This window comes from Phocoena sinus, chromosome 8, assembly GCF_008692025.1.
Source record: "Phocoena sinus isolate mPhoSin1 chromosome 8, mPhoSin1.pri, whole genome shotgun sequence".
NCBI lineage: Eukaryota > Metazoa > Chordata > Mammalia > Artiodactyla > Phocoenidae > Phocoena > Phocoena sinus.
Window position 1 is genome coordinate 5531129 of NC_045770.1, and position 144179 is coordinate 5675307.

At 45.3% G+C, this 144179-nt stretch overlaps 1 protein-coding gene across 2 annotated transcripts; it reads left to right on the plus strand.

The window, feature by feature from the left end:
• Positions 1-25208: 25208 nt before the first annotated feature.
• ETS1 (ETS proto-oncogene 1, transcription factor) lies at positions 25209-91391 on the plus strand. 2 transcript variants are annotated; one of them, XM_032638906.1, is made up of 8 exons: positions 25211-25662; positions 58331-58450; positions 60254-60454; positions 63419-63496; positions 64419-64667; positions 69035-69295; positions 86191-86309; positions 87567-91391. In XM_032638906.1, exons 1-8 carry the CDS (start codon positions 25581-25583, stop codon positions 87780-87782), a joined length of 1326 nt encoding a protein of 441 aa, XP_032494797.1. In that variant the 5' UTR covers positions 25211-25580; the 3' UTR covers positions 87783-91391. The 2 variants fall into 2 exon arrangements, with proteins under 2 accessions (XP_032494798.1, XP_032494797.1); XM_032638907.1 differs by lacking the exon at positions 69035-69295 and having other exon boundaries at positions 25209-25662.
• Positions 91392-144179: the final 52788 nt, after the last annotated feature.

Sequence of the window (144179 nt, forward strand, 5' to 3'; positions counted from 1 at the left end):
CCCTTCTGGGTCTCAGCGTCCTCATGTGTGATACAATAGTGCCTGCCTCACAGAAATACGGTGAGGGACAGGAAACCGTACTGAACGTGGAAACGGCAAGCACCAAAGCATGGCTCTCAATTCATGATTTCATAGATTACTTTCAACTGATCAGGTTCCTCCCTCCGCCCGCCCCCCTTTCCTTCCTTCTTCCTTCCTTCCTTCCGTCCTCTGTTCAGTGCCTTCAGCTTCCATCTTCACTCACTCGCCTCCTTGCTGCCTGTCTGGAGATCGTAAATATCGCATGGGTCAGAGGTCATAAGTCAAACATGGGACCTAATTGCACTCTGCGAGAAATTACCTTCCCACTGATGTATAGGGCAACCTTTGGCTCTCTCTGAGGCTGCCAGTGTGAGAGGCCCGTCAGCTTCGGTTCTGACCCTGCCCCCATACCATGGTATAGTCAGCTGACCGTTCCCCAGCCCCCCACCCCCCTTCACTGTGAGGATGTGGAATGGGGACCCTTCCTCCACTGGGTTCCTGCACAGTCCGGTTAGATTCACTCAGCACCTCCACAGAAACATTTGACTCTTTTGGACTTTCTTGCTATTTAAGAAAACAGACCTTCGGAACCTCTCTGTTCATCCTTGCAGGGGGCATTAAAAAAAACAAAAAAACAGGGGGCTTCCCCGGTGGCCCAGTGGTTAAGACTTCGCCTTCCAATGCAGGGGGTGCAGGTTCGATTCCTGGTTGGGGAGCTAAGATCCCACATGCCTCGGGGCCAAAAAACCAAAAACATTAAACAGAAGCAATATTGTAACAAATTCAATAAAAACTTTAAAAATGGTCCACATCAAAAAAATCTTTAAAAAAAAGCAAAAAACAAAGCTACCAATTCCTGAAGTTGTTTTTACCAGTCTTTTCCGTACCTCCTCAGACTTGCTGAAGTGGACCTTAAGAAACAGACCCCAGTGATTTCAGTATCCACAGACCCAGGGTTCTAGTTGCCTTTGCAGTTGTCACTTGATTCCTTACCTGCTTCAGACATGTTTTTTATCAACCCTGACAACTTTCTGCTGAGTCTCAGACCTGTAGATTCTCATAGAGAGCAGGGGTGCTTGATACAGATGAGTTTCAGAAATGTGGGATTCCCTCTGAAACTGTGTGCAAGGATGTTTCTAAGGGTCTGTAGCTTTCCTCTGATTCTCAAGTGATCTGAGGTCCCCAGGAGGTTAGGGTACCTTTGTACCCCCTGGTAGCACTTAGCATGTTGTACTTAGCGAGCACGCCAAGCATATTTTGTTGAACTGGGTTGAATTCACTTGTAAAGCTTCCTTCCTCTCAATCCCTTCTCACCACTCTGGTCGGTCCCAAGAGATTGTCTTTAAATCTGGAAACTGTTTCCATCCCATTGTCTCGGAGGCATTGGGCACGGACGCCTTGTCTGAAGTGAGGCCACTTCTCTCCTGTTTCCTTTTCAACATCTCCCTTTATCTCACACTCCTCAGAATGATCTCTCCAAACGCCCATGAAGGGTAGGGACCTGTGGTGTCTCCACTGGGAGGTGGAGGCGGGATGGGGCAGAGCCCTTGGGCCACTTCAGAGCAGCACAGAAGCATCACACTGTGATCTGCTTCTCACGGACGAGCCAGTGAATGAGAGATTTTCCCAGCATCGCTGTCTCATGCAGTGGGGAAAAATGAGCGGTAGGGACGGTGCCTCTGAAGAGGGATGGAAGTCCAGAGCCAGCACCCTTCCCACAATGGGGGGAGAAGCCACCGCGGCACGTAGAGTTCCTTCACTCCCCCAGCCACTGCCTCTGATGCTGGCCGTCCTTTGGAGTCTTAGCTCTAATTTCCGTTCTTTACCTTCTCTTGGAACCATTGGCTGTTACATCCTCTGCCACAAACTAACTTGGACAAGTGGAGACCATTTTCAGAGTCTCAAATTGAGCACGAGGCATTACCCCACACTGGTCAGCTATTTGGAGCTGCCCAGGGATGGCTCAGCATTTCCTCCTATGGTCAGTAAAGATGGACATTCTTAACCGAGCAGGCCTATAGCCTGCATCCCGTTGATAGGCTGAATATTGGGTCTTACAATGAAAGTGGCTGAAATGTCTGTAGCCTGTTCCTGGTCTGTTGAGTAAAGATTGGAAATTACAGAAAAGTTGTCGTGTTTCCTTCAACCACATCCAGAATATTCAGGCATTTCATCAGTACTTTGTGCTTGGAGTTTAAAGTTCCTAAACAACAAAACCAGCCTACCATGGTGCAAAGTTTGGTTGACGTTTAGTGGTAGTTTTTTGTTTTGTTTTCAGCATGGTTCAGATCCCTCAGAATTTTCAGTTAGATATCTGTGCTTATCTCTCTTCCTTGTTGCTTATCTACCAATCAATTAAGAAATTAAAAATGTAGAGTAAAAATAGTTCCTATCCCATTCTTCTTCAATTTTAAATAATCTTATTGTAGGACGTCCAGGAGAAGGTCTGCCTTTTTCTAGAACAACTTGAGAGGTAGATTAATTGCCATTCATGAAATACTTTCTCTAGGCTAAGGATCACACACGTGTGGTCTCTTTGACTCTTACAATATTCCTAAGAGGGCGATATTATTCCCATTTTACAGATGAGATGAATGAGGCTCAGAGAGTTACTTCCCCCACAAGTCTAACCATAATTCTCGGAGGTGAGGAGAGGGTCAGTCAAACTGGGATCTTCCTTCAAACCCCATGCTCTTAAGCATTGTACAAACTTTGCTGCCCAAACATTTTTTTTTTTTAAAGTCTGCATCGTTGCCTAGTGGCTGATGTCCACCCTATAGGATAATATACGCTTTCCTAATTTCCCCACAAACTAGAGACCCTTAAAAACCTTGCAGAGGTGAAATAGAGGAAATGAGCCTCTGTGGTCTACTTTTTGGACCTTCTCTCTGGTTTCTTTTGGTTCCTTAAGGGCATGAAGGAGCAAGGTCATCTGCAGAGCTGCCGTGGAGAATGGTTTCCTTTGCTGGCATTCACTTCGGGTCTGTCACGGAAGCATGGCATTACCTTTGCCCCTTGCCCCCTCCTCCATCAGCCAGCTCTGTGAGCAGACAGAGTCGCTGAGCCCAACTCAACCCTGAGAAGTTTCTGAAAGGTTATACCCTTGAAGCTCTCCACGGTGCAGGCAGCACGTGCTAAAGTTTACACAGACTCCTCGGACCTCTGAATAGAGAGACTAATTGTGGGGAAGCTGCCTTTCAGCGCACAGGATGGGCTGTTCTCTGTGGGTTTTACTATCAAAAGGCTTTCAAAAGTGTAGTGGAGCCATTGTTGAATATTTCACAATGAATTAAATACCATTTATCTCCTCACAGCTGTTCCATGTGAGTGAACGGAGTGCTTTTTTTTTTTTTTTTTTCCTGGCAGAAGACGTCTGCTGTATAAACCTAAGCACTGGGGTAATGAGATTATTTGTGTGTGAATTCTTTAGGAAAAGCGTTTCTTTATTTTAAACTCAATGTGATGCAGGGCTGCTGCTCAGGAGATGGCAGGGAGAGCCTCGGAGAAGAATGCGATGGAAATGTCTAAGCAGAGCTGGGAAAAGCAGGGGTGAGGGGCTCAGGGACCAGACCTCCAGCCTCTGTACATTCATCCACATTTCCCCAGGGCCGCCTGCATCTCCCAGATCTACTCACTGGGCTATGGAGGCGGGAAATTCCATATATTTTTTTAGTAACAATTAATCACTTTTCCATCTGCCCTTTCAAAATTCCTTCCTGATCTCACAAGTTTTAAATGGCATCGAAGGAACCCTTGTTTTGCTCTCTACCTATTTTTATATCAAGGAGCATTTAAAAACTTTAAAGTGTAAAAGACACAAAGAAAATCGCTTTCTCATAATGTTGAGGGCGGTTTCCACCCTTAGGACATATTTGACCTTACTGTTGCTAGAACATTAAGTGCTTCACGGAGTATCCAGTCATCTTCCCTTGCTTGAATTACTTTCCTCTTCAAATTTTTCATTGCCTTCCGTAGACATTGAGCTTCAGGTAATCAGTGAATTGGAACTAAGTATAAAATTGATTAAGATTAAATACTAGAGTAGCCTTAACTCTTCTTAAAGCATCATCGGGGAGTTACCAGCTCTTCTTTAGATCCATTGAAATCCAAGAAAAAGACGGGAAGGAAATGGGAAGAAGAGGGATTTAGATTATCCACGGTGAAATTTAACTCTGAAATCTATTATTAAAGGAATTTGCAAATTGCCTCTCCCCTCAAATATCCTTCAGGATATTTCAGAAGTAGTTTAAGTAATTTTTTATTATCCTTCTGCTTCTATCACATAAGACAAAAATTTTGAACCTTTTGAGAGAAGTTCAGGAGAATGTTTCAGGATACTATCAAACGGGTAAGAGTAGGCCAGATAGGAAAAGAAGAGGACAGAGCGTTTCAAATGTAATTCTGAATTTCTCCCATTTTGATCCCTTACTCCCTCCGCTTCCCAAATTTCCCAAAGTCTATGGCAGGGTGGGCAGGTGGGAATGAATCATTCTTCCCCTCGCTCTAATGGAGGTGAAAGATCTGCTGGAAAGGCAAGAGCGAATCTATGCCGTTTCTGTTGCTTTAAAACACCTAATCTTTTCCCTCTTCCTGGCTGTGTACCTGTACTTTGCCATGTGCGTATATACCAGGCTTTGTTTATTTTGTTGTAACAATCACTATAAAAATAATATATCTCTTTAAAGAAAATGTGTAAATTAAAGACTAGTTGGGAGGGGAGGGGGAGGCAGTTCAGTTCCATCACTAATGGTTAACACATTGAAGTCTCTTCCGTGGATATTTTCTCTGTGACCAGTTCACCTGGATATCACACAGGTATCTCAGTTACCACTGGGCTTATCTCTTACTCCTCTGCCTCTGTAGGAAGCCTGTCTTTACCCTCTACCCCAGTGTCACGTCCTCTGCCAATCACCAGGCTGGAAAATGGGGAGTTACTATCCACTCCCTGCTTTGTGCCTTAAGCCTTGTGTTGGTCAAGGCTCTTTTTGTTTGCAAGTGGCAGAAACCTGGCTCAACTGGCTTTATTTTATTTTATTTTTTAACTTTTTATTTTATATTGGAGTAGAGTTGATTAACAAAGTTGTGTTAGTTTCAGGTGTACAGCAAAGTGATTCAGTTATACATATACACGTAGCTATTCTTTTTCAAATTCCTTTCCCATTTAGGTTGTTACATAATATTGAGCAGAGTTCCCTGTGCTATACAGTAGGTCCTTGTTGGTTATCCATTTTAAACATAGCAGTGTCTACATGTCAGTCCCAAACTCCCTAAGTATCCAATTTCAGAAGGGGATTTATTGAGTTATAGAACTGAGAGATCCAGTAGAAGAGCCGGCCTGCGGAACTCTAGACAATCAAATAATCTTGTCAATTCCCCTTTTCTCCTCTCCCTCCCCCCTTCCCCCTCCTTCCCTTCCTCCTTCTCCTCCTTCTCCTCCTTCTCCTCCTTCTTTAGCTCATGTCTTTGCTTTAGTAGAGGGGGGCTGGGAGGGGTCCCATGCTGGAAGAAGAGGGGGAAACTCTCGGGAGAGAAAAACAGTAGATGACCAAGTCTGTCAACTTTATCTTCTAAATATCTCCTGAATTTACCCCATCTTCCCTCTTATTATTGTCAATACCTTGGTTCAGGTCCCAGTACCGGTGAGCTAACCTTTTATTGTTGAGATCATCAAGTGTTGCAGTCACTGATTTTTGTCTTCCCTGTTAGTCTACACGCACCTTGAAGGTAGGGCTTTGTCCTTGTCACGTTCATAGGACGTGGCAGAGGGCCTGAACTGTCATAGGCACTCAATTCAGGTGTGTTGGGTAAAGAGACCAGGGTTATTAAATTCATCTGTCAGGATGATTGTGAAAAGTACCCAGGATTTTAAAATCAATTAAGTCGCTAAATTAAAAAACAATGAAACACCCCCCGCCCCAAACCCTTCAAAAGAAAATTCCAATATTGTCCCAGAAGGCCCTTTGTGTTCCGGCTCTTCTCCTTCTAAGGTCAAGGGACTTTACCATTTATTCCTGTGTCCCCAATACTGAGCCTAATACTTGCCACGGAGCAGAGCGTTGATCATTATCTGTATCCTGCTTGTCCAAACTCACCACGGCTTGTGGTGGGTGGTTGGTGGCTTGGTAGTCAACTGGATCAGAAATAATTCAGTTTTGGACTGGGTTAGGGTCTAAGTTGACCTTGGTTAGAGCCCTTTTATTCTGTCCTTCATCAATCAGCACATACATATTGAGCTCTTGTTCTGCATGGGATACTGGGCCACAAAGTAGGGCGGGCGGCACACTTGTCTTCAAGAGGCACCAGCACAGCCTTGGTGGGGAGCTAAGGGAGACACAGCTATGCCGGGCAGTCGGGTGAGCCTGGGAGGAATGGGGATGATAAGGACGGCATTTTTGCTGCAGACTCCAGGTAAGCAGAGACCAGCACAGCCAGGCTCCCCCGGGGCCTCTTTCCAAATTGAGAGAAAGGGAAGGTGGTGTGGGGGGAATTCATCTTGAGGTTCATTCGTTTGTGCAAACTTGGTCAGGGGAACAGGACAGAGTTCAATGTGAAAAGGGGCTGTTTTACTGATGTTTAGAATAGTGGCCGCCCTTGTTCTGCTTTATGTATCCTGGTTCCTTGTCAGTCTTTCCTGCGTTCCCCTCTGTTGATTTTCACCTCCCTGGCCCTAATCTGCCTGCCTCCAGAGATGAGTTTATCCTCTCCTCGGGCTTCCCAACCTGAGTGCGACGTTCCATTCCCTGGGTCTGCTGCTTCTCACTTCGTTAGCGTTGCCGATGTTTATAAAGCCAGGAGATAATATTTTTAGGTTTCATTTGGAGTTTCCCGGGCAGCCTCTCTTTAATCCACTTAGGAAGTTTAGAAAAGAAGGTCACAGAAATGTTAGATGTTTTTCCACTGAACTTTGGTTAAGCAAATGGTCTTGGGGTGATGTTCACAGACTCCACCGGGCAGACTTACCGGATGACTGGAACTCCTTTCTCTTTCTTTTATTCGTCTTGCTTCACCTCTGGAAAAGCACAGTTGTTTTGTTTTGTTTTTTTCTTTTTCAAACAACTTTATTGAAGTAAGCCTCACTGAGATACAATTCGTTACACGATACAATTCACTCATTTAAAGTGTAAAATTTAAGGGTTTTTAATATATTCACAGTATTGTGCAATTATCACCATAATTTAATTCTGAAACATTGCTGTCCCTCCTAAAAGAAACCTCATACTCATTAGCAGTAAGTCCTATTCTCCCTCCACCCGCCCCCTCCTTGCGCTAGTAACCACTGGTCTAAGTTTGTCTTTTTAAATTTACCCTTTCTGGACTTCTCTTGTAAATGGAATCATACCATATGGGAGCTTTAGTGACTGATTCTTTCACTATTTTCAAGGTTCATCCATGTTGCAGCATATATCAGTACTTCATTCTTTTTTAATCACTGAATGCTCTTCTGTTATATGGATATGTCACAACTTACGTGTCCATCATTTGATGGACATTTGTTGGCACTTTGTATCTGTTAGAAATAATCCTGCTATGAGCATTCATGTGTAAGTTTTTGTGTGAACATGTTTTCATTTCTCTTGGATTTATGCCTAGAAGGGGAATTGCTGGGTTGTATGGTAACTGTATGTTTAACTATTTGTGGAACTGACAAACCATTTTCCAAACTGGCTGCACCATTTTACATTCCCACCAGCAATATACAAGTGTTCCAGTAATGACATATCCTCACCTGGACTTGTTATTGTCTGTTTTCTGGTTAGATCTCATCATGGATATGAAGTAGTATCTCATTGTGGTTTTGATTTGCATTTCCTTATTGACTGATGATCTGGAGCACTTGTTCATATGCTTATTGGCCATTTGTTTATCTTCTCTGGAGAAATGTCTATCCAAATCTTTGCCTGTTTTTTAATTGAGTTGTCTTTTTACTATTGAGTTCATCATGTAGTTTAGACATAAGTTCCTTATCAGCTATATATATATATATATATATGATTTGCAAATATTTTCTCCACTAGTATGAGTTGTCTTTTTACTTTCTTGATGTGATAATTTGCAGCATGAAAGTTTTTAGTTATGATTAGCCCAATTTATCTATTTTGTTTGTTTGTTTCATCTTGTTGTTGTTGTTTGTGCTTCTGGTGTCATATCTAAGAAATCATTGCCTAACGCAAGGTTATGAAGATTTATGCTTTCTTGTAAGAGTTTTATAGCTTTAGCTCTTAGGTTTAGATCTAGGATCACTTTGAGTTCATTTTTGTGCAGTGTGAATAAGGGATCCAATTTTTTTCTTTTGCATATATATATCTTATTTTCCCAGCACTATTTGTTAAAAGATTTTTCTTTCCTCAATGTCTTGGCCCTCTTATAAATTTTAAATACATAGGCCACCTATGTTTATGAACTGTCTTCTTAATCTATGGCATAAATAATAATTTGTAGGGCCTCCCTGGTGGTGCAGTGGTTAAGAATCCACCTGTCAATGCAGGGGACGCGGGTTCGATCTGTGGTCCGGGAAGATCCCACATGCCGCGGAGCAATTAAGCCGGTGCGCCACAACTACTGAGCCCGCGAGCCACAACTACTGAAGCCCACACAGCTAGAGCCCATGCTCTGCAACAAGAGAAGCCATCACAATGAGACGCCCGTGCACTGCAAGGGAGAGTAGCCCCCGCTCACCACAACCAGAGAAAGCCCACGTGCGGCAACGAAGACCCAACACAGCCAAAAATAAATAAATAATAAATAAAAATTTGTATTAAGTGGTTTTTTCAACATTGTTCACTACGATAAATCAGTATTTTTTTTGGTTTATAGTGAACTTGGTGGGTTAGGATACCAGAATTCTAAGTCTGGTTTGAAATGTGATTTTTTTGAACCTGAAAAATCCCCCAAATTGCCATTCATTGTTTATTTTGAGCCAGATACTGTCAAATATTTTACATATATTATCTTATTTAAATCTTACCAAAACATCCTGTAAGTTATTATTAGCTCCATTTCATAGATGAGGAAGCTGAGCTTTACATAGTTGAAGTAACTTGCCCAAAATTACACTGTTAGTAAGTTATAGACCCCGAATTTGAGCACAGGTCAGCCTGACTCTGTAGCCTAGTATTAAACACTGTGCTGGGACTTGAGCAAGTTATGTGAAGTAATAGTAACCAGGAATAAGAAACAGAAAGCAGCCACTGTGTGTGCAATTTGTGAAGAATGCAAAATCTGAAAATCTAGTTATGCTAAATGATTATCAATTTTCACATCTCTAAATAGGAACATAACATCTTCCCCTGACCTCCTGTGTTACAGTTAAACCAAGACAAACGGTATTTAATTTTGAAGTTACTTAGTGTATTTTAACTCCAAGGAGAAAAAAAAAAATCAGCAGATTTTTTAAGGAAAAAGTCATCATGGCTTTATGAATTAATTGTACAAATCTCAACTTAATGCAAGTGTTTGCCAAGACATCGATATTTCTATTTCATCCTTTTGGTCTTATGTTTGATAAGTTTCTAACAAAGTTACTAACAGTTGTCTGGAGAACGCCCTGTACTTACAGAGTTGACCATACAAAAGACTTTTAACCAAATTAATAGGTTCAATTTGGGCATCTTGAAGGAATAACCACTGTGAAGCCCAGGGAAGTAGAAACCTGTATTTCTACTGTATTACACCTGTAATATTGGAGGTGTCAATTCACAGAAGACCTGAAATCACCCCCACATCCTCTCCCCCATCTCTTCTCTCCTTCTCCCTTCTTTCCAGTGCTCACTTGCCTTTGGTGAAGAATTTGGGGCCTGTGACTTTACAACAGTGAAATGTCTCCCAGGATGTATTGTTTGTGTGTTTGTGATTGCCACGTCCTACTTGTCATGAAGTCTCTACTGGAACGTGTTATTATAAAATCCCAATGAACATATATAGGTGGGAAAAAAACTATTAGAAATATGTGTTTTGTGACCAGCTGCTCTTATTGCTAATGCGTCCCCACATTTTCCTGCTGTAGCTGCAAGGAGATGGGAGGTCGACTGGAACGTTCTGGGTGCAGGAATCCTCTTGTCAATTTCCCTTGCCCTGTAGTTCCCGCGGGAAGGGAGCTGACGCCATCCTCCACTTCCCCTTAATCCCCAATCCTGATCTCCTTCCTCCTCTGGTTCATCCTTGAGTTCAGGCAGATGCATCACTGGGAGTCCTACTGTATCCTCCTCCCAATGACAGCTTCGCTTAATTCGATTTTGAGTGGAGATGGGTAGGAATTAATGTATGAATCGTCTTCTCTCCGCTGCACCACACCTTCCCTCCTTCTCCCCCTACACACACTTTCTTGGTGGGAAAATGATGACTCGGTTTGTGATATGTAAGTGATAAAAGGTCTAATAAGAAATCCAACAAATGATGACAAAAGACTTGGCAGAAGAAAACCACATTTGAAAGTCCCCGAATGATAGAGGAGAGTAATTCGGGACATAGGAATAATCTGAAAGAGTTGCATGAATGTGTGCCTTCAGTATTTTGCACAGCTGACTTGGATCAGAATCATGCAGGCTAGGAAAGTCTCTGTACCCTGGACGGATGCTGTATGCTGAGGACCAGGAGGCTTGCCTTCCTCTTGGACATTTCTCAGAGGTGCTGTGAGATGTTGATGGAAGTGACCTTCCAGGCTATAAGGTAAAATGTTGCTGTTATTTCAATCAGAGAAAAGGAACTGTGCTTACTCACATTTAATTCTGAGGTTTGGCACATAAAGGACTTAAAATGACCCAAACTCTATGAAGATAGTGTGAAAGGGATATCTCCTAGTTACTCTTCTAAGGGACCCCATTTGCAGAATTACATGGCCAGCTTACCCTGAAGTCATTGCTTAAATAACCTGCTAACTGGAATGTATTGACAGGAACTATCAACGCAGCTTCTCCCAACGGTCAATTCCAATCTCTTCCTGCTCCAAATAAGAGGTTCCTTGTGTGTTTTGATTTGTCTATATTGTGCGTTTTAATATTGCTCCAAACCACAACTGGATTTAGAAAGCAGCTATTGCTATCACACATAATGTACGCTAGTGTCTAAGACCTTAATAATATTGTGTTTACCCATTGTACTTAATTCTTGTGCCCAATAGCTTCATGACAGCAGTCATATTTGCAATACATATTTCTTTCCTTATGTTCCTGTTCTTTGATTAAAGTTCATTGATGATATACATCTGATAGTTCTACTTGATTAATGCTATGGCATTCACACCTACGTTCATTTCCAATCATTCTTCTCTTTCTACTATGTTTTCTATTTATCTTTGTTGTTAGCCGTTTATTTCTGCCATGTAGTTTATTTGATCTGTCCTTGATAAATTAACAGGTGGGATTTTTACACTCTCGACGCACAGTGGCTGCTTTGTAGTCATACTAAGTGGTACATTGAGGAAAAAGATCGCTATAAAAATGCAGATCGGGCTTCCCTGGTGGCACAGTGGTTGAGAATCTGCCTGCTAATGCAGGGGACACGGGTTCGAGCCCTGGTCTGGGAAGATCCCACATACCGCGGAACAACTAGGCCCGTGAGCCACAAGTACTGAGCCTGCGTGTCTGGAGCCTGTGCTCCGCAACAAGAGAGGCCGCGATAGTGAGAGGCCCGCGCACCGCGATGAAGAGTGGTCCCCGCTTGCCGCAACTAGAGAAAGCCCTCGCACAGAAACGAAGATCCAACACAGCACAAATAAATAAATAAATTAATAAACTCCTACAAAAAAAAAAAAAAAAAAAAAAATGCAGATCGATTTGCCTTCATCTATTATCCTACTTTATACAGATCTTAGAGGTCTTGGATGAGTCTTCCGTAAGGCAAGACCTGAGGATGGAGGCGCACTGTGGTAAAGGCAAGTAATAAAGAGCTTATTGCCAGCCAGAATCTAATTTTACAGCTTTCAATCCATTATGATCATTATAAAGTGGGCATTCCACTTTAGCAAGTAGGAGGCTTGCCAGAACAGAGTGGCTGCCAAAGGAATGGCAGTGTTTTCTCCCTTGGTCTTAGGTTGGAGGTTCTGTACTCGCTGATATGATTACTCATTGCTGTAAGATCATGGAATCTTTCTCTGTGTCTTTATCCCCTTGCTTTCTCTCTATATATAGAAGGTACCCTCAAATATTAGAAAAACGCATCTTTCTAAATGTTGAGGTTGTGATGGTAAAATAACAAGGGAAGAATTGACCCCAAATGGCATTGTGCATGGAAGTGAATTTATACAAGAACCATCAGGGAGTGATTGTAAGGCTTTATGTTTTAGGGATGGGAATCATTCAGTGACTCTGACTGTTTTTTAAATGTTTGTGGATTTGGCAGAGTTCAAAATCTGTTTTGCCAAGCGCTTTAATTTTTTTTTCTGCTAATTTTGAGGTCCATGAGTATTACGTGGGAAACTTAAATTGTATATGGGATTACTTTATAATTTAGCCATCCATTCATCTGTATAGGACATTTGAGAAGATTGGTGACTCTTCTTAAAAACACTTAGAAGGAAAGGTTGGTATGGTTTGATGATTAAATGAGCTACAAACCTCAAAGACTGGAGTTGATTTGAAGAGTTAAGCTCTAGAACTATTAAACAGATTTAGAAAAGGGCTGGTCTCCTTTCATTTTATTATTAAAAATTTTTTTGTGTCTGAAAAGTGTGTATGTGTGTGTATGAGATTGGACAATTTCAAATGGGGAGAACCGTGTCATAAGGTAGTAATGCCCTTTTCTAAACACGCAGGGCCATCTATAGTGAAGCTAGAGGTGGGCCTGATTTTACCATCTCAGGTCACTTCAAAATAAATATATTTTATTTATTTATTTGGTCGTGCTGGTTCTTAGTTACGGCAGGTGTGCTCCTTAGTTGTGGCTCACAGGCTCCTTAGTTACTGCATGTGAACTCTTGGTTGCGGCATACATGTGGGATCTAGTCCCCTGACCAGGGATGGAACCCGGGCCCCTTGCATTGGGCGTGTGAGTCTTAACCACTGTGCCACCAGGGAAGTCCCTCAGATCACCTTTAATATCAAATGGTTGTTTTAGTCACTCCTCCATTTCTTCACGATTTCATTCATTTATTCAGTTATCTATTCTTTCAACATTTATTAAGCATTTACTATGTCACCAGGTCCAAGTCACTGTGTTTTAAGCTGGAAATTAAAATTTGAGTAGAATATGACTCCTGACCTTGAAGGGCTGAGATTATTTTAAGTCAGGTGGTTAAGTGCTCAGTCAGAAGCCCATGGGCACTGACTTGAAGTCAGTTTGTGTGAGAGTGCAAAGGAGGAAGTGCCTGATTTTATCCCAAAGACCCAGGAGACCTGCAGGGGGGTGGGGGTAGGGTGGGCAGGGTAGATGTGATGTTTGCTGCTGTTTCCTGTTGGATGAGTGGGATGGGTGGACCAGGGCTTTCCAGAAAGGGAAAGGCCTGTAAAAGTACACAAAACAGTGAAACACTAGGGCATGTTCAAGGGATTCCAACAAGTCCAGGACTGTTGGAGAGCAGGGGAAGAAGGTGAAACCGGTCTGAGAGATGGGTGGGGGCCAATTTGGGCCATTTGTCCCATGCTTGGATTTCATCTGGTTAGCACTCCAGAGTCTTTGAAGGAATTTGTTATTTCTACATCACGGTAAAAAAAAAAAAAAAAGGGTTGAGATGTTCTCTCATATCTCCGCTTTCCTATATAGTGTCCTTCTGAGAAGCTTGTGCTTCTGTTTCACGCAGGTCTGGGCGGATGTCTTGGCTGCATCCTCCCGAGGCTCCTGGACTTCCATGGAAAGTCCTCCGGAAACACTCCGCTGCTGGGGTAGCACTTCCAGACTGCGATGTGGGTGGATTCCCACAAAAGGATTTGCATTGTGACAGAAGTGTTCCCTTCCCAAATCATTTATTTATCTATTTATTTATTTTTGGCTGTGCCGCGGGGCGTGTGGGATCTTAGCTCCCCGACCCAGGGACTGAACCTGAGCCCCCTGAAGTGGAAGTGGAGTCTTAACCACTGGACTGCCGGGGAAGTCCCTTATTTTCAGAATAATATAAAATTTGTCTCTTTCTTTAAGCTGAGTATAACTCAAGCCTGAGCTCTGGATGAATGTGGAGCCTGAACAAACCCGGCAATACTGATGCGGTGGCTTTTCAAAGGCCAGCGATCTGTGATGGGGGAACAGTAGGACAAGTGGAACATTAGCTTGTCTATCTCTAGGCGCTTTGCAGAGGTTCTGGATGGAGGAAAGCTAATCAGGAGACCTGCATGGGGAGAGAGGCGTGTTATTTAATTAGCTTTACAATGGGCTGACTTGAAGGCACGTGGTGGTTTTAATAGAGGCAGATAGATGTCCTTTTTTGCAGGGCTAATTGTTGGGAAAAAGCAGGGTCTTTGTTCCGGCCCAGCATGAGGGCTCTGATCTCTTGGAGCCCAGGGCTGCCCCTGCTTATAATTTTAGACAGAGCTATTCAAGTCTGCCCTGTAGAGAAAAGAAGAACAAGAACAGTATTGTGTATGCAGGATCTGTGCCCAAACCTCCCCAAAGTCACTAGGAAAAAAGAGAGAGAGAGAGAAAGAGAGAGAAAGAGGACCCAGCCATGTACATCTTAGAGTATTTCCCCATCACTTATTTGCTATGTTTGTTGGAAAGGGCAAAGCCATCCTTTAATCAACTTGGAGCTGAGGTGGGGTGACTTAACTAAACAATTTCAGAAATCCAATTAAGTCCACTTTCCCAGTGATATGGCATTAATCTTGCCAAATGGAGCAGGCAACTCGCAAGGAGAGTCTGTGCGTCCCATGCTGCCAGTCTTCATGGCCAGATGCCAGGCATTGGCGATGCCAGGGCATGAATTATGTAGCGGATGCCCCTAAATAGCAAAATCTGTGTTGCTGAGGGGCAGGGTGGGCTATCTTCCCTTAGGGTTCAACTCGTCGGCACAGGTAGTGACACAGCAAGTAAAACACTTCATCTGAATGCCAGGAGGCAAGTCCGAGCTCAGAGAGCGGCTGCTACATGGGCCCAGAATCCTGTAGCTAAAAAGGCATGGGTACAGCACAATTAGAGATGGTTAGAGGTTCAGGTTTACAGCACAAGTTAAGTTGTTAGGAAACTTCTAGCTGTCAGAAACAGAGGGGATAACGTAAGAAAAGACTTCTGTGAAGTGACTGCAATGGTGTGTGGATGGGGGGCGGTGAGGTGCTAGTTTGGGGAACGCTTCAGGCAGCAAGATACAAGGTAAGTACTGGACAGTGTGTGTAAGATTCTGCTAAGTTAGAGATTGGCTCGGAAGCCAAATAGTGAGGCCGTTTGCTTGGGATCTTATTTTGCTCAGTTTGTATGAAATCACTGAATGGGTATCAAACATACAACCCAGAGTGGGGAGAACCCAGTATTGGAAGGAGTCCTAGAGGGTGTATCTTCCTCTCTGCCCTGCTAGTGTGTGATGTAGCTGTGACCATATGTTTAAAACTTCCATAACCGTATTTCATGTCTATAGAATGGGTATCAACTCCCTTTCATCTAAGGGGCCTGGTGTCCGGATCTGTATAATTTACATACTCAGACTTAAAACTATCTTTATTATTATGTCATGACTTTCATGGGACCACCATGTCCTCATCTCTTGGTGAGAACACTATCGACCACAGCTTGGATTAACTTCCGTGAGAATTTTATGGTCACGAAATCCAAAGTCACGATTCCGATTTTTTAAATTATTAATAGCGGCGAAGCTCTGCCGCATTCTGCGTTAGACATAGTGCAAAGGGCGTGGCACAAATTCATTCCATCCTCAGATCAGCTCTGTGAGCTGGGCACTATGATCAGCTCCATTTTACAGATGAAGAAACTGAGGCTTTCTGAGGCCAAGGGACTGACAGCTGGAGAGGGGCCAAGCTGACTTAAACTCTTGTCCACCTGCGGCCAAAGCTTGTGCTCTTGACCGCTCTACCCCACTGCCTCCTCAGTTCTTTTAGAGTTTAAGGGCATTCCTTGTAGTTAGGAAACCAAAGCCTGATAGTTGATCTGGCAAAAAAAATGGGCTCCTTGGAAGCAGGGACATTTATTTGGAATTGTTTCCTTATCTCCACACCTCAGTTCCATTCCATTCAATTAAAAAAATACTCTCCAGGAGAGAAAATGTTAGCTCAATAAAAATGGGGAGTATATGTGGATGCTGGGCCTTTCCTGGATCTGGAATGGTGGTTGCCAGCCATCTGGTCTCTTTCAAGGTTGTGGAGTTCCCTGAAAGAAAAGTCCATGATCTTTTTGATTTTTCAAAATTCTGAACATTATTTAGAATTTTTAATTCCTGGAAAGGGACCTCTCCTGGGAACCTGCCACAGGAGAGCCCCTTGCCGTTTGCCCTCCCACTCTCTGCTCTCAGCTCCCCAAGCAGCTGGACCTTCCTCCTTCCTCCTCCCCTCCCCTCCCCTCCCTCCCCTCCCCTCCCCTCCCCTCCCCTCCCCTCCCCTCCCCAGCGGGTCCCTGGTGGTGCTTGCTTCCACCCAAGGCCTTTGTGTGATGAAGTCTTTCAAGATGGTCTCCCTGTCTGGGGAAAACACATGTTTCTGATCAATCTGATGAAATACATTTCCATTAAGAAATAACTTCTCTGTTTTCTACTTTCTTCCTTCTCCACCTTACCTATCATTACCCATCATCTCGAGCCCTCAAGGCTTGAAAGGACTTCCCTGGCCCGACTGATTCCATGGCGCCTTCTTGCACGTCACATATGCTGGACTTGCTTCTCTCCTCTTCACCAGTGTGAAGGGAGAAAGGTTTTCGTTGTACAGGAGCCAATCCAGATAGATGAGATGTGAGCTGGGGTCTCTTCCACCATCCGCTACATTCCGACACCTTCATAAGGGGTGAAGCAATGTGCCTGGTGAGCCCAGCTGTCTTCTTGTAAATTAAAGACGGCTTCATCTCTTTGGCCCTGGAGAACAGAGAATTAAATGGGAGCCGTAATCCTGGAGAAGTTGACATATCCCTTCTTGAGATTGTTTTTCAACTGTCGTTGTTCTATCAGTGGCATATTTGGGGCTCAGTACATTCTAAATATGAATAATTACTCAGGACACCCTAGAGTTGTTTTTATGGATTTATGTTCCTGCATATTTATGAAACTTAGATTCTGTGCACATTTGTTTTCGGGACAGTACACATACAAAAAGAGATTCGAAACAGCAAAGGACTTTAAAGAATGCTCTGCATCCCACTTCCTCTGTTACTAGATTTAGCATCAACAAACAGAGAATTCGTATAAATTCATCATGTGGCAGTGATGTGCACTGGAGGATGCTGAAGGCCAGGGAGGGGTAGATGTCTGAGTGAGATATTTGTAGATGACAGCTTCAAAGTATGTTAATTTTCTTGGCTAGTAAGACGTTCTCAGTGTGTTCTCACATTTCATTTTTTCTTGGGTCGATTATGTGTAACTAGCTCAGAGAAAGTGACGTAAAATGACGTGTGTCTCTAATTCTATTCACAGTTTAGTGGCAATGGTGGACCCTAACCAAACCCATTACTTCCTTGGTTTCCATGGTTTAAAATCAGCCTGCATTTCCCTTGCAACCTTTCCATTATGCATCAGCAGATATAACAAATTAAGTGCAGGGAGGTGTCATCTGCTATGGTCCAGCCAGCCAGAGAGGTTAGGCCTTCTTTGAGTGTCTTTGTGCCACCTGCTAGGTGGTAGCAGCTCATTTGACTTTCCCTCCCCTCCCCTTTCCCATCATCTCTCAACATATCCCCTTTCTCACTGGAGAGGATGCCTATAGCATGGCCAAACAACTAGAAAAAAAAAAAGCATTGCTTCTGGGGACCTGACAAGTTATAGTCAATTTGAGAAGGTGGAGGGGATTTGTAACAGGCACTGGACTCCCTATAAAGTGTCTAACTATTCTTTCTCACAAAGATGGAGAAAATTGGGTTCATTCCATGTATTCTCTTATCTTACGAACGATGGATATAGCTATTCTACACCTTCCCTTCGTGATAATCAGTGAAATAAAAGATTCAAGTTAAAGTTCAGAAATTCCTGAAGCCTGCTTCTGACAATATGAACAATGTGCTGTGTAAAAGTTCAGACTGATGACAAAATGACTGGTTTGCTTGGTGGTAAAGCCAAATGCCATTTTCCACAAACATGTATACACTCAGATGAAAAACAAAATGAATACGGTGACCTTAACAACATTTTCCTTTAAGGGCATGAGAGGCAGGTGATGAGAACAGCAGAGTAAAACTTTATAAAGACCTTTCCAGTTGGAAAAGAGTCACCCGGTTATCTCTTTAGTCTTAAACTTTGGGCAACTTTGAGTCTCACATTACACCAAAAAAAAAAAAAAAAAAAAAAAAGACTGATATTTGAGTTCAAGATCGGTATTTGGAATTTTAGGAAGTTATCTGTTCATTAAGTAAATAAACAGCATAATTTATTGAGTTCATACTGTTTTGAGCTGAGCACTGGAGGTGATGACAGAAACTAATCACTGCCTTGAGGGAGTGTAGGAGGCAGACGTGCTTATTCAAATACTCCCTTGGGGTGTGCTTGGGCTGTTGGGCAGAAAGGGGCACCTTGTGGGTGTGGGGAGGAAGATTCTTTGCATACAGAAAATGTCCATGTTGGGGAAATACTGAGAAATACCCTCTGTGTTTGGTGTAGATTTTCAGCTTGACCTTCCCTTGCATCTTCTGTGGTCACCTCCTTTCACTTCCATTCTGCTCTGAATCCTTTGCAACTCTTCCAGCTTGAGGACCTCCTGTTGACTTGTTTGACTGTCATCCCTTGACTGTTGGCCACGCAAGTCAAAGAAATCGACTCTGTGAAGGTACTGGATCCATGCCCAGGCCTCAGTTTCATTTTGGAATCTTGGAGATTTAAGTCCCAGAATGACAAGGACATAGAATCCCTGGTGACTCTACCTTCTCGTGTCCCACCTCACCGCGCATCCTTCCACTGTTCTCAGCAAAGTTCCCCTCTACTGCTTCCTCCTGTACTATCTTTCCTTTTTCTCTTAGAGCTATTCTTCTAGTACAATCTGCTTCCTCTGCCTAACTTCCAGCATCTAGAACTGGATGGAGAAACTCTCCACCCCATCCCCGCTCCTTCATCTCTAGGGTGGTAAATGCTCCTCGTTTGGGGCAATGGACTTGGCATTTCAAAATGAAAGGGGGAAAAGAAAGGGGAAGATTCCACAGTAAAATTATCTTAAGATTTAGACCACAACTGCAAAGAACATCTGTTTTGAAATCTGGTGTTGTCTTTGTAACCCAAGAGAAAAGCAGGGTAAGATCAGAGGAAGGCCTTAGCCTTCCACCAGAAGAAACCACCTGCCGTGTGGGGAAGGAGCCTGGATCCTGTCCTCCTGGGGTTCAGAGCTCCCTGCCAGGAGCCTGGTTCTCTGCTTCCACCCTGTTATTAAAGAATATTGGGTCTCCTGCCATTTGTGCTAATGCCATCGTCCCTCTACCTCCTCCAGAGGCCAATTTAGGACAGCTTACATTGGAATTCATACTACATGATCCCAGAGGCTCCAGGGTAGCCTGCATTCTGCATGACCCAGGCCCAGGAGGGAGCAAAAAATCCTGGGAAATGTGCTCCGTTCGCTTCGAGGAAGCCAGCTGACCGTGGTGTGGAGGGAGCCTCGTACCCCGCAGCCTTGATCGGCAGCCCCTCACCTCCTTCTGTGTGGGCAGAGCCTGAGCTGCTTCAAGAGGAATACGTGCCGTCTGAACTGGTGGATTTTCAAATGTCGCTTGGTCTGTGGATGAGGCCCATCCATCCCACATCGCTGGGGCTGAAGCTGCAGCTGAGTGGTTCATAATTACAGTCTAAAGAAACGGCAGACAGCAGTAGAGCCAGCCCAGACCCTTTCTCTCCTCACAGCCCATGCCAAGCTGTCACCCACAGGGAATGCTAGTGTGGTTACTGAGCAGCCTGCTTGCCCAAAGACAACACGTCCAGTGCAGAGGAGACTGTTAGATTTCTAGAGACTGAGGCTGATCATCTATCTGTTCCTGTGTGCACTGTTTCCTGCTTCCTTTCTCAAGAGTGTCTGGGAACAGACCAAGCTGAACTGCGGTGCCCTCCCCTGCAGTGTGGTATCTGTAAACCCAAGGAGATGCCGGGAGAGAGGATCAGGGGATCCCATTCTAGAACCGACACTGTCTTTTTCAGGCTGTGTGGCCTTGGGCAGAATGACTTACTCTCTCACAGTCATTGTTTTCCTCTGGAAATAAGAGAGCTGACCGTGACTATCTCTAAGAGTCTCCATCTCACTCTAACATGTGACAAAGCCAAGACCTAAGGTTTTGTCACCACGAACGTGATCTTCCTTCTGAACTTGAAATACAACTTTTCGGTGACTCTTAAATGCAAGTCTGCAGTTTTCTCTCCTAACCAGGTAGTGCTGGAATTTCTCAACTGAGGCCGAAGCTGGGCAGGTTCCCAAATCAGGAACTGAGGGGAGGGGCTTGGAGAGATTTTTTTCAATTAGAGATGATCGTTCCCCTTATCTCTCCATAAGACAGTTCAGGTGAATAGGGGGTCCATGTTACTCTGTAAAGGGGCTGACCATGCAGAAGATTTTTATGTGGTTCCTCCTATAGCCTATGGTCTACTGGCTCTTAATAGCAGTAACAGTGATTTAACTTTGAGCTCCTCTTCTGACCTAGACACTGCTAAATGCTTTCCATGCACTATCTCATTTAATCCTCCAAAGGACCCTACTTTAAGCAGAGAGGGACTGAGGTTCAGGTTTGTTTAAATGACTTCTGCGTAGTAATTCAGCTGCCTAGTGGGTAGAGCTGGAATTTGAATCTGAGCCTTATTCCAGAGCCTACTTACTCACGCTCATCTTGGTTTTATCCTGGAGAACTTTCCCAGGGCAAACGGCCCCGGTCCTCCCCTCTCCCCGCCCACCCTCGCTCTCCTCCCTGGCTTCCCTCCTTACTTATTGCTCATTGTTTATTGTACCTTCTAAACAATAGTTAATGAGTCTGTATTACACGGTGGGGAGAGCCAGGGGTGATTTTATTCCCTGAAACAGAGATGAGGTTGTGACACTAAAAGGTTAAGTGGCTTTGGTGAGGTCACAGAGCCAGCCTGCAGTTGGCGACAGCAGCTCCGATCCCGCACTTGGGTTCCTGAACTGACCCTAAGGCCTTTTGGCATCAGAGTTTAATTAAGAGAGTTCTTTTCATTTTCTCCAATTTTCCATTTTATGGCAGCTCCGTAACTTAGGTAGATATCTAAGCCCCAGGCATCTTTCCCCCCCCACGGTGCTTTTCAGTGACTCAACTTATCACACAGAAGCCACTTGCTTTAGAGCTAAGCTTTAGAAGCCTGTTTCTGTGTGTGATGGGGGACTGCTGCTTTTTTTCTCAGAGAAAAACAACCACAAATGCAAAACGGGCAGGTTGTTAATCGAGGACTTTTTTTTTTCTTTTCAATCTTACATTTAAGCCAGTAAATGAACATCTGTGAGTCATAAACTTGCTCTGGATCAGCCGTTAGTGGTCTGAATGTTTTTGCACCTACCTCTAATAAAGCATATTTTAGCTCAAAACTCAGAGATTCTTCGGTTTGTTGACGGTCAAGATGTGGGAAATAGAAAAAGTAACTTATTCTAGCACGCTTCTGGAGGAGGAGAGTCTGTCTTTCAGGATTGTTTATAATTAGGTGTATTTTTATATTTCTTTTTTATTGAGGTTGGAGCGGGAGTTGAGGGAGGAGCATAAAAGGGGAAAGTTTATGTTTTTTACATACTCTATGTTTTTGAGGGAATTCTTATAAAAAATGTGACTGTTTTCTTGATGTCATTAACGTCTAACTTCACACCCCTGTCCCTCAATTCCTGCTGGCTTTATTTTAACCCCTTTGACATGAGGCTTCTAGTTTAAGGAATTTCAGCCCTTGCTGGGTGTGATTCCCAAGTTTTGGGAATATTTGAAAATACAATTCTGGTTTCTCCCAAGTACTGGAGGAGCAGACTGCTGCATTACCGGCAAAAACAAAAAGTTGTCCCTTGGTTGATTTTTCTTGAGTGCCTTAAAAATTAGATACAGTCTTGAAACAACTTGCCCAAGGGGATGGAAGGCAAAGCTCCTCTGATCTTGTCTTGTTAGTGGGGAAGCTGAGCCGCAAATGAAACCCAGTGGACAGGAGTGCTGGGGGACAGAGCTTCTGGTCGGCCAAGGCCAGACCTAGAGGCGGAGTGACTGACATCGTTTAGCTCATTTTCACAAGCGCTAGCATATCAAACTCACTTAACCTTTGAATTGGAAAGCCATGGTGGCAAAGTAAAAGCCCCTAGTGACCAGGAAGGTGATAGCTCCCTATTCAACACGTATTGATTGAGCATCTGCAATGTGTCAGGCACCAGGCAAGGCACTGTTTTTTAGGATACGGTAAGATAGAAATATCATCTAAAGTTCACAAGAACATTTAGAAAAACCTACCTGTGTCCTAGAAAGAATAAAAATTTAGTTGATCAAAATCGATCAGATTAATCAAGTGGGATCATTGCAGGCCAGATCAGATCATTAATATCCCAAATATGTAAAAATACTTTCACTTGTCCATATGAAGTGCTCCTTGTTTCTACCAGATCCGAGGTTAGATGCATAACTTCTGATAACATCAATACTCACAATTGGCCTCCTGCAGGAGTAACTTTCTTGGAAGTCTGTGGTGGCCTCTGGCTACCTTCCAAACCCCACTGCCTGATTTGCACAGTCAAACCTTTCAAACTTCTGTGCTTCAGGACGGGGTTAGAAAGGATGATTGACAAGTTGAGCTGTCATCCTTGAAGAACTGAAGGAATAAATTCCCCCGTTGCTGAAGCGCACCGTGTTTTCGGATTCATCATGGCGGGCTCTTTTAGTGTCTAGTTTGGGGGTGAGGGAGGTAGCAGCCGTGTTTAGGCTAGCCTGGGAAAGAAAGCTGAGAAACCGACTGAGGGAGAGAGACAGGACTTGCTCTGAGGAAGCTGCGTTTGAAATAGAGCAGTCACACCTGGATTAAAAAAAAAATACCAGCATCTCCTTAACATAACATCAATAAAACAAAACTCCACAAAGCAACTCCTGATTTGCACAGTTCTTCTGCTGATGTATTCGCAGCGGGTAAGGCAGGATTGGTTCAAGATCCTTTCCTTTGCTGGTCATTTGAATGTGTAAGCGCACAATTCATTCATGCGTTGTTTCCCTCAGCTTTTCCCAGGATCAGACGGGTCTGTTCTTGTCATCTGGGGGCCAGCACTGTTTTCTGATACCTTTTGGAAACACAGCTGGATGACAACATTCCTTCGACAATTAGGATTATCACATACCAATACTTCCCTCTGGTCACTGGAAGACTAGCATAATCGGCAGTTTGAACCAGGAGCCTGAGATCTGAGATTTATCTCCTATTCTTGGCTCCTCCCCTCCTTGGCTGTGGGAAACCTGTAAGTTACTAATACTTCAAGGGGACAGAACTGGAATTAGATGAAGGTAAGCAGGTGTGTTAAAACTTATCAGAGCTTGAGGTTACAGTTACAGCCAAGTGGTGGGAGCTGAACATTTGCTTCGAAATCAGGAAACAGTATTAAAAATAGCTTTCTCTGAGGTTGTTCAGAAAGATTTATGTTTTTTAAAAAATTTTATTTATTTTATTTTTGGCTGCATTGGGTCTTCGTTGCTGCACGCGGGCTTTTCTCTGGTTGTGGCGAGCAGGGGCTACTCTTCATCGCGGTGCACGGGCTTCTCATTGCGATGGCTTCTCTTGTTGCGGAGCACGGACTCTAGGCGTGTGGGCTTCAGTAGTTGTGGCACGCGGGCTCAGTAGTCGTGGCTCGCAGGCTCTAGAGCGCAGGCTCAGTAGTTGTGCCGCACGGGCTTAGTTGCTCAGCAGCATGTGGGATCTTCCCGGACCAGGGCTCGAACCCGTGTCCCCTGCGTTGGCAGGCGATTCTTAACCACTGCGCCACCAGGGAAGCCCCAGAAAGATTTATGTTTAATCTTTTAGTTCATCAGAGATAGCTATCAGTGCCTGGCTCCAGCTATACATATGTGTCTAGGGTTGCACCTCTATGTCTAATGCTTGATTTATTAATTCAGACCAACTCTCTCCATTTATGATAACCAGTGTGCCAGTGGCAAACCATTAGTTATGCAGGATCATGTTATGGTGTCTGAAGTGTCTGGGCTTCCCAAATGGAAAAGGGGTCTGTGTACTGGGATTCTGTCATGGCTGCGAATGACGTACTCCAGAAATTCGAAACCACAGGGCTTGTGCATCACATTTTTGATGGTGGTGCTGGGAGGGTTGTCAGTTCTTTCTAGTAGAGGAGAATCTGTGAAAGGAAAGACAAAACTTTTGGCCAATGGTGACATAATTAGAGGAACAGGATAATAGTTCTCCCTGCCACCCAACCGCTGCTGTAGGGAAACTGGAAGCTTAAGGAAGCCCAGGAGTGGATGCTAGTTTGGGGGCCCTGTTCCTGACTCTCCCAGTAATAAAGACGACGTTGGGCCTTTGTTTTGGGTCTCCGGAAGGCTGCCTTGGGCTCCATCCTTATCAAGGGCAGGTCATTTTTAACTAATTTCTTAACGATGACACTTGTTGGCCCTTGAAAAATCGAAGGCTCCTCCAGCAATCCAGTGCCGATCCCTGACTCATAATCGGCTGGAGTCCAATATTCCCAGAGCCCTTTGAGGACACTGGCTTGGAGCCCCCTGCGCTTGCTCGCACGCAGGCCCCTCCAGTCGCTGCCTCACGTCCTGCGTGTCAGTCTTTGTGAATGAATGATAGACACGCACTTGGAGAACTATGCCGCTCCCGGGACGGGGCGGGAGCGGGTGACCAAGTCCTCAAGAATGCGTGGAGAATCTGACGGACTTTCCCGAAGGGCCGGAGCGGCCTGGGCACCCGCTGGCTCCGCGTGCGGCTTCTCTGCGGCCCGGCTGCAGTGCCCGGGGCGGGGGCGGGGGGGCAGAGGGCGCGGCGGACGCCGAGCTCCGCCCAGCCTTCCTTTCGGTTTGGACCGCCGCCGGCGATTGGCCGCGGGTCCAGGGCCCCGCCCCCGGCCGTGCCCGCCCCTCGCCGCCCCGCCCCTCGTCCCTCCCGGCCCCCCCCCGCGGAGACCCTGGGGGAGGGGGCCGGGCGCGCAGACCCACGGCCGGGGCTCGGCGCCTCGAGTAACGCCCCAAAGAGGAGGGGAGAGCGCGCGGGCGAGGGAGGGAGTCGGCTCCGGAGAGCGAGGGCGAGGGCGAGCGCAGGCGGCTGCCCGCGGAGAGGAGGGAGCCGGGCCAGGACTAGGAGGTAGCCGGCGGGGCGCAGGCGAGGCGGGCACCCGGCGCGCGCACTTTCCCGCAAAGTGCCAACTACCCGGGAGAGAGTTCCGGCCGCTCACCTTCTGGGCGCCGGGGAAAGTCAGCGGGAATTTGAGATTTTAGGGAAGAAGGTCCGATCCCCCCGTCCCCTGTCCCTTGTTACTTATCCCCATTAAAAAGAGAAACAACAAGAATAACAGCAAACTTGCTCTAGTCCCGTCTGTCCCCCCACTCCTGGCACCATGAAGGCGGCCGTCGATCTCAAACCGACTCTCACAATCATCAAGACGGAAAAAGTGGATCTGGAGCTTTTCCCATCCCCGGGTGAGTGGTGACTGCCGAAGCCCCCACTCCAGCTCTCGGCCAGAGGCCGGGGTCCCCTCCGCTTCTACCCCCTTCGCTCTTCCCTTACAGGCAGTGGTGCGTTTCTGTCAGAGCTTCTGCCTGAGCAGGCGATGCTGGTGGCAGCTGGAGAGAGGTAGAGAGGAGGAAGAGGACGTTGGTGGCCCGAGACCCTTGTTTGGGGGGTGGTATTTATTTTCACAGCTGTGTTTTTGTGAGTAATGGGAAAAAGCTTTTAGAATGGCCAGCACTCCCATTCCTGCTTTTTTATTTTTCCAAATGAGCGGGAACCCTCTGGCCTTATTCCTTAACGTTAGGGGGGTGGACACGGCCGCCGAGGACATCATCCCCTGACCCTGCAGTCATGCCCCAGAACTGGAGCCGCCGGATGGAGGGCCTTGGGTAGTAAGAACCCAAACGGTGTCTAACTGGCTGGCCTTCATGCACATTTTCAAATGTCTTGCCTTCCTGAGCTCCCCTGTCACATGTCCCTTTGCTATCTAGCTTCTCTTTTCTGGGTTGAGGATAGGGAGATGGGAGCAGAGCTGAAATGATCATCTTAACTGCAGGAAACATCCCGATTCTGTTCCTGCAGGTTACTCACTTTATCCATCTTTCTAATCTGCCGTAAATTTGTCCCTTGGTACCAAAGATCTGTTAGAAGAGGGAAAACCTCCCAACACCAAACGTGACTTTGGGTCTTTGATTGGTGTGTTATCCAACTCTTGGATTTGTAGGATTTGAAAAGGAAAGGGGTAGGACAGAAATTTCATTTTGTCTTAGACACAGTTTTTGGTGCCAAGCAGTTGAATGGACGCTGGAGCTCCAGAATTTCTGGAGTAAATGCAATTGGAGAAGAAAAGATGCTTTCTTGTAGGATAGGGAACTGCCAGCTATCCTTAAGAGATTCGTTATTTGGGAGGTAGAGGTATATAGAAACATGTAGGGAGAAGGTGGTGCTTTTTGGAAAAAAATTAATCGCAGTAATGTGCTTCTCTATTGTATTGGATTATCAGTAAGTTCAGCGGCTCCCCATGTTTAAGACTTCTTTGCCTCCGCCATAATTAGTTGCTTATTTTAACCCTTTCTTAATCTGCTTAAACTTTCAACACAAGCCAAGCTGACGTTTTGTCATTTGGAGACCCTGCAGAAATCTTAATAAAGACATGGTAGTGGCTGGTGTCTTCTCCTCTTAGACCCCCTAACACTCAAGCCCAGGGTTGCTCCCTGGGAGGTGCAGGAAGACTAAGGCTGTTTGTTGTCACAAGGATGCTGAGATGAACTGGCACCTCGGAGACATTTCGGGTACATAGAGCTACAGTTCAGAAATGATGCTGCTGTGATGGTGGTTTTGGGGAGTTCAAGGCAGCCAGAATAAATTCTGTTAGTCACAATTGATTCAGACCACTTATAGAGGAAGTGAAAGGATAGTTCCCAGCAAAGATAGATCTCAACCAATAGGTCCTTTCCTTAAGTATGGCTTGTTTATATGTGTGTTTATGGGGAAGAGACAGATTTGGTCGTCTGGGAAATGGTGTCAATATGTCAGTCCACGAACCTACAATGGATTTGGCATGCTGGGAAGGAAAAAGAGCCCCTAGCAACACATGTTTTAGATCACAGTAAACAGTGGAAGCATTTTGGGGGAGTAATTTAGTAAACATTAGAGGTTTTAAGTATATGGTACCGTTCTGTTGATTATTGATAAAAATAAATCCTGAGCAAGTAACTATTCTTAGCTTTCCCATCTGTAGAATGGGGACAGTGAGGCCTACTGCTGCAGTCATACCCATTATAGTAAGCAAATTTATAGTGCCCTTCTTTTGCAAAAATATTTTGTCAGCAACCTTCAGTACAAGAAAATTTCAACTGATCAAAGAAATTAGGCAGTCTTCTGCCATTCATTGTAACGAGATTTGATTTCTGGCGCTATCAACTAAGTTTGAGATCATTTTTTTCTGGAGGTTTAGTAGCATATACGTGAATATTATTCCCATAACCCAGGAAGGGAAATGGAGGCACAGAGAAGGTAAGTTATTTACCTAAGAATGTCTAGTGAGCTAGCAGCTCAAGTAACATGCATCCCGGTTTCTACCATCTCAGTGTACAGTTGCCTTGAGTAATACTGCAAGTTATCTCTGTAAAGCTTAGCAGAGAAACTTCAGTTGAGACTTAAACTTGCAGGTGCAAGGATGCAGGAAGCATTGGCCAGGGCTGCTTGCTTTTGTTGGTGGGAAAAGACACTGACTGGCAAAGTGGGGATTTGCTTTGCCCATCAGACCATACAGGACATTTTTAAAGTTTAACTTCTCATAGCGTGGCTTTGTGTCTACAGCTGTGACAAGTATTTGTCAGAATGATTCTTTGGGTTGTTTAGTTTCTTATGTGTGGAGACAACTATTTTGGGAACTTACCTGGTTTAAATAATTAAACCAGGATTTCTCCCTCCCCCCCTCCCCTCATATATGAGGGCTGGAGAGAGGCAAGAGGGAGGTGGGTGTCCCAGCAGGAGCCTGGGTCATTTGCCAGTCTCAGTGGCTAGGACCTTATCAAGAACCTTTATTCACTTTGATTCTGGATTGAGACCTCACCAGGAGTTTTGACAGCTTTACGTGCCAAATTAACATATACTTGGAAATAACATTGGCATTGAATTTTCCTTGTAGATGTAAAGTTGGATATATCATTTTGATTGTAATACATGATTGCCAGGTTCTCAGAGCTTAAATAGGTTAAAACAAGCAAAGCCATAGAGTGTCCATGGAGTTCCCTCCTGGTGTGGAGTTTGCTGAGAAGGGGTGGAGGCTGGGTGCCAAAGCAAATACATTCCCCAGCCGCCTAATTTTTCCTCTCCTTTCCCACTCCACTTTCTCGGTGAGGTGAGCATAATGCCCAGGGAAGATCAGGAATTCTAATTCTGTTCGTTTGCGCTTTTACAAGAATGAAAAAGGATCAGCCCCCCTCCTACCCTAGGAAAGGATGTCCATCCCTCGGGGACCTGTATTGCCCTTAGAGATAGGAAGAAGCTCCGTCCCTCTCCCAGTGCCTTTGGTCAGTCTTTGTATCTTCATCTGTATGGACCAGAAAGAAGGGCAGAGCTTCCGGGCTCTTAGGGTCGCCTGTTCACTGTGCTTCCAGACCCCCACGGACCACGCGCCATTAGTGACGACGAGCCCAGCATTTCCGAGCAGGGACTCTGTAGCCAGCCTGTCTGGGTTTGAATCTCAGTTCTGCCACTTACTAGCTGTGTGACTTTGGACGAATTACTTCATCTCTCTCTGTACTCCAGCTCCTGCATCTGTAAAATGAGTGCGATAATCCTTCTACGTCATAGGGTTGATGTGAGAATTAAATCTATTACTGTGTGCAAATCTTAAAACTGCTGATCCACAATAACAACGCAAAATGACGACGGATGTAGAATTTTTAGGGGCCCTTGAAGTGTTTTATAGGGGCTACAGCTGCCTATGCACCTCCCCTAATCGCTTATTTGAGAGGGAAAGAAGAGTAAAGTTAAAGAGAACCTTTTCACCTGCCTCACTGAGACCTCACACTCCATTCTGTGCCCCAGCAGCAAACAGCAAGCCAGGTAACTCTCAGAGTGTCAGGGCATCTCCGGGGCCGGGCTGTCAGTTACTGGCTCAGGGATCAGTCAGTTACTGTGGCTCAGGGATCAGTCAGTTACAGGCTCAGGGATCAGTCAGTTACTGTGGGTTACACTGGCGAGATTGTCAGTGCTGCCTCAGAGCCAGAAGGCCACCAAGACTAGGGGCCGGGGAACATTTACAGGGTTGATGGAAATGTAGAGTTCTTCAGTTATGCAGGGTTGGGAAATGCATCATGTCCAGTTATCATAAAGTGTCTCACATCTTATTTATTTATTTGTTTGGCAGAGCTCGCATTCCTGGCATTTTTGGTTGGTTTGTATTGCTGTTTTTTTGTCTGTGTAACTTTTTTTCTTTCTTAAAGAGACCAGACCACCCTGTAGGGGGATCACCTCCCCCTAGGAGACAAACCAGCCCGCGGTCAACCTTCCAGAGCCAGCTTGCTCTGGGCTCCATCAAAATCTCTGCAAAACCGAGAGCTGGTTAGTGTAGGTCAGGATTTTTTTCAGGAAAGCGAGGCTCCCTATTGCAAAGAGCACAGATAACTCTACAATGGCGACAGCGACAGTATAATTACAGCCGTCCCTGGTTTGCGGAATGAATCAGCCATGGCTGTGGTGGCATTCCCTGAGCTTGCAGTGAAGGTAGATTCCTGCCGTTCCCAAGCTGTAGGGATGTTTCTGCAACACGTACTGAACCTGCATCACGTGCCAGGTTCTTTCCCACTTCACACCACTGACTCTGGGGCACGGGCACAAATTAGTACATCCATTGTTCAGATGAGGAAGAGGATATTCTGAGAGACGCGTAATTTGCTCTAGGCCGGCACTGATAGAAATTTATAAACTGTTGAGTGTTGCGAGCATTTTATACCTACTGTAAAGCACCGTCTTATTCACAGAAACTCAGGGAATCAAAAGAGAGGAGACGAGGAGGCACTGGTGGTCGGTGCTTTGGGGGTTGAGGGGTGCAGGGGACCCCTGCAGCCCTGCATGACTCCTCTGAGCTTGGGGTTAGGGCCTGTCCCGTGAGCTCCCTCCAGGGCTGGCAGTTGAGGTGTGTTGCTTTAAGAAGATGCTTGAGGGTTCCAGCGAGGAGGCTTGCCTGAGATCACCAAGCAGAGAACCAGGCTTCTTGTTTTTCCAATGTCTTCCAGATGTAGTTCGTTCTCTCACAGGTGAGGACGTGATTGTGTTCACTTCCAAGGTCACATCCTTCCCAGAGCCTCCCCATTCGGCCTGATTTACCTCTTTCGTCACGGACACAGCTCTGCATGTATCTCACTCACAATCTGGGCGACGAGAGACACAGATGAGCAGCAGTTTGTTTTCTTAGTACAGATGTGATTTAATTTTCCTTCCTGCAAGGAGGCCAGAGGTACCTGCCTTTATTGTCTGCACAGCAAATAAGTTTTGTCTTTTTCCCTGCCTAAAATGTAGGGTTTTCAAGCCCATGCCGTGGGTCAGGGCACATAGTGTGTAGCTGTTCTGGCACAAGGAGGGACGTTGAGCCCCAGGGTGCTACCTGCAGACCTGCCCACGCCAACCCACCCCCCACCCCCACCCCGCTGGCCCACAGCTCAGTGGGAAACCAACAGACTCCCTGGCGACTTGTCCACGGGTGAGGTCTTGGTTCCTCTGTCACTGCCTTATGGGGAGCATTTTTTCCAAACACTTAATACCCTTGGGTCCCACAGTCATCCCAGAGAGGAATTTGTATATTCACAACACAGTCCTCATGTTTTTATCTGGGTGCTCCCGAATGAAGTGGGGGCCCCACCCCCTGCTCAGACAGAGTCTCCGATGGGATTTGCCTCCCTGTTCACAGTATTCTAGGTCCACCCTTTGCTTCCAGCTGTTAAGCTCTTCTTAACTCTGAGTTAGGAATGTGGAGACAATCCCCAAATCTATCATTTTTCCTTGTCAGGTATCTACAGCTCCAGTTTGCTTTTTTTTTTTTTCAGTTGGGTTGAAGAGCTCTTTCTCCAGAACTTCAGTAGGTGTTTTTCACATTTGCAGAAACAGGCTATTTGGCTACTTTTCTTGAAGCTCTGTGCCTATCTATGTTACCTTTTTCTTTCACTTGAGTAGTTCATAGTCTCTATGCACGTCCAGAAGGAAATTGGTCTGTAGTGTAGGTTACAGCAGATCCAGTATCGCTGGCGGGGAGCCATGCTGACAGAAACACTCAAAATAGTGCTGTTTGAGCCATAAATATTTATTGATTATTTGGCCAACTTCTTGATATTTCTCAGGTGCTTTCCAGTTTCTGCTGCTTGGGGGCAGGCCTGTCACTGGGCACTGGGAAGGTGGCTTCTTACTGCCCCATCACCTTTTCCCCATTGTCCTTTTTCTGTAGCATTTCGTTTGGTCTCAGAATTGTAAGATGCTGACCCAGATGGTGCTTTAAGACCCAATGTAGCATTGGAAAGTTTTAGGGTACTGGATTTCAGATCTTGATGGTGTGTGCTTGTAATTTACCATCCAAACTGGGACACTTTTGAGAGTGTAATGGGTGCTGTTAATAATGACACCACAATGAGAGATAGACTAGGACTGTCCCTGGAAATGGGGCGCATACCACTTGGACACTGATTTGGGACAATAATATTCTTTATGATATCTACTTAGGCCACCCAGAGTAAGCTAAAAGGACCAAATTAAGAGTTTGAAGAAATTCAAGTTCAGTGTGGTTTCCCCCAAGCATGAGTTATATTTGTAAATGTGTTTTTTGACACATAATATAATATTTCTCAGCACCTGGGAAACAACTAAAGATCAACCTCAAATGAGTTCACTTTAAGCGTTTGAAACCTCTTGGTAGCTTTGAGGAGCTATGCTAAGCTGTCGATTTTTGTTTTGCAGAGTTCTGTAGAGGAACTGTAAACTCCCTGCGTGTAGGGGGTGTGTGTGTGAAAATGAACTTTTGAGTCGGGGGAAACGCCATCATTACACACGTGAAGACAATGACATTTTCCCTTTGTTTCGTTTTAATGTTTATCCAAGATGAGAAGTTTTACGTTGGGATCAAAAGGGGCAAAAAAAAAAAATTTTTTTTTGTACCGTTAAAATGGGTAAAAACAAAAAGAAAAGTAAAACAGCAAGCCCTCAGTTTTTTAGGGCGGGAGGAAGGGAATGGAATAGTGGATTCAACCGCAACATTCCGTTTGGCTAAAAAAGAAGAGAAAAAAAGAAGAGAGGTGACAGGAGAAGAGTTAGAAAGTCTGAAAGGACTAACAAAAGAATGAAAGGAGATAGTGAAAAAAAGATCAAAGAATTTAAGCGATGTTTCATAGACTTTTGGAAAACCCCCCATATGGACCAAACATTGCACTTGGGTAAGAATTCTAGTCCAAGTGGCCAGGTGGGTAATCTGTTTCCACTCTTTGCCTCTGTAATCATTTCTGAATACTTTACATGCTGCACGGCTGTATGGCAGGTCAGGGCAACCCAGAGGGAATAATCCTTGTGCTCTAGGTGCTTTCATGGGTAAAAGTGCTGGAGGAGCCTCATTTGAACTTGTGAAAGTACGTGGGGATCAATGATTCTATTTTCTGTGTCTGTTGGGTGCTTTCTCCCAACAGTTCTAGGTTAGAATAATTTCCTGGGTCAGCTTCAGGGAGACCATGGGTATTTCAGAAAAATTTGGAAGATGTGGTTAAAAACAAGGAGAGGAATATCTTAGATAGAACAGCGTGGGGAGAATGCTGAAAATTTGGAGTGAAAGAAAGGCTTACATAAATATGAAGAAAAACACCTTGATTGTAGAAAGGGAGGAGAGTTGGAAGTGTGAGACCAGGACCTATGTGAGAGCGTTTTGCATCTCAGGATGAATTTTGCCTTTGAAAGTAGGGAGATTTTAAGGGCAGAGCAGTGTTATTGAAAAGGCTTATGAGAGAGGTGATTTGTTTTTTCTTTTGGTAGCATTACTTTACCTCCCAGTCATACTGTTAGTTGTTAAAACCTCTATATCAGTTTATCAGAATAAGCGTTAAACCTCAGAGAAGATGACAGATCAATCAGGTACATATTTTCAAGGTACAAATGGAAAATAAGAATCTAGGTTAGGCCAGGGGGTTCCTAATCTGGTGAGTGTTTGTAGATACATGGTTTTTTGAAGTATATATTTAGAAACCCCTACTATGTGCCGCGTACTATACCTACTCTCAATTAATGATATTTTTGTGCAATTAGAGTTTTGTGCTGGGATAATCACTGTCGTTACTTATCATTCATGAGAGTGTGTGGTTGAGTTTGATGTTCAAATACCCTTCAGAAAATCCACTACAGGGCATTTTCAGTGGAAGAGTTTCCATGTGTTGACTTCTATAGTTCTAGTATTTATTTTTCTTTTTCCTATCTATTTGAGATTCCCTGCCTAGGTTTTTTTTTTTTAATTCTATACATTATGCATTGGTTATCTTATATCATTGAAATACTAATTAAATGTGTGGACTGCAGTGAGGATTCAGGACTAATAAGGGGAGGTCTATCAGCCTAGTAGGAGTACATTTTGTGTATAAGCTGAGCTGAGTGTCTACTCTGGGGAACCCATCATTGCCTGGAGACCCAGGAGGCCTGGATTCTAGCCACGGCTTTGCAACTCTTTGTCTGTGTGACCTTGGGCAAGTCATTTCTTTTTTCTGAACCTCCAGCTCTTCATCGTTAAATAAACTCACTGGAGAAGATGACCTGTAAGGTTTCTCTTAGCGCTGATAGTGTATGAATCTAGATAGCATTTAAAATAATGAAGGCTTAGAGAGAGCATGGAATGTCATTCAAGAGGTAGGCAAAATGGGGGTATTTTTCTCTTGGTCCCCATATTCTGTTCATCACAGTTCCATCATTGGGAGGATTTTGAATGCATTCGTGAAGATTACCTTTCATGGGGAGAGGCATTAGGAATTGTCACAGGCCTTGCCTACGTTTGGAGAAACACATTGTCCCTGGGGTGACGCTGGACCAGGCGTCATACCTTCCTCTTGGTCCCTCTCCATGAAACAGCTTCCTTTTTCCATCAGCCTTTGCTACGGTTGCAGCGGAAAGCAGCTCCAGCGCGGGGGGTCTGCTCTGGAGGAAGGAGATGTAGGCTGGGGGTCTGGTAGGTGAAGCAGCCAGCAGCCCCAGCTGCATCCTCGGAGCCGAGCGTGTGGTCTGAGCCAGACCTGTTTCATCTCGGCTACTCCTTGTCAGGGCGCTGCTCTGGGCAGAAAAGTCCCCTCCTGCAGCAGGAACGCATTCTGCTCAAAGCCACCCTGGTGAGGCCCGTGCCTCTTGTGTGTACCAAGGCAGGGGCTGGGCCCCTGGCTGCTGGGTGCTCGGGAATGGGGTCTGGCCCTCCCGGAGGTGCTGGCTGCCAGGAGATCCCACCTGCTCTGGTTTCCCCGGGTCCAGGAAGCTGCTGCGAGTGTGTGCTGGGGCGTGGTGAGCACAGGCTGCCGGCCTTTCAAAGGCTGCATTTACAGCAGTGGAGGCATGGCGCCTGTACACAGTCGTTATCTGAAAATCAGGTTCTGGATGTTATTGCTACGTTTTGAGAAAGGTCTGACACAGTTGCCCTTTTCTTTCAGGAGCAGGGACCTAAGATCGGCGTGCCAATTTGGGGGAAAAACAAGAAAAACTGCCACTGATAAGAGGGCAGAGTTGATCTCTCCGTAATTGTGTAGGCATCTCTCATCTCGTTTTTACCTTTTTCTTGTTTTTTTTCTTTTCTGTTAGTTATTGGATGCCAGCTTATTAACGTGCCAAGAACCTCATTCTTTTACCCCTATCCCTGATAGCTAACTAAGTATTCTTCTCATCTCTCAGATGGAGAAACCATGAGGTTAAACAATGTGCCCAAGGCCACACAGCGGGTGAGCGGAGTTTAGATTTAAGCCCAGCTGCAGGTCACTCCAAAGCTCACTCTTCTCAGAAATATTTGGATATTTGTTGACTTTGGGGAAATACTAAGGTCTGTTTGTGCCTATCGTTTACCACTTCACGTATTACTTGGTTGTGATCTGGTAGCATTTCGCAGTTTGACGTGGGACTTACTCCCCCTTTTAGCTTCACAGTCCCCTGAGTTACAAATATGTTACAGGTAGGGAAACTGATGCCCACTTGTGATGCCAAGTTCCTTTCCCAAGGTAACTTGGTAAGTAAGTGGCAGAGTTAGAACAGGAAGCTGGAATTCTCCAGACCCCTTGACATTTCCATTCGGCCACACACATTTTAAATATTTCCTTGATTGGATGAATACATAGTGCATTCACGTTACTACAATGGCTGCTAAACATTAGCCTGAGGTAGAAGTATTAACGAGGCATCCTCTGCTCTTTTGCTGGAGATTGAGTTCCCTGCATATTTTCTATGTATAGTTAGTCGGTCCCCTGTAGACAGTTGGCTGACGAGTGAGCTTCAAGTGGGTTGCACAAATCACTATCATATGGGATCTGGAGAATTTGCACAGCTTTCCATGATGCCAAACCGCTGGCCAAACTTTAAGTAGGATGGTAGGTTAGTTCTTTCTCAAGAAGTAGAAAAAGGTGAGTTACCCCCCAGGCTTCTAGACAAAGATGCGGTTTTCCTCTGGGGTAGGCTGACTTTGGACTTTGAGAAATGCATTTTTTTTTTTTTTTTTTAATCTAAAGAGTTTTGAAAAGAACTCCTGTCCAACCCCCGTTTCCTTATATTGAAATATATGCTCATTGCTTTGGTCTTCTGAGCCTCAGTTTACCCTTTTTAGCAAATGAGGTCCACTTTAATGACGAGCAGGAACTTCAGGTAGGCAGAGGAGTACCTCAGGATAAAAAGTAAAACAAAACCCAGAAAACTTGGCATCTCATGCTGCATGCTATGGGAAAGAATTGCGCCAGAGAGGTGTACAAGTATTACATTTTCGGTGAGTTATGTTTTTCCCCTGTGAGTTTCCATTTGGGGCAGGGGCATTTGCTATGGCACCGGGTGTATACACTTGGAGTTTAGTGAAGTTATATTAGATTATCCCCCTAATACAATGTGTTGTTCCTTAGCGATAAAAATAAGCCTTCTTCCCCCCGTTTTGGTCATTCTGAGAACAAGAGCATTGCGAAGCCAGATGACAGGTTGTCACACGGAGAAGTGGCCCCTTGGCATGTGGTTGTATCCTTGGGAGTGAGTTTAATTCTGAATGGCCAGCAGTGCCCTCGGGGGCTTCTGGATTACTGGGGAAGAGGAGGTGGGGATGGCTGTAGAGCTTGGTACACCTGATTGCAGCCAGAATGGAGAATAGGTTTTAAGTTCGGCATTTTGAATGTGGGCGCTAACTTTAGTCTTGTCAGGAACATTTAGTCTTGTAAAGCAAATCTTACTGTGGCTGCCAAGTGTCGCCTCTTCAAAATGGGGTTCAGGCCTCCACTTCTGAGTCGTTTTGGTCAGGCCTGCAGTGTGCTTGGCCTTCCATTTTCCTGGTTGGAGCATTTTCTGTGTTGGTAGCCAGACAGGTCCACCCAGATAGGTGCTCATCCTTTACCTTCTGCCTGGCATGAGAATCAGGATACATGATTCACTTAGAGCTGCCAGACTCTAAGCCACGTCTCTGCGTCACCTGTCACCTCCGTCAGCTCCGTTTTCTTCTGGAAGAAGGGCGTTCCTGGTGGGTGAGCTGCCTTTGCTTGGAGAGAGTGGGAACATTAATGAGCTCACGTTTACGGAGAACTCTGGAGGCATCCGTGATATAAGGAGTGTTATTAATTTCTGGGAGATATGATACAGAGTGGCGATGCTGAATACCTAGGAACTCTCTAAGGGTGAATGGGTGTGTGTGTACAGGAAATGCATCCTTGATTTCACATCAGATCAAGAGTTCAATCTTACACCTTCCTTACCTCCTAATGGAAATCAAACATTCTCCAGAACTGCTGGGTGCTTGTTTTTGGTCTCTGTACATATCTGTGCTTCAGTTTGGAGGCATGAGAGAAGTGAAAACTAATAGTTCTAGAGTACCTACTGTGTGCCAGGCACTTTGCAGAGTGCTTCACACAAATGATCACATTCTTAAACAACCCTATGATGTCGGTGTTTTATTTTTTTCAATGTTTTTAAATTTTATTTAAAAAAATTGTTTTTATTGAAGCATAGTTGATGTACAATATTGTATAAGTTATAGGTGTACAACGTAGCGATTCACAGTCTTTCAAGGTCATAGTCCATTTATAGTTATTATAAAACATTGGCTATATGCCCTGTGTTGTATTATGTCTCCTTGTAGCTTTTTTCGTACATAGAGTTTGTACCAAGGTTGGTGTCTTAACCCCCATTATGAAGATAGAAATTGAGTCTCAGAAAGGCTGCAATAATTTTCCCAAGAACTCTCAAGTCACAAATTTAAACTTAGATCCTTCTAATTACAAAGTCCTACCAACTTAGAATCTGTTGGAGAGAAAATTTGCTAACATTCTCATCAGAGGCTTTGATTCTTAGTGCGTCCTTCTGCGCAGTGTGCTCTTTTGGGTTCCTCATTATTCTCAGGCTAAGAAAGAAAAACATCCAGTATATCTATAAATATATATCACTGGGATGTGTAATAGAGCGGAAGCCAAAGACATAGTTCCCATCGTTTCCATGTGCATTTTCAAATTCAAAGTGGACAAATGAAAACGTAGGTACCTAAATTTACTAATGCATAGAGAGAGTTGGTGCTTTTGGCTCCATTTTCCAGATTGGGAAATCAAGGAATGAAGTAAGGGCTCCACCCATTCTTGGCGAGCCCTCCGGGGAGTGGATATTCAGAGGCACACGTCTAGGCCTTGAGGCCACTTGAGGCAACAGGAATGTTGGTAGAAAAATAAACACACACATGGAATGAATCACTGTCTGCATGATGGACCTGGAGTTAGCCTCTGATTCATTTGGAGATTTAAAAAGAAAAAAAAGAAAAATCTCTTTATTTCTGGATTCTGAAGGCCTCGCTTAGGGGAGCCTTGTGGCTTTCTACGTCCTCACCTGTGATGGATGGCCGGACGGGAGAAATTTGAAAGTCCAGGCCGGCTGCAGTGTCCTCCAAAGGGTTTGGGTGCTGGATGAGCAAAACAGCAACTTCATGTTTTAGATGAGATTCGGGGCCCCCGGCGACTTGCTGCTGGATTCACAGGGTCGGGTTGGCGTGAGCTACTCACAGGCATCGGCTACAGGCAACGAGCGGTGACCGAGGAGGATGAGTCCAGTCTCCAGGGGCCCCGACTTCCGGCCTTGCTTTGTAAGAAAAACACTCACAGTGTTTTTATGGGCAAGCCAGTTCCAAGGAATTAGTATTTGAAATTTCCAAAAGCTGGTGCAAGATACGCCAGGAGGCTCCTCCCACACAAACTAGCCAGGAATCTGAGAATCTTCTTCAAATTCCTGTTCTAATGGAGCCTAAACGCGGTCCACTTTTTTAGTCATTGGAGTTTGGTTCTTATATCCATCAGATGGTCTGTTTATGCCAAAGGTTTCTTAGCATCATCTTAAGATACAGACGCCTTCTCTTCCCATTCGGTAGATGAGACCTCATAGTCACGGGGGAGGGATCCATTTCTGGGTGGCTCCATAGAAAGTCCTCTTTGTCTGTGAATCCCACAGCCTCTCATTCATGACATTGGTTTGTGATGATGGCTCTCCCTGTAGCCACCGCCCTGTCCTGGAAAGGAGCAGGGTTTGGAGGTGAGACAGACCTGAGTTTGAATTTTCTGCTTGCTAATTTGCCCTTCGGCAACGTATTTAACTTCTCCAAGCCTTCCTTGTGTAACCCTTACAATGGAGGTAATCATAAAGAGCTTTCAGGGCTCTTGCAAGGATTTGAGATAACGCCTGTAAGATACTTTTCCACTGACACAGGGTCTCGTAAATGGTGTGTTATCCTTGTGTCTCGTAGGCCGCCATTTCTGTACAGAGGCTCTTTGCTGACAGCGCCGTTGCTACTTCAGTGGTTGTTAGGACTGTGGTTACAGAAAATTTTCCACTCGACACCCCTGTACCAAGTGGGCCGGAGCGGTCCCTGTGGCCACTGGTAGTGTTTTCTTCCTCTCACGCACACTTAGCAAACTTGAGCTTGGCCTCAGGTCATGGGTCCGACTTTAAAAGCATCACGTTCAGGCTCTGGCCAGGTCAGCGGGGCCGGTTCTTGGAATTGTCGTTATCAGGATATAGAATTATTTTAATTGTCCTCTTCTTTTCTTCTGGGAGGGACCTAAGCATGTGAGGTTCAGGAGGAAAACCTCTACGACCTGTCACTGCAGCTGGCCTGGAGTAGAGCTGCCTCCTTCAGGCCCTCCACGTTAGCTTGCTGCTGGGAAAGGCCAGGGTCAGTGAGTCCACGCGATGCCCTCCTAAAGATAACGAGCCTCGGGTCGGAAGAAGGACCACTGGCCTTGCTTCCTTCTCCACACCCCGTGTCCCTTCTGTCCCCCAGCAAGTGCCCAGTAGACCCTCGCAGTACTAGCCAACTTCTGCTAAAGCGCTTCGCAACTGAAGACGCCTTCTCTGGAATCTGCCTGTGGCCAATTGCAGTGGTTGATTTACAGCCGGAATCCGGCACCTGGAAAAGGGGATCCTGTGTCTTTAAACAGCTGTGCTCCAGTGTGTGTAAATGTGCTTGCTAATCCAGTGACTAATTCTCTATATTATAAAGCAGCGACAAGCGGGCTGCCAGGGCAGGGCTGGATCCCACCTGGAGTGGTGTGTTAAGGCTCAGGGAATCCTTTCTTGAATTCTGCCACACCACCCGTCTCTGGAACGGACTGGACATCTCATCTGTCTGTTCCCTGCACCAGAATCAGAACTTGGTTCTCCGGATTCCCATCCTGCTCTCGCCTGCCCCCTCCCCTCCAGACCCTGGGTCAGTTTATTTACTCACCCGAGGGTAGAGCCAGCGCTGCTGCATCTGAGTCAGGGCTGGGGAACCAATCAGAGCTGCTCTGGGGCATTCCAGGGGCCCAAACTCATGATCCCTCTTGGAAGAGAACTTTCCAAAAGGTCCTATTTGGTCACAGTGTTGCGACTGCACCTTTTCTCGGTTCATGGCCAGTGAGCCTGGTCCCGTGTGTGTATGCCTGAAGCCCTTTTCTGTCTGCCCTTCCTTTTTTTTCCCCCAGGGTTGGGAGAGAAACCTTCAGAAAGAGCCAGGTCTGATGGAGATTTCCTTCTCCTTCAACATCGAAATATACAAATGCTAATGTCACTCTCCGTGGGCCCTGGGGCACCCTCTTCTGGGCACGGCGGCGTGGGGTGAGGCGAGCTTGATGCTCTCTGCCTGTCTCTTGGAGTCTGTGGCCTCCCTCTTAGTCCTCCTGTAAGTGGTCCCAGAAGTTGTAGCCTCCAGGCATCCGCCTCTGGAAACGACCTCTCCCAGTGTTTCCGTGGCCTCCCAGTGAGCGGGCCTGTCTGCATCTCTTGAGGCTTCCCTGTGGCCGAGGTCACAACGATGTCTCTTCCCTCTCACTAATGCCACCCACCTGCCACTGGAGTTGTCCTTGACACCTTGGCCCCTCTTCTTCCTCACCCCCCTACACTCCAGACGTTGGCACCCTTGCCCCAGTGCTTCTGGAAGCCAGCCCATCACTGGAGAGGTGGAGAGGTGGTCTGTGTGCTTCTGGGAAGGGTCCATGTCTCCCAGTCACCGGGAGGTGTTCCCATTGCTTGGCTCGTAGCAGGTGGCTCATTAGCTCTTTTAAAAAATATATATATTGCTTTTTTAACTGAGATATAATTCACATAATATAAAATTCACCATGTTAAAGAGTACAATTCAGTGGGTTTTCGTACATTCACAGAGCTGTGCAACCATCACCAATAACTGACTTGGGTACATTTCTACCACCCCTGAAAGAAGCCCCCCGCCCATGGCAGTCAGTAGCTCTTTTTGCGTGAAGGCATGCTGGTCAGGCTGTCCAGCAGGGCACAGGGGGGCGTGGAGCTGTGTCTCCTGGTGAGAGCCCCCACTGCTCTCCCCTGATGCTCCAAGCACGGACCCACAGACCCGGGAAGCTGGGGACTCGCTTGTTTTGGCTCTGCTGTGTAGGAAGCTAGTGTCTGTCTGGGCACAGATAATGAGCCCTTTCACTAGCGGCAGGGCTGTTCAGTCCCGGAGCTTCGGGCTGTGGTGGCTGCAGTTTCCTAATGGCTTCTTGATGAGGCAGAGCCACTTAGCAGCAGAGGATGAGGGCTGTGTATCCGCACCGGGTCTTTCCCTTTCCCACCTGAGGCTGCGGATGGACAGTGGCTTCTGCTCCCTCCCCTCTTGCTTTGATCATTTCTTCTCTGCTCTCCACCCGTTGGCCTATCAGACCCATTGATCTGGAGATGGGATCTGCCTGGTGGCTTCTCAGCCTCTTGGGTTTGCCCCTGGGAGAGGCCTCCGATGCTGTCTGCTCTGGGCCAGTGTGGGCGAGACTCTGGGGTCGCCTTAGGGCTGCCAGAATGCCCCGGGCTGGTTGTTTGGGGCCCCGTTCTGAAAGGAGAGAGAGAGAAAAAAAAAACCTGTGGAGGCTACAAGAGACCACAGCACAGCCCTTAGCTGTCCGCACTCTGGATGCATTTGCAGTTAGAACAGGAGCTGCTTGTATGGCTCCAGGACCTGGCCTTTTTGAGGTAGACTTATGGCCTTGTTAATTAGATGCGTCAGGTTCAACTTACAGGCCAGTGCCCCTGATTTTATGTTCTGCCTTTGTCAGTGGGGTTGGTTGTATCCCCTCATCGCCATCACCGTGTCTTCTTTACCCTTCCAGCAGGACTGGAATGGTTGCGTCACAGACCTTGTGGATGACGCGATGGCGCTCACCTCTTCTTTCAGTGCTTTTTAGATGAAGGTCACTGGATCGCTGAAATTAACAGCCGCCTTCACTCTTTCTGGATAGATAGGAGTAGCACCCTCAAATTTTAGACCTGTTACGCAGAGTGGTTTCGTGCAGTTGAAGTTGGGTGTTGGAGATTCTTGCTTTATGATCCCTGGCATTCAGCTGGGATCCCTGCTGGCAGGAAGCTCTTCTACCGTAGAGCCTGGCCATCGTGATTGAAAATTTATAACCTAGAGCAGCAGCGGATCCCATCCTGGGCCCATTATATCCCGTGCTTTTTAGATCTTTGGATGGCTTATTCCTCTGTTGTTCTTACGAACCTGGGGAGCAGTAGAGTTTGTCTCGAGTGATGACCAGGGCTTGATAGCAGCAAAGACAGGAGGGAGATGTCTCTCTCCCAATCCACCACGATAAGGAAACAGCAGTGGTGCAGAGGACAAAAAATACTGGCGTGGAGCCAAGAGGTCTCTAATTAGTAACCACGTGATGTCACTCCGCTGAGCTTCGTTTTCCCCATCCGTAAGAGAAAGGGGTTGAACTAGGTGATGTCTCAAGTCCCTTCTAATCCTGTGTGTTCCGGGATCGATCGGGAGCCCTGTGGGCCACCTGACCAGGGCGGGCGCTCACCCACCCTCATCTCTATGGCAGCTTCCTCTCATTCATCTTGTAATTTCGTCGAGTTGCCAGGAAGGGGAACATCCCTCCAAGGACTTGTTAAAGCTTTATAGCAAATTCTGTGAATTCCTCTTTTCCCTTTTTGGCCGAGGATAAGCTGTGTGCATCAGATAACAGCGAGGGCAGGACAGCGGCGCAGAGGCAGGGAGGAGTGTGAACGCGCAAGCAGGGTGCGCGTGAGGTACTAGCTCCTACCCAAGGCCATGGAGAAGGCCAAAGCTGAAGAGATATAGGGGCCAAAGTTCTAGATCTGGAATACCCGGAAGCAGCCTCAGATGCTAGGTTGAGCAGGGAACCTAATGGTTTAGGGAGAGGACCCATAATCCCTTGAAGCTGTCTCTCAGGGTTCTAAGTACCTCCCTAGCAGCTCAGGAAACTTGAGCTGGGACTCAGATTATTCCCTAAAACCCTTAAAGCAACAGGATTTCTGACTCCTCGTTAGGGATGTACGTTTGGATTTACTGAGCTGAGTGGGGCCTTTATTTCACGAGTTGTTGAACATGTAAAGCCTGATGCTGTAAATTCCAGATGCTCCACGTTAGGGCCCTGGCATCGGTTTTTGGTGCATGTAGCTGGTGTGCATTTTGGTGCACTTAGCAGGCGTCTTTGAAGACTGTGATAGGTCCAGAGGAGCGCTGTCTCGTGCGCTTGCCAAATATACTATGGGTGGGAAGTTTTGCATCTTCTCTGATGTCAGTCTCTTAGGGGCGGGAACGTGTGTTCCTCTGCCTTCTCCCTATATTCCTGCCATGTGGCTCCCACGTGGTTCTCTTGAATGACACTGGGATGAGTCAGCAGGGCCCTTGGAGAAGAAGGGGATGCTTACTTAGCCTGTTGGGAGCAGGGGGTGGGGGAGAAGTCAAGGAAGCAGTGTTTGAATGAGGTCCTGGACCACGTCGGATGGCCCAGGTACCCACTTAGATCTTCACAGTTTGGTGCCTTTTAGGTGGTCATAGGTTTCAACTGGGTTTCAGTCTCCACCATCTGCCTAGGACAACAGTGTATAGGGGCGTTTGCTTGTCGTGGCCTTGTAGGTGGCATCTCAGATATCCTCGCATCTCAGGTTCACCAGGCCACCCTACAGATGGTCTGACCCCTGAACATCTGGATCCCTGCACTCCTGAAGCCAGCGAAGAGAGTGTGGGAAGGAACACAGTACGTCACTTTTAATCACTCGCTGGTTACATCGGTCCCAGCTGTGTGCAGCGCGTGCCTGCTCTGTGCTTAAGCTCTTAGGTTACACAACATTTAAGTGCTTGTCTCCAGCTCCCTCCCGCTGTGGTGACGTTACCTGGGACGTTCTCAGTGAAACACCCTAAGCTCTTTCAATGGAAGGGACGAAAGGGATCTTTTTCGGGTTCCTTTCTACCTACTTGGTGTTGGTTTTCCAGGAGCAAGGAGCTTGATGGCAGGAACTCGAAGGCATGCGTGGGGAGCTTAAAGTTTTCCTTAGGGGGGCGTCTGTATGAATCCCTGGATGTCTTGCCTTTAGGGGATTCCAGCTTTGCAGTTAGGATTCTGAAGTCTGTAAGCTTGGACTGGATCCAGGGCGTGCAGTTACTGACTCTGTCAGTTGCCGGTCAGTGCCAGGGCTGTCGGTGGAAACTCACAGTGAAGCCCTGCGGCAGGAGGGCTGCTTGCAGGGCCTGCTCCAGGGTCCCTGTGCCTCCTTCTCCAGCCCAGGCCCAGGCTCTGCTCATTTTCGGTTTGGTGTCTATCACAGGCTTATGCGACCATTGCTGGTCCTTGTTAGTAAGCCTCTAGGAGGATTAAGACTATAAGTAACACAGCTGGGAAGGATTAAAATTGTCACTCCAAAGTTATGTCAGAGCAGAAGATGGCATTTCCAGAAAATAGAGAGACTGTCCAAAGAAGATGAACTAAAGGGGAGTCAGAGGCCTTTATTGAGATGTGGGGCACACATACACGTGAAGATCAGCCCTCAGCCTCTTTATGCACCAAAGAAATGAGGAGGGAACGTTCCCATGAAGAAACACTCTGAGGGGGACTCCAACCATGTGTCATTACCAGACCCGATGGGACCGACAGGGCTGTTGTCTCGAGAACAAGAGAGTTGACCTCCGTCTAGTGGTCAGGCTTTCCGTGCACCCCTGCCTTCATTGCTCTGGGCTGGGCCGAGCAGCAGTTACAGTCTGGACCTACCCTTCTCCATGGTGGCTGTATTTTAGCAGTAGGCACGCACACTTCTTCACTTGGCTGAAGAGATCCTTTAGGCTAAGAAGAAACTACTCTGTGAGTGAAAAAGGAGCCTATTTCTAAGCAGGCAGTGTTCCCGGTGACCTCATCTTCCTCCCAGCCCAGATCCAGTTGGAGCTGTGCGTACAGGGCAGAAATCCAGTTCCTCCTGTCTGGGACTCACAGTGGCAGATAAAATAGACCAAGACTTTGTCTGCAGCCATTGTTCTCTAAGTGCCCATTGTTTCTGGAAGCAAAGTGGCTGTGGCTCTAGAGCTTTAAGCTCTGTGCGCTCTCTCTCTCCCTCTCCCTCCCCCACCTCCCCCTCCCCTTCCCCCTCCCCTCCCCCACCTCCCCCCCCCTTCCCCCTCCCCTCCCCCACCTCCCCCTCCCCTTCCCCCTCCCTCCCCCCCCCCTCCCCCACCTCCCCTCCCCCCCTCCCCTCCCCCTCCCCTCCCTCCCCCCTCCCCTCTCCTCCCTCTTTCCCTCTTTCATTGTGCAGGGATCAGAGTCCCGGCTCCCCCATTTCCCTCAGCCGCCTTTGCACTTGTCTGGAGCTCCCCAACTGGTAGATCAACAGACTCCACTGAAGATTTTGTCCAAGCTTTTCCATGATTTGTGGCCAAGATGTGGACCTGTGGATCCAATGACTGTAAAGGCAGGAGGATTTGTAACTGGTTGAGCAGCTAAACCCAAAGCGTCTTGATTAACGTGTCAGTATTGGAATGATGCCTCGTCTCTGGTGTTACGTTATGGGTCACAGTACTTGGTCGTTGACGTTTCAACGTTTTTATCAGGGGCTCAGGTTAGAGAGGGATGCAGAAAGTATACTTCAAAATTTCAAACGATGCAAAGCTAATAGGGTGAGGACAGATTCATGATACAAAAAAGATCTCTATGCATGGAAACATGGATCCAAACAAGGTGAAGTTCAGTATGGATAAATGCAGCCTCTGCATGAGGTTAAGGAGACTCAGTCAGTAAGTGCAGAGCTGGCTCAGTCGCGGCGCCTATGCAGAAGGTCTGGCGGAGCACTTCGAGTGAGTGGCTTTTGCAGTATGGCTGTCAGAAAGATCGGGGTTGGTCTGCACCAATAGAAATGTGGTCATCTCCGTGTTCTCATTTGTCTCCTGAGAAGTCTGGTTCACCTGTGAATGTTCACGATGCTCTTTAGGGACACGGACATACAGGGGTGACCCTGGGTGGAGGCATGGCCAAGCCAGGCCATTGTGAATGGTTGCAGGAACCAAGGAATTTTAATACCTGGATGGAAGTGATGATCAGGGGATGAGTAAAAATATTGAAAAGCTGATAGATGAAGAAAGATTAAAATTGTACTGTTTGATTTCAGCCAACAGCACTGGAGCCAATGGTTGGAACTCATAAGAAGGCAGACATTAACTCAGCGTATGCAGTTGTTTTAAAACAATTATTGCAGTCCTTAAGTGAAACTGAGTGGCTCAAAAAGTAGAGAGTGGCTGAATGTCTTAAGTGAGGAGTTATGCTAAAGGACCCCTCCAGGCCTTCCTGGGGAGTGTAGCCATCCTGTCCCAGATCCTGCCCTACCTCTGATTGTCATTACTTCTGCAGATAAACCTTTGTGGGTCTGGGAAGCTTGGCCGGGGGTGGGGGGGGGGTGGATTATGCACATAGAGCGTATTGCTTCTGTGCCTGTGGTTGGCATTTGGAAAACGGTTGGCATTTTGAGATCACTTGTCTCTGTACTGGGAAAATGGACATAGATATTCTTATTTTTCCCTGTGGTTTCCCTGGGTGGAAAACAGACAGTTGCAGTGTGTGAATGTCTATGAGTATGCTTTTGCCCTCTCTGTCCAGATTTATTTATTAAAAGAAAAACACATCTGCATAAAAAAGCCTTAGAACACAGGAAGAATGTCCACTTTGTTTTTCTTTCTGTAGCACCGAGACATGTGGGGTTTCAGCTTCCTCCAAGGGGTTTTTGAAGACCGGCTTTCATCTCAAACAAGGCTTTTTCCCATTGGAAAAAACAGCCCATTTTTTTGGTTTGAAAATATATTTATATAATGTATAAATAAATAAGAAAGACGAGAGAGAATTTCCTTTCAAAATTTATGGAAAAATGCTGCTTTCTGAACATCATTAATTGGGAGTAAGTTGCTGGCCCTTCCCAGCCCACTTCCACTCTGCCATGTGTCCCTTTATTCTGGTTTAAATTTTTCCAATATTGGCTTCCTCTGCTCTTCCCCTTCCTTCCCTCTGTTCCCTTCTCTGCCGTCCATCCGCCCTCCCCATCTTCACTGCCCGCTCTGCCTCTCATCTCCTCTCCCAGCTGCTCCCTGTCCGCTCGCCCCCACTCCTCCTGCGTTGCTCCTAAGTCCCTCTTCTGCTCTCCCCGGCAGCCCTCAGCAACTAGAGCCCTCACTGGAAGAGGCCTGTCTCTGTGTTTGTTTCCTGCGTGGGAGGGAGAGGCAGGCCTTGAGAAAACAGTTCAAAAGTGCAGAAAAACTCCACCTCTTCCAGCCTAAATAAAGGGGCTCCACTCCATCTGTTTGCCCAGATTGTTCCTTTGCCCACCGAGAAAACTCATCCTTCACCTGGACCAGCCCGGTCTTCCTAGAAATGCTCAGACGCCCCCTCCGTGCCCGTCTTGCCCCCAGGCCAAGTGCGGAGGGGGCCCCGCGGGGGGGGGCCTCTGACTCAGGGTCCTGGGTGGGAGCCACAAGCTCTGGTGTTGCAGCTGCCGTCTGCCAGGAGAGTCCCAGGGATGGAGGCGCTTCCTTTGTCATTACTTTCTCTGTAATGAAAATGACGGAGAAACAAGAAAGGAAATGTTTTTGTGTCCATTTCTGCCTCCCCTGCTTTTGACTCTGTTAACAGGTACGGGTGGAAAATGCCCGGCTTTCGTGCCCGGTGCTCTGGGTTTGAGTGCTGGTAAGATCAGTCAACTGGCCTGATTATCTTGGTTCAATCACTGAAGTACCCTTTGTGAGCCTTCATACCCTCACCTGTGTGACAGAGAGAATACTAAACCCTTGGTTGTCCTCAGGCTCATAGTAGAAGAGGGGAGAAAACATTTTCTAAAATGTAAACTTCTACTCAGAAAGCAGCACTGAAAATCATAGGTGGGAATCAAGTGACATGGAAATGCATTGGTCAGCCTGATTAAACAGCATCTCCGGGGCCTCAGAGGGTGAAGCATCAAAGAGTAATATGTAAACTGAAATCGCGGAAGCTGGGATAATAGCAAGATGTACGATGTCAAATATTTTCCATAGTCTTCTTGAGTGGGGTTGTCCTTTGCCATGTTGTTGCCAAAAGCCTTCTGACCCTGTCATGAGTATTTTATTTATTTATTTTTTTCTGGTACACGGGCCTCTCACCGCTGGGGCCCCTCCCGCCACGGAGCACAGGCTCAGCGGCCATGGCTCACGGGCCCAGCCGCTCCACGGCATGTGGGATCCTCCCGGACCGGGGCACGAACCCGTGTCCCCTGCATCGGCAGGCGGACTCTCAACCACTGCACCACCAGGGAAGCCCTGTCATGAGTATCTTAATTGAAGGCAGGACGGGGCAGGAGTTTGCCCTGGCTCAGAAATCGAAGGATGGGGGGAAACCAGTGAGATGCACCATGGCTCTCTGCGAACCTTGAAGCTGAAAGGACCCAATGTATGTTTTCTTCCAGAGTAATATAGAGACCTTGCCTCTGTGTTTTCCGTGACAAAAGAAGTGACACTGTTCTGGGACATCCAGGACTTGTAAAATGCCTGGTGTGGAGTCAAGTGTAACTTGTCTATGTAGAAACTGATTTGAAACATGTGATATGTTCTGTAAATGGCTTTGAATGACCATTAAAGAACTTTATTCTTTAAAGTACCCTATTGAGGCGGGCCTTCTATGCAGGAATCCTAATCTTAATAGCTAAAACATTCTTTTAAACTGTGAGCATGTCATTCATTTAAGGGTATGTGTATGGCTTGGGTAAAATGCAGCTTGGGTTCTGGTAAATACCAAACATGAAGAAAAGAGTTTTGAGCACAAAATTACAGTTTTGTTTTGTGCCATATAGACTCTAAGCTGGCAGTCTTAGGAAGTTTTTAAAACCAAAAGGCATCTTAGGTCCCCTGGATCCTGGAGCTGTTGTCATGGCAAAACACATATACTAGATGATTACTGCTACAAAAAAGATTTCCCCCATAGCGGATTGGAGGATACAGAATAGGTAAGGAGTCAGTCTGTCTGCTAAAACAAAGAGCCAGATTCAGGGGATGTCAATTTCCATTTATATCTCAGAATCTGATTTTTACATTCATTTTCTCAGTTGCTTGGTCCCTGGGGAAATCGCCAGGTTCCTTCCCCTTGCTGTCTCTCTAAGCTTTGGGAAATAAAATCGTATATATTTTTTTAGTCTTTCTATTTTACAAGACACTTTTCAGTTCAGTTCAAGTCACCAATACTTTATTGAACACCTACTAGGCTTTGGTATTTTCACACATATTTAATTGAATCCTCACTGCCGGGTAGGTAGAGAATCCTAGCGAGTGAAGGATGCCCCTGAGCTCTCAGTGGTCCCCGAGGACTCTCCCACACACCCTCACTTGCCAGAGCTGCTGGAGAAAACACAGAATTAGGAGCCATTCCAGCAGGGCCCATTCATTCAGATATTTCCTCTTTCAGGCCATGTGCCCAGTGTTTGGGGTGGGAGATCTGAACTGTTCTAAGTAAGGAAAAGAGCAAGAAAACCAAGCTGCAGGACCCGGGGGTAGTTCTGCTTTCTGGCGCAGCTCCTGGAACGGAAGAGCCTCTCTGGGTTTCCCTGAACACCTGGGATTGATTTGGGTTTTGCTCTGACTTGGAAACATTTGCTGAGGTGGAGGTTGGAGGAGGGCTTGGGGAGGAAAGAAATAAATCCAGTGATTAAAAATAGCTTGTGCATGTCAGGTGCCTGAACGAATTGGGGAACACGCCCACAGTCCCTTTTGTCTGGCAGGTCTAAGCTCCTGGCTGCCGAATTACAACCGCTTTCATTTGTTTTTCCTGCTCCCCTACCATGTAATGGTCAAGGGCTCATTGGAACCATGTGTGAGCCTGGTGAGTCACCAGATCCTCAGGACTTCAGTGGTAATAATGTGTTAAAACTCCTTTTGGGGGATGGGACGGGGGTGGGTGAGGGGAGAAGGGAGAGGACTGAAGTCACTTCCTACAGATGTTCAGGGTCCTCGGCTGTCTCTGCTGCCTTGGTTCCCAGGCCCAGCTGCTGGGCCCGAGGCAGGCTTCCCTGGGCAGTCTGCAGCCTGCTTTGCCTCTCAGAGGACCATCTCTCTTGTCCTGCGACAAGTTCCCTCTGAGAAGAGGCATCTACCTTTGAGGTGGTACGCTGTACTCCAGCAGCGTGCTTCATTTCCCCGAGGCAGTAATCGGAGACTGGCTCGAATTTTTGGTCAGATCATTGGAGGGTGAATTGGGGATTTTCTGTGCAGTTTCTTTCTCCATCCCTCAGAGTTTTGTTTTTTTTTAATTCGCTGGTGACTTCAAGGGCATTGGTATCAAGAGAAGGACCAAAGCCCAGTTGTGTCTCCCTGACTGATAAGAAAACTCTGTTTTGGGGTCAGGGTGTCCCATCATTTGGGGCAGCGATGGACTGCTTGGTTGGGTTGGGTGGTCCAACCACGGCGCTGAGCTGTTCTTGCTGAGCTCTTGCTGGAGCCAAGGGTCCTGCTTGTCTCTCATCACTTTGTCACTTCATTAGGTTTGCGAAAACGGGGTCGAGGGGCCGAGGAGGGACACATTTCCCTTCTTTGCATTAGCCTCAGCCAGAAGCTTTGTGGATTATACTGACTTCCTCAACAGGAAGCCCTGCCTTGCCAAGTTTCTAGCGCCTGTGACGGGATTTGGAGTCAGGAGTGTAGGACAAAGAGGACCCTTCCTTCCTAGTTCCAATGCATCCTTGCATGAATGAGAGAAAGGTTGAATGAGATTCCTTTTCACAGCCTTCTGAGATACTAGTGTCTTCACTGGGTAAATTCTCTTAGGGACCAGTAACAACTTTCTAAGGACAATGTTGATTGTTCAGAATCAGTCACTGACCACAGCCATTTTGCCATTTCTGTTGATTGAAGGGGTAAAGGTGCCTCCTCTCTTACTCTAGGCAGTTTGACATCTGCCCTTTGGGTGCTGGCCAAAATCCTCAGCTCTTTCTGCCCACTCGTAGTTACAGTTGTAAGTTCCTGAGGACCTTAGCAGTCAGGAGGAATTACCTCTGCAGTCTTTTGCTTGTAGGACGTGGTGGTCAAAGGAATGGCTGGCTGCCCTGATTTGAAATCATCCCTCTCTGATCCAGCTTCATCACTCTCCAGATCATGATAATGTTGCTTTAAAAGAAGTTCTGTGGCTCGAGTGGACCAATGAATGAAATGTAGACCTAGATTTAAGCACCGTGGAAAGTAATCTGAAGCCCTTATTTTCTTTTTCCATGAGCTTATCTGTTTCTTGTAAGCTTTCATGGTATGATCCTCCTTTATCTCAAGAATATCCTCGTGACAATAAAATATTTGTGGGCGAAATGGCATGTTGCCTGGGATTAGCCCCACAGTTCCTCTGTGTTGGTGGGGAGGAGACGAAATCAAAACTGGTAGTGTTGATGGATTTTGAATAGGGATTTATTATACTAGTCTCTCTACCTTGGTGTGTGTTTAAAAATTGGCGTAATGAAAAATTTTAAACCCTATGAGGGATATAGACACTACCTATCAACAGACCTCTTTTTAACAATGCACTGATGGAGTGGCTTACCCAGCGTGATTACATAAGTGGCAAAACTGAGAACCCGTGGGTTTTGACCAAAAAGCTAAGGCAGCAAGCCCAGTGCGTTGTCCCGCTGTGTCTTTTCCCCCTGTCTTCAGAATCTTCTCTTTCCATTTGGGACAAGTGTCCTTTTTTTTCTTCTCTGTATGAATGAGAAGGTTTCTCCTTGGTCCTTTCACTTTAAGAAACCTATTTCAGCCAGACTTTATGTAACTAATTAACCTTATATTATGTGCACAATTGCGCATCAGGGTGACTCAGGGGTGAACGCAGACAGGGAAGGAGGCCAGGTTGTCATTTACCGTGTGTTACTTCGTATGGAAGGAAGGAAGCCTCAAGACCCTTGGTTCCAAGAAAGGAAAAGATTACAGCCGGTTCTGTCAATGGCTTTTAATTATGTCTTTATGGGGCGAGCTATATGAAATCCTGGATTTCTTCGATCCAGAAATGGTCTTGTTTAAGTTTTTAATTTACTGACTCAAGTGTATCTCATTTTCAAACTGAGAAATAAAAGTCCCGTTTTCTGTGTCTCAGCTGTAGAAATGTTAGTGTTCTTGGATTTCTGATCCATTCCTGTTTGCAGCAGCAGTGGCATTGAATGGAAAGACCTTGGACGTGTGAGAGTTGAAAGATGGAGTTTAAGGCAGGCTCTTGATCTCTTGCAGTCTTGGTTTTCTGATCTGTGAAGTGGGGGTCCTGTAATACTTTCCCAGGCCCCCCGGAAGCTTTATGTTGTGAGCATCTTGGGGAACAGTATATGGGAGGGGTCTCGGTGGACCGTAGCGGTTTTCAGATGTAAGGCGTATCATTCATTCCTGGTGTTTCTTTCCTGCTGCTATCGATTGGGGCAATACCCACCACCCGTGGCCGGTGTCGTCATGGTAACCCACCAGGCTTTGGCCAATCCAATGGCTGCACAAGACTGGAATGTGCACCTTGGATCTCTAGTCCATCGCCTAACCCTCGGGTCCCAGATGCTCCAGTCTTCCTGCCATTTATTTGAGGATGGTGAGAGGAGGAACATCTCAGTTCAGCAAGGCCATAGGTCTTGAACTTCTCCTGGAACCAGCGCTACTTCAGGCTTAGACTCCAGGTAACATTGCTGATACGAGCCGTTCGGTTTCAAACGACTTAGTAGAATGGTATGAAAAGTCACGTGACATGTCGTTGATGGGTTCTTGGGCGCTGGGCAGTCCTTAACTTTGAGTTCCATTATGAGTGAATTGAAACCCTTGTTCCACATTTGACTTAAAACATCCTTGGGCTGTATAAGCTTTTGTTCAGGATTAGGTCACAGTGAAAAAGAAGCAGATGTTTCCCTGCATTGAAAAGGCCACAATTCATTGTCTTCCTACTGAGTCAAGAAAAACTATCTGCTAATTTCTACTCTGATACTGTGCAGTCTTGACTGGACAGAGTTTGGGACCGTTATTTGCTCACTAGCTTCTGTACAACTCTCCTCTCAGAAATCTGGGTGATTCCTGTAAATATTAACTCAGATTTAGGGTCCTGAGGAATAACCCCTGGGTCAGAAACCGAATATACTTGTAATATGTTTATGTTTCATAAATACACTTAGAGCCTCCACCGTATCAGCCTAGTATATTTCCAGGTCAGGCGCTCAGCATTTTGAAACAAATGTGTTATTGCAATTCAAGATATTGCAAGTACAGTTATTAGCACAAAGGCAATTTTAGTTCTTGTCCGTAAAATACAATTAGTTAACTTCTGTGGAGCATTGATTAATTTATAGATGCTGTTGCCAAAATTAGAAATATTTTTGGCACCTAATAGAAAAGTATTTTAATAGGTAATGAGATAAGGTGTGGTCGGAATAACAGAGATGCCTGCCTGGGCCAAACCATGTCAGCTTCTCCACCTGTGTACGATTTCATTATTTTTATTGGTCAGTGTAATTGACAGAACCGCCACAACCATGAATGAGGGCATTTTTGCATCGTATTCTTCATGATGAGAGTTTAATGTTTATGTTAAATACCACTTTTGAAAGTGGTTGTTCATCATCATTTACATGCAGTGCCTGTGCTACTAAAAAAGACGATCCTGACTGATGGTTCATGCACTTATAGAAGAGGTTTTGATTTTTTTTTTAAAACCTTCCATTCCACACTTCATGAAAATAGATGAAACTCTGACTTTCCTGTCTGAATCCTTTGGGTCCAAAGGCACTGACACGCCTTCTCCTGAGCTCATCAAGTCCAGGTGTCCCAAGTGTGTGGCGCTGGCTTTCCCCAGCGGGCCTGGAGCACCTCTTCCAGAGACCCAGCGCTCTGAGTCCCAGTCAGGGGCACAGCCTTTGGGTGCCGTGCAGCACCATGTGGACCAGGCTTTTGAGAATGGCACTGAGGTGGACAAGTACAAGTTAATTCCAGCTGCTTCCCTTGGAGAGAACAAGCCAGAACCTGGAAGTGCCGGCTCCCTGACAGGACGTGAAACCTGCATGGGGAGTTGTCAGCCCAGAGGCCCTGTCCTGGCCGGACTGCTGGGGCACGGCTGTGATAGGAAGCAGACTCCGGGCTCTCTGCTGTCATCCTCAGCCTTCACATCACCCCAGCATCCAACTGCCCAGGCTTTCCTGTTCAGAAGATGTCTGGGGCCTCCTAGCCTCATCCTTCAGTTCCAGTTTGCAGCAGAAACCACTGCTGGTCCATTTGGCCTGGCTCACATTTTCCACATGCATTTTCCTGGCCCACTTCTGCCATCAGTAGAGTCCTTTTCATCGAGTCATAAATCCAGTGGAGGGAACAAACAACACACAACAAAACCCACACAGTTTCAAGTTCATGAATTGGTGTCGGATGGGAGCGAAGGGAAGGAAAGTTGATTCAGATTTGAAGACCTTTGAATTCATCCAGCGTTTGTTGATTGACTCCTGTGCTGGGAGCTGGGTTGCTGCATTTGTTCCTTCTTTCAGAAGCGATACTCTTGGTTAAATAGAGAGCCCTTTTCTCTAAAGTCAAACTGACTTCCACTCTAAGGGAAGATCTCCTGGACCTGTCCCTTAGCTGTTCTTGGCGAGGAGAGTGGGGACGAAGGGGGAGCACTGATGTCTTTCTTAGTGACTCATGTGATGATTATTCCATTGTTCAAAGGGCTGGATGTTATGTAATCAACATTTTATCCCATCCCCCTACTTTTCCCCCCTAACATCTGGGATTTTCCAGCATTTTGTCAACCTTCCTGGAAGTGTGTTGATTTTTCCACTAGGCTTTTTTTGGGCATGTCCCAGGGCAAACCCAAACTCTCCACTCCCTATAACTTCAGATCCCCCTCAGTGCAGGGCCTGGGAGAGCCACAGCAGTGAACCCTTCTGTTCTTCTAGGGCACAGGGCAGACTCTGGGTAGTTTCCTGATAGCACCGCTCAAAGCAAACTGAGGGAAAGAGCTGCCTGCCCTTCTTTCTTGCCACATAATTTCCATTCATTTTGATATTCAGAGGCAATATATTTGTTTCTTTTTCAGAGGTCACCAATTATCATTTTTTTCCCCTCCTATGTTTCCATTTTATCCAGCCAATAACACATTACTTACATCCAGGGAACTTTTTAACTAGCCAGGGTTTAGAGATGGCTGGTGGAGGAACTTCTCTAGCGGCCCCGCCATTTTCTGTCAGTTTCATATGAGACACTGAAGATTCAGGGTGAGCAAGCGGGCTTCTGGAAATTACTGCAGTAAAGGGCATTGCTGTCTAAAGGTCACAGGACAGCTAGTAGGAATTCTCAAGTCATTTCTTTGCTTGTTTGCTTTTTGTTGGAAATTGTGCCTGAGGTGAATTTGGAGGCTTTTTAGCTTGAACCATATCTATGTATCTTGGCTTTGAACATGGTCTGCGAGTACAAGAGGGACACAGCAGAGATAAGATGCATGTGGCAATAGCAGAGGAGGACGCATTTGTGGACCCGCAGGTGTCGATTCCTCATTCTCCTTCACCACCTACATAAATCGAGTTTTATAGGTGTTACCTCCTATATGCATGTCACATCTGACCACTTACATTTCCTGCAGAGCCATCTTCCTAGCTAAAGCCACCATCATCCCTCACCACAACTGATACAAGAGCTTTTAACAAGTCATCCATTTGGAGTTAACCTCCTAAACCATTCTTTACCGGCAGCTAAGGCGATCTTTTTTTTTTTTTTTTAACCCATTTTTTAAAATTGTGGTAAAGTGAACATAACCTAAAATTTACCAACCTAACTATTTTTAAGTTACAGTTCAGTGGGATTAAATACACCCATAATGTTGCACAACCTTTGCCACCATCCACCTCCAGAACTCTTTTCATCCTGTAAAACTGAAACTCTGTCCCCAGGACACAACCCCCATTCCTTCCTCCCTCCAGGCCCTGGAAGCTACCATTCTACTTGCTGTCTCTACGAATTTGACAATTCTAAGTCCCTTGTATAGTTTGTCTTTTCAAGACTGGCTCATTTCATTTACCCTAATGGGAAGGCTCATCCATGTTGCAGTATATGTCAGAATTCCCTTCCTTTGTAAGGCTGAATGATATTGTGCTGTGTGTGTTTATACTACCTTTTCCTTATCCGACTCATCTGTCGATGGACGCTTGGTTGCCTCCGCACTTTAGCTACTGTGAAGAACGCTGCTATTAACACGAGTGTACAAATATCTCTTCAAGACCCTGCTATCAGCTCTTCTGGGTATATAGAGAACTCCTAAAACTCAACACAAAAAGACAAATCACTGTATTAGAAGTGATCAAAATGCTTGAGTAGACATTTCTCCGAAGAAGATACACAAATGACCAATAAGCCACGGAAAGATGCTCAACATCACTAATAATTAGGGAAATGCAGATCAAAACTATAATGTGATACCACTTCACATCTATTAGCATGGCGAATACATGTGATAAAAGATAAGTGTTGGCAAGGAGGTGGAGCCCTCGTGCACTGTGCTGGGGCTGTAAAATCATGCAGCCACTGTGAGAGACAGGATGGCAGTTCCTTGAAAATTTAAAAAATAGAATTCCCTGGGGGCTTCCCAGGTGGCGCAGTGGTTAAGAATCCGCCTGCCAGTGCACGGGACGTGGGTTCAATCCCTGGTCCGGGAAGATCCCACGTGCCGTGGAGCAACTAAGCCCGTGCGCCACAACTACTGAGCCTGCGCTCTGGAGCCCACGAGCCACAACTAAGCCCGCGCGCCTAGAGCCCGTGCTCCGCAACGAGAGAAGCCACCGCAGCGAGAAGCCCGTGCACCGCAACCAAGAGTAGCCCCCGCTCGCCACAACTAGAGAAAGCCCGCGCACAGCAACGAAGACCCAACGCAGCCAAAAATAAATAAATGAATAAAATAAAAATAGACTTACCGTAAGATGATATTCTTCAAACAAAATGTCGTCATGTCATTCCTCTGCATAGAACTCTCCGTGCCTGTTTTGCCCAGGATACAATTATAAATTCTTTAACACACACCTTACTTACGTTTTCAGCCTCCTGTAAAGCTGCTGTCCCCTTGATCACTCCGCTCCGGTTGCATTGATCTTTCTGCTACTAAAACAGGCCAAGGTTCCCCTCTTCCCCCATCTCAGGACCTCCATCTGTGCTATTCTCTTATCTCGGATCGCAGCCCTCTAATTTTAGTGCTCATCAGGATTACCTGGATTCTGTGTTACAAACGGATTTCCGGGCTCCGCCCGCTCAGAGGTTCTGATTCAGGAGGCCTGGGTGGGGCTGAGTTCTCCCAGGTGATGCTGATATGGCTGGTCTGGGGACCACACTTTGAGAACCACTGGTCTGGAGTAGTTTTTAAAAAACTCCTGTGTATCCTTCAGGTCTCAGGTCAAACATCTCACTTCTAAAGGAGGCCTTCTCTGATTCCTCCAGACCTGCAGGACTCCCTGTTATGTGTTAACACTGCATCTTCTACTCCTCCTGTGAAGCCCTTACTGACATTGTATTTGAACGTTTAACTGTGTAAATAGTTTTTTTAATGCCTGATTTCCCTGCCAGAATCTGATATCCAGCTCCATCAGGGTAGGGATCATTACTGTCTTGTTCACTGTTCTTTCACTAATCCCTTGCGTGTAACAAATGCTAAATAATTATTTACTGAACGAATGTTGTTACTTCCTTTTCATAGGTAACAGCAAGTGTGTAGAAACATTAATATTCTCAGTGAGTGTGAAGGATGGGTAGGGGCTATGGGGGAATTAGTAGAGCTATACAGAAAGAATAAATGTATTTTGTCAGAGAGGCAGGGCGTATGAGGCAAGAGTCAGGTTTTTCGTTTTTTTGGGTTTTTTTTTATGGGCCCTACCACATTGTGGAAAGCCCCCCAAATTTTACCTGCCCTGGTGAGGATGCTACTACAGTTATTTCTCAGCTTGTCTTCTTCAGACCATTCATGCTCCCTTATGTTTTATGGGTGGTTAATTACCTAGTTAGTTTTATCTTTAAAATCGAGGTCTAACTGACATGTAACCCTATGTTAGTTTCAGGCGTACAACATAATGATTTGATATTGGTGTCTCCTGCACAGCGATCACCACCACCCATCTAGCTAACGTCCATCACCTACTTCGTTTTTGCTAGTACTCATGTGCTATTTTTCCTTACAGATATGGAATGTGCAGATGTTCCACTCCTAACTCCAAGCAGCAAAGAAATGATGTCTCAAGCCTTGAAAGCTACTTTCAGTGGTTTCTCTAAGGAGCAGCAACGGCTGGGAATTCCAAAAGGTAGGCTTGGTAGTTGGAAGGAGAGAGGATGGGATCAGACTTCGAGGTATGGTTAGTTTTCTTACCTGTTGAGTGAGATAGACATTATTACTCACCGTGCTTCAGTCAGCAGCCACAGATCGTTGCAGACCTCTGTTGGAACAAGCATAGACGCATACTGATGCTTCTTCATCTCCCAGGCTTGCCCCTGCCATCTTGGTTTTAGGGCAGTGGTGCCCAAACTTGTTTGCACATTAGACGGGGGATCGTCAAAAATTCCACAGTCCAGGTCGGATCCCAGACCAATTAAGTCACAATTGCTGGTCGCATCAGTAATTCTGAAGCTTCTCAAGTGCCTCCATAGTACAGACAAGTTTGGAAGGCATGGTCTTGGAGTCGTTCTGGGCCACCATTGGATGAACTCGATGAGCTGCATTTCTGGGAATTTACTCTTTTCTTTTCCGTGTCCTTTGGTGAAGTGTGTTTACCTTTGGGTGCTCTCATCCAAAAGGGTTTATTCAGGAATATAAGGGGAAGTGACCTGCGTTGTCAGAAAGGAAAAATGATGCGGGAAGACTTAAGCCTTGACCAAGCAGCATTTCCTGAACAGTTGAGAGCAGAAAGAACACTCTTCTACTGAGTCAGAGAAACAAAAGCTGTCTTTAGACTAGGCCAGCGCTAACTGCTGCACGAGAGGCTTCCACCCTGCCAGACGAAAGCCTTTGGTAGATGCTATGAGTGTATCTGTCTACCTTTCCACGTATTCTACTTTCCCACAAACCTCAGCTGGCAGCGATGCCCAATCACAAGGCAGAATACAGCGAATTCTGATCACTGGGTTTTCCAACATCTCATAAAGTCATCGTCTAGATTGAAGGGGGTAACCTTGAGAGCAGGCATGCTGTAGGCATCACAGCCTGGCATCATCTGAGCTCTTTAAGTGTCACTAGCTGGTGTAGTCATGTTGAAACAGGGGTCATGCGTGAAGATTATATGTCGTCTGTCCTACACTTCTACTCAACGCAGGGTCTGTGATGTGTATATATTTTGAAGGGTATCTGGTATAATACAGGGTACCTAATAATGTCGTTATTGTAAGTATCCTTCGAATGGCTTACTGTTAGTAATTGCTGTGATTACAGTCAGCCCTCCGAGGGTTTCTCATTGGCAGATTCAACCAACCACAGGTCGGATTCGGTTGGTTGAATCTGCGGATGCAGCAATCCACGGATACAGAGGGCTGACTGTTCCCCGCCCTTTTATATAAGGGAGATGAGCACCCACAGATTTTGGTACCCGAGGGCGTTCTGAAACCAATCCTCCTTGGACACCCAGGGACAACTGGGCTAACCATGATTAACTAAGATAAGAATAATTAAGCATAATGGTCTCAAGTAAATTATAAGAGTTAAGAGCAGGGAGAGGTCAGTGCCACGTCCAGAGCACACTTGACTTTGTTATTATTGCTGTTAAAGAAGTCATTTGTTCCCTTGTCCCAGGCTTTAAAAGAGTCTGATGGAAATAAGGCAGTGAAAGAGGAGATTCCTGGAATCTCGGTCTGAAGATTCTAAGGGTTGAGAATTCTCTGCTCCTTTCTAGCTGATGACAGTGATCTTCTAGCTGGCAGGATAGAGAAGATGGGGCTGTTGGATGCGGGGCTGGGGGTGGGGGGGAGGGTTATGGAAGATGCCCCATCAGGCATTCCTAATTCTATGAATCCGAGAACATCCTCAGTGAAGGTCAGATGCTTCCGTGTTGTCTCTGAGGCTCGGGGAAGAGTTAAGAGCTCGATCTGCTGGAACGTCATTTGATCTCTCCCCGCAGACCCCCGGCAGTGGACAGAGACCCATGTTCGGGACTGGGTGATGTGGGCCGTCAATGAGTTCAGCCTAAAGGGTGTGGACTTCCAGAAGTTCTGTATGAACGGGGCAGCCCTCTGTGCACTGGGGAAAGACTGCTTTCTCGAGCTGGCTCCAGACTTCGTTGGGGACATCTTGTGGGAGCATCTGGAGATCCTGCAGAAAGGTAAATGCATGGGGGCAGGGTGAGGTGGGAGCCGGGGGGGCGTGGCTTCGAGAGTAGGTCCGGGAGCGTGCCCAGTGGTGCAACGTCGATGCCATCACCTGGGCATCCAATCACAGCGTGGCGTAGACAGTGCCTGGTAAATAGCAAGTGTTCCATAAATGTTAGTTTCTTTTTCTTCTGTGTACTGGAGGTTCCAATTTTAATCTTTAGCTAGACTGTACTCCTGAAGCTTATTGGTATGCAAAGTTCTGATCCCAGACTTTATCTTAGACTCATGTACTGTTTGAACGAGCAGTGCCCACAGCCAGCAACAAGAGAGTTTTTCTTTCTTTCTTTCTCTCTCTCTCTCTCTCTCTTTTTTTTTTTTTTGATAATCTTAAGACACACTGTCTTGATCCTTGGCCACATCCAAGCTTCTTCGTTTCTCAGAGCTTCTTCATAAGCAGGCTTCTCTGCCCACTAACTAGATTGGAATTGCAGTCGCGAGGTACACCTTTTCCATCTGGAGCAGAAACCGGGGTTATGTCAGGACACCGTGTTGCAACCTTGTAATGACATGGCCTCCCCTACCAGCCTCTTCCAACCTTTCTGGACCAAGTGACTCATGTACCACAGTCCTGGCTGAGTATAGAAACAGAAGCAGGCGGCAAACTTGGGTGTTTTTGCGCTTATTTTTCTGAATTTCTTCTTAAAATAAATTGCAGTTACCAGCAGTCAGCAGTGCCCTCCAGCTGACTGTAAGCCTAGAAGCCTGTTGCCCTCTCTGACCCAGGCCCACCCTTTCCCTGTGGTCACCAGCTCCAAGCCCTGGCACAGACGCGGTGACGGGGGGAGGGGGGGGCAGGGAGCAGAACTCGGGCTTAGCACTTTTATTCCATATAATACCTTCCTTTGTTTAAGGATATTTTCCACTCTGCAATGCCCAGGAGAGACCCAAATTAGACTCCTCTGGGCACAGAAGTGTTATCTTTTTCTTTTTTCCCCTTCCCTTCAGCTTCTGCTGAAAAAGAAATGTAAGCAGAGTCGAGAACTAGGTGACTCTAGCCTTCCCCGAAGCCACGCCGTGATCTCGGTGTAACTGCACACAAACCACTCACACGTGTTGACGTGAGCACCTGTGTGTAGAGGGAAAAGATCCAGCAGGCTCAGAACAGATCTGATGCAAGCACTGGCTTATAAACACAGCAGTGGGGGGCGGGGTACACCAGACCGCGTCGCCCCAATATATGCTGCTAATTCACCGTTTCCCTCCAGTCTTCACCCTGGGGCAGCCAGCTGTCCTGGAGTGTCTAAACCTGCCTCTGATCCGTTATAACTCATCTGTACAGCACCTCCTTGTTTCCAAAGTGCTTGAAACTACGTTTTTCTCATAGGACTCTCAGAACAACCCTGGGACATGGGAAGGGCATGTTCTCTCGGTGTCCTTGTCTGTGAAATGAGGACGGGTTAGGTGGTTTCCTCAACATCACTTGTCTCCTTAAACCTAGGTCTTTTCAGTCGAACTTCCTGTCCTGTGTTCTTTGTGTAATGATGCGAACTCGTGGGGTAGCTTCTGGCCTACCTTCCTGCGGAGGAATAGTACGAGCAAATTTAGGAGAATTGGGAAATAATGGGGTGGGTTTGAGAACATCTCACAGCATTTTCAAGGGAGAGGGGCAGGAGGATCGTCCTTCTTCAGGTCTTTGAACAACTGAACGTGATGTTTGTATTGAGGCTACAGCTTTTGTTCTGTGATTAAACTAAGGCAACCCAGCGCCGAGAAAACATAGCTTTGCTGGGTGGGGTGGCAGGCCAAAGGTACAGGGGATGTTTCAATCTGCTAAGCTGCTAAAGCCGAGTTTAATCATTTTATCTCAGCTGGGAACTGTTTTTCTGTGCAGGCATAAACTTGTTTTCCCAGCAGTCTCTGCTCCCAACAAGCTATCAAATACCTGAGGAGAAACCCAAACCAACCCTCTGTCTTTATGTCTGATCCTTACAGTGAAACGTAATCATACTGTACCATACAACGGTCAGGGCCCACCGCCAGATTCCAGGGTCATTAGATGATCCACAAGCTCACCTTGGTTCCATGGAGAGAGCCTTCCTCTGCTTGGATACCTTCATCTGTGTTCCATTCTCATTCCTAGGGAGGTTGGCACCTGGACAGGAGTTTGGTTATGTGGCTCTTCTCTGTCTTTGTATGAGCCCTGTCATACTTCACTAAGTAGAGTCACCTTACTAGCATCTTAATCTGGGCCTGAACTTGACATTTGAGGACAACAGAAAAAACACAAAACAAAAACCAGACATCTGGGGCTTCCCTGGTGACACAGTGGTTGAGAGTCCGCCTGCCGATGCAGGGGACACGGGTTCATGCCCCGGTCCGGGAAGATCCCACATGCCGCGGAGCGGCTGGGCCCGTGAGCCATGGCCGCTGAGCCTGCGCGTCCGGAGCCTGTGCTCCGCAATGGGAGAGGCCACGACAGTGAGAGGCCCGCGTACCGCAAAAAAAAAAAAAAACAACAGAAAACCAGACATCTATCTGTTGGAAGGAATGGAGGCTCCAAAATCTACCTGTCTAGAGATTGTCCTGTATTTCTGAAAAGCTTTGGACCTGATCAGTTTGAGTATTGGCGACTGATTTTGGTAACCTCCCAAGATGCCTTCAAGCCTCGGCTGCTGGCGGCACACGCACGCATCAGAAAGGGGGTGAATGCCTTCCCACCCCTTAGAATGCGCTTTCCAAGATATTAAATCCCATTCTGCAGCTACTGGAATCATAAACTTAGCCATACTTTAGTGAGCTCGTCTCTAGACAAGGCCCCAGTCAGGGGAGACTCCGACACCAGCTCAGTCAGTGGACATGCAGATTTCTGCGAAGAGGGGCTGAGGTCACTGTGGTCCTTTTGCCCAGGGTCCTCTTCGGCTGAGCGTTGCTTGCACGCTGACCTCTTTGTTTCATCCCTCCCCTGTCTGTTGCAGAGGATGTGAAACCGTACCAAGTTAATGGAGTCAACGCTCCCTACCCAGAGTCGCGCTATACCTCGGATTACTTCATTAGTAAGTTCACCCCCTGCCCTTCCCGCCTCTTCCTGTCATGGAACTTAGGAAAGGATCCCTGTCCCAGGCCATCTCAGGCCCCTGCCTGGTAATTCTACAGAAAATAATATTTCCTTAAATGTAGACTCTTGGTTGTTTGGCTCTTCCCACAAAGCACAAGGCTTCAACCTATCTGCACATTTTATTCACCTGCACGCACCTACGCTGGGGTCCTTCCCACGTCTTCAGCATGAAGGTCACACAGAGAGACAATGACTTGCCTCCAAACTCTTATGTGCCCCATGGTGGCCATCAGAGGTTCGGGTTAGGGATTTTGCCCTGGACCTTGTTCTTTCCTTTTTGCTGGTAGATGTGGCAGCACTTCCTCTGAAATCCTTCCTCCAGAGCATGCCCTGCAGCCTCAGGAACCTAAAGCCTTCTCCTTGTATGTAGTACCTTATCCCTCACCAGGCTGCCTGGGTGGCCGGAGGGAGAGAATTAGCCTAGGGCTGTGCTTATCTGATGGCTTTGCTTTCAAAGGGTGTCTTAAACAGGTTTATTTTCACTTTATCTTTTTACTATTATGATTTTTATCCTAACAACAACAACGAGCTTATTGTGTGCTAGAAATGTTGGTAGGCTTTTTCCATGTATGCTGTCATTGGATCTGCGCATCGCAACACCCCGAGGAAGGTTGCCACCGTTCCTATTTTCGAGATGAAAAAATCAAGTCAGAAAAGGGAAGTGTCTCGTCAAGGGCCACGGCTCTTGAGTAGTGGAGCAAGGTTGAAAACCCAGGCCCTTTTCACTTAAAATATTTTTCTTGCATTCCCAAAGGCAGTCAGCTTGTTTGACATTGCGGGGCCCCTGTAAATGGGGAGGAACGGCCTGTTTCCGGTACTCATCTCTCCTCTCTCCGATTGCACATGCTCTGTGTTTCCAGGCTACGGTATCGAGCATGCCCAGTGTGTCCCTCCATCGGAGTTCTCTGAGCCCAGCTTCATTACAGAGTCCTACCAGACCCTCCATCCCATCAGCTCGGAGGAGCTCCTCTCCCTCAAGTATGAGAACGACTACCCCTCGGTCATCCTCCGGGACCCTCTGCAGACGGACACCTTGCAGACTGACTACTTTGCCATCAAACAAGAAGTGGTGACCCCAGACAACATGTGCATGGGGAGGACCAGTCGTGGTAGGTCGGATTTCTGCTCTAGAAAATTCTAAGAATTACCTGAGTTTGTGAGCTCTCCAGGTCCCACTTTTACCCCCCTGCTCTTAGCCCCGGGCGTTCCTGAGTTTTAGCCTTTCCGTCTTAGAATGTCTAGATATTAAGAACTTTGTATCATGGAATTTTAGCCAAGTCCTTCATGATGACAAAGGCTCTGGGTCCATGGTGGAACTGAAATCTGGCAGGAAGAACAATCGCCTTTCTTATTTGGGTAAAACATTTCACCACGTGATAACTTCAGGTGCTTGTAGCTGCTTTTTAAGGTATGCGTTATTTTCTTGTAGAGGATTTTGCTTAAGGAGGACACAATCACATAAAAATGATTCAGAGACCCTCCTGGAGAGCCCTTATCTCTGCATCATCTGGTGTTCCAAATACTCCCAGTCAGACTGCACATCCTGGCTTGGTATCTGAATGACCTCTGCTTCTCAGCCTGGGCTTCCTAGCCTCCTGTGACTTCTTTGGTTTGGGAAGATAGAGGATGGTTAACCGACAGCTTATCTGGAACCAGTCTTCAGCAGTGTGGTGAAAGTGTGTATTTAGCTAGAGGACCAGGGAAAGAGGCGGCCAGAGGCTTCCAGAAGATGGTACTCTTGTTGCCATGACTGTTATGACAATGATAAAATACTCACTGACAGTGAAATAAGTGGTTCAAAATAGAGCTGGCTGACTTTATAAAGCAAAAAAGGTTAAATACGCCCAATTTTTAAGATCAGGACATAAACATTCAGAGGCACGGCTCACCTAGCGACGTGTCCAGATTGTTCTGTTTCTGACAAAAGTGCAGTCCATCGTAAAGAGGGACTTGTTCATCCAGGAAGAACTATAGCTGATTTCTAACAAGTTGAAAAAGATGACTATTCTGATGGATAAATGGGAGAGAATTACAGACAGGAAGAGGACAGGAGAAAGCCCTTCCGAGCGATGCTCGCGAGGCCTTTGGTCACGGAAGTCGGGCCTGGCCGCCTCGTGGTGATTTCTGCTCAGGGATGACCCTGCTCCTCTCCTCAGTGAGGCCCCAAAGGCCTCACAGGCCGCACACATTGTCATCTCCTTCAAGTGTTCAGGTTCCTACTTCCTCCCAGCAGGCCTCGAGATGACCAGCAAGCCTGCAGAGGGAAAGTCCCCAGCAAAATCGGAACCTGTAATCTGCCTTCTTGCAGCCCCGGGGTGTTTGTGTTTCAGACAGAAGGGGATGGGTGGGACCAGCTTTGCCTTCCCCTTTCTTCTTTATTTTTGGATGCCGGTCTATTTAAATACTTACACATATGTGTACCTTTTTTCTCAGGCGGGTCACAGCAACAGAGCGCCTTTCTTTCTCACGGGGCTTCCTGTGCGTGTGTGATGAGGCTGAGGGTGCGTGGGGACTCAGCCGTGGTGTCACTTTGGGCAGATCTGCTGCCAGGTCATTTACCAGTTGCGTCTGGCTTTGCATTTGTGCAACCCCCCCTTCTCCCTCTCCTTCTCTTGGTTTTTGGTTTCGGTCCCCACCCGCCCCGCGACCCCAGATGAATCCCGATGGACCAGACGGTGACCTGTACAAAGGGACGGGAGGGCTTTCTCTCTGGCCTCCTTCTCCCTCACTCGCACCAAGCTTCACACCACACAGACTTGAAGGGGAGACCGGTCCGTCTCACGGTTTCTTCTGGCGAGTTAGAAGTGCCGCAAACAGGATGTATTCTCGGGGCTGATTGGCTCTGACGTGGTAGGATCGGTCTAGACTGAAAGCATACTGTGAGCTGCTTATTATCAGCGATCATCGTAGCGTCCGTGTACTGCATTAAGGTATACAGAGTGCTTCGATGTTCCGCTTCTTTGGACTCGGAGAGCTGTCTTCTTTGTGCTAGTCTGTTCAGTGGGCCGCCGTTGTCCTCCCCAACCTACTGTTCTGGGTGCTCCGAGGTCTGTGTGGTGGAATAGCTTTGGAAGGACCTCGCTGAGACATTTCTCGGGAAAGCCAGCTGATGGATGGCGTGGAGGACACGAGCTTCCCTGCGTGAGCACAGTAGCCTAACCGAGTGTCTAATCCAGTTGGAGTCAACCCATTTTGGGAGAAAATACCCGTAAATGATGGTTCCCAGCTCCAGGATTGTGAAAGAGAGCTAAAATGAAAGTAGCCTACTGCTATAAACTGCAACTCTCCACAGACTTGCATTCGGTTCATGTTTGAGAGGCTGCCAGAGAGTGGTTCTGGCCTCGTTTAGTGCCCTTGCTTATTGGGACTCCTTGGAAGCTCAGCTGTCTTGCATGTGAAAATTCCAGTCTCTCTGCCCTCCAAATATAAAAATGACTGAGAGAATCATCTCAGGGACATTTGAGTATAAATACAGCCTCAACATCGGTGACTTTGTGGGAGTATTCTTCCTGAAAATATAAACTTTCTTTCTTAGGTTTTTGGTATGTGTAAGATGGATAGCTGGTGTGAGCAAATACCTTTCTATGAGAGACCACAAAATTTCCTGTTCTGTTGAAAAGAAGCTGTTGCATTCTTGGTTGGGGGCTGTTTTCTTGCGTCTTTTAATGTGAATTTCTGGAAGGGACAGTCCCTTCTTTTTTTATTTTTAAAATATTTGTATTAGAGTAGAGTTGATTTACAGTGTTGTGTTAGTTTCAGGTGTACAGCAAAGTGAATCAGTTATAGGTATACCTATATACACTCTTTTTCAGATTCTTTTCCCGTGTAGGTCATTACAGAGTACTGAGTAGATAATAATAATAAAAAGTTGCAAATACGACAGTGGACTGGGTAGGCGGGGCCGATAATTCCGTGAAGCTCTTCCATTTACCTACCTTCTGGGGATTACCCTTCTTTGAATGAGTGACTGGAAGAAGGAATGAGATGAAGCAGCTAAACAACTATGTTTCTGTTCCAAGCAGCATTGGAGGGATTAAGAGGTTCAGGAAATCTACAAGGGGAGATTATGCAAAAATTACATATTTAACTGAGTATCTTTCATCTGGGGTTAAAAAAAATTTCTTTTTGGAAGCAATGTATCTTCCTTCTTAATTACTGTATATTTAATTTTGGTTTGGACACCAAGATTAAATATTTGAATTTCACTGGTTTAACCATTTCCCTCTGTTATGAAGGGGAGAATACACCAGAAACATATTAGTATTACGCTGTGTATGCCAGCCCTTATTCTGGGATTGAAATTTCATGGTAGACCAGCCAGCCCTGACTCACAGGTATTTCTGCATACACATTTGTCACATCCTTTGGCTTCTTGAATTTGCTGAAGTGGCCATTTAATCTCCCATGATTTAATTTAGGTTGCCTGGAAAGTATCTGGAAATAAAACATAAAAAAATATTCCTGTGAGCCTTTTCAGTAGTTAGATGCATTTATTTTTGTCCCCCCCCCCCGCCCCGCCCCATTTTGTTAGGCTCCTTTTTAATGGCATTTTCGCCAGTGGAAATTTCTCTAGCAGCTATTATGCAATCATAGCAGCTGTTTATAACCTGGTTTGGGAAATTAATGAACTTGCATGATCTTGTGGTCAGTTAAGAATGCCTTAAGCAACTCATACAGTAAAGGATTTCTGACACTGCTATGGACCTTAACTCTTTAATCAACTTCTTTGTTTTTTATTGCCTACATTTCCCTAATAAAGTACAAATTTCAAGTACAAAGCTGCACTTGGAGAGGATAAAGAATATGGATTTCTATTTAGAAGAGTGAGAGTGTTTGCTTTTTTTAACCTCCTGGAAAAAGCATCTCATAACTTCTTTCTCTGTTTGAGAAGGCATAGAGGCAGTGCTGCATTTATTTCATTTTAAAAGAGTGTTTGGAAAAAAGGCTAAAAAATAATATTTTAGTTCCAAGGTCAAGGAAGGTCAATCTGCTCTTAGTCTAATGGAATTTTTTTTTCTCATGACCAGAATATTGTGCCAAATGGGGCCTTTTGAAATCGTCTCCCTGGCTTGAGTTAGGATAGGGAATGAATTGAGCCTGACACTGCTCAGATTTCTTCATCTACTCATTGGGTCTAATTCATCAGCCAGAAATCCCATCATAGCAGACATGATTCTCAGCCTGTAGATCTCTGGCTCTGGGATTCTTGCGGTCCCAAACACTGCTGTCTCCCTCTGGTACATGGAAGCTGCGCCCGACTCTGAATCTCTGTCCTAGGGGCTCTGGAGCAAGACGAGACCACGCAGGGGGCTCGCAGACTGGGCCCGGGCAGCCCCTCCTCCCCAGAGCAAACCCACACGCCTCCATCCCCACCGGCCACTCCCTCCATCCGTCCTGCGCATCCTCACCGAGAGGGTTTCACAGTGTCTCTTCCCATCCCTCCTCCCTGCCCTCCTCCCACCTCCTCTTCCTCCAGGCAAGCTCGGGGGCCAGGACTCCTTTGAGAGCATAGAGAGCTACGATAGCTGCGACCGCCTCACGCAGTCCTGGAGCAGCCAGTCATCCTTCAACAGCCTGCAGCGCGTCCCGTCCTACGACAGCTTCGACTCAGAGGACTACCCAGCCGCCCTGCCCAACCACAAGCCCAAGGGCACCTTCAAGGACTATGTGCGTGACCGTGCTGACCTCAACAAGGACAAGCCTGTCATCCCTGCTGCGGCCCTGGCTGGCTACACAGGTAGGCGCCCGCCCCGCCTCCTGCTCGCTGAGGGTGGGCTCCCTGGAAGCTTCTGTGCACATTCCCAGCCCCTGAAGTCAGCCTCTTTCTTTCCAGGGGGGGGCGGGTGGGGAGAAGTAGACTCGGAGAGGTTGGGTTAGCCTCTCAAGCCAGTCTGTGAATAGCCATTGGCTTTTGGAAGCAAGCAGTGTCGTTCTGTCCCAAGGGATCCTTTCCAGGATTGCTAGGGAAAACTGATATTTTGGATATTTACCCCTCGCTGGGAGAAGGGAACCCTGTTGATTTGGTGTTTCTGGAACCTCTGCCTTGTGGTCTAGCATCAGAGGACTTCTCGCCTGCTCTTGGGAGGTCTCTCTAAACCCAAAACCAGCAGTGGCATCTCTCAAAGCCATCACGGAATGGCCTACACCCTGGACTCATCTGGAGTAGAATCCTCAGTATTCGGCTGGTCTCTCCAAAGGGAAAAGTGCCCTCAGTCACCGGACACTCTGGCCGGATCCTGCCCTATATAGGAAACCTTTCTTGTCGCTTAGCCTTACTGTTGATTTTTTTCCAGGAGTGAAAGTTGTAGTAGTGGTGACCGAAGAAAGATCACAGAGGAAGGAAGATGTATGTTGAGAGTCTGGGCTTTGATTGAGAATCTGGTACTAGAGCCAAATGATTCATTGTCCAAGCAAGGTGTGGCCCATAGGCTGTCTAGCTTTGGAAGGGTTTGAAGAGTGTATCTGACAACTGTCCAAGGAGCAGACGCATGTTAAATGATCAGACCCTTTTCCGTAAGATTGTCGTGTTTTGTAAACATTAGAAATTGTGCCGCGAGCAGAGCTTATTTTAAGCTTGGATGACACAGCTGTGACCTTGCCCTCTGTTCTCTTACAGTTTATCCACCATGGACAGGTCACTGGTGGGGACCCTTTGTATGGATGAAGACAGACAGCAAAATCTGTGTTTCTAGTGACGTGTCTGTCTGATCTGAAGAGCGTGCTGGATCCCTGTTCTTGTGTGAGGGAAATCTCAGGTCTTTACTAGGAAAGCCAGCTGACCTTTGAGAACAGCTCACATGCTTAGAAAAGTTCCTCCTCCTTCAAGGATCAGGGGTGTGTGTGTGTCTTTCACATTGCATTCTTCCAGCTCCGCATGCAGTTCAGTGCACGGATAGGTGCTCAGGAGTTAGGTCTGGATTTTGAGGTAGCGACAAGGTCTGTATATAGAGTCATGGGCCAGAAAGGAGCTTAAAGGTTCCCTACTTTTTTCTTGCTGCAGTATTCCCCAAGTCCTCGCTGGAACATCACGAGTAGATGGGAACTTGCTGCTTTGCCGGGGAGTTCCTTCCCATCTTGGGCAGCAGACAATGAAAGTTTGCCCTTTTCCATTAATGGCACCTGGAATAAGGAAAGTCTATCAAGTCTCTTTCAATATGCACAGGAGTGCTGGCTCCTGTAATAACTCTTAGGTATTGTAAGAACTGGACTCCAGTTGGATACACTGATGAAGGAGGAGAGAAGTGCTGCTTAATTAGGAGGCGGAGAGGCCGGGGTAGCTCTGACATGACTCTGGGCTGTGGAGATGGCAGACGTCTCTAAGTGGCTTCTGTGTTTATGGCGCAGGTTACACTCGGCTCTGTCGTTTGCCCAAGTGTAAAGGCCACCTCTTCTCCTCCTTCTGCCCTAGCTTCCAGGACCAAATCCTCAACTTAGTTTCTCCTTATTAAAGGTCCTGCCTTATTCCCTCTGGCATAATCTCCACCATAACCACCATTACCAGGCACGATTATAATTTTCTCCCATATGACAATTTTCATCATTCTCTCTCAGCTTGGTGTACAATTCTGAAAATGTTGCTAGTTAGGGCGGTTTTGTGGATAATGATATTAAATAAACTGACTTTAAGTTCTAAAGTTTGGGTTCTGGCCAAAGAGAGTCTTATGATTTAGGTCAGCCTTCATGGGAAAAGATTCTGTTAAGGATTCATGGCTACACTACAGAAAGTCTAGAAGTTTCTAGAAATGGTGAAAGCCTCATCTCCACCTCAAATAGAAACTCCTCTGAAAGGGGTATATATATATATATATATATATATATATTATATATATATTAGTTATTGGATTTCGTAGGTGGGAGAAGCTTGCAGAGCTAATAGTCTACAAGAGTGATTTAAAGGGTTTTGACTAAGATGATCTCAGTACCTTGGCAAGAATTATCTGAGAGTTGGGAATCTCTCCACGTGTCCCAGTTTCAAGAAGAGAAGGAAAAGGGTGAACTGGAAATTTTAAGAACAAGGAATGAGTGTGAAGTACAAATTAGGGACATGAACTGCCGTCAACACCAAAATGCCACCTGTGAGGCTTCTCTGGCAATCCTAACCCAGGGGCAAACGGATGAGAACCTCAAAAGCTCTTTTCAGGACAAATACAGGAATGTCCTGGAGCTGTGAGTTAGGTTTGATGTCATCCCTTATTTGGATAGATTATTTTTAATGGGTGCCCCTCCGTCCCTCCCTTCCCCCCTCCCTCCCTCCCTCCCTCCCTCTCTTTTCCTCTCTCTTTCTCTGCCTCTCTATCTCTATCTCTGTCTCTGTCTCTATCTCTATCTCTTTCTTTCTAGGGGAATAAAACTAATTCAGTGAATGGAAGCAAAGAGAGGACGATTATCAGTTAAAGATCTCAAAAATTCAAGTAGTCATTTGAACTAAAAAACCTTTTTTTAAGTATCTTACCATTCAGTTGTTTCTTCTTTATAACTGGGGATTTAACCTGTCAAACCATCTCAAATGGAGGTGCAAACAATAGCCCAGAAAACAGAAGTCCTCTGTGCTCCTCCCAGCGCTAACACACTGTGTGATTTCAGGCAAATTTACCTTGTACCCTCTTCTACTTTTAGTGAAATGGAAGTGTCCCTCCCTCTCTCGGTGGTAGGAGATCTGTGAAAATGTAATTGAACTAACTCAATTAACGAGACAAATGAGTGCTAGACATGGTGCTAGACGCAGGGGAGAGAGCTCACTCGTAACAAATCAATTATTTCAGCAAATCTGAGCCCATGTTGAGTGCAGACAAGTGTTCGTAGCCTTGGAAGGTTCACTATCTTGACGAATTCAAGACATTGTCATTGTCCTTAGACTTGAACTGGATTTTCTTATTGCTGTGGTTTGACGAAGGTCAGGAATTTGTTAGGCATGTCGGGAGTGGTCCAAATTTGGGTGGCTTTTCTTCCTGTGTTCAGTGCCTGGTGGACTTCTGCTGTCCGCGGTGCAAACTATATCTTGCCCCTCATTGTGACCCCTTATCATTTCACGTACATCCTAGGGAACGGGGAAGGGGGATGGCACATGCTTACTCAGCCCCCTCCACCACGCGGGGAGCGTGTAGTGACTGGAGTTTTTATAAATGGATCTCTGAGTCTATGCAGACACGCTAAGATGAGCTGAAGTTTGGAAAAGTACTTTGGAAAGTGGAAATCATTGTATAAGTGTTGGCAAGACTTTTCATTGCTCATAAATGTCACACCTATTTTCTATCTCAAGTTCTGAGCTCTTTTTTTTTTTTTTTTATCTGTTTCCTTAAAATTTGACTAACTCCAGAGTATGTGTGGCCACACACGGTAGGAGCACGTGTACCTTTTACATCACTATGACTTGGCTTGAACTAAGGGATGTATGTATAGGTTCCCTGTGCTGGGGTGTGAATCCATTTTCCTGCCAGTACACTAGGAGCCTAGGTCTCTGTTCATCTCACTCTCAAAGGAATACATTTTACTTCTTCCGATGCTGTCTTAGTTCCTGCACCGTGAGTGTGGAAATCGGTTAGAAACTGAATTTTCACATTCTCTTGCATAGTTGCATTCTTCCTCCCAAGATAAGAAAATTGCATCAACCTTCACTGGGCTCCCATGGCAACTTGTTAAATTAGGTCAAGATGTGTGGGCAGATAACATGGCTTGAAAGCCTGCCTGTTAGCTGAGTTAAGAATACATCAAATGCAGTGCTGGCTTCCGCCAAGAATGCACCTTCTTACCTTACTGGGACCGCTTTTGGTTATCAAACTGATACGATCAGAGAGCTCCATTTTCTTTTGTTCGAAGATACATTATGAACCCCATCTGATTACAAAACAAACTGAGAGAAGTGGCCTGGTGTTTTCTATGTATTTGATGGACCTAAACAAAAAGCTTTCTAGATCCTTGACACACATGGGCATCTCTGATTTTTTTTTTTTTTCCATTTCAGCACGTGTAGAATAATATGTTGGATTGTCAGAGGGTATTTTCCCTTCCTCTCTGTCCCTCCAGGCCCCTCTTATCAATGATGAAACTGAGGCACCAAAAAGGACTTATTCCAGGCCTTCTGCAGGAAGGTAGCTCTTGAATCGAACCTTAAGTGCCAGGTGTCTCACCTGAGTACGAAATCTTTCTCCCTCTTAAAGAATGAGGACACTCATTGGTTATCTCAGTTGCTCCCATAGAGTAGATTAAGAGTCTTGTGTCTTGCTTGTCACTAATTCACACTGTGTGTTGGGGGTGGGGGAGGGGGGTCTTGGGGGCAGGAGGGAGTGGAGCTATTGCTCTGCAAATCAGCTTTATAGAACTTCACTCCAGACTGCCAGACTTCTGTTGCTACAAATAAGGAATCCTTTCCTATCACTTCTGCAGTTGGTATGGAGCAGGCCTGCTGGTAACTGTCGTGTTGTCGTTGTCTAGGAGAAGCCCCAGCTTTGTGTTGTAATTGTTGATGAAGTGGTGAGGGTCTCTTCTTTATCCTGGAGCCTGAGAAAAGCTAAGCCCAAAGCTAGTCAGTAACTATAACGAAAGTATGTTTTACCATGCTGGGCAGATTTGTGAATAGTTGATCCCTCAGTCTCCTAAAGGCTCGATATGGGACCGTCGTCAGGAATCCAACTTGCAGATATTTTTGCGCGAGGCATCACGCGAAGCCGTACCAGCCTTGTAGAAATAGAAGCCCTAGGTATTCCCCTGTTGCTTTTGGCCCGAGATAAACCTTCTTCTCACTGTTTTGTAGATAAATTAGAGCCCGTCCACCGTCACACAATAACAGAGTCCCTGGGCCATGCCCAGAACCTGGGGGATCTGACTGGTCACTGAGCTTTAGGGTTCAGGAACCTAAAGCTACTGCTAAAACATGTATTTGAAAATAAACAACTCTCCTGCAAAAAGGAGTGCTTCAAAGCCCTTCAGTTCAGAATGAAACCTGAGATTGGATGGCATTTCCTGAAATCACAGTTTTCTGATGGAAAGCTGGATTGCAAAATCATCCCAGCGTCCTCAGGTACAAACAACCACCGAGGAAGCTTCTGGTGTGAGCCTAAGTCACTGACGAGGAAGGGGGGCGGTGCATCACTGGAGCAGAGTAGTGCAGTGTGAATTTGTGCAGAAAATTCTAATGCTAGTCTGCAGGTGGGTATGTTATTAGGAGCAGCTTGGAGTTTTATAATTGGGGGAGGGTGGTTATTCCCTGAGCCAAGCTCTGGAATATAGCCTTTCCGTGTCCCTGCTGTTGCGATAAGGGTGTGAATTGACTAAAGTCAAGAAGAACCAGCTTGCTGACATGAGTGTAGAACTCTGGTGCCTGTTGTGTGCAGTACTGCCTATTACAGGGGCCCTGAGGTTCTCGGCCCAGGCAAGGCTGGGCCTGGCCTCAGGCTTACAGGAAGCATCACGGTCTTGGTGTAGACCATCCTTGGGCAGCACCTGGGTGGCTGGGAAGAAAAGAGCTTGGCAGTGAGAAAGGCAGACGGAGCATCTTCCCTTTCCTCCTCACAGGCCCCTGTGAGTAGCAGGCTATAGGAAGCCAGACGGACCCCCTGAGCCTAACTGGAGGCTTGCTGCCAGAAGCCGGGGGCGGCGGGGGGACTCTGATTCTCTGTGCTGTGTTTGGCGCTGGGTCCTAAGGGGGTGTGTGGAGTGCATTTGGGATCTCACTGGAGTAACGGGTTAACATGCTGCTCAGTTATGAGGCTGCTGGGGAAATACTTTGGAGCCTGGGGAAGGAGAACTCCCTGACAGCTCTGGGCTGGAGGCGGGGTGGGTGGGGGGGCAGAAGCCCCTTGGTGTTGCCTGCATGGACGTTCCACTGCTTCCGCCTCCTGACTGGTTCGCTTTGGGACCATTTTTCTTAATCATCTGCCACCCGTGGAAAAGATCACACGGTGGGAGGATTTGGCCTCACTATTCATTTTTTTCTTCTAACTGGCTTCGGAAATATGGACAGGGAGGTTCCCTGTTTCCGTCAGTTGCCCTTGAAGACCGCGGCTGGCTGAGCCACCCCGGGGTCTGGACGCAGCTACGGTAGCTCCAGCGAGCTGCCTTTGGGGCAGAGAGGCCCCTTCATACTTTACAAAACAGAATCTCAGACCCTGGTGTTCCAACTCGCTGAGGCCTGTGGGTGCCTGGATTAGGAGGCAGGAAACTTACACGATGACACATCTCTTCTGGGGACCCAGTCCCCCAGCTTTAAAGGAGTCTCTGAGTCTCCCATTTATTTGGGTCACTGTTTCTTTAACAAAATCTAACTCCAAGTGGTGGAACTGGGTGGTGACAGTTCTGGAATTCCACTCTGTCTCCACTTTGAAGCTCCACCTTTTTGTCTTTGAAGTCAGATGTTTCCACTGAACAGAATTCAGCCAGTGTGTTGCCGAGGCATCCACACAGGTCCTGTCGGCCTTGAACAGCCGGCCTGGAAACTCCCGCAGCCTCTGCTGGGAAGGGCTCTGTTAGATGTCGCCCCTCGGCATCTCCTGGTTCCCTGGATGCCTTTGCCTCTCTGGACACTGATTGACCAGTGGTTCCCCGGCGTGGAGACTCCATTCAAGAGGTGCTACAATTGACCCTTGAACACCACACGGGGGTGAGGGGCGCTGACTCCCACACAGCCAGAAATCCGAGTATAATCCCCAAATGTAACTACTAGCCTGCTGTTGACCTGCTAACATAAACAGTCGATTTACACACCTTTTGTCTGTTCTGTGTACATCTGCGTATATTTTATGCATTCATGGCATACCGAACTTTTTTCTTAGTTTTTCCATATTTCGAGGCTATGCGGTTTGTCTGAGTTTTTCTCAAATTGTTGCAAATCTACAAAAAAGTTTTCCAGTGTATTTATAAAGAAAAAATCCATGTATAAATGGACCCATGAAGTTCAAACCCCTGTTGTTCTAGGGCCTCTGTATATCCCTCCCTCTTCTCCCTAAAGTGACTTTCATGTGATGCTTACAGATAGGATGGTTATCAGCACCCCGTCTGTCACTTTTATGCCTTCAGACTTAAATCCAGGTTAAGCGCGTGACAGGAGACCATCCAGGATGTTTGACCACTGGGTATGTTGCAGAGGTTTCATCGTGGTGGGGTTAAGAGCATGGACTCTGGAGCCAGGCGGCATGAGTGTGTCTTGGCTTTGCCACTGACCAGCTGCGTGACTGTGGGCAAGCTGACATCTCTGTGCCTCAGCTTTCTCACCTGCAAAATGGTCATAATAGGGGTTCCTATCTCCTAGGATTATTGTGGGCATTACATGAATAGCTTATGGAAAGCACGCGGCACAGCGCTAGGTCCACAGGAAGCGCCCTCTAGGTGCTCGTTGTTACCACTGTTTCGTATTATTCTCCAGACCTTCTGTCCTTCAATACAGTTCTACATTCTTCGAGGTCAGGGGATGATGGATTTGACTTACAGAATTCCAGTAATTCCGGGCAGTATCTTGGGGGCATCAGATTAGGTCCCTTCAGCTATTCAGCTCAACCCACACGTGTGTCGAGCTCCTACTACGTGCTAGACTCTTTCATACACATTCTTTTTTTTTTTTAACTGTCTCCAATGACCACATGAGGAAAAATCTGTTATCCTCATTGTACAAAGGAGGGAATTGAGGTTCAGAGGGGGAAGAAGTCTAGCCCAAAGTCACACGGCAAACGGCAAAGGAGAGGCCTTTCACAGGTTTTCACAACGTCAGACAATTTGTGGGAAAATATCCAACGTTAGTAGCATGTTAGTTTGGGTCTGCAGATGCCAAGGCACGATTAGACTCGGGGGAGAACATCTGAAGGACACAGTGGGAAGAGGAAGAAAGGGCAGGGGAGCCTTCAAGCTGTGCCGCAGGTAGGAAGGAGATTTGTAGGAAGAGCCTCCAACTGCAGCTCAATTCCGGGAGGTGTGGCCAGGCTGATGGGACTCCTCGGTCAAAGACTGGGGAGCTCTCTGTCTTGCAGGAATGGCCTCATGTGCCCTCTGTGCCATCCCTGGCTGGAGCAGCCCCAGGAAGCCTGACCTTGGTTGGGGACAGGGTGGATGGAGTCACATATGCTGCCTGTGGCCAGAGGGCCCAGCAGCATGCGGTCACGGCCCCATCATCCCTGACTGATCAGCGTGGCGTCTGGCTGGTCGTACAGCAGGACTCTAGACCATGGTCCCGACGCTCTTGGTGGCCCATGACGGGCTTCTGGATTCAGTGCCTATTGTTGACTTTAACTTACCGAACTGCATTGTTTGCTGTGTGACTCACCTCTCCCTGAGAGATAATGAGAGTGAAAGTTGTCCTAAGGTGGGTGAATGTGAAAGTCTGAACTCGGTGAGGAAGCTGGGACTTGCTTGGCGGGAGAGTTGCTCTTAGGGCTGGGCTCCGTGGAGGTGTTTGACCTTCAGAGCTGAGATGGGTGCAGTTTCTCGTGAAGGCCCCTCAAGGCTGGGTTCTCGCTCCTTTGTTCTTTAAAGGCGTGGGTAGCGCCTTTTCAGCTCATCCCATTATGGTGGAACAGAAGTGTTTCTTCTGCTGCCTCTGTGCTGCTTTTAATACCCTCTTCTGTTATTCCACCCGATCTGGCTACCATGCTTTACATTTGAGGGGTGTTCAGAAATTATTTGCTAGATAAAGGCTTGAAAACTTATATGCTCAAATGATGGCTTAGGATCTAGTCGCCTCCCCAAGAATTTGAATACGTTAACTAGTCATTTCTCGAGGGGGAAACTTGGTACGAGGAGGAAACTTTACCCCCTAGGATAAGATAAAGCTCAGATTGCATTCGAGAACCTACTAGAAAAGGTCCAGGCTTCAGAACTCTCAAGTCCTATTTTCTAGTTCTAATCAGCGAAGACCTCCTTCTTTCTTCTTGTCACCTACATACTTAGGAAGGCATTTTCTTTCGACATTTACATTAGTGACATAAAGCTTTTCTTTTTTCTTTCTGTTTTGGTTTCCAAACAAAATTTTCACTCCGTACCCTCAAATCCAAACCTTACCCATATCTGGTGACTTCTTAAAACAATCAGTTACCTCGAAGACCTCAGGAGGAAAAGCTGTAAAGAAGCCCGCTTCCTGGCTTCAGCTTTGCTGGCTCACTATCCAAGTGTGTGTCTGAGTGGCAGATTGGACATGGTTAGGCTCCTGGGTTTGGAGGAAAGGTGCCTGCGTTCGCATACAGGCTGCCCCTTTAAGAGAGGAAGGGTCTCCTTTCCCTGCGGCCACTCCCACACATGTGTACTTTGAACACACGTAGGTGTAAGGAGCCCAAGCAAAAACAAGGGCCTTTCCTCCAGACACTTAAGTGTGTAACTGTCTTGTTCTCAGGCCCCAGGCAGACTCAAGTGAGCCTCACTTTTGTCTTTCCCAGGTGGGGCAGCCCGGCTGACCCATTGCCAGCCCCAGACTCACTGCCCAGACTGTCCTGGACATCAATAGCTGGGCAAGACTTTCTGCTCTTCCTTCAGTTAATAGTGATGGGATCTGTTTCTAGGGCCAAACTACAGACATTTGTGGGGAATGCTGGACTCATTCTAGCTCAGCCCTACATAATTATTAGGTGGAGTGTGCTTTGGTGATGAGTATAAATGATTAGGAGGGGAAAAACGTGCACTGGGGGAAAGAGGATCTAAGTCTGTCTGTGGCCAAGATTTCCCCAAACCATAAAATGTCGGTGATACTTTCACTTGCAAAGCAGTTTGCATCTGCTCTTTTTGCGCCTGCCTACTTTGAATTAGAGCGAGAACTTCAGAGTTACCCCTCACTTTAAAAAACCTTAACCGGTTATTCTCAACTACAGTGTTTAAAACATGTCACACTTACATACTTTAACCATTTTGTCTTAGCTTCTAACTTTCTCCTTTTTCAAAGTTGCCATATAAAAGGCCAGTTGAATTCTTGGAAGAATCATTGAATTTGATCTAGTGCTTTCGCTATTGTTTTTTTTCAACTCCATCTTTTTTTTCTCTGGTTTTCCTTTTGGAAAAGTCTGCTTTTAAAAATATTTTTTTCTGTTGTTTAATTCTTCCATTGTTGTGTTTTATTATTTTATTTTATTTTATTTTTTTGGCTGCGCCACACAGCGTGGTGGGATCCTAGTTCACTAACCGGGGATTGAACCCGTGCCCCCTGCAGTGGAAGCGCAGACTCTTAACCACTGGACCGCCAGGGGATTCCCTCCATTGTCGTGTTTTATGTTGTTCCCAGACTGCTCTGCGCTGTGGTCAGCTCTTTATATGTATATGCATATATTTATATTTATGCTTATTTTTAATAATAGGGACTTGATCTACATCTCTGTAAAGTAGAGAGGAGCAGGGATAACTATTTTCATTTTAGGGATAGATAAACTAAAGCCCAGAGAGGTTAACCAGCTGCGTGAGATCACTCAGTGAGTCGGGGAAGAATTGGGATCAGAGCTCTAGACGCTTGACTCCCTGTTTTGGGCGTTTCCCACCATCCTGTATATATTTTCATTTTATGCGATACTATCTGCTGTTATCGCTCTGTCAGTATGTCCAATGCCTGACATCTTTGTTTGTTTGTTTGTTTAAATTTTTTGAAATGCTTCCTCCTTTCTTTTGGTCTAACGTGTCAGAGACATGGACTTGACATCAAAAGCTGGTTTTAATTGTTCTCTAACTTGTTTCCATTGTTAAGTCCTGGCTATGCCAGCAATACATAAACACAAGGGCACGAACACGTTGCCCCTCATGACGTCCATGAGGTGTGTTTTTCAAGTGCCTGTCAGAATGTTGTTTGTGGTTATGAGTTGAATGATTGGAACTCGTATCCCTGATTGCTGCCCTCGTGTTACTAGCCCTTGATAGAGGAACATGTGTATAGAACATACTGATCTACAGTGATTCATTGAACCGAGGCACCTTGGCCAGTTACAGAATGTATGGTACACATACAGATTGTGTTGGGGATGAGGTGAAATTGGGTTGAGTTGAGGGCAAAGGAGGGACATAACTCAGAAGAGGTGGGAAAAGGCACCTACAGGCATAAAGCCAAGCCAAAGCATGAAGCAGTCTCTACTCTTCCTTCGTTTGAAAATCCCGGCGCTCTGGATGCCAGACCAGCCAGCAGTACATCTCTTGGTTCATTCATCCTCAGGCAGAAGATGGCGCAGCTTCTTGGCCCAGAGGGCAAGAGACTGACAGGATGCTTTCTGTTCAGTTTGTCATTAAACGTCATTTCATAAGGACTGAACGGAGACAGAGGGACTTGGAGATCTTTTGTGAATGATAATTTAGAAGGGGGTTGACAAGAAGGGGGTGATGCTTAGAGACTCCGGGGTGACCCACCACCCCCAGAGGTTGGCACTCCTGCAGTAGTCTGAAAGACAATTCACACTTGTGAACAGATGGGTCATTTCTGGATTTGAGTGTTCTGTTTTTGCCATCATCGTTTGGCTGTGGGTAGAGACACCTGGGTGAAAGGGAGGGGCCAGTCGGTCCCGTTCCTCTGTTTTAGAACCACCTGTCAGATGTGTGCTGTTGGGGCAGAGTGAGCCCTGCTACAAGGGTGACCAACCGTGAGAGTTTCATAGGTTAAAATAAATGTGGTGTCCTGCCCACACTGAGGTATTTGACTTTGAGAGTCGAGCTGCAGAGATTAGATTCTCAAAGTAGCAAACGAATTCCCCAAAGGACAGGAGGTGTGGTCGTTTTTATTTTGGGGCCCATGTTGATGAAACGTAGCCTGGGAGTCACCCATATTGTTTGGCCCCAAATATAGTTTAATAGAGAGAAGCAGTTTGGGTCGCTTCTGTAAACCCTGACACCTTTCCGCAGAGGAGGTTGTTTTGAATCATGCAGTTCAGTAAATGTTTACCGAGCACCTGTCCGAGACGAGGTCCCAGGCCTGGCATTGAACACAGAAGGGTCAATCAGAGGCAGCCCAGGCTTGCAGGGAGCCAGCAGCTGGAGTCACTTAACAACAAATAGCTTTTTGATAGCTGGTGTTTGTTGGTGAGGCACCATCCCAGGCTTCGGGTTACAGCAGTGAAAACACACAGTCCCCGCCCTTGGAGCATGTGTTCTAGTGGTGAGAGAGATGCAGGGAGAACAAAGCTGTCGGAGCCGGTCTTGGTGCAAGCAAAGCATGATGGGAGGCTGCCCGAGAGAGCCGCTGCCCCGGGCTCCACTCTTGTGTGTTAACCTCGCGTGGGCACAGGTGACAGAGTGAGAACTTGCAGCTGAACTGGAAAGGAAAAACTGAAGTCCCACCCTGACGCCCCGTTCATGAGCAGTGAGCTCATTGCCATGGCAGGCAACCCCCAAGCCTAGAAACTGAGAAGATACCTATACGTGGCCACACGGAAAGAAGTACGATCCTGAGCGCCTGGAGCGCCTTTCTAACATCCCATCCTAGCCCGTTGCTTTCCTTTTACCGAAGTTGCTCACTTCTTAGCCTCAGAGCAAGGGAGTAAAAAAGCAGGGGCTTTTAAATAACCATCCCTGGCTCATTGAGATGGATATGGGGATCTCCCAGTCCCTAGACAAAGAAAAGGGACATAAACAACCAAATGAGTAAGACTTTACTTGAAGCTTCGCCTTAACAAAGAAAGAGATGGTAGCCTTGGATTTGAAGTGCTTTGAGGGTCGCCTCTGAAGGGAAGCATCCTTGTGAGACTTGCTCTGCTGGCCTGCGGTCCCTCCAGGTACCCACCTGATATCATCCCTTCTGAGACTGTGTCACAGTCTTCAGATCAGGACTGTCAGTGTTGCGCTAAGAGTTTTCCTCTTCCCCCCAGAAGCCGAGAAGAACAAAGCAGTCAGAGGAAATTCCCCACTGCGGCCGGGGAGGGGGCCGACGGCGGGGTAAGGGGTGGTGTGTGTGAGTGGGGCAGGGGCCCTCCCTCCTGCATCGCCTGGGGGAGAGACTTCCTTCTAACAGGGACCCCTCTGTTGTTGCGGTTCAGAGCTCTGAAGCATAGTTTCCCAGTGATGCCACTGGATTCCTGAAGTGTGACACCCCAGGGCAGCCTGGTGAAGGCCGCTGTTGACTGCCTCGGGGCCCCTGGACAGGGACACCATTGTGAGTCACATTTGATGTATGAGCTCCCCCTTCCCATGACTGGCACTATTCTTAGTACCATTCTCTGCTCCCCGGGACAAAGGTCATTGGGACCACAGTCCAGTTGGGTGGGTGTGTGGGCCTGGGCCCAGAGCGGAGAGGAGGTGCCAGGAAAATAGAGGAAAAGGCTTTACCACGTGAGGGCGTGTCGGAGGGAGGGCACGGGATGGAGCCCGGCCCTGAGGATTTGAACAGACCAACTCCAAGCGCTGCAGAAACAGCCCCTGGGAGAGCTCGGACCGGGAGGGCCAACCTCAGCCATCGTTTGCACAAGTCTGGGGCTTGAGAACTTCCCTTGGGGCTGGACTCGGGTGCTGGCCAGCAGGTCAGTGTCACCAGGGACCCCAGAGCCACCTCCAAGTGCTGGCCTGTCAGGTGGCCCTGATTTCCCCTCCCAGGCCCTCCCACAACCCCGTTGTTGTGGAAACAGGCTCCCGTGTTGGACTGTCCACTGGTCCAGCCGGCGGACAAGCCGTCCTGACGCCCACATTCCTGCCCTGACCCAGCGTTTCTGGCCGGCAAAAGAACCCCACGTCCTTCCCATTTCTGTTGCCTCCACAGCCAAAAGGAGGGTCGGGGTGTCAGCAGAAGTGTACAAGAGAGGAATCTCTGGGAGGCATCACGGATCCCTTTCGTTCGGGGTCACCGTGAGCGCTTTCTGAGGGGTTAGCAGCAACTTCCAGAAAGCCCTGGGTGGGAGCCCTGTGTGCGTGGTTGGCCTGAGTGGGCCGGCTGGATTCTTCCTCAAGAACTGAGGAAGGAGCCTTGAGCTGACATCACCGCTGTTTTGACTTTGCAGCCCAGCAGAGACTCCCCATCCCAGGCCCTGTGCTTTCTTTAGGCATCTGGTTTTCGTATTGATCCTCCCCCTTCCCTTCTGTAAATAGGAAAAGAAAAAGAGTTAGAGGACACCACACCTAGGACCTGGCCTCCCAGTTCCCAGATTTCAGTTTTATGTTCCTTATGAGCAAAGGAAGACTCACAATGACGGAAAAGCGAAAACACCCACATGCGAGGGCTCACCCCGCCCTCGGCCACATCCATAGGCACCAGGGGTCAGAGGCGCACGGAGAACGGTCTGGAGCTGCAGGGCCTCAGTTCGGGGAGCGGCAGCATGAACAGTGGCCACAGTTCTGTCTGACGTCCCTTCCTCACGCGCCGGTCCCAGCGACGCTAATCAAAGCCCCTTCCTTCCCCACTTGATGGCCGCATGTCTCGAGGGTGGAGGACGGAGGTGGCTCTTGGACCGCCCTCCCCGGACTCGGGACGTGCTTGCTGTTCCCAGCCAATGGCCAGGACTTGCCTGGGGACAAGAATCCCCATATTTCTTTCCCTTTCCTCAGCTTGGTATAATTAGCCCCCCTCGTCTCCCCAAAGGGATTTTAAGACAAGTAGTGTGGGAGAGGTTTTAAGGTAACTAGTGGGGGGAGAAATAATGGAGTTACGTAGGCTAACGGCGACCACGAGGGGACCTGACTGGGCTGGAAGTGCCACCTGTGGCGGTGGACACCAGGGTCACTAGTGACGGCTGTCTGGAGGACCACTGGCCGCCCAGTGTCCTGGACTGCTTGCTGTGAGAAGCGGGCAAGAGAAGATGTGTTTAGAAAGCCGGGTCCTTTGATCCCTGGGACCACTGCAGCCAGCGGGCAGTTTAGATGCCAGCTTCTGGGCTGGTCTTGTCTAGGGGCAATGGAGTGTCGAGATGAAGAATTTGGGGGTCAGGCTGCCTGGGTTCCAGCCACACCACTTCTGACCTGCGCGGCCTTGGGCAGGTTATATAGCCTCACAGTGGGTCAGTTTTCTCTGCTGTAAAGTGGGAGAAACGAATACGGTAACAACAGCCTCCACGCATGGACTTACTGTGAGGGATAAATAAGGTGCTATAAAGCATCGCATGTTACTACGGTACGTAGTAGGTACACGATAAATCATAGCTGCTGTTCATATTTTCCTTTGCCAGGTGTCTGAAAGCAGCACCCCACTCTCTCTCATGTCTGTGTTATGTGGTATCGACCCAGGAGAGGACCGTGAACTCCCCGGCTTATTTACATAGTTTTGGACTGTAGTAGTTGATTTTTCCTTACATGTCTCGTTTCAGGGATCCTGCGAGTATCTATACTCACTCTCCACTTCTTCAGGGAACCTGTTATGTCACAAGGGCTATTATAACTGCGTTTTTCTTATTATTCTGCCACCAAAAATTCCATAGCGTTTCTTAATAGAAATCTCTTTTCTTACTCCTGTCCATCCGGATGACTTCTTAGTGATTCCTCATAGGAAGTCACTTTAGGACATTACTCCAGGCAGAGGGTGGTAGCTGGTGACTATTCAACGAATGGCTAAGAAAGCTGCAAACGTGTCCGAGCTGTCCATGAAATCGTTCTTCAGCGAGGGGTAGAAACAGAGAACCGTAAGGCTTTACCGGTGTGGCTCCTGGGACTGTTTCCTCAAACGTTAATATATTTTGTAGGCATTTGCTGAATCATTTAATTCTAGAATTTGTGTAAGCTGTTTCTTGCCAGATGGGTTTAAAGTACTCGGAGTGAGGATGAGGTAGAGAGATTTCCTTTTCCCCGTTGAGCCTGGGCCGTGCTGAGGAGGGACCACTAGGAAGCTGTTGCTATAGCAGTTGCTTCTTTGGGCTGTCCCAGAGCTCAAAGGAAGCTCCCCGACCAGCTGCTCTTTGCTCACAGGCGTCCATCAAGGTTACCCTGGTGCCTGGGAGTCAAGGTCCGGGCAGTAGGCCCACCATTCTCTCATTGTGCCTGGAGCAACGTCACATCACTTTCCTGAGCACCTTTGTCTGCACCAGTAGAATGGAAACAGTCAGCCCAGTGGGCCTTGCCTATAAGGAGGGTAGAGAGAGGCTTTTAGGAGCAAGCAAGGTGGTGTACGTGAACATGCCTTATAGACGTGTAAGACGTAACAAAAGTTTGCCCTTAGAGGTCGTAAAGGACATTTCTGTTTTAGACTGAGAGGCAACGTAAAGCTTGTTTCTTATTGAATCTCAGTTTACTTTGGATCAGACAAATTTGAAACTCAGGTTGAAGATTAGAGTCTAAAAAAAGTCAAGTTTTCCTGTATGAGTTAGAGCGTGCCAGGCTGTCTTCATCTACATGGACTGGGTCTTTCCTAGCCACACTGTGTCCGGATTGCTTACGGGCTTTGACTTCTGATTGGAACTGGTAAAGGCATTCCTTGCTTGGTTCATACCTTGAGTCCTTTGTAAGGCAAAAATAATGACTTGCTGCCTTGGAATATCTCAGAGGAGCGAAACAGTGTTTTCTTTCTGGAGTTTGCTTAGCAATAAAAATGGACCGACCCTTAAGTCGATCCAAATAGGGCAATTGCTATTCTGTGTTAAAGGCTGTTTTGGTAGGAATCCTTCACCTGTTCAGTCTGTTCAAGCTCCTCGTGCCTCCTGTACCGCTTGTGCTCTGTGCTGCCTTCATTTTCCCCTGGCTGATGGGCTGAGAGGGGAGGGGTCGGGAGTGCCCTGTGATGGGACTAGTTGCTGAGAGTGTGGAGCATCTGGTATGATGATTCACCATGGCTTGTGTCTCCAGGCAGTGGACCAATCCAGCTGTGGCAGTTTCTCCTGGAACTACTCACCGATAAATCCTGCCAGTCTTTTATCAGCTGGACTGGAGATGGCTGGGAATTCAAGCTTTCTGACCCAGACGAGGTAAGAAGGGAGTGACTTCACAGAGTCTCCTGTTGAGGGAGGATGAGAGAGAGCTCTGGAGATGGGTTCTGGGGGGTCGATGACATTTTCTAGGGTCCAAATCCCAGCTCTGCCACCTGCTGCTTGGGTGACCTCGTGTGAGCCTTAGTTTCATCATTTGGAAAATAGTGAAAATATCTACATTGGCCATTTGTTTTCCAGGATTCATTGATATGATGCCCATAAAGTGCCTGGCACCTAGTAGGCCCTTTGTAGACACAACTTGCTTTCTCTCACTTTGAGCCCTCCCTGGTCTTGTGGCTCTGTGAATATGGAAGGGGGCTGACAATTTGAGAGGCCTTGGAAGATTGGTACAATTTTCACATTAACTTGTGTTTTCATTAACAAATGCTTTAGTGAGGGGAGGAGGAGTAAATTGAGTTTGGGATGAACATATACACGCTACTATTTATAAAATAGGTAACCAACAAAGACCTATTGTATACTACAGGCAACTCTACTCAATATTTGGTAATAACCTTTAAGGGAAAAGAATCTGAAAAAGAATATATATATATATATATATATATATATAATATATGTTTTATATATATATTATATATATGTTTTATATATATAATATATATATAAAAGTGAATCATTTTGCTGTACACCTGAAACGAACACAACATTGTACTCAATTATACTTCAATACAAAAACAAAACAAAACAAAAAAACGCTTGGCGAGTGGTTGCTCTGTGCCACGCCCAATTCTGAGGATAAAGAACAATGAACAAGAGAGACAACCTCTCTCTTCCGGCAGACATGAGGAGCCCTGTGCCCAGTACAAAAGAAAATGCTTCCTGTTGATGAAAGGCAGGTGTGATTGCAGCTCAGCCGTCCATCCCATGCATTAGATTTCATGCTTTCAAAGCAAGGACATTCTATTAATAATACAGGGTAAGAGGAGACACTATAGTGTTGCTTTTATTTTTTTATTTTTTAATATCAGATGCTTTAACTCCGTTCCCTAGAAGTTCAGGGCCACTGTGTTTTCATCAACTCAGAGAATCAACTTCACTGTCATTGTTGCCCAACCCTTGTAGTTCGGAATTCGGAAAAGATTGGTCAGAAAAGTAACTTCTATGTACATGAATCTCTAACCCTTTCTTGAACATCATGGGTCACCATGGACGGGTGCAGGCAAATAAACATGTACATTTGGATTATCCTGTAGATGTTTACCCCTCTTCCTTTTTTTTAAAATTAAATTTCAGGTGGCCAGGAGATGGGGAAAAAGGAAAAACAAACCTAAGATGAATTATGAGAAACTGAGCCGTGGCCTTCGCTACTATTATGACAAAAACATCATCCACAAGACGGCGGGGAAACGCTACGTGTACCGTTTTGTGTGTGACCTGCAGAGCCTCCTGGGGTACACGCCCGAGGAGCTGCACGCCATGCTGGACGTCAAGCCCGACGCCGATGAGTGATGGACACCAAGGGGCCGGAGAAACTCTGCTGAGACATTTCAAAGAACAGCCACGTTGGTCGGACTCTTAATTTTTAATTGTTATTCTATTTTTAATTTTCCAGAACTCATTTTTTTACATTCAGGGGTGGGAGCTAAGTAAGCTGCAGCTATAATCAATTGTGCGCCGTTGGAGGAGGAGAGCCAGGACTTGTGGGGTGGGTGGGACGGGAAATTCTTGAGCGGATTTTCAGGAGAGAGACAAGGGCCTTCTTAGAAGCTTGAAGGATCTGGCTTAAGGGAGGAAGAGACTAACGTGTCCAATCATTTTTAAAAAAAAATCATCCACAAAAAAATAATGTGTCTTGAGTTACGGACCTATTAGCAAAAGAAATTGATGCATCAGGAGTCATGAGACTAATAAAAGGCAATTAATTTCCTTTTGTTGTTAGGTCTGGGAGGGTGAAAAAGAGGGAGGTGGGGTAAAGCCTTTTTTTGGGGGATGCACTAAAAACCAAGGACTATTTACCTTTTATTCTACTTTCCAAACAAAGATGGACTTCAGTGGGGAGGGACCAAAACTGTTTTTGTGTTAAATTTTATTCTATTAAATTTTGTGCCAGTATTTTTTTTTTTTTTTTCTTAAAAATCGTCTTAAGCTCTCAAGTGGTCTCAGTATCGCTGTACCATGCAATCTTGTTTTTATATGCTGGCTGAGGATTCTGTCACAGTGAAAGGAAACTGTTTATATAGACCCCACTGGAAAGACAAAGCGCTGTCACTGAGATCGGGGATCCCAAATTCATGTGACTGATGTATGGAGGGAAAAATAAGGCTGATTTGGGTACAAGGGAACTGTGCATGTGAATTTCACCTATAAGTTTTTAAGAATTGTGATCACACCCTTCTACTTACTTGTCATTAGTGGATTCTCAGAGTCTGGACTTAACGTTGAGCTAAGCATTAAGTCTTCGAACTGAATGTATTTTGCAGCCCTGGTTTTGGACCACAGTAAATGTAGGAGCACTGTAGAAGCCATGGAAAGGGGATCGAAGGGGGAAGATGGACCTGGTTCTTTACTGGTTTTAGACCTGTAACGTACATGACTTGGAATAAAATCTGTATGCATGGGCATTACCCCTCAGGCCTTAAGAAATAAGTCCTGAATGCATGTCATTCCCAACTAACACTCTGTACTTTCTCCTTTGTGTATTATTTTCCCAGCATCCCACATTTATTGCTTTCCCCCACTCTGTTGTTCAGTAGAGAGAGATGTACAGCTTTCTGATGGGTGAGGGAAAGAGTAACTACAGACATGACATGAGCTGGAGAGCGTCTGATAAAGCCATTTAGATGTCCTGAGTTGTAGGAGCCATGGAAATGAAGGGAGCCTGTGAATAAAATGGGGCTTGGCTGTCTTTGGGAGAAGTGCAAGGCTTTCCTTTGAAGAGTTTAAGGCAGCTGAGTCGGGTGTCAGGTGAGACTGGGTGGGCAAGCAAGGTGCATAGCGCAGATGCTGTGAGGGCCCCGTGCTTTGGATCCCTTATTCTGGCACAGGGTAAGTGAAGGTTAGTAATTGCAGAGGAAGGAAGACTTGAAGGGATATAGGAACTATTAGGAAGGGAGCTGGGGTGTAGGGATAAGGTGGTCCATGGGATTCAAATCTACTTTTAGTTCTCCCAAAGTTGAACTACAGACATAATCAACTGTGGTGTTGTCAGGGGTCATCTGAAAATGGAGTTTGGGGAGGGAGGACCAACATCTGACCACTAAGGAAAAGCGCCTCCTATAACTAGGATCCTCCCCGCTTCCCCGGCTGTACAGGCACCTGATTCAAAGGAAGGTGACAGAGGGATGGCTTTTCGGGCTTCAGTGAGGAAGGGGAAGAAACATTTAGGACGGGCTCCAGCTGAGAAACTGGAAGTACTAACTACCTTCTAGCGTAGCTTCAAGAAAGTGGATTGTTTGCTCCCAGGTCCTCTTGCAGACCCCGAACGATCAGGAACTTAGCTCTGTGATTCACGCGTCTCCTCATACTGAGAAATCGGAGCGTCTGCTTGGAAAGCAAAGGCTGAATTTAGCCCAGCTGTGTATTTTGATCTTCTTCCGGATGCAGGTGCCTTAATGAAGCTCTCGAAATATTTTAGGAGCTGCTCAGGGAGTGTTAGGCAGAACTGTTTGGACTACATTGTTTTCTCTCAGATGATGTGATCTCTGTTGGGCACTGGCAAAGATGTGTGTACGCCTGCGTGTGTGTGCGTGCGTGTGCGTGTGCGTGTGCATGTGTGTGTGTGTTTGCAGACATGCAGAGCTGCAGCTGAGATAATCCCGGGGCTTTCTTGTGAAGTCTTTCCACATTTCAGTGGTGGGTGAGAGTAGGACCAAGGCCGGGCATCGGTCACTGCTTGTTTGCCACCAGGCATAAAATCACTTTCTCAACTCATCAACAACCTTTCCTCGTACAATGATGCTGAGAACTCCCCCGTGTGAGTCCTGCCATAATTCCCTAGCGGATAAGATGTAAGCAAGTGCTTCCCCATGCCCTTCAGCTGCTTGTTTGCTCAGATGCCCTTTCTCTCTCAGTGCACCGTTTTCAGTATTTGTAGATAGTGTATGCGTTCAGACAGCTTTGTCGATCTGGCCAGATGCTTTTTCTCCTTCTGTCCAAAGGCCAGAGACCATCCCAGGAAGAGTGGTGGGTGGTTTATACACTGGAAATGTAGCAGAATTGTTGGAGTTCTGCTTTAAAAAAACAAAAAAACAAACAAAAAAAAACCATGTTAACTTCAGAGGAAGGATGGGCAAATCTGGTTGAGCTGGGTGAAACTCTTATTTTCCTGGAGATGCCTTAACCTGTGTTGGTTTTGGCTGTAGGGTTCAGGGTCACTTTTGTTCCCTTCTGCATTCAGGGGAGGGACTTCCCTACACAGAGCCCTGGTTTTGTGGCTTTGGGGATTGGAGGTAGCATTCAAAGATCAGATATGCTTTTCCTCACTTTGGAGACGAACACTCTGGGTTTTAGAGCATTAACCTGCCTAATGTTCATGGTGAAAATGACACCTTCTCTGTCCTAGTCGTGCTGTGCATGTTCTGCTTTCTCTGTTGGGGTCTATATAAATGCGTTGAACTCTTATCTACATTCCAAAGAAGTTTCGAGGAACCATAAATATATGTATACATATACATATATAAAATATATATATTAAAAGGAAATTATCTCTATCAGGAATACTGCCTCAGTTATTGAACTTTTTTTAGAATACTTTTTTTTTAAGCTCAGAAGTATGGGGTGAAAAAGATGTTATATTGTGTTTGACTATTTTCCAACTTGTATTTTCATATAATTTATATTTTTTAAAAGCTGAAAATTTAAAAGCAAGATGAAAAAAAGGAAAAGCAGGTGCTTTTTAAAAATCAGAACTGAGGTAGCTTAGAGATGTAGCGATGTAAGTTTCTATGTGTTTTTTTTTTAAATGCAAAAAAAATTTCTTATGGGGGAGTTTTTTGTTCGTTTATTTTAGTAGCTGATGCTGGCACATCATTTTGCTGGAGAATTTTTTATATACTGTAGCCTGATTTCATATTGTATTTTAAACTGTGTGAGATTAAAAGCAAAGAAATTCATTCATAATGATGTGGGTTTGGCTTCAGTCTTTCCTGTCTGGTTCACGCGTGAAAGCAGGACAGATTAACCGACCAGAGACGAGCGCAGGAAGGAACGCAACTCTGTCCTGCTGATCTCAACTTGCTCTACACCATTTCAGATAAAGATTTCCTAATAAAGTGAGAACTATAATAGGAATAGGGGGAAGTGTCACGTGACATCCCAATTAGAAATAGATGGCATCATCCTTTGTGGAATGTCCCCGGCCTCATCATACCGCATTTTGATGGCGTCTGGAGAACTAAGAGGCACATGAAGAAAATTTTTAATGACTCAACAGATAAACATTTGATTTCAACGAGGTAAAGTTTCTGATATTAACACGGGGAGTTGAACACCTTTGGTCCATGCTCGGGAGCAGATTCTTCTCCCTCCTTCTGACATTCATTTTGTCCCGTGCCAATGCGGACCCATCCCATCCATCTCCTTGGCCCCAGCTCGTTCACTGGGGCTGAAAACTGGGAATGATAATATCCGTCCGAGCCCCCAGCAGCCAGTGTTATCAATCCGATCGTATTTATAGGTGCTTTGGGGAGGAGGGTTTAGGAATACATCCTGCGTGGTGCTTTTCTCTTGTTGGAACTGTGGAAGGTGTATGTCTTTAAAACACCAGCATTTGCAACACAAATCCCAACTCACAGCTGGAAAGAGAATTTTTGCTGAATTGTTCACAAAGAGAGCTCTGTTTTTGGAAAATCGGTTTCTTCAGGCCTGGAGCCTGAGGTTTGCTGAGTGCACGTTAAACACCGACTGTGTGGTCCAGTGGTCAGGGAGCTGGCCTGGCTGCGAGGAGGGCTCCGGTCTACAACCCAGTCAAGCCACCGCCACTCACTGGGGCACTGTGGGGAGACGGCTGGAGGTCCTTACATGTTTCAGTCTTCAGCTGCCAACCTGGGCAAAGCCACAACTCCACAGCCAGCCCGAGACCACATCTAAGCTCTTCTCCCCCTGAATCCACAGGACACAGAGAATAGGTTTCTGCCTCAGTCTAGGATTTGGTCAGAGAACTTTCCTTCAGTGACAAGTTGCTGTTTATTCCCCCAAAGTATGTGATTTCATGCTGACCAGGTTAAAAGATGCAAGATACACTGGAACGAAAACAGCTTAGGTCCCTGTTTCTCAAACTAGGAGCTAGAGTTTAGCTGGGGAACTCTCAGACACCTGGGCTTTGGTGCTCTCTTAATGACACTGCTGGGACCACCATATTGGAGTTGGGGTGGTGGAGAGACAGTATCTTCTAAAACTCCCTCCAGATTTGGGGGAATGGGATAAGGTGAGAAGGAGATGCAGGGAAAAGAGGAATCATTCAAAAGAAGCTGGTGGTCAAAATTCTACGGATTTTGACAGGCTTTTGGGCGGTTGTAGGGTAAAGTAATGGCCCAAGCCTAGTCTGGCTCCAGACTGCTATGGGTTTGGAGCAAGCTACAGCACCCATGCTAAATATAAATTAATAAATCATGACCAAAAATTGACCAAAAAGAGCTTACCTGTATAATGAAGTATAACTATTTTAACCTGGAAAAGGAAGAGGATTGTGATTTGTACTTTGAGTGAAAGAAGCCAGGCAGTGGAGACTACAGGGTACACACAGGTTGACCGAGGACTGAGTCTGTGCCACAGAGATGTTCAGTGTGGCCTTCACAGTGTTGGGACTCACTTCTGCAACTCAAGTGAACAGTGTCCGGCAGTAAGGCCATGGGGTGGTCTTGGAATCCTGTCATTCCTGTAAAGCAAACACCCCTGGACGCTGAGTGGAGGCTGCCCACTTCGAGATGCACAGGAATCTCCTGTTTTGTCTGCATGGCTCAGCCCCACACATTTACATCCCTGCCTCATTGCTGTAGAATGTGAGTTTGTCAACCCCGTGAAGGTATCTCTCCACCTCCCGTGTTTACCTGGCATGAAACTTATTTTATTCTGGAAACCAGCAGTGGAAGAGAGCACAAGAGGTCATCAGGTTCATCAGAACCATCTGACTTCTAAACCCTTGTTGTCTCCATGACGCCATGTTGCCACCCAGGAGCTCTGAAAGGTCTCCTTTGATGATGCTGGCTGATGGCTCACCCTCCATGGAAGCCACAGCCCTGGTTACTAAGAGGGATGCTTCATGCACCGAGTGTGGAACAAGGACAGTCTTCTTTCAGTAAGGAAGCCTTTTCCACTCCCACAGCCCTTTCCACCCTCTGCTTCTCCCCAGCGCTGCTCTGGGTGGTGGTTTGTGGTGCAATTTCAGTTGTATGGAGGCCTTTCTCTAGCTCACACGTAGGGCTACTTGACCCTCCGAGGACTGGCCTGTGCCCTTTGATGGGCTTACCACTCAGCACACCGCTGGTTATCCACTGCTCTTTGGGATTCCTCCCAGTTACAGGAATCCTCTCCAGAGACCGCAAATATCAGAAGAGAAAAGTGCTTTCTTGGCTTCTCTTGCAATGAGGCAGGGATTTAAGAAAGTCTGATAAAAGCAGGTGTTGATTGACCAGTGAACATTTTAAAAGGCTTGAAATCGAGGGGGAAAAAAATCCTATTTATTGGGAATTGACAACTTCAAATTAGCTGGGAAAGGTGGCTCTGGCCTCTCTGCCCTTTGGTCATTGCCATTTCCTGTTTTACTGAATGCCCCAGCCCCTTTCGTTTTTTTTTCCATTTTCCTGGAAAATATCTCACCCTGGGAAAGCCGGTTTCACTCGATCGCCCGGGGTACCTCAACGTGCTGATGCCCAGGGTAATGACAGGGATCCATCTGCCCGGAGCAGCGCTGGGGACTCAACAGTGGCCGGCTCTCACCAGCTGCCGGGCAGTCCCCAGAGCCTTGGTGAGTTGCTGGTCCTGTGCTTAATCTTTTTTTTTTTTTTTTTTTTTTTTTGGCGGTACGCGGGCCTCTCACCGTTGTGGCCTCTCCCGTTGTGGAGCACAGGCTCTGGACATGCAGGCTCAGCGGCCATGGCCCACGGGCCCAGCTGCTCGGTTGTATGTGGGATCTTCCCGGACCGGGGCATGAACCCGTGTCCCCTGCGTCGGCAGGCGGACTCTCACCCACTGCGCCACCAGGGAAGCCCCCCCTGTGCTTAATCTCTTATCCTGCCATCCAGGCTCTAGTGGGCTCTCGGCCATAGCATCTTTCAGAACTTTGATGTCAGGTTGGCCCTGGTCTCTCCACATGATAGCATGTGGAGGGGCAAGGAGGTTTTCAGTAGCCACTTGTGAGAGCTGCCGGGGGCCAAGAGAATGCCGCCACCTTCTCCCTGCCCATTCTACGCTGTCAGCTCAAGACGCTGGCCCTGGGCAGGAACAGGCAAATCCTGAAATTTCCTTCTTGACTCTAATGCCCTTTCCTCCCAGCCCCAAACGGCTTCCTCTACTCATTAAATCTCATCCGCTTTCCAGGCAAAAAAGCATCCCGGCATAAAATTGATTGATTCAGAATCGATCATGACAATAATTTCTATTAGTTCTGATGGATTCCAACGGTCTGCTAAGTGCCAGTGTTCAGGTTGGATCCTGGGGTGGTGGAAGGCTTATATCACTGGAATCATTCCTTTGATGCGCACCTCAGCTCTCTGGGGCCAGTATCCTGCGCTTTCTCATCCCGGGTCTCCTCAGGGTGCACCGTGAGGAGTGGCTGCAGCCTGAGGGCTGCTAGATGGCAGGTATTCTTTCCTTCCTGAGTTCCCCCGGGGCTCACCAGCTCACATGCATTGCAGTGGTGGCCGCAATCGGTGATGACTGCGACATCCTTTGTTTACCGACCTGGCAGGAAAGATTCCATTTCTCAGTCTGGAAGTGGTTCTGTGGAAACAGCACTGGGTGCGAGGAGTCACGGTGACAGGCGAGGAGGGGAGAATGGGGAGGAGATCATTCAAGGCCTTGTGAGCCAGGTGAGAGTAAGGCGGGACCCTGAGGATCTTCCCACAGGCTAAGTCACATGTCCTTAGAAGGACTATTTTGCCTGTAGAGCAGAACAGATCAGAGGGGACAAGGATGGAGGAAGAGAGACCAGCTGGGGAACGATTTCATTTGAAGCCTGCCAGAGTGTCAGCCGTGAGCAGATGAGCAAGGTGCTCAGGTGACGGAATCCCTGGGACTGGGTGGGTGGTGGGCTGCTGTGCGAGCACGGGGATTTGGGTGGTACCCAGAGATGACTATGACAGCCCTTGTGCTTGGTCACCATATCCCCAGTGCAGGGATGTTAGATCTGGAAAGAACTTTAGCGATAAATCCAGTCCCCTCATCGTGTAGGTGAAGGGGGTTTAGGTTACTGGTCTGAGGTCCCATAGCTAACTGGTGACAGAGGCACAATTAGGTCTTAGCTCTGCTGACTCCAAGGCCAATCCTATGTATCCCGTGAAGGTTGAGGGCTTGTCCCTCCAGCACAGGCAAGAAAGAGTCCACCTCTTCCTTTCCTCCCTCCCTCCCTTCCTTCTTTCCTTCCTACCCTCCCTTCCTTCTGAGAACAAGAGCTATTTAGCTTACAAATGGGTGTGACAGGCCTCCCCATAGGCTGTCTCCTCTCATCAGGGTGCTGATCTCCATGGAGCCCTGGGCACCCGCCTCCACCCCAGGCTGAAATTGAAGAGAAAAAGGAGGTGTTGGTTTCTCTGCTCCAGTGGTCACTCCTCCGCCCGCTGGGAGCTGTCTCAGCCCCCCTTGCTTCGCAATCGCTGAGCATTATTCCCAGAATCCCGTTTGGCGTGGAAGAAAGAGCAGGGGTCTGACCAGCTCTGTGACAGCTTCCCTTCACTACCAGGCCATCTTACCATCTCTATATCTTGGTCTCACACTGCTTCTCTGAGACTGACAGGCTCCTGCTGTTTTTTTTTTTTTTTAAATCTCTCTATTATGCCAGTTCTTGGTGACACCTCCTCTATTTCTCACCCATTCCCTTTATTCTCCACCTGAGTTTCCTCTCTTTGTCTCTCTTATCTTACATACCGAGAGAGGAAATGTCATAGGCTGGAGAGAAAAGGCAGTGACTTTTAAGAGTAGAGACTCTGATGCTAAACTGCATGGCGTTAAGTCCTAGCCCTGCTGCTTTGGGGCTGTGTGACTTTGGGCAGGTTAATGAACCTCTCTGTGTCTCGATTTCTTCATCCATGAAATAAGGATGATAGTATCAACGGCACAGGATTGGTACGGTGATCGCCATTTAATATGTGCTGACGCCTGACACATAGTAAGTGTTATGTAAGGGGACCCGGTAGTAAATGAGAAACTACGGCTCGAGAAAGTCTTTTTCTCCCTTTTGGGAGAACGGTTTTCTCCCCTGGATTCCTGGGACAAGGAGAAGACTTCGGCATTCAGGGTAAGGGCTCCGAAGGGGCTGTCTGCAGAGTCAGGTGTGTCTGCTCTGCCCTCCCAGGCCTCAGGACGGAAGGTTCTAGTGCCAAGGCTCCCCTGCCTGGCACGGCCAGCTTGCTGTCGCAGCTGCAGGTGGGCAGAGCACTGGCTCCAGGCTTGGAAAGGCGGACGCTGTTCTGGCCAGCTCCAGGACTCAGCGTTTTCCACTACTCTTCTCTCTGTTTGAGTTCCTCTTTGGGCTCCCCCCGCCCAGCGGGGGCTTCTGAATGACGTCCAACAGCAACGCTGGGCCAGCTCCAAGGCCTCCCCGTCTCCTCCCGTCGGCAGGCGGAGGACCCCGGGCCTGGTGGCCCCTGCACAGGGCTCTCTCGCTCACAAAGTGCCATTGTACGGGTTGGTCTGCGGGAGACAAATGATTTTGAAATTTCAAAATCAACGGCAAGTTATTTTTATCCACGGAAGGGCTGAAATGCCTTTATTTTCCATCTTGGAAAACAAACCTTAAGGGATCGCTGTGTTGCAGAGAGCATCTCCATTTGCCCCGGGATTCAAGAATTTGCCAGGGAGGCTTTTGAAAGAGCGGGGCTCAGAAAAGATGAAGTCGAGAACACCAGGCCGTCGGGGCCCACGTGACCCTCTCAGGATGGGGGTCTGCTGGGCTTGGCCCAAAACCTATGGCTGGTGTGGCCTCCGAGCCCTCGAGCTTTGCTCCCACCGATGCCTGAGCACTGACGTTGCTTCTTCTTGTGCCCGCACCCCACCGACCCGCCCAGCTCTTCACAGGCTGCTTCTCTCGCCCAGGCCCTCGGCCTTCAGTGAGGGGCAACTCAGGACTGTCGTGTCCACTTCTTCTGGAGCAGGGGTCTCGGGGGGTGCACACTCCAGGGATCGCACAGAATAAGACATGGACTGTGGAAGGACTTTGATTCCTATTTCTTTTCGCTCTGAAAATAGGAGACACACTTTTATTTACTACTAAGGAATATGCTTATCCAGCTCGGTGCCTTTGTTCAGCCTTCTCTGGCTTCTCCGCCTGCACTCAAAGCTCTGCAGGCCGGGTGGGGCGGGGGGGTCATGCAGCACGGAAGGGGGTCTACGCTGCTGCCCCTGTTTCAGCAAATTATGGTGTTTTACGGTTTACATGTACGCAACGAGTAGATTTACAAGCCAGAATATCTAATTTTAACCAAACGATCCTCACAAAATGGACAAGGGGCTTAAAATGTTTCCTGCAATGAAACTGGACTGTAGACAATAGGAACAATTCAGGCACACCAAGACAAGAAAAAAAAAAGCCGGATTACTTCTTCAACCCGCGGAACGAATTACTTGTCATCCATATAGGGAGGTTAAGACAGCAATGATTTAATTATATTTGGCCCAAAAAAGTTTCCAAATTACCAACAGTATATTAAATATAGACTTACATTCATTGTCGTCAATAAGCATCAGTGCCCTGGGCACTAATATTATTATCAATCAATGCTAATAGATATTAGCTAGTGCATCTAATCTACAAATAAATATTCATCTGTTGGAAGTGGTGCTTGAAGATATTTACTGATGGGGATGTAGGGCCAGAAAAATTTTGAGATGACTGCCCTAAAAGAATATTTTCTGTGAGCCAGCAATTTTTCTGCTTATGATGAAAAAAGCTCATTTGCAATCAGTTAAAATCAGAGTCTAAATCCTGACTCCATCACTCAATAAACTACTCAATATCTTTGCATCTCAGTTTCCACAAAATCACAATAATAACAGTTACCTCATAGGTCCATTTTGAGGATCAATATAATAATTCATGTTAAGTGCATAGAACAGTACTTAACATACAGGAAGCGCTCCTTCCCCCTTTCTCTTTCTCCTCTTGCTTCTGCTGGGACCGGGGAAGGTCAGACAGTTCAAAATGGAATGGAGCTCACTCTCTCCAAAATCCCACTCTGACCCTCAGGGAGCATTCCCTCGTGACCGAGAAGGTGAGCCTGTGCTTTTCAACACAGGGCTGGCTGTTCTTGGCTGTAAGAGGAAAGAAGATTTGAGTGTGTACGTGTTTAAACACCAGCCTGGGTAGGCCTTCCTGGTGGCTTTCTAACAAGTGTACAGTAAATGGCCCTGTGTTGGTTTTAGTTGGCTTCCCAGCAGACCATTTCTCCACGTCAGAAGGTAGAACCCCGCAGTGCTACAATTGGCAATAATTAGTCCCCACCATGATGCAGATCAGCCAAAGATCTCAGACGTGAATGAGCCTTCACTCATTCATGGGGGGAAACGAGGAAGCCCACACCGAGCCTGGGGCCCGGCCTTCGGCAGAGGGTCTGGCACCGCCCAGCTCTGTTACGGAAGAAGCAGGGTGAGGGGCCGTGATGGGCAGTGGGGCTCGGTCCTTCTGGTCCGTCTCCCCGGCTCCCATTTTGCACATGAGGATTCAAGATGAAGGACTGGTGAAGCCATCAAAGTGTGAGAGCCATCATCTTCCTCTCTGCCAACTGTCACCCGTGACTGTTGCTCCAACTAGGATTTGGATGATCTCGTAAAAGCCACGTGCCAGCTTGGAGAGAACATCGACCAACGTGTACACACGGACGCCCTTTACCCCTCAGACCCCCCCTTCTAAACAGAGCTTCAGGCTCAAGTCTGAATCGCTGGTCCTCCACCCCGTTGTAATTGGACCTGGCAGAGCTTGGTGGGGAGTCAGAAGCTCCATTTCAGAGTCCACCGGAACACTCCGTGAACGTTTCGTTCACAGTTCTAAGCTGGGAGATGCAAGCAAAAGCAAATGAGGTTGTTAAAGCCTAGCGTTCAAAGTATGTTGTATCGATAGATATTGGAAGAGATTCACTTCGCAAAGAAACGGACTCCAGCAAAAAATGGAGGGAGCTGGTGTGACCTGAGGGGTTGACACGGAAGCTGCTCTGGCCCGTTGCTCTCTGGGTGACCTCACCGGTGAGCTCTCCTGCAGTCCATTCCAGACAGGTGACCAACCTGTGAGTCAGGCTTGCCTGGGCAGGAGGCAGCTGGTACAGAGAATACACCTATTCCTGTAACCTGACAGCCTTGACCCCTTGGCCTCTGAGGGGTTACTCCATCTGGGGACAAAGCAGCATTTGTCCTTATAAGCTGCCCACAAGTTGTAAGGAGGGAACGGAGCTTCCTTCCCTCTCCTTCCACCTGCCATGTAGGGTGTAGAGCTCGTGGGTATTCTCCGAGCCGCCCACTTCTCTTTTTTTCTCAGGCCAGACTTCCTTGAGTTTCAGATGAACTATGCTTGATTTGTGACTCTCCCTTCACCAATAATTTGCTTTGCCTTTTTAAGAGTGAACTCCCAGAGTTCAGTGTGGCAGTTCCTAAGCCTGTAGACAGTGATACATTTCTGGGACTTTTCCATCCTGCCCAGTACTCTTTACTTTCTGAATTTCAAAAATCCATCTAGGGGCTTAATTCTCTTAAAATCAAAACATGGACTTCAGAAGTATGCAGACCTAAGATCAACTTGGGGGACCTTTGACACATAACAACCTGTTTGAAGCACTATTTCTTCTTTTGCAAATAGGATAATATGATCAAATGGAATAATGTAATAAAGTGGCTTTTAAAGGAACTGATGCATAGCAAATGCCCAATAAGTGTTAGTTTCCTCTGGGTCATCCATTCTATAAGGTAGAGAATCCCCTGAAAATACTTTCATTCTTTTTAAATATTAATTTTACATATTTTCTAAAAGGTTGTGTATTTATTGAAAATTTAGATTACACTGAAAAATATTCAGGAGGTAATTTAAAAAACACCTTTAGTCTTCCCTATTGATATTTTGGTATAAATTCTCTCAGAATTTATAGATATGCATGTATATTTGATACTAAATATGCTTTTTTACTCAGGTAAAATTTACATACAGCAACGTGCACAGATCTTAATTGTTCCATTTGACAAACCTGTGTAAGCAGCATATCCAGAAAGTTCCCACCCTGTAGGCATTAGCTATTCTAATTTCTATTACCGTAAGTTAGTTTTGCCAGTTTTTGAACTTCATAATTCATGGGGCATTGGATGGAGTACTGAGGAAGGTTTTGCATCAGTCCTGGAACAAATTTAGCCCTAGACTAAATACTGTTGTACTCCTGCCTAATAAAGCTGAAAAGCACGGCTCAAAAGGGTCAAACTATTTCCAAGTAACTTAGCTCAAGAATATTTTTAGGAATACAAAAATATCCAGCAAATCCACAAGGTCTGGCATTCAATAAAAATTACCAGGCACACAAAGGCGCAAGAAAACATGACCCAAAGTGAGGGGGAATAAAATCAGATGGTTGGATATTTCCCAGAAATGACACAGGTATTAGAATTAGTCCACAAAGATATCAAAAGAGAGTAACAATTTCACATGTTCAAAGAGTTATGAGAACATGATACGTAGAGATATGGAACATATTAAAAAATGACCCAAGTCAAGCTTCTAGAGATGAAGGCTGTAATGTATGAGATGAAAGATCTGCATGGGACTGATGACAGGTTTAACAATGCAGAAGAAAAAAAATAGTGAACTTGAAGTCATAGCAATAAAAAATATGTGAAATTAAGTACGTAGAAAAGAAAGACTGAAAAGAAAATGAGCAGAATGTCAGCGAGCTGTGGGACAAATGTAAATGCCTGAATAAACATGTAATCAGAATCCCCAGAGGGGCAGGAAGTGTGATAGAAAAAAATACATGAAGAAGAATTAATGGCTGAAATTGTTCCAAATATGATTAAAACTATCAGCACACAGATGTAAGACACAGAAGTCCAACAAACTCCAAGCGCGTGAAAATTGAAAAAAAATACAGCAAAACATCAGAATCAAATTGTTTAAAACCAGAAACAAAAGAAACCTTAAAAGTAACTCGTGAAGAAAGACACATTATATACAGAAGACAAAAAGCAAGAAAAGCAGCAGATTTCTCATCAAAAGCACTGCAAGCAAGAACACAGTGTACAACAGCTTTAATGTACTGAAAGAAAAATGTCAGTCAACCTAGAACTCTATACTTAGTGAAAATATCTTCTGAAAACAAAAGCAAAACAATGACTTTTTCAGAAATAAAATACTGAAGGATTTTTAATCACCAGCAGAACTGCACTATAAGAAATCATAAAGAATATTCTTCAAGCAGAAGGAAAATAATACTAAGTGGGAATCTGGGTCTACACAATGGCATTAAGAGCCTAGAAATGATAATTATGTGGAGAAATAGAAAATACGTTTTTTTCTTATTATTTAAATCTCTCTGACTTATTTACTTAAGAAAATTGATCGTTTGAAGCAGCATAAGAGCAGTGTAATGTGGGGCTTATTACATGTGTAGAAATAAAATGTGTGACAAGAGTAGTCAAAATTCAGGAGTCAGAGAATGGAAGTACATTGTTGTAAAATTCTTTTAATATACGTAAGGTGGTATAATATTACTTGAAGGCTGATTGCAATAAGTTAAATCATAGTTTATGAACCCTAAATCAACCATTAAAATAATACAAAAAAAGAGATCAAATGGAATAATAAAAAATATGCAATTAATCCAAAAGAGAGCATAAAGAGAGAAGAAAGGGAACAAAAAACAGAACGAATAGTAATTTTAAAAAAGCCAGCTGGTAAATTTTAAATCACCATATTCACCAAATATATAATCACACTAAGTAGAAATAGTTTAATTACCCCTGATAAAAGGCAGAGCCATCATACTGATAAAGAGAAAGCCCCATCTGTATGTTCCCTATAGGAATATACATCAGACATAAAGATACAAACAGGTTAAAATTAAAATGAAAAGTGATATACAATGTTAATAATAGTCAAAATTAAGTCAGAATGGCTATATTAATATCAGAAAAAGTAGATTTTAGAACAAAAAATACTACCAGGGATAACGAGGGTCACTTAATAATGATATAGTGGTCAATTCACCAAGAAGATATAACAATCCTAAATGTTTATGTAACAAATAACTGAGTTTCATTATACATGAGACAAAAAGTGACGAGCTGAGAGCAGAAACAAACAAATCCACACTCAAAGCCAGAGATTTTAATAATTGATAGAAAATGTAGACGCAAGGTAAGTATCTAGAAGATTTGAACAACACTGTTAATCAAATTGACTTAATTGACAGTTTTAGAACACTACACCCAACAACAGCAGAATACATTCTCAAGAATCAATGAAACATTTACCAAGAGAGACCATGTGTTATAATAAAACAAATCCTAATAAATTTAAAAGGAGTCAAGTCATAGAAAATCAGTTCTATAACCACATGGAATTAAATTATAAATTAGTATCAGGAAGATAGCTGGAAAGCCTCTAAGTAGTTCAAGCTAATCTTCATAAATAACTCATGGGTCATACATAAATCCAGAGAGAAATTGTAAAGTATGTTAAACTGAAAGAAAATGGAAACACAACACTGAAATAAGTGGATTCGAGTAATACTTAGGGGGACATCTATAGCCCCAAATGCCTTATATTAGAAAAGAAATAAAGGTCTAAATCAATGAATTCAACTTCCCACTTAATAAACTAGAAAAAGAAAAGCAAATAAAAACTAAAGAAAGTAAAAGACACAGAAAGAACAAAACCACAACCAGTGAATTAGAAAATAGAAAAGCAATAGAGAAAATCAGTGAAATCAAAAGGTGATCATTAAAATCAATAACCCTCTAGCTAGACCGATGAGAAAAAAATAGAGAGAAAACACAATTTACTAATATCGGGAATGAGAGAGGTGGCATAACTAGTTTCTAAAGATATTAAATATAATAAGGGATAAAATACTTCACATGGTATGATTCCATTTATATGAAATTACAGAAAAAGGAAATTATTCATCACTGAGAGAAAACAGCTCAGTAGTGACTCAGGATGAGCATGGAGAGAGGAATGGATTTCAAAGGGGCCACAAAGGAAATTTTGGAGTTGATTAAATATTCGTTATTTTGATTTTGGTGATGGTTTCATGGGTGTGTATATATACATATTTCAAAGTACATCAAATTGTACACTTTATATGTGTGCAGCTTAGTACACTGCAATTTTACCTCAATAAAGTTTCTTTGTGATGCTGTCAGAGGCTGGTTAGTTCATTTGGTTGATGTCCAGTGTCAATGAGGCCAAGGCCATAAGCTTGAGTCCAATCATAGGTCAGTTAGCTTCTATTTCCAATAGCAGCAAAATGTACCTCTTTTTCCTAAATTTTAAGGTCATTGAATCTGAGCGTGGATGGCTCAGGGAAACCCACAACCAGTACAAGGGAAAAAATAATTTCTCCAAGTAAATTGTTTACGTATAGGCAATGGATCTTAGCAAACCTTTGGGTTTATAACGAAGAGCACTACATTTTCTTTTTTCTAAAAATGATTTCTAACTAATCCTACTTAGTTCTGAATTTTACTTTAGCCCTTAACACTAGATCTAAACATTATGACTAAAGATCTAAATAACTGTCACTTACACAGGTAAACTTATATTTTCATATCATTTCTTTGCATCTAAATATCTGTTCTCTTTCTTTTTTTAAAATAAAATGTAAGTAGATTCATGGTGGTATAATTGGCATGTAATAAACGGTACAAATTAAAATGTACAATTTTACAGGGTTTGACAATTTGTGAAACCATCACCACATTAAAGCTAATGAATATGTCCATCACCCCAAAGTTTCCTCAAGCCCTATGTAATACCTTCCTCCTACACGATCATTCACCCCATCTCCTGTCCTCAGGCAACCACTGATCTGTTTTCCATCACTGCAGATTACTTTACATTTTCTAGAATTTTGTATAAGTGGAATCATATACTATGTAATTTTGGGGGGGGATCTGGCTCCTTTCTAGCAGTATAATAATTTTGAGATTCCCTTATACTGTTGCAATGCATTCCTTTCCATTGCTGAGTGGTATTCCATTGTATAGATGTACCACAACTTACTTATCCACTCATTTGTTGACATATAATTAGGTTGTTTACAAGTTTTGGCTGTTACAAAATTTATTACGTTAGCTTTTCTGTTCAGGTCTATGATTCCTCTGGGTTAATTTCTGTGTACGGTCGAACATAGTTCAAACAAGCAGGCACATAAGCAATTGTTGTACTACCACTAACATTTGTTGAAAAGATTTATCCAAACAATTCCAGTATATTTGTCAAAAATGAATTGAATAAACACATATGAGCCTATTTCTGAACCCTCCATTCTATTCCATTGATCTTCGTGTCTATTTTATCTACCAAAACCAAACTATCTTGATTTTTGTAGTTTCATCATAAACTTTGAAAGTATCAATAAACAGCTAAGACCTCCAACTTTTGGGTTTATTTTTTTAAATAAAAGTTACTTTGATCCTTTGTATTTCCATATAAACCTTAGAATCCCCTTGTCAATTTCTACAACAGAGCCTGATAGAATTTTGGTTGATATTGCATTGAATATATAGATCAATTTGGGAAGAACTACCATCTTTACAATATTTAGTCTTCCTACTTATACGCATGGTATACCTTACCATTTATTTGGTCTTCTTTAATATCTCTCAGGAATATTTTATTCTTTCAGTGTAAAGTCCTGGGCCTCTTTTATTAGATTTAATATTAAGTATTTTATATTTGGAGGCAAAACTACAAATGGAACTTATACATTTTTGTTTTCCATTGTATGTTGCTAGTGTGTAAGGATAACACTAATTTTTATATGTTAATTTTGTATCTAATAACCATGCTAAATCCATTTATTTGTTCTAATAGTTGTTCTGTAGATCCCCTCGGATTTTATTTTCATTAAAAAAAATCATATCATTTGCAAACAGGGACAGTTTTACTTCTTTTCCAATAAGTATGTCTTGGGCTTCCCTGGTGGCGCAGTGGTTGAGAATCTGCCTGCCAATGCAGGGGACACGGGTTCGAGCCCTGGTCTGGGAAGATCCCACATGCCGCGGAGCAACTAGCCCCATGAGCCACAATTACTGAGCCTGCACGTCTGGAGCCTGTGCTCTGCAACAAGAGAGGCCACGATAGTAAGAGGCCCGCGCACCGCGATGAGGAGTGGCCCCCACTTGCCACAACTAGAGAAAGCCCACACACAGAAACGAAGACCCAACACAGCAAAAATAAATAAATAAATTAAAAAAAAAAAAAATAAGTATGTCTTTTATTTCCTTTTTTTTTTTTTTTTTTTGCCTTACTGCAATATTTAGGGTCATTGATGATTCTGGGATGTAGTTTGCATAATCAAGAGCAAGATGGGCTCTCACTAATATTTTGAAATCCCTTCATCCCCTGACTTGTATTCAATATACCATCAAATAAGTCAAATCAGTGATAAAAATTAATCTCTCATACCTAGAAATAGATTTAATGTCATGAAGGACAAATATCATGTGTATGCCAAGAATATAGTAATGGAAGGTATAGTACGTGATATAATTTCCATGCTATTCTACGAATTTGAAGGTACTTTTGTATCTTACACATAAGTGAACAAAACACAGCAAACAAAAAAATCCCAGGGAAGTCACAAGTTTGGTGTTTTAAAAATCCACCTTCTGATGGCAGTGTAGGTTTCCATAACATGCAATGGGAAATAACCACTGAGTGATAATATCTTGTGTAATGAGGAAGATCTTATGATCCAACTCAGTCTGGAAAATTCACCCCAAACTGTAAACTTCCAGCTCTGAGTTGCAGTGCAAATATCATAGACAAGTAGTCACAGCAGGCGTACTTGTAGTGACTAGAGAAGAGTTACATTTCCAGCGTTTTCTCATATTTGTGAGGTATCTTGTAAATATAGAAACAGTCAACCGTACCTTGGGGCACTTACCAAAGACCTTTTGCAGTTAGTAAGGACTTATTCAAAGAAATGACCATCCTGACATTCACTAGTAATGGTTATCATGGGACACAGAAGCAGCTCAGTGACAGTGAAAAAAGGGAAACAGAGTTAGGGAGCTGAGGTTTCCCTTTGCCAGGAGGCAAAGTTGGCTAACAATTGCCAATACAATCTGTGGCTCTGTTGTCATTTGGAAAGGTGTTTGTATGTCTGTGTGTAGTTAATTCCATAATTTGAGTGTAACTTTTATGGTAACTAATTCTTTTCGTTACCTTTTACACATCACGAACAAAAGTACTAGCTCTGGCCACTTGACAAAGTCGGTCCTATCAGATACTCACTGTCAAGATCAAAGGTTAGGGAGGGGTACCTGTTGAGTGTTCCACCCTCTCACATTCCCAACCATTATGCCATTTTCCACACTACATTAATTTGAATAACATCTTTGGAATTTGGGGTCATAAAACTTAGCTCTTATTTCCCCGTAAAATCGGAATAGTAGTGGTTAGCATTTTGAAGAAACTCTGGCTGTAGGCAAAGCAATGTGCTACATACTTTGCATGCTTATTTTAAAATAATAGTACCCATCTTCTAGGGCTGCTATGAAGACTAAAATAGATGCTATATGTAAAAAACAGGGAATTCCCTGAAGGCCCAGTGGTTAAGACTCGGTGCTTTCACTGTTCCCCGGGTCCGGGAGCTATGATCCCACAAGCCACGCGGCAAGGCCAACAAAACAAAACAAAACAAAAAGCACTGTGACCAGTTCTTTAAAAAACAAACAAACGAACAAATAAATAACAAAATCCAACTCCTGGTACAAAATGAATGTTAAGTAAGTGACTAAGTATTAATTAACAATTTTGATCTACTACTGCTACTACTAGGTGTTACTTTACCTGATCGACTTGATAGTTATTGGAATTGTTAACCATTTTATCACAGTTACATGCAACACTGATATTTATCTTTACATATATAACTTTGCAACTATTTCCTAATTCCTTAAGGCCAAACTCTTAGAAGTGAAACTACTTTTGAAACTCATTTAATTTGCAAGTAACAGGAGGCATCTTGAGCTCTCTGAAGGAAAACACCTATTTCATGGACTCAGTGATCGGCCTCTGTGACCATCAGGAAGGCAGCTGGAACTGTGAAGTTTCCAGAACGAGGGACTGAAAAGTCATCAGGACCTCCTATCCATCTCTTCTTTTCCCCTCTGTATTTCTTCTGTAGCATTCTCTCTCCTCTTGACGGGAAACACGACTTTGGGAAAGTTCCAGAGCTTAGATGGCATAGACCCTGCCACACAACAAGAGGCCAAATCTCTTTTCCTCTGTCACGATTTAAAACTCCCAGGAAAAGGGCTCTGATTCATGGGTCACATGCTTACCCCTGACCATTAGCTCCGGCTGTGGGGAAAGACACCCTCTTGCTGGGAACTCCACTTGTGGTGGGGTGAGCGGGGATCCAGAGAGCAGTGTCTGGGCAGGCAACTCAGTGTTTCCACTCTCCTGGGTCAAAGTTTATGTATGTGACAATTTTAATTCCTTCAAATGGCCTACATTTCCACAAATGGTATATAAGCGCAACACTTTCTAAATCAAATTAACGGAACGAAATAATGCCATTTGAAGCAACATGGATGGACCTGGAGATTGTCATGCTAAGTGAAGTAAGTCAGTCAGAGAAAGACGAATATCATATGATATCACTCATATGTGGATTCTAATTTAAGAAATGATACAAATGAGCTTATTTATCAAACAGAAACAGACTCACAAATTTCAAAAACAAACTTATGGTTACCAAAGGGGAAGCATGGGGCGGGGGAGGGATACATTAGTAGCTTAGGGATGAACATACACACACTATTATATATAAGATAGATAATCAACAAGGACCCAGTGTATAGCACAGGGAACTCTACTCGATATCCTGTAATAACCTGTGTGGGTGAAGAATCTGAAGAAGAATGGATGTATGCATATGTATTACTGAATCACTTTGCTGTACGCCCGAAACTAACACAACATTGTAAAACAACTCTACTCCGATGAGATAAAATTTTTAAATGTGGGCCATAAAAATAAGTTAATAAATAAATGAACAACTCTCTCGTCTGTTCCACTACATCCAAGCTTTGCAAATGTAACGTTCAGCTTAGGTAAATGAAATATTGGAGAGACAGAATCTCACGTTATGCTTTTCACCTACTGTGGAGCGTGTCTCCTGTGTCTTCCACTCATTTCTGCACTCCTTTACTGGAGTCTCCTTTTCTTCTGTCCCTGATTTCGGGGGGTCTCAAGGATCTGGACTCAGCGTTCAGGGCGTGCCTCCTCTCAGGGAGCTCACCAACTTTCGTGATGTCATTTAGTACTTTTGTAATAATGATCTTCAATGTCTACAGCCCCTTGCTAACTGCTTTTCTATTCTATCCTTAGAACCAGAAGTCTTATAATATTTATGGCCAGAAACTGAGACATCAACCTGGACTTCTGTATTTCCCTCCTTTGCTGTATCCAATCTTTTGCCAAGGTTTTGGACGTACGCATAAGCATGTTCTTTTCTGATCTGTCCACCATCTATCTCTGTTATTCAATCCACGTGAAGGCAACGAATGGCAGATCCTCAGCCCCCAAGTTTAGATTTTACGATTTAAGGCACATATGAAGACAGACTATATCTTTCAGTCCCAATTCCAAAGTCTCCGAGTGGGTCACGTTCCTATTTCTGAACAAATTACATACAGCCGGGGGTCAGGGTCATGCAGCAGAAATATGAGAGGTTATCAGCCCTATGGATGGGGAGTGTTGTTCCCAAAAGAGAGGGTCTGGGAGGAAAAAACTCTATCGTTGGCCTTTACACGAGTCATTGAAACATCATGGAAAGGGCTTTAAGCGTTGTCTGAAGTCAGAATTTGGGATATATTCTACATACTGTTGCTGAACTTCAGGTTCAAATATGGGTTCCCTAAGTAAATAAAGCTTAATATTGGGCTGGAAATTTTCATATAACTATTTCATGACAAAAAATCCTGAAAAGTGCAAAGATAAGGCATCTTCCTGGCTTTCATTTAAGTAGAAAAATCACAGCACCAGCCATCAGCAGCCTTTTCAGACCCTCATTTTTCATCATCCAGACATGCAGTATGTAATGCCCCTGATGTCAGGGTTTGTGGCTTCCAAATCCCTGCTGCTCCACGCCACAGGGGTGACATCAGCGTTCTGGGTTTTCCCAGATGTGAGCCCAGAGGCTCTTTGTACCCTTAATATGTGTTATTTTCAGATAAGAAAGTGTAAGCAGACAGGAAGAGGAGACTTCCCTATAGCTTATAATATTGTCCCTACTGCCCTAATGACCAAAATTCAGCTCAAAGAAAAAAAGAATAAACTCAAGGAGAGAGTCACCCTTTTGGCTGTTCAGTATTTAGGCATATCTATTAAGTATTCCCGGGTGGAGAACGACCTCACCTCCCACGTTCTGTACTACATTCATGAACGATTTTTTTTTTTTTTCATCCAGGGATTTGCTATACCATCTCATGCCTCTGGGTTTATGCAACTGTCACCTTTGGCTTTTCTGTGGAGGTAAAGTTTACTTGTTTGCCGAAGTCCAGCCCAAATATCTCCTGTTCTTTGGAGTCTTCCCCCACCCCCCATTTTTCCTTCTCCTCCACTTCTGCTGATATAGCTGTTCCTTCTTTTTTTTTTCTTTTTAATTTGTTATTCATTTAGTTATTTCGGCTGCGTTGGGTCTTCGTTGCTGTGCGCGGGTTTTCTCTAGCTACGGCGAGTGGGGGCTACTCTTCCTTGCAGTGCGCGGGCTTCTCACTGCAGTGGCTTCTTTTGTTGCAGAGCACAGGCTCTAGGCACACGGGCTTCAGTAGTTTTGGCACACAGGCTCAGTAGTTGTGGCTCACGGGCTCTAGAGCACCAGCTCAGTAGTTGTGGCACACGGGCTTAGTTGCTCCATGGCATGTGAGATCTTCCTGGACCAGGGCTCGGACCCGTGCCCCCTGCATTGGCAGGCGGATTCTTAACCAGGGAAGTCCCAGCTGTTCCTTCTTAAGTGAACCTGCTATACGTTGGCTCCTCTCTCTTCAGCAACATTTAACAAATACGTTGAATACCTATTTGGTGCCAAGTATGAGTCTTTGACTTGTATAGATTGAAAATATAGGATGAAAAGGCATATTTCTTGACTACAAGGATCATTTAATTTCATGGAGAGGCAAAAAAGAAAAACACCATGTAACGTGATTGAGAGTTATAATGTGTGTATAGGGGAAGGGATAGGCAGTCATCTTCTCTGCTCCTGGTATTGCTCTTGGTGCTGCCTTAAATGTGGAAGGAGGTCCATTAGCCTAACACTCTGAGCCTTTCTCTGACCCTTACTTGCTCTGCTCCAAGGAGTGTTGCGTTTGATTGGTGAATTTTGAAAGAAGAGATTAATCCTGCTCATAGCGGATTCATATTCTCTTCTGTTAGGGCATCCCATAAATCTTCCAGTGGGGAAGTCTGACTCCGTCCATCTGAGCCTGTGCCTCAGAGGGTAAGTTAGCTAAATTTTGGGTCTTTAGGAAGCTCCTCTGTCCACTTGCCCATAGGTATAAACTCCACACTATTAAGTCAGCTTTATCAGTAATAAAGGTAATATTCTGGTATCCAGTTCCATCTGCTTTCTGTTTTTTGATCTTTAAAAAAATTTATTTCAGAGCTCAGATAGGAAAAAAGGGTGCTATGTTCTGATCCCTCAAAGAGGAATCAGATCAGTTGTTACAGAGCAGGTGATGCTTGAACTCTCTAGTAAAGTAGTAGGAGTGTGCTGGATGGACGGGACAGAGAAACTATTCCTAATATGGAGGGCAACATGTCCACAAAATTAGCACAGTGATTTCATAGAAGAATGTGTCATCTGAGTTGAAGGGCTGAGAGTTTCCAGAGATGTGACTCGATAGGAAAATAAGAATCATATCACAAAGGGCTCTGTTATGTTAAGAAATTTGGTTATTTTCCTATAACAGTGAAGGATCCATTAAGAAATTTTGAATTGAGGAATGGTCTGAGGGAATTTGGGTGCCAAAAATATGACGATAGCAGCGGTAAGAAACAGGGTTGGTTATTAAACCAGTATGGTATTGGCTTAAGACAGACAATGTAGACCAGTTGAATGAAATAGAGAGCCCAGAGATTAACCCATGCATTTACGGTCAATGGATCTTCAACTAGGGTGCCAAGCATGTGCAATGGGAAAAAAGATAGTCTCTTCAAAAATGGTGTTGGGGAAATGGGATATCCACATGCAAAAGGATGAAACTGGCCCCCTATCTCACCCCATGCACAAAAATGAATGGAAAATGGATCAAAGATTTAAAAGTAAGACCTGACACTGTAAACCCCTAGAAGAAAACACAGGGGAAAAGCATCATGACATTGGATTTGACAACGATTTCATGGATATGACAGCAAGAGCAGAGGTGACAAAAGCAAAAACAGACACGTGGGACAACATCAAACTACAAAGCTTCTGCACAGCAAGGGAAACAACAGAGTGAAAAGTCAGCCCACATAATGGGAGATATATTTGCAAACCATATATCTGATAGGGGTTAATTTCCAAAACATGGAAAGAACTCCCAAAACTCCATAGCAAATAAGCCAAATAACATGATTTAAAAAATGGGCAAAGGACTTGGATAGACATTTCTCCAAAGAAGATATACAAATGACCAACAGGAATTTGAAAAGGTACTCAATATCACTAATCATCAGGGAAATGCAAACCAAAACCACAATGACGTATCACGTCATGCCTGTTAGTATGGCTGTTATCCATAAACCAAAAGATAACAAGTGTCGGTGAGGATGTGAAGAGGTTGGAACCCTGCTGCCCTGTTGGTGGGACTCTATAATGGTGCAAGCACTGTGCCTCACAGTATGGAGGTTCCTCAGAACTTAAAAATAGAATTATCATATGATCCAGCAATCCCACTCCTAGGTATGTATTCAAAAGAATTGAAATCAGTACCTCAAAGAGATATCTGCAATCTCATGTCCATTGTAGCATTGTTTACAACAACCAAGATGTGAAAACAACCCAAATGTCCACTGATGGGCAAATAGATTTAAAAAAAATATGGTATATACATATGATGGAATATTAGTCTTAAAAAATAAGGAAATCCTACCATGTGTGACAACGTGGATGGATCTGGAAGACATTATACTAGGTAAAATAAGTCAGTTCCAGGAGAACACATACTGCATGATTCCACTTATATGACGCATCTGAAACAGCTGAAGGCAAAAATAGAACGGTGGTTGCCAGGGGATGGGGAAGCGGGAAATGGGACGTTATTGTTGGAGAGCATGAAGTTATATACAAGAGGGACAAGCTCTAGAGATCTGCTTACAACACAGTGCCATAGTTAGCGATGTGATGTTGTAAGCTTAGGGAAGACCTCATGTTGCATTCTTGCAACAAAAAGAAAAAAAAAAAAGCAAAGAGACCAACTCTTGGAGGTGATGCATATGCTTATTACCTTGATTGTGGTGATGGTGTCACGAGTGTCTGCATGTCTCCAAATTCATCAAATTGTATGCATTAAATATGTGCAGTTTTGGGCTTCCCTGGTGGCGCAGTGGTTGAGAGTCCGCCTGCCGATGCAGGGGACGCAGGTTCGTGCCCCGGTCTGGGAAGATCCCACATGCCGTGGAGTGGCTGGGCCCGTGAGCCATGGCCTCTGAGCCTGCGCGTCTGGAGCCTGTGCTCTGCAACGGGAGAGGCCACAACAGTGAGAGGCCCGCATACCACACAAAAAAAAAAAAATGCAGTTTTTTGTGTATCAGTCATACCTCAATACAACTGTAATAAACAAAAAAGAAACTGACTTGGTGGATGTAAGAAGATGGTTGGAGGTATGGACACTGGTTTTGCACGAGTCCATGTGACAGGTGATGAGGGACCAGAGTAAGCAATGACAGTGGGAAAGGAGCAAAGATGAGGGATTCAACAGATCATAAAGAAGCGGACTCTGTAGGACATGGTGGTTGAACGTGACAGATAAGGGTCTATGCTGGCTCCTAGATTTCGGGTTTGATCATATGAGATGCCTCCGATCAATACCTCTATCTGACCACCTAAAATACTGCCTCATAATTCATTGATAATTCAGCCGCACTAGTTTGTGATCTCCTGAAAAAGAGGGACTACAACTTTTATTTAAGTATCCAGAAAGCCTTGCACATTGCCTGCTCTATAGTGGGCTCAAAATACTTCTGAACTTTTCATTAAAAAAAAAAAAAACATATAGTTCTTCCTATGTGCCAGGTACTACTCTAAATGCTTTACAAGTATTATTTCACATACTCGTTGTAACAATCCCTCCGGGATAAGTATTATTATCCTTACTGTACAAATTAAGAAACTGAGGCACAGAGAGATTTACTAACTTGCCTGATGGGATAATAAATTGCCCATCTGGGTTTCAAGCTCAGGCTTCAGAGATGCTCTTCACCACTGCGTCACACTGAATAAATACTATTGACACAGGCTCAGTTGATACCTCCAAAGCAACTTCCATCCACCTTTAACCGAATAATACCTTCCAAACTCAGCGCACATATCCTCTGACATTCCTCCACTCACCTGAGCCCAAGGTTGGTTTCAGAGCCCCTCCTGTTTGCTTCTACAGTGTCCAGCGCTGACCTCTGTCCCGGGACAGACCCTACCCACTTGGAACTGCCTATTCATTTCTCTGTCTCCTTTTCTACCTTTTGAGCTCCTTGATGGCAAAGGATTATGTTTATACCTGTCTGTGGTCTGATCACCTAGCATTCATTTATTTTGGGTAAAATCGGGAAGAAATGATCCAACAAGGTCAGTACCCATGTGGCAGGGCGTCAGGATGTACCTTGAGAGCTGGAGTAGGAGTTGCTGGGGGGCAGAGGGTGGGAGGTGAAATGCAGGTAAGAGTAAGAGTCTGCTCTCAGGGACTAAGCTTCTCTAATCCCATGAGGAGAGGGGATCGAGGTGGAGAATTCCCGGCCAGCGAAGGCTCCGAACATCTGTTTCTCATCTTACTATCCATTTATGATTTTCTCCCTCTTCCTCCCCCTGACTCTTGGAGTTGGCTGCAGCCGGAAAGCCCTTGTGGAAGTAAAGTTCTCGGTAAATCACCGAGAAGCCTCCAGGGCTTTGGGGCTCATTTTTCACTAGAAAAAGCCAAATCCAGGGGAGGGTGGCAAAAGCTGGTAAAGAAAGGTGGCCTGGGATATCTCCAAGTCCTGTTGCTTCTCTGTACAAGTAGGGAGTAGGGAGTGAGTGGGCAGACTGTGGTGTGTGTGTGTGTGTGTGCACGCGTGTGTGTGTGCACGCGTGTGTGTGCGCACGCGTGTGTGTGTGCAGGTCCATGGATGGTTCAGACCCTTCCTTGCCGTTCTCGGTAGGCAAAGCCTCTAAGCGGTTGAATCTTGGCAGTCGCGTCTACACTTCCCGGCCCCATCCACATAAGGACAAGGGTGTCCTTCCATGAGAAAGTCTCTGCAGAGCCTGGGTCTGAGCCAAAGCTCCTGTTCTGCACTTGCCGCCCACAGACTTCACAGGAAAGTAAACAGGGGCAGGGAGACCACGCCCAGAGGACGAGGGAATAGTAGCGAAATGGGAACAGACTGAGGCAGGGGAGACTGTGAGCCCATAAAAAATAAGTAGTAGGAAATGCCCTCTTCTGGAATCTCTTTAGGGCTGGTGGTAAAACTTAGTTTCTCTATCACAGTGCAGTGTTGCCTTTAAAATTTAAGCTGCTTTCTACAATTAAGCTGTTTCACATCCACGTTTGGTGAGAGCCAGGTTAGGGCACAAGGTTCCACAGGCTAAGAAAATCAGATGAACCTGTTAGGACTATCAGGTTCCGGTCTGAGCTCTCCTATAGACACGGAAACTTTGTATAGATCATTTAGCCCCCAGGTCTTTGTTTCATCAGCATGGAGAATTCAGCTGATGCTGTATTAGGAATGACTAGATTTTGCTTTGAGATTCCCAAGGGACGGTGTTAATAACAGTTCTCTATTATGAACGTCATCATTCCTGGGTGTAGGTTTTTACTGGAACTTCAAGCCTTCTGAAGAACTTGAAACGATCTGGGATGGGCCTTTGAGGTATAGTGCTTTGTTTGGTATCATCTGTGGTCTCCTCCACTTGCCAGCCCATCAAAGTCCTAGAGTGACAGCAGAACTGATTCTCTGTCTAGGGTTCTTCCCATGAATGACTCGGCCCACTTTAACAGACTAACTTTGAGCCTCACAAGCATAAAAAAAGGATTTCTGCACCATATCCAAGTGTGAGAAAAAGCCTGGGAAATGTAGTTTCCAGAAAAATGTGGATAGTTTATGAGAATAACAGATAAGATGATTTAAAATTGAGACCATTCCTGACAACCTAGGTCTAAAAGTTCCCATTGCACAAGTTCCTTTCCGATTTATTTTTTAGGATTCCAAGGAAGAACCTCTGGCTTTCTACATTTGCTACAGACTTCCATTTAACCCTTAGAATAATTTTTTCAATGCTTCTACTGTGAGGGAGAGGCAATAGTCTGGTGGAATTCATACTAAGAGGTACATGACTAATATCAGAGCCTGAGGGCGATGGAGAGAGACTTTGAGTGTCTGAACTGAACAGAAAACCCCACCCCCTACTACAAACAAAAGTGCAAAGTCCCATAAGAGGGACCTACCTGATTCTATTTACAGGAACATCTGGGAATTTCCCCACAGTGTGTTTGGCTAAAGCTTTGCTCTTGGGATAATTCACCATACGTGTACCTAGCTCCAACTTTTTTTTTGGAATGAGTTCTCTCCCAGAGACCCCGCAGGGCTAGTAAAACTAAAATTTTTCGGATGGCCTCAACTATGAATTTGACAGAAATGCACAAACATGTTTGAATTCAGCCGTGCATGCAGCCTAGACTGAATAATAATAGTAAAAACAACAACATTTAACATTTGTTGAGCTCTTACTGTGCGCCAGGCACTGTACCGATCACTCGGCCTAAGCCACAACAGTGCTAAGCGGAAATTACTCTTATTTCCCCCATTGTGCGTGCGAGAAAACAGAGGCTTGGGGAAAGAGGTTAAATAACCTGCCCAGATTTGTGCAACGAATACTTGCTGAGGTATTTGTACCCGGTTGATTGACTGCAGAGTCTATACGTGCCCCTACCATGTTTGCTGCTGCTCTGAAGCCGTGGAGCCTGAGATGTAAGTCAACATTTAGCCCAGCACCTCCTAGGACATCACTTATCATACCCTTGCTGACCTAACTAGTACACACAATTGATACTTGGAGCACTAAGAAGGCAGGTCTCCAGGACTTGGATGTTCAGTACTTTTCTTCTTCCATCTTCCCGGGAATCACTCCTGGCAATGTTTGTGGTCTCGGTACTCGTGTTAATTCCATTTCCATGTAAGGAGGTAGGGGGGAACGGGAAAGGGTGCACGTGATTACTGGTACCCACTGAAAATGTGTGAAGGAGTGTCCAAATTACGGGAAATGTCCGGATATGACGTTCTTTGAGCAAATCAAAAGGAAAGGTGAGAAGAGGACAGGTGATTCCATTCCTCCAACTTTCCCCTCCCACTTTGAAGTGATGGAGAGAAGGAGAAGGCTGTGCATGACGTAGAACAGTGATGGATGTGCCAGGTCTGGGTCTAACGAGGAGAACTTGCTGGGATCAGCCAGTTCATCCAGAAGGACCTGGATTCTCCCACAGTTCCTAGAGCCCAGTGGGGCACTTCTCTGGTGGCCACCCTGTGCAGACTTGGCTATTATTCTTATTTTGACGATTCTTACGACCAAATCCCATACTTTGGAAAAGGAAATACCCCAATTCCTCAGTCTGCCCAGAAGCTGTAGTCCCAGGTCCTCCCCTTTTCCTTTGGCCTCAATGCCCCATACTTGGATGGGGAAAACCCTGTTGACATTTTGGGGGAAGAGAAAGAATTGAGTAGGTGGGTGGGTTCCAAACCCTCTTCCTGCTGCTGTGCCCTTTACACGAGCTCTGCGCTCTTGGGGCCTGGAGCCCACAATAGGCTCTCTTGGCCTGTGGTTTTCCTATCTTCTAACTGCTTGTACCAGAACAGGGCGGGGAAGTGGGAGCTGTGGCCTGGAGGGAATCCGTACCTCAGACAACGGGTGCAGGGAGGTGGGTCAACCAAGATGACAGCAGCCAGAATCGGCCCTTCTCAGGGACCCTGAGCTTTGAAGGTGGCCTGAGGGTCCACCCGCCCCCTGTCCTAGGGCCTGGAATCCCTCCTCACCTCACCCTCCAGGCGTCCTGAGAGGATGGCGTACATTTTCCTGGTTTGAGACGCCATGTTATCTGAAGGCTGGTCATTCAGTGGTTGAAAAGCCTCTGTCTTGGAGTTTGGAGGCCTAGGTTTTGAATCTAACAAGTGGCCAAATCTCCTCACGCCCCATCTATCAGACTGGCCAAAAAGTTTGTTCGGGTTTTCCTGTAACATCTTACGGAAAAATCTGAATGGACTTTTTGGCCAACCCAATACAAGCAAGAGCGGTGCTGGCTGTTCTGTAGGCTAGCTGAGACTCAGGTGAGGTGAGAGTGCCAACACTTCCAGTCAATCCGTAATGGACTCTTCCCGAGTGAGAGGTGACTGTTATTATTACCCGAACAAGGTAGTATGCTATTAATATGTATTCATTTTATCAGTTCATAATATAAGCAGTTAGTATTTATTTAACAGACACTGCCTTAAATATTTTTATTTATTTTAATAAAACAAATATTAATTTAGGGCCTACTAGGTGCCAGGCACTGTCCTAGAAACTGGCAATTCAGTTGAGAACAAGATCCTTGCTCTCCTGGGCCTTACTTTCTCCTGGGAGAGACAGATGGTAAACAATTATACGAAGCTAATGAAGGTAATTTCAGACACTGATGAGTACCGTGAAGTGAATAATATAGAAAATGCGAAAGAGGGTCTCTGAGGGTAGATACAGCAGTTTTATATAGATAGTTGCCTTCTGAAGAGGGGATGGGTGTGCTGGACTTGGATGAAGCCACCCATGGTAGGGGGGTCTTGTGTGTGGGGGTGTGTGTTCCTGGGAGAGAAGAACATGTGTAAAGGTCCTGAGGCAGAAGCAAACCTGAGAACCTGAAAGAGGGCCTGGCATTTGGAGGCGGCCTGGGCCTGGGGCTGGGGCAGGAGATGAGCTTCATGGGGGCCTCCAGCAGGCGTGGCCTTCTGGGCCACGGTGAGAATCCCACTCCCTATGGAAACCACTAGAAGGCTTCGGAAGGGAAGCATTGCGGTCTGAGGCATCTTTTCGAGAGAGTGCTGGCTGCTGGTCGATAAGCATTAAAAGAGGCAAGAGGGGAAATCAGGAGGTCTGTTAGGAGGAAACTACCTACATTATCTCAACTGATTATCATAACAACTTGGTGAGGGATGATGCCGTATCATCTTAATTGGGAAACTCAAGTTTTTGGGACCTTGAGTGGCTTTTGCTGGGTCGTACGCTGGTGAGTGTGGGACCAGGAACGGAGCCCAGGCAGCTTCATCAACTTTCTGTAGACTGCTCCTCCCCTCAATAGGGCTTTGAGAGCCGCTCAAGTGATGCTGTTCATTGTGGCTGACCAGCGGATGCAGGGAGCAGCAGAGATGGGAGAACGGTCCAGCTGGGGCAGGGCTGGGCTGGTGGTGGGGAAGGCAGCTGTTCCTTGCATCTCAGTCTGGATGGCTGGCCAGGCCGCAGCAGGAGTCTCCCTCCGCCCTCCCAGGGGAGTTTCCCGTCTCCTCACAGGGTCTCCTTTCCCCACCACAGCGGGTCCCGGGCTTCTGTTTGTGTTTGTACCGAGCGCTCCACTGAGGCCTGTGGTCGCAGGATGGCTGCCCTCCTCGCTCAGCCTCAGGGTTTGAGCCGGGAGGTGAAGATAGGCCACTTCTGTTTTGCCATAACAGCTGCTTCCATGGTAACTGCCTGTGATATCACTGGAAAAGTGATTTGCGGACTACCGAGCTGGAAGGAGAGAGACGGGGTGGGAGCTGAAGCAGGAGGTGGAGAAGGTAGCGTCCACGCCAGGGCTCAAAGGCGTTACACACATGACCCTCCCCATCGTCCCTGTCATGTCCTGTCTCCTGGCTCAGGTCTTAGCAAATCCAGATGCTCTTTGGAGGGCTCGGGCATATTCAGCACTGTTGTAAACTTCTCTTCATTTTTCAGCCAATCTGAAAAATATTTGTAAGAGCCTCATTCTGTGAGTCTCAGGACACCTTAGGGCTGGAGGGCGCTAATGAGGACCAACCCCCCTGCCACCCGGGGACTGTCCCTGCCCTCTGGTTCTACCCCCGGTCATGCCTGGACCACAAGGACTCACTGTCCAAGGGACCTGGTAAGATATCCGAGCAGTATTTTCTTAGAAACAGGAAACCGTCCTCAGCCAAGTACAGATGAGCTAAAGCACCCAGAAACCTGAGGGTTGCTCCAAACACAGGGGCTTGGAGGTAGACAGGGAGGGTTGAACTCCTGGCCGACACTGCCTCGTTCTCTCATGAATGGGGCGGATCTCAGCTGTCTCAGCCACTCTTCCTTGCACTCAAGCCCATTCTATCCGTAAGTGCTGGGAACACATTCATTGAAATAGTTTTAGCAAAATCTTTTTCACTCCTAGAAAGAAATGCATGAATCAAGACAATATCGGATGGACCCAGAGATGGTCACACTAAGTAAGCCAGACAGAGAAAGACAAATATCACAGGGTATCACTTATATGTAGAATCTAAAAAAAAAAAGATGCAAATGAACTTATTTACAAAACAGAAAGAGATGCACAGACATGGAAAACAAATTTACGGTTACTAAAGGGGAAAGGGTTGGGGGGACAAATTAGGAGTTTGGGAGTAACATATACACACTACTGTATGTAAAATAGATAGCCAACAAGGACCTACTGTATAGCACGGGGAACTATACTTAATATTTTGTAATAACTTATGAGGGAAAAACATCTGAAAAAAATATATATATATTTATACATATGTATAACTGAATCACTGTGTTGTATACCTGAAACTAACACATTGTGAATCAACTATACTTCAATAAAAAATTTAAAATATAAGTCTGTTCCAAAGCTACAGAAACAAAGCAAAACAGAGGCCACCCAAAGCACACCATCACGTAAGTAAAAAAGGTAAACTTCTGAGTTAAGGCACCAAGAACTGGGAAATTGCCCGTTGTGGTAACTACTGTTTTTTTTTTTTTTTTTTTTTTTTGCGGTACGCGGGCCTCTCGCTGCTGCGGCCTCTCCCGTTGCGGAGCACAGGCTCCGGACGCGCAGGCTCAGCGGCCATGGCTCACGGGCCCAGCCGCTCCGCGACATGTGGGATCCTCCCGGACCGGGGCACGAACCCGCGTCCCCTGCATCGGCAGGCAGACTCTCAACCACTGCGCCACCAGGGAAGCCCACTACTCTTAATTATTCTGATTTTCAGTAAGATATTTGAGCTACCTTGGGTAGATTTGTTTTAAAAAAAAAAAAAAAGAAGGGCGTTATGTGTTGTTTTTCTTAACCTCATAACCTCTTCATTGGATAGACCCTTATCACTAACATGACTGGGAAGATTGCTGACTGAGGCCATTCTTTGAACAGAGAAGGATGAAACGAAATGAAGATTGTTTACTTCTAAATATAGCAGTAGTAATGGGGAGCACCGGGTAGAGAAGACTATTTGCTGTGTCTTATTTGCTAAGCTGCTTTTTAACTCTGTAAACTCTCTTTTCAAGGGATAAGTCGATACCTCTGCTCCTTGAGGATTAAGAGCACATCTTTCAGTTCTCTGTGGCATCCCCAGCACCTAGCCTGATGCCTAAAATTCAGTAGCTACTCAGTGCACAGTTGTTGGTGAATAAAGGAATGACCAAATCAGTGAAATTAGTTCTTGATTCATTGAGGTCATACTAAACCAGATTGGGTGAAAGGGAATAGAATCGGGAAAGAGAGTCGGTGTGCTGGTGGAGAGGAGCTCTCCCCTCCGGGGTGCTGGCGGGATGTTAGCAGAGGCAACGTTAGAATTAAAATCAGAAGAGCAAGGATTAAATCCTGACTCTGTCACTCGGTAGCTGTGTGACCTCAGACAAATTGTTCAGTCTCTCTGGGCCTCAATTTCATCTCTATAACAAGACGTTTAGTACCTACAAATATGATGATAGTGACCCTGGGATGAAATGAGGCAGGGATGGGAGAGAGCCTAATGGTGTCCAGCCCAGGGCCTCTGCACACCCTTTACAAGCTGGCATTTTAGGGGGCTTGGCTGAATCTGTGGCTCAATCTTTTTTAAATGTACGAGGCAATTTGTTTTCCCACCGATGGAGCTCAGCATATATCTTCCAACCAGCCAGGGTCCACTCTCCTCTCGGTGTTCTTTCTTATAGACCCAGAGCCAGGAAGCCTCTCTTGTCCTGTGTGTGATGCTTCTCCTGGGTGGGTTACCTCCCCCCGAGTGTCCCCAACCTCCCCTGTATGGTTCCTGGAATCAGCAATGCAATGGGTCTGAGTGAGCACCTCATAGAAACTCGGAACCCGTCCTCATGTGCTTTGGGAGCTGCAGGATGTAGAGCACAGATGATGGGATTTTTCTGCTGTGCTTTTTACCTAAAATCAGGCCTGAGACCAGCACTAACGACTGTGCTTTATGGGCAACAGCAACTCAGGCTGCAATGAGATCCAGGCCCTGGTCCAAGCCCTCCTTCGGTTCCGCACTTCTCTGCCCATCCCCGCCACCACCTACACACAGGCGCCCGGGACAGCTCTTCTGGAGGCGGCCCCTCCCCCTGCTGTGGCACTCGGGCTTTCCGATGGGCCCGCCAGCTCCGGGAGTGGCTCCTGGGGTTAGGTCCCCACAGCTCATTTTCCATTAAGGTCACCAGGCAACCACCAGAAAGCGACAGCTCCTGAGGCACGCCCTCCTCTGCCCGGCGACACGCTCTGCATCCCGTGACTAAGCCTGGGCTGGCTCCAGGGCTGTAGACATGCCAAAGGCATGTTGCCTGGGAGGGCGGCCTGGACAGTTCCAGCCGTACCCTCTGCGGTGCCCGTGGAGCTGGGACCTTGGGCCATGGCAGTGAGGGCGTGCGGGGAGTCAAGTAGGGGCACCAAGGCTTAAAGGCAGACATGGGTCCCAAATGAAGCCTTGACTTTATCCCATTCCGACTGGAGCTGTTTTTCTTTTTGGGTGTCACCCTGGAAATAAACTGCTGCGCTACTTAAAAAATGATACTAACATCACATTTTGATATGGTGATTGACGGTGTTCAAAACAGATTTATTTCGTGGTTGAGATTTATCCTCCCACTAGCTGTTTGAGGTAAGTAAGGTATTGTCTCCATTTTAGAGATGGGTAAACTGAGGCTCAGGGAGAAATTTACAGGCCCAGGGTCACTTCAGCAAATAAGCAGTTGACTGAGACCCATCTTAGGACTTCTTCCCACATCAAGCTGAGGTCTTCATGCATTCTTCTTTCCCAAGGACTTTGCTGTCCTTAAGTTAATTAATCCAGTCACCTACTAACTCACTCATTTATACTCATTTAACAAATACTATGGAGTGCCTACTACATGACAGGTACTTGTAAAGCAGTGAACAAAACATGCAACCACCCTGTCCTCATGGCACCTGAATTCTGAGAGGAGACAGACAGAAAAATACTTGTGAGATGTCAGTTGGGCATAAGAAGACTGGAGAAAGTGAAGCAGAGCTGTGGGCTGCGGAGAGCCAGTGTGTGTCCGTGTCGGAGATGGAGCAGAGCCCCTGTTTACACGGGCTGATCAGGGAAAGCCTTTCAACAGGTTGCCATTGGATCAGAGCCTGTAAGAAGTGAGGAAGCCCTCCTGGTGGTTCCTGGGCGTGTGCTGGATGACATCATGGCTTTGGGTGTGCACCCCAGCTCCCCAAGGAGAGATGAGAAAGCCTACGACTAACTTGCCCAAGTCCCAGTGCTCTAAGTAGGGAAGAAATGGTGCAGACCAAGGTCTGTTGTCAAATCTCTGCTTTTCCATTTTTTTTTCAATTTGGCCATGCCATGTGCTGTGCGGCCAGGGATCGAACCTGGGCCCCAGGCAGTGAAAGCGCTGAGTCCTAACCACTGGACTGCCAGGGAATTCCCTCAAAGCTCTGCTTTTAACCACTCCCAATTTCAGACCGAGACATCTTATCGGGTGGAGAGATACGAGGGGCAGGGCCCCCTTTCCTTACATTCCTCAAGAAACATTTGGTGTTTGCCAATCCCGCCTAGCCGATTTCAATAAGGCACAGGCTGGCATAATAAAAACAGTGGCCTGTTTGTATGATCTGCCTTCCTTTTTATTTCCTGTTAATATGTCATATCAGGCAAAGGACCAGAGCGCAGAGATTACAGTCAACATCAAGCGTGCTATAGCCAGGGAGATTGGACTAAAGGTGATAAGTTTTCTTCAAATGTCACCATATGCCAGGCACTCTGCTGAGTACTTTATATCTAGTATCTCACTGAAGTTTCACAAAAATCCTCTAATACAGGTTCTCCTTTTATCTTCATTTTACAGATGATGTGCTTGAGTTGCATAACCCAGCCGAGGTTACATGACTAAGAAGGAGATCTGACTCAGATTCAGCTCACCTCTTATACTGTAAACTGAGCTCTAAAGCCCCAAGGAATGGGTGAGGGAGGGAAGTCATAAGCGGTGAGAGCTGACGAAAAGGAGGCAAAAGGGCAAGAGGCAGAGCAGACTGTGGGTCCACTTTGTTGGGCCACATGTGTGTCTCATACATCCAAGTGGAGTAAATTGGGATTGGTTCTAAGCGAAAGCTTTTGTGTCCAGAGCTGTACCATGGAATTATGACAAGCAATTCACGAATTCACTAGGAATGTGGGGGGAACTCTTGACATACTTAACATTTGATTTTTTACTTTCCATTTTTTTCTGATTATTAAAATATAGGCTTATGGACAACGAATGAGAACATGCAGAAAAGAGTGAAGTAAAATGAAAGCATCTCTTACCAAAGACAATCACTATTACCATTGTGCTATCTTAGGGTCCTGTCGTCTTTCTAGATTTCAACGAAGCGTATACATATTAAAATATGTAATTTAGTCAAAGAAATTCTGTACGTGTAATGATGCAAAATCACCTCCTCCTGTGAGTGGAACTTGCCTGGGACCCCAGCTCCACGTACACAGCTGGGGCTCAGGCTCAAAGTCTCCCCTTTCCCCTTTGCCCATCACCTGTGAGTTGTACAGGAGTCTGTGTAAAGCCAGGCTCTGGCTGGGCGCTGTGGTCTCCGGAAGGATTTTCACTGACCCTGGGCTCTGGCACAGCCAAAGGGCATCGCCCCTGCTACTGTAGCTATACGTTTCCCTGACAGGAGCTCCTCTCCGCCCTCTCTAGATGGCGGACATTCACGAGCAGACAGCAAGATTCACGGCCGTCTGGCTTCTCCCTGTCCTCCCCCAGATGAGCTAAAGCCAGATGACAGAGCCTGAGACAGACCCGAGGAGGGGCAGCGGGAGGATGGATGGCAAGCCAAGAGGAGGAAGACAATATCTGGTCCCTGATCGGCCTTTGGCTTAATCGTAACCACATGAGCTAAGTCAGAGCTACAGAGTGGAATTGGGATTAGAAGAGAGTTTCCTTCGGGAGACTGATGGGGACAAAGCTATTACTGCGTGAGACCATGTGACGTTGCCGACATCATCCTTTTAACAATGATGGTAACAGCAGCTGACGTTTATTGGGCGCCCATTATTTGCCGGGCACGGTACTCAGTGCTCTGGGAGGATGACCCCATTAGTCCTCATAACACACTGTGCAGGGAGGGGTTACTGCTGTCCTCCTTGTGAAAATGAGGGCGCTGAGCCCCAGAGAGTAAGTAAGATGCCCAAGGTCACCCAGCTAGTTCACGGTTGAGCGTGCTTTGAGATAAGACGGTTTTACTGTAGATCCTTTCACAGGAGGTTCAATTGCATTCATTCATTCATTCACTAAGCAAGCGTACTAATTCAAGCTACTGTCATCTCTCACCTGGATAACAGGTAATAATAACTTCTCAAGTCTTTCCTTTCTCTGATACACAGAGGTTCAACCTTGGCTGTACATTGGTATCACCTGGGAAAGTTTCATCACTACAGGTGCCTAGACTCAGAGATGCTCATTTAACTTGTCTGAGATATGGTCCAGGCAGAAGCTAGGTATATATAAATTCTGATCATGTGCCTCTCCTGCTTTAAACATTTTCCTGAATAAAGGCCTTGATTCATAGCTTGGCTTTCCTCCCCGACTCTGTGACACCAGCCCCACCCTCCTGACCAGCCTCCTTTCACACAGCACAGCTGCAATCTCAGCAGGCAGCCACTCGGGCCTTCTGGACTTCCTGGAATGTTCCAGGCTTCTCGCTGCCTCAGGGTCTTTACATGCTGACCACAATTCCCTTCCCTGTTTGTCTGATTGACTTCTACTTATTCTTTAGGTCTTAACTTGGTGCAGCTGATTATAAAAGTAGTCACAATTCTTCATCCCTCCTCCAGCGGCACTTCTTGCCATGTGACTTCCTGTGGAGGGGCAGAGTCTCTTTTCCCCCTTCTTGAATCTGAGCTCGCCTGTGACTTGCCCCCATCAACAGGATTCTGCAGAAGGGATGAGCCTGAGCCTCAGCACTCTTGCAGGCTTCTGCTTCCTCTCTCGGAACCCCACTGTCACCACGTGAACAAGCCTGGTCTGGCCTGCGTGCGGATCCCATCTGAGGCCATCTCAGACCAGCTAACCCCAGCTGATCTGGAAATGAACCACAAATTCATGAGGAGGCCCAACTGAGATCAGAGCCTGGCCTGGATCAACCAGTTCTTTCAGTTGATACACAGCCTTGTGAGCAACAATAAATGGTGGTGTTTCAAGACGCTAAGTTTTGGGTTGATTTGTTATACGGCAAACCATAGCTGATACATTTCAATATCACTTCCTGTTTCTCTTCTAACCCAGATCTTGTTCTCCCATTTGTCCATTTGCATGGCACCTTGTTCTAGTAAATTTTGGCATATATGATAATTGTATCACAGTTAAAAATTGTGTAATTAAGAATTTTTTTCTCTCTCTGATTAGAGTTTAAGCTCCATGAGATCAGATTTGCCCCCTGAACTACTCTTTTCATCTAGCACAGTTTTACACATAGTAAATGCTAAATAAATATTTGTTATAAAACAAATACAAAATTAATGAATACATTCACTAAACATTTATAGTGCCATCTACATATTGGGTACTAGGCAAAATTTTAAAGCTATAAAGATGAATGGCGCACAGCCTTTCCTCTTATGACGTTCACGTTTTTAAAGGCTGGGACATGCATGTGTAAATAAAAAGTGTAGCCCAAGTTAATAAGTGTAATTGAGGATTACAGTGTCAAGGAGAGAAGGATAGAGTAGTTGGTTGAATACATCTAGAGGAAAAAAAGAGGTTTCTGGAAAATGCTATATGGAGAAAATATTTGAGAAGATGATCCTATACCTGATGAGTGTGTAGCATGGGTATTCAGATGCCATAAGTGGTGCTGCCCTTGGCAATATGACTTTTCAGAATGATTAACAAAACTTGTTAATTTTCCGTACAAGAAAAAAGAACGTCTTCCCTCGATTTACATAGCAGCTGCATTTATGGAAAATGCAAACTGCACGAAACCCTGCTTTAAAATTGTACAAAAATTAGGTCCTATGTGTTTATATGTAAATGGAATTAAGTATTAGGCTCAGATAGTTATAAATAGATTTTCACCCACACGAATGTCTGAAGGGACTTCTGAAAACAAACCGTGTGGAATGTGGGGTAATTTTTCGTTGCCTGGGAATGTTCACTGTATCTAGGATACCTAGTTCCCCCGGCTTTTCCCCACTAAATGGCAATGGTGTGACAATGCAAAATTCATTTTCAATTTCTAAGGCTTTTTTACCAGTGTGGTACCACAGCAGCTGAGCTACTGATGTAGAAAAACCTGCTTTGACTAGTTCACCTTCATGTTTTATGAAACAGTGTTATTTGAAAGGCCTATGCTTTCCACGCAAGTGTTCTAACACTTTCAAATTACTTTGGTATAATTGCAAAAGAGGATTCAACAGACTTTCTTGGAGGAGAAAGGGTCTGAATACACCATTTCTGTCTCTGGAAGCAAATGCCCTTAATATCTGTGCCGTTCACAAGAAGGATGTGGTCTGGAAGCCCAGGAAGCCCACATTTCCACAGAAGTAGGAACAGCCCAGCTAAAAACTCATTTCATGGTTCTTGGTCAACATCAGCATAAAACCTGTGAAATTTCCTGGAGACTTATTCTGAATAGAGCGAGTCCTCATTCATTTTTACTGACGGGAGTAGTTTGGATTAGTGAAGAATCCTAGTTGTTAGACATTTGTATAACATTTAACAAATCGTTTTAAAGAGTATATAATCAATGAGCAAATATTTGAACACCTGCATTAGGTGAAATCACTATGCTGGCTGCTTTGAGAATACAAAGAATCTTACTAAATGTTTCTGATCTTAAAGGAAGTCAAAGTCTAAACTTGGAGATAGAATGTAATTGTGCAAAATTTACTGACAACAAAAGGGGCAAATGCCTAATGAGTGGGACAGGCACTAAAGGCTTCTCTAGTTCAAGGGCAAAGAGGTCACTGAGAACTAGAGTCATCAAGGAAGTTTTCACAGAGGCTGGAGCAGACAGGAAAGGGCATTCCAGGTGGAAACAATGGCATGCAGAAAAAAAGCAGGCAGCAGTATGAATGGCATCTTCTAGAGACTGTGAATAGACTCATCTGGCCGGAGTGCTACTAGGTAGTAGCTAAGAGTAATATAACTATGGCAATTTATAGCCTCATAGCTAATCACTTCCAATACCATAGCAAGATACCAGACTTGGTGCTCTAGGAAAGAGGGGTCATTGAACATTTTGATCAGGAGAGGGAAAGGATCAAAGGTTATTTAGGTAATGGGAGAAATCTTTTGGTTTTTTACCCTGGTTTATGTCTCATTGCGGATAAATATCTAGTAAAGAAATACTCCTGGCCTCTGAATCCCCTAATGTAAACATCTCCAGGGAAGGAGGAATTATTTTTCTAACTGAGAAATTGGGAGATACACCCGGGCATGTGTTATTCAGCTCCCTTCCTACTCCTCTCCTAAGATATTCCTGCAGAGTGTGTCTCTTTGCTACTTGCACTCTGACTTTTACAGGGATAGGTCCACATGGAGAGGACTGCATCCGGATGTACTTGTGATTGGGTAACTGTCTGATTCAGAATGAGGTATTAGCATGCCCACTTGGCTACGAACCTCAGCTGCGTTCTCCAAAATAGATTTTATCTGTAAAAAAGCCTGACATTTGGGGCTTCCCCGGTGGCGCAGTGGTTGAGAGTCCGCCTGCCGATGCAGAGTACACGGGTTCGTGCCCCGGTCCGGGAAGATCCCACATGCCGCGGAGCGGCTGGGCCCGTGAGCCATGGCCGCTGAGCCTGCGCGTCCGGAGCCTGTGCTCCTCAAGGGGAGGGGCCACAACAGTGAGAGGCCCTAGTAGCGCAAAAAAAAAAAAGCCTGACATTTGGATCGGCAGATGTCTAATGCTAGTGTTTCTCTCTTAGTTAATTCCAACCTCGGTGGAAGAGGGCTGGTGCTGTTTAGCTTCTGCCATGTTGGAGATAAAATATCCATTTAGACAGAGCTGGAGGAACAGCCTCACCAACTCGAAGACCCTAAAAATGATTCGCCAAAGAAAGCTTATGCTTGATACACTTTAGACTTAAAAATTATGTTGGCACTGGAATAGTCAAGATTCAGGGCAGAAAACAGAGAAACTTCAGGGTACTCCAGATCAGGTGTTGACAAACTACAGCCCACTGGGTTAAATCAGGCCCATCACCAGTTTTTGTAAGCAAAGTTTTACTGGAACACAATATTTATTTACATATAATCTATGGCTGTTTCAGTATTTAGATATATTCATCAGAATTGAGTAGTTGCAACCAAGGAAGGCCATATGGCCTGCAAAGCCTCAAGTTATTTCTGAATTCTGAGTGGTCATTGGGGATCAGATACCATTTACACGTTTTTATTTTAGTTTGCAAGAGCATAGTTTACTAAATTGAAAATCTGCGGTAGATTATGAAGGGAAAGGAATGAACTTTCTCATTATTTCCATCAAAATATAAACATTAAGAGATAAGTCATCTACCAAATAAATAATCGTCACGAAATATCCCTCATCAATTTATTCTGTTTGTGAAATTAATTCTTGTGCTGCTGGATTTTTGACAGCAGTCTATGTTCTTGAATTTATCTGCTTTTGAACTAAAAAGACTCCTGGTACAGTCCCCTGGTTCAGCATTGTCAGCTGTAAGCTCTGAAGCCCATCCTTTAGAATTTCTACTCCTTGAAATAACAGTAGTTAACAGTACTTGGTAGAGTCCTTTGCATGAAGCTCTGAGATTGTCCTTTGTTAAACACATGAAAAGCTGTGAGCTTTCAGGTAAGCATCTGAGGAAAGCAGAAAATATGTGTGGATAAAATTAACCATAGTTTGTGTCGTCATCAATAATATCCAAATGGAGAAGTACAAAGTTCTCTACTGGGGGAAAATAAGTAACCATTTCATAAAGATTTGACAAGTGTTTCTCCTGAGGATAAGAACATATTATAGAGAAGAAAGACATTAATAAATCTCCAGGTACTTCCAGTTCAAAAAGTGTACAATTTCAGAAATATTTATATTAATGACATTTTACCTACATAAAATTATCCTTTGACTTAACAACTCTTCCCATGCTGCTCTGAAAATAGCACTGAGCTAATTAAGAAGTACAGATCATACCAAGTATACCTAACCATTTCTAGTATTTCTTTTCATAGAAAGTGAAAGGACAAATCTTTGTGACTGTCCAGGGCTTTCTGGGAAATCTCAAAAATAGTTTTGGGTGTAAAAGAAATTGCAATTTCTTTTTTTTTGTTTGTTTTTCAAATTTGGGATATGCTCTTAGCAAACTAAATTCAAAAGAGTCCTAAAAGTAGATTTGGTGGCTTGATTAAGACAGTATCACATGTGCCTGAGAAACAATAGTGTGGAGGTGAATTTTATGTGTCAACTTGGCTGGGCCAAGGTGCCCAGATAATTGGTCAAACATTATTCTGGATGTTCCTGTGAGGGTGTTTTTAGATGACATTAACATTAAAATTGGTGGATTTTGAGGAAAGCAGATTGCTCTCCACCATGTGGGTGGGCTGCACCCAATCAGCTGCAGGCTTGACTAGAACAAAAGGCTGACCTCTCTCGAGTAAGAAGGAATTCTGCCAACAGGTGGCCTTGAACTGCAGCACCAGCTCTTCCCTGGGTGTCCAGCCTGCTGGCCCACCCTCATGTTTTCCTCGATAAACCAAAACATTTCCCATCATTATGAAAACACAGTTGTATTTTCTTGCTACTATCTCTGCTAGTATAGTATTAATCACTCATATTTACTATAACTTTTAACTAAATTAACTAACTTCTACTTTCATAGGAAAAAAAACTGGGAGGGAGGTGATTGATAATTATTTGTCCATTCGTAAGCATTTTAGCAGAATTGCTAGGATATGATATACATGGTACAACTACCCACAGTTACATACACCCATTTTACAACCTCCTAAAGTGACAAAATAAATATATCCATTAACATGACCCAAAGGTATAGTCACTCCATAACATACAAAAATAAGAAACAAAAGTATATAGATTAGGTACATATTATGATCAATGTTTCAGTATTCTATTTTACTTAGACTCTTTTCAGGTGTACAGAGATTAGTCATTAATTAATTTAATATCAGTTCTAGTTAAAGTTAACTAAGAATCTTTACACTTATTTTTAAGCTGAAACATTACAGAACATGTTAAAACTTGAAATTATATTTTAATTTAGTTGAACATCAAATCTTATAAAAACAAGATATACGCTTATATTATACTTAACATTAATAAAATCCGGATTTGAAAATATGATTATTTTCAAACAAAATGACCAAATCAGTATGGATTCACTTTAATTATGTAAACTTGGATTTTTACATAAAAATACTTCTGGGCTAGCAGTTTCTATGAAAAGAACTTTTTATTCTCTTAAAAATATATTTAAAGTATTAGGTGTTTAGTTTCTTTATTTTCTGGGAAAATATTCTGAATTCTGGGAAAATGTTATATATATATATATATATATTTATAAGCACTTATTTTCGTTAAACTAATTAAAACATAGCTCTTTTAATTTAAAATACATTATGATCTCATTTCTTAATATACTCTAGAGGTAGAAAAATATTTCACATTCACACACTGAGGGGTAAAGACTTTCCTCCCTTATACAAAGAGATCCCCTGGCTTCAGTTTTACAACTTTAACCATGGGTCAAAGTAAACAAAAAGACTCACCAGACTAGATCTCAAAGATTAGTTCTCCTTCTCAGAGGACATATAATTTTTATTTAAGCTCATAAGTAGACAGACAAACAAAAATTAATAAAACAGGTTCTCTGCTGTTTCTCAGCTTAGAATAGATACCCCTCATCCAAGAGCAATCACCAAATGGTCAGATTAATAGAATTAGATGCCCAATCTTGTTGCCGTCGATAAGGAATAACTGATCAGCCATGCACAAATCAGACCCAGAACTGAACTTGGCTAAGTATAGAAACAAAAACAAAAACACAAAATCTGGAGGAAAAGACCAGAGAAAGAGTCAGGACAGGTTAAGTTGTTGTGCCCCTTGAGAATCACTCCAAGAACCAAGAAAGGAGATTTCTGGACTTGCTCCATGAAATGAATATTTAGATAATTCAGTTTAATTGGCTCTGTAGGCATCTCAGTGGGATCTCCACAACGGTTAAAGTATAATTTTCAAAAAGTTAAAAACATGACTCTCATTCACATGTAGAAGGACTACTTCTCCAACATTACTCATAGTTTTTCATCGTTGAGGAAACCAGTAAGATGGTAAAGCTGCCTCAGAGAGGACAGCTTTGAGGAACTGGATATTTTATAAGCATTAAAAAATAAAAAAGAATGTTAGAATAAGATTGCTAGGATAGGTACCAAATTGGTTAATGTTCAACAGGACAATAAAACTGTAACCTTTGGGATTTTCTTCTCTAGTAAAAAGAAATATGCTAGTTAACCTGAAACTTTACAGCGTCTGCGCCATAATCAAACTGTAATAGGAAAGTCAAACATAAACAAATTCCCCAAGAAAATTAAAGAATGCTTGGGCAGGCCTATTCAACGTTTCTGTATGATATTGAAAGAAAATACCATCTTCCCCTTTGATTATTTTTTACAGGCAATTTTTTGGGCAATTTTTCTTAATCTTTTATTACCCCTGTTCTGTTTGTATGACTCAAACATGTTTTGATTTTGCAAACAATTACGGTTCTTCTTGAATTTCCTAGGCAGGCTTGATTTCTAGAGGTCAAGCCTTTTAAATATAGGTATTTCAAATTCTCTTCTAGCATTTGGGTTTACAATGAGTCCATTGATTTTTTTTTTTTTCTCTTTATGTCCTCCCAAGATAATGGTATATTCTTTTACTATTAAAGACTCCTTCCTTTTTCTCTGTTTCCTAAAACAATCTATAATAATATGCTTCTGTGGGAGGAGCTGTAGCTTGGGACTCCGACGTCTACAGCCTCCTTCTAAACATATGTGATTAAGTTACGCCATTTACTCTGGGGTGACTCTTGCTAAGATAAGCTGCACGAATTCAAAGTTATTCCTTCCCCATTTTCCTCTTTGGGCTCTAAAAGGGCTTCAAAACAACGTGGAAAGATGAACAGAATTATGGGTAGCTGATCTAAGACTAACGCTTCCTGGTTTAAACACTTAAAGCTAGCGTGTCACGTCACAGTGCTCTTCAGTACAGGTGGGAAGTGGTTACTTTTTAAAAACAAATTTATTTTTATATTTATTTACTTTTTATTGAAGTATAGTTGATTTACAATGCCGTGTTCGTTTCAGGTGTACAGCAAAGTGATTCATGTATATATATAATCTTTTCCCATTCTTTTCCCATATAGGTTATTACAGAATATTAAATATAGCTCCCTGTGCTATACAGGAGGTCCTTGCTGTTTAGAAAAGTGTCTACCTTTGAAGTGTAAAGTCTAGACCTCCTTTCTGGTTGGAGAAATGCAGCAGAGGCGGCCAATGTTGTTCTGCAGGGTCCCTTCCTGGACACTGCCCAGCTCCTCGCTGACCCACCACAAGGCCTGCAGGGCTGTATTAGCAAGACTTTTTTCCTGTGGTCAAATTCTTGCTAGAATAGGCACAGCTTGCACGCGCTTACTAAGCGCCCCCATTCGTTGGGCGTCTTGCTATGGTGTGTGGGTGTTGAGGAAAAAGCTACAAACCTGCGGAACAAAAGTGCCATCAACTCTAGTGACTTACAAACATCAAAATCCCATATGGTTGACTTCTAAAGCCTGAGACCTTAATCTGCCTCCACAAGCTGCACTAGATAAAAGCCTCACAACCCACAACTAGAACAGCCAGCCGCCTGGCATAAGGTCAAAGCTCCACAAAACCCATGGTTGCTAAAATCTATGACCTAAAGCCTGCAATCACGGCCCCATCGGGAACCTTAATCTACAGGTGCTGTTTAGTTTTCCAAATTCGAACCCTTTTCTATTTCTGAAGTTTTCCAGCTCATTAAACTGAATGTTGGATTCATAAGGAAAATAAATAGCATGCCATTTTTTTCTTGCCCCAGTTTGGACACTGAGAGATAGTCTATGGAGTCGACAGGCTGAAGATGGACATAGCATCTTTATTTGAATGAAGCGGTTGGAGACCACGGCGCGGGTGAGAAGGTCGTAAGGAGTTGCATTGCATGGAGGCTTCCTCTTCCACTACCCTCACACACGAGGCAGTTTCCAGGAGTTGTGCAGCGGTGGAGGGAGTGTGAGTGAAGAGGCTTCCAAGCTACAGAACTAAGGTACACACAGGTAAGTTACTCTCTTGGGAAGGAAGGAGTAACAGGAAAGTGGGAACATCCTCTAATTGAACTCTTTCCAGAACATCGAGTCCAACATGAGACACAGAGAACTAGAATCACTTTTTAGATCAGGACCTTGGAACAAAAAGGTGACAGGCCTTGGGATCTTAGAATCTTCCATTCATGTGTTATTCATTCCTTTGTTCATTCAAAAATATTGATATTCTACTATGTGTTCCACATTGTACTAGAAACTGGAAAACAACAATACATAAGATTCGTAGGGTTCCAGCTTTCATAGAATTTCTAATTTGTGTGAAAGACAGAAATTGAACAAATGCTTGCCCTTATCATGGCTGCCAAAATCCAAGAAAACACAGGGCTCTCAGGAACTTTTTCTCTTAAAAATGAGGGAAAATCCAAATCAAATTGGCTTAAGAAAAAACAGCGTTTTATTTGCTTACATAATTAAAGAGTTGACGTCTTGAGGCGTATCTCGCAGTAAGGGTTCCAGAGCCATCCGAGTCTGGTTTCCCATCTCTGCTACTATTGTGTGTATATCACATGCTGTTTACAGAAGGCTCTTGCAGATACAGCCGCTCTAGATCTTACATCTCAACTTCAAGCCCAGTGGAGAAGAATGAGAATCTTTATACCAGAATTCTCAGAAAAAGGTCTGATTGGGTAATAAGCCCATTTCCATGCCAGTCACTTTGGCTTCGGCTTGTGTCCCATGGAGCTCCACCAGAATGAGATGTGTGGTGTATGAGTGAGGGTGAGCCTAGGTCCCCAGAAAGGATGGGATAGGCTTATTATTAGAAGGTTGAATGGATACAGGGGCACAAAAGCCACAGTTGTTCACCATGGGTGAATTAGTCTGGCAATAACAGAGAAGCCTTCTCTTCGGAAGACATGGTGTCTCCATGATATGAAGATCTGTAGATGTTAGTTAGAGTTTAGAGATGGTAAAGAGCATTCTATGTTGACAGAACAGCGTGTGAAAGATTAGAGGGAAGAAAATTTTATATTTCAGGCCACTATGATCAAAAAAGTGATAAAGGGAGGGGGGAGACTGGAGAGTAGGTTGGAAATGTAACAGGTATCAGATTATAACAAGTCTTGTCAGTCATAGCAGAGCCTTTATTTTGGTTTTAATCTAGCCATTTGGATCAAGGAATGGTAGACAAGGGAGAAAGAAAGAAGAAAGAAAAAAGAAAAAAGAAAGAAAGAAAGAAAGAAAGAAAGAAAGAAAGAAAGAAAGAGAAAGGAAAGAAAGGAAGGAAGAAGGAAGGAAAGAAGGAAGGAAGGAAGGAAGGGAGAGAAAGGGGAAGGGAGGAAGGAAGAAAGGAAGAAAGAAAAGAAAGAAAGAAAGAAAGAAAAAAGAAAGAAAGAAGAAAGAAAGAAAGAAGGAAGGAAGGAAGGAAGGAAGGAAGAAGGAAAGAAAAGAAAGAGAAAGAAAGAAAGAAAGGAAGGGAGAAAGAGAAAGAAAGGAAGAAGGAAGGAAGGAAGAAAGGAAAGAAAGGAAGGAAGAAAGGAAGGAAAGAAGGAAGGAAGAGGAAGGAAGAAAGAAGAAGAAGAAGAAGGAAGAAAGAAAGAAAGAAAGAAAGAAAGAAAAGAAAGAAAGAAAGAAAGAAAGAAGAAAGAAGAAAGAAAGAAAGAAAGAAAAATTTACCTGGGTGACTATATATTCTATGGACAACATTCCATTATAATCTCAAGGGTCTGCCCATTTTTTAAAATGTACTTGAATGTAGATATAGCTAATATTTCTTAAAATAAATGGTCCCTTAGCTGGGCATTAGAAATCATTGTGCTCACCAGAGACGTCTGATAAAATGATAGTGGGTACGGGCTATGACTTAGCATACTGAGAAACAATATTATCCTCATTCTCTTTTGATTTAGACTCACTGTTCTTCAAATGACTTTTTTATCTTTCAGTGGTTGGAACCAGGCCAGTGCTAAGCAACAGTTATATATTCATACTAAGAAGAGGAGGATGTGTGTGCAATGTCTTAGCACAGCTATCATTTCGCCAGGCGTGAGGTGTAGGGGCCAAATCATCGGGTCAGGGCATGGCTGCATCCTCCTTGGAGATCATACTCTCTTGGAAGACAGAAACTTTTTAGAGAACAGAAGGCCATAGAAACGTCAGCAGGGGATTTCTCTTCATTTTGCTGCCAAACTTTTCACCTTACCATTCTCCAGATTATTAAGAGATCAAAAGCTACTGTGGCGATGAGCCAAATCACGAACTTTTGCTGCCGACACTGTAGGGAGAAAGCTAATGACTGAACAATATCTGTATCCCAGCAACATTGAGATGAGATAAAAGCCTCCTTTCTAAGAGGAAATCGAATAATCAGAAAGAAGTGTTACAGAGAGAGGCTGGAAGGAGTTTAAGTCATGGAGTGAAACCTCTTGCTGAATCAGGATTAGCAACAGTGATTTGACAATATTTTCCTAGGCGTTTCTTGACTGAAGTAATGGCAGAGAAATTAAGGGTGATGCTGTAACTGGTAGAGTCTGTTGTTTCTCAGAAAGAATGCAATTATGTGAAGTGATGGATGTTAACTAAACTTATTGTGATCAAGTTGCAAGATTTACACATAACAAGTCATTATGTTGTACACCTTATACTAACACATGCTATAGGTCAATTATATCTCAGTAAAACTGGAAAAAAACAAACTAGGAAGCGACAACTGAAAAAAAAAAGTCTCGTTTATGCCAGATGTGTACAGCTGCTGATTCAGAAATATATGAAGTCTTGGACAAGAAAAAGAAAGGAAAGAATGTAAATTAATGGATAGACGAGTCTCTTGAGAGTGTAGGAAGATGTTGAATGGAGCCCCAGCTTCCTATGAATCAAAGATGCAGAAAATGTAAGTGGAGATCTTAGAAAGAGAGATATAACAAGACCTAGGTGAGAGCTATCCTCGTGCAGATCCACCCAGAGAAAAAGGTCAAGATGACCCTTGCTCCTTGGGCTTATGTGTGCTAAGGTCTCCAGTTCTGAATGTTTCTGGCAAGGAAGTTATGGAAGGTTTTAGGGTTTAGGGTTGTGTGCAGAAGGGCCTTGGCTTGGGAACAGGTGTGTCTAAATGTATACGGTAAGTATCTTTGCTTTTTTGTAGTAAGGCTACCCCCTCCCCGCAACTTGTGAACTAAATAAAGAAATTATTCTACCATCATATCTATTGCTTCAAAACTGGCAAGAAAAAGAAGAGACAGAAAATCATTAGGCTTGACTGAAAGGAAATCAGGCTGTAATGTTTTTGAATTTGGGTCAAATTCCAGAGCTTTGATACTGAACTCCTTTGGGCAATTTCTATTGGATATCTCATTGCTGGCCTGTGTCTAGTGGCAGAAGAGAATTGTAAGCATTCTGCGGTCTAAGAGAGCTGAAAAATTGTTACGAGGTTGTGTGAGCCAGTCTTTCAAAGATGAGTGCTTCTTTTCATATTTCTTTTGGGGATCCCATATGCCATACCAATAACCAGCACTGGTCCCTTAATTGTTTGGGGTCAGAAGAAATCTGGCAGAGCAACGATGGGCTTTGGGTTTTACAAACTGATGATTGCACAACTTGAGGAAAGGACAACTGTTCTGTCTTAAAGAATGGCTTTCTCAGCATATGGGAACCACGAAAGTTACAAAGGTCTTGAAGCAAACTGCCTGGCAGGAGCAAATTCCTAGGGAAAACACAGTGAATCTCTGGGACTCTCCTTACCACAAACAAGAGTATCTACCAGCTCATATAAGCTAATTGACAGCGTTGCTAGTCTTTCTTCTACCTCTTCTCAGGCTTGCTCCCAATCGGAAGATTTGGTCTTTGGTTGCTGGGTCCCTGGAAAAATAGTTTCCCACCATTCTTTTCGTCTTTATCTTCAGCAGAGATGGAAGGAGGCAGACAGAATGAGGTCTGTCTGCAGTCAGCATGACTGTGAGAACTGTTTACATCTGTGTAAATCTATGGGGGGGACGCTATTCGCTATGAGAGTGGTTGCTCAGAAACAGAATAGGGAGATGTGGGTGGAGGTTATGGGACAGCCGTGGGAGGGGGAAGGAAGGGGGCCAAGGGTGGGTTCCTCTGCTCATGGCCAAGGAAAGAAGGGCTGTTTGCAGAGCTCAGCCTGCAACTTAGAAACTGTCCGCACAACCCAAGGTGCAGGATGCTGCAGGAAGATGTGGTCCACGGTGATCGCAGTGAGGATTGGGAAGGCAAGTGACCCACAGGAGACTTTTCAGCCTTAATCTGTGCCATTTGACCCTTGGTCCAAAGACACGGGGTTTGTGCCACTTGCCCCAGGAGACAAATTTGCTCAACTGTTCCCAGTTTGAAGGGGGACACCTCGGGGTGTCCTGTCCACCTCGGGGAATTTTTCTTCTGGCCTCTGTCTCCCCTCCCCTCCCCTTCTCTCTGTTTCTCTCCCTCCTTGTTTAGCTGGTCATTCATTTCTCAAGAGTCTTCCCCTATGATCTTTTACCTTTCTTCTTTTTTCCCACCAGCGTCCAAGGCAAAGTCCAAGGCGTGTTTAGAGGACTTTTAACGGGTGGGAGACTGGGGAAGAGGTGTGGGGAGGGTAAGGAACATAGCATGGAGACCACAAGGGGCTTGGTAGACATGAACATGCCTTTTTGTTTTTTGCCACTGTGCTCTTAAATTTGTGCGATTGTTTATTGGATAATCACGTTACTTTTCTTACCTTCTGAGGCATGCACGCTTCTCTCTATGGAGAGATAAAGACTTATTCACTTCAAACAGCAGGCTCAGGCATTCCAGGGGTGCATATTCGTAGCATATCTGTTAATAATCTCTAGATACATGATGTCATGTGGGCAGATCTGACCTGCTACGCTGCTTTCCCCACTGCTTTCTTCAGAAGTAGGTCCCATTTCCCAGGCTTCTGGGCAAAGGCATGCTGGGAAAGCCAAATGCCTTGACCAAGGACGCTTTGAAGAAACAGGGAGTGAGGCAGCTCTTACCTCCTCTCACAGAACTTCCTGATTCATAAAATGGAAGAACAGTTAAGACCCCTAGAGGCCACTGTGTCCAAGCCTCTTCATTTTACAGAAAGGGAAACTGAGGACAAGAGAAGTGACTGGCTCAGGACTCCTATTTATGGTAGAACTGGGACTAGCATTTTGATCCCTGATTCCCGGTCCGGGGCTCTTTTCAGTCAACAGCAGTACACTCAGGGGTCCTCATTCTCCCTCCCTAAACCCTGGAGCTGTGGGCGGGCGGGGGACAGATATGGTGGCTTTACACCCAGTTGTTTCCTTCGGTTCTCAGGCCCCTCAGCTTCTGCACGGGAGACTTACCCGCAATTTCTTCTTCCCGTCTCCCGAGATTCCTGGGTACTAGTCCCTGCTATAACCCCAGAGAGTTCCTTCCCGGGGCATCAGGGCTCGTCAGCAGTTTTCGTCTCTGGGACAGAAGTGGCAGGACCTCAAGAACTTTCGCTTCTCAACACTCAGCTCAATCTCTACCTGACTCAGCAGAGGCTTCTGGAATCTCCCCTCTGTGTGCTGACCAAGTCTCAGATGGGCACTAACCAGAAGCTGTGGGTTGCCTCTCTGTTTCTGTAGTGAGAAGATCAGAAAAAGCTGATGATGACCATTGAGGAAGAAAACTGCACAGTAGGTAAACACAGCATCCTCTGCTCTATAAATAACCCTAATTAAGATGAAAACACCCCCACGGTCTCATCTTTTTTAAATTTTTTCTGTTGGACATCATGGGAGGTCCTTGAAGCAGAACCTCTGGTGCTTGCCAACAATAACCAGGCTCTGAGAAAGAAAGAGAAATGTCTATGCTTCTTCCATTTTTCTGGCTAACTTGACTCTGATTGTTTTCTGAGGCTTGACGCTGATCCATCTTTCTTTCCCCTCCTGTCTTTTAAGGTGACTATCAGAGCCCCCATGTCTGACTCCATATTCCCTCCTAAGGTCCCAGTTGATTTATGAAAGCAGTTCAGCAGGGCTTAATTCATCACGCAGTGAAAATAGTGCCAGGAGGGTTTCCCTTGGAGGGAGGAGTCGTGGTTATTCTAGGCTCATTTTTAAAAGGGACCAGATAACATTAGACATTGTACAGAATTTCTTTCTCTTAGAGACTGGTGGGCGTGGGAGAAGTGGCTCAGCTATCTGAGGGGGCTGACAAGAGTCTTGGGCCTCAAGGGAGGGCACTGGAGTGGCTGGGTCATTGTACGTGAAGTGGGTGGAGATACTACTGCCACGAACCAGCCTAAGAGCGGGCTGACTGCATGCACAGAGCTTAGCGAGGCCCTGCTCTGTTCCTACCCTCCGTCTCCTGAAACGGGAACTTGAGATTTTCCCATACTGCCCTGTGGGCTGGATAGATGACAGGGGCCACACTACCCAGCACCAGGGCGAGGGTGGGAAAGGCAAAGAGAGAAGGGGTCTGGAACCAGAGAAATTACAAAATCCCTGGGCTAAAAATTAGAGTTTATTAAAATTTAAACTCTGAAATGATTATCAATCAACTCCTAATGTTGTGAACAAAAGAAACAGATTCTGAGAAGGTTTACTTGCTCAAGTTCACATAGACAACCAGTGGCAGAGCCAGGGTCACTCATAAAGGACAGATGCTAGGTGGTCTCTTCAGAATCACACCCTGCCTTAGTACATCTCATGCCAACTTTAAGTCTCCAAACACTCCCACACAGTCAGGCCACAAATATTTATTGAGAGTAAATATTTAGTGCCCCTTCATGCTCCCAGGCATCCCATGATCAACTCTATCATTTTTCTAATGACACTGAACTCACCTGTTTGTGACTCTGCCTCTTTCACTAGTTGTGAAGATTGAAATCATGTCGTATTCAACTTCCTACGACTGGGACCTATGTTTGCTGAGTCGTATTGATTTTTTTCAGGCCAGACTCTGTTCTTAAGAAGATATAAAAGATATAAAGCATATGCCCCTTTATTCCTGTAGCTTATAACCTAATAAGAGGTGTAACAAATACATGTGTGAATCCTTTTGTTTCTTTATACAGGAAGATCTTCAAAAATCACACTTACTTAGTAAATACAATCTGAAAACTTTAACCTGATGTCCAAAGTGGTCCTTTCCTTGGTCCCATCATCTTCTTACTCCCCTTACTCATTTACACGTGTCAATTGCATGGACAATTTTAGGTCCCTGAAAAGTCCTTGCATCCCCAATTCTAGTCACTTTCCCTACAGAGTAATCATACCCTATGTTGAAATCCAACGTATCCTTCAAGATCCATTTCAAATGCTTCTTCTTTTTGATCCCTTTTACCCAGGAGTGGCTTTGAAACTCCTTCCACACGGTTTTTAATCCCTTATCGATACGACAGGGCCAAAATTTTGTATTGTGGTGGCTGGGTTTATAAGGTGAATTGTATCTCTGGTTCCTTCCCCAGCCTGCGTGTTCCTCATAGCTAACTAATTTCTAACTCAGCAACTCTCAGTGCCTAGGCTAAGGAATGCAAATAAATGCTCAATGGACATTTGTGGAATGGATCAATAAATCTACCTTGGTAGACTGAAATTACTGTAGGCTGGGATTACATCTTGTCTTTACATTCCCATCACATGTAACACAAGTTTGCTTTTCCAGTAGTATCGGTTTCATCCACGTTTGTTGATTGAAAGAACAACTAGGCATTACAAAGGAGCCTGCCAAAGTGCAAACGTATGGAGTGTTTCTTAAGGGTACTTGCCTAGGAAGTCGAGTTATGCAGCAGAAATACTGTGTGCTCCCTTGAGAAGGTGTTTCTGAGCCAGAATCTGGCTGGGGGAAAGGTGGGAGGAGAGTGCAAGGATGGAGAAAATCAGACTACCAATAAGGAGAAACCAGCCCTTTGCACTCTAAATAAAGGGCCCCGAGAGATCAATGCCACACTCACTGCTCACGTTTCAGTTCCTCAGCGGATGGGAATGTCAGTGGAGAGATACTGGTTTGGAGGTCAGAAGACACTTGGCAAGTTGTTTATTTACTTTGAACATCCACTTTCTCATCTATAGAAGAATAATTTGTTTCAGGCCCGCTGGGTGGATCAAATGAAAGAACGTACGAATGTAAATTTGAACTGTTTCTCTTTTGACTCTTTGAAGCAGCTTCTGGCATTTCTCTTCTGAGGCTTCTCCTCTACTGAATATATATTTTTTTTGTTTGTCCCTTTTCTCTGGATTCAGGGATCTTGTTTACTAGTAAAAGGATTATCTGCAGATCATGTGCTTGCTGTTGGTATTCCTTTCAGCTATTCTTAAGTAAATAATCATGGATTTAGGGATAAAATTGTCTTGACAATATTGTTTATAAAACCTGAGAACCAGATCCAAGCTACATATCTAGCTATAGAGAACTAAACAAAATAAAAAACACCTGAGAAATAAAATGGCATTCAAGAGGTAGTTCAGTCTATCTGTGAGGTTAGGAATGATAATCACACTTCTGGTACCCATTTGCATTTAGTTAATTGTTTAGAGAACTGCTGAGCATCTTTTTGTTTATTGGTTCCGTGTGTGTATAATATGTACTATTTTATATCTATCTATCTATCTCTATCTACCTAGTTTGTTTTCTTATTTGTTTTAGTGTGCAAGATACCTCCAAAGACATGGAAATCAATCATAGATGACCATAGATTTTATCACCCCATCAAGTTGTGAAAACTGGTGCTATTCATAATATAACAGAAAAATAAGCCCATACTCTGATTGCCACGGCCAACATTAGGGCTGTATCGCTGCCCTTACACACTAAGACTCACAGCTTTCTTCTTCTGCGTTCCTTATTCTTGCCAAGGGTTCGCTCAGAAATACAATAAACTTGTTACTGCAATGGCTCTGCTTTACAGAAAAGTTGTAAAGATAATGCAGGGAGCTCCCATCTACCCCTCATCCAGTTTCCCCTAATGCTAACCATCTCACATTATCATGGTACATTTATCAAAATGAAGAAGCCAACAAGGTGCCTTGCTATTAACTAAACTTCTGACTATCATCAGATTTTGCCAGATTTTACAATCATGGCCTTTTTCTCATCCAGGATCCAACCCAGGATTTCACATTGCATGTAGTCATCATGCTTCCTTAGTTGACTATGTATTGTGATAGCTTTTCCCCCTTGTTTCTCATGATCTTTAGGGTTGTAAGTAGTACTGACCAGGTAATTTTGGGTTTTCTGCTGTTTTAGTCATGATTAGACTGGGATTATGGGTTTGGGGGAAGAATACCATAAAGGTGACAGTCTCTCCTCCTCATCATAGTAGGGGGTCCATGTTATCAATATGTCTTATCACTGGTGAAGTTTACCTCGATCAGTTGGTTAAGGCAGGGTTTGCTAGGTTTTTCTATTGTAAAGTTATCTCACTTTTTAAAATGGAACTTCAGCCTCAGTGATAGGAGACTGATTTTTTTGGGCTCATGTTCCTCATAGCTTTTCTTTGATTTGCTGAACATCAGGTCTATAGCCCCAGAGAAAAGACTGAGGCTAAATATTTCTTTAGAGCCCAAAGTCCTTCCCTGATGATCACATGTCTCCTGCAGTATAATGTGCCC

Bases quoted from the DNA above. Each gene is read 5' to 3' on its own strand.
- ETS1 (XM_032638906.1), top strand. From the start codon at position 25,581: ATGAAGGCGGCCGTCGATCTCAAACCGACTCTCACAATCATCAAGACG. The intron at 60,455-63,418 runs GTAAATGCATGG...TGTCTGTTGCAG, and splicing joins TCTGGAGATCCTGCAGAAAG to AGGATGTGAAACCGTACCAA. The intron at 63,497-64,418 runs GTAAGTTCACCC...CTGTGTTTCCAG, and splicing joins TACCTCGGATTACTTCATTA to GCTACGGTATCGAGCATGCC.